Source organism: Cottoperca gobio, chromosome 13 (genome assembly GCF_900634415.1).
Source record: "Cottoperca gobio chromosome 13, fCotGob3.1, whole genome shotgun sequence".
Taxonomy (NCBI): Eukaryota; Metazoa; Chordata; class Actinopteri; order Perciformes; family Bovichtidae; genus Cottoperca; species Cottoperca gobio.
This window is the reverse complement of record NC_041367.1, coordinates 23491695-23617963: the sequence shown is the minus strand read 5'-3', so window position 1 is coordinate 23617963 and position 126269 is coordinate 23491695. Positions and strand designations below refer to the sequence as shown.

General features: G+C 40.3%; 2 protein-coding genes and 1 long non-coding RNA gene across 3 annotated transcripts in view; 2 read left to right on the top strand and 1 right to left on the bottom strand.

Moving 5' to 3' along the window:
* Positions 1–25517: 25517 nt before the first annotated feature.
* On the bottom strand, positions 25518–82193 carry LOC115018115 (uncharacterized). The gene is made up of 3 exons (XR_003833325.1): positions 81932–82193; positions 44805–44856; positions 25518–25566 (listed from the first exon to the last, which is right to left on the bottom strand). It is a non-coding gene; the product is annotated as an uncharacterized LOC115018115 (long non-coding RNA).
* Positions 82194–95829: 13636 nt separating this feature from the next.
* LOC115018053 (transcobalamin-1-like) lies at positions 95830–98076 on the top strand. Its single transcript, XM_029446858.1, has 5 exons — positions 95830–95941; positions 96365–96403; positions 96559–96700; positions 97128–97261; positions 97681–98076. Exons 1-5 carry the CDS (start codon positions 95830–95832, stop codon positions 97740–97742), a joined length of 489 nt encoding a protein of 162 aa, XP_029302718.1. The 3' UTR covers positions 97743–98076.
* Positions 98077–124053: 25977 nt separating this feature from the next.
* The window catches only part of LOC115017680 (ATP-binding cassette sub-family G member 4-like), a 42546-nt gene continuing 40330 nt past the window's right edge, over positions 124054–126269 (top strand). The window contains exon 1 of the mRNA XM_029446348.1: positions 124054–124330. The gene's annotated coding sequence lies outside the window, so the exon portion shown is untranslated. The remainder of the gene's footprint in view (positions 124331–126269) is intronic.

Genomic DNA, 126269 nt, shown 5'->3' with positions numbered 1-126269 from the left:
TGAAAACATATATGAATAAAGGATTTCAGCGCTGAATCAAATACATTTGTTTAATAAGCCAACCCAATGTCATGCTGTATTATTTGAAGAATGTTCTGTGTGTTGCTTTAATTGTTCATTTTCAGAAGATTTCTTATTCCTCCCTGATTGTCACAATATTTCACATGTCAAACCTTTTGACAGCAGTTGTTTCCACGCAGTCTGCGTCCGCTGATTGGAAATATTATGACAAGATTTGTTCTCGGTGACGACCGATTTTACTGCCTGCAAACTGACTGGGATGCTGCTGTTAGAGCTCGTCTTCCAATCTCAAACTCTTTTTCCTTTTGTGTCTGGTATCCTTTTACAACCGCACACAAACAACAACATTGAAGCAGCCGGACTTGTTCCACACAACCAGCAGCATTAATGAGGTTATCACTCAGCGAAAAATACAATGTCACCTAAGAACGGAAATGAACACAGTGTGGTTAAAAGCTCTCACATGTCAGTCCTATCAGCTCCGCAACAATGCAGTGCTTCTGATTTCTATCTGCCTGCTACACACAGACCAACACTTCACTCACTTCAAACCAACCAAAGCACAAAATACTGCTGTGCTGACAACCGACACACAAAATACACACAAACATATAGACAGATGTAGATTTTGGCCTTTTAGTAATAATCACATATCAACCACTTCTAATCACGACACGCTACACCATAATTATACAATGATAATGATATAATAAACAGAGCTAACATAATAATTAGTCGATTTAATAATTGAATCATTGTTTAAGTCAAGCAAAAATACCACAGCTTTTTTACTTCCAGCTTTTTAAATGTGAATTACAACTTTTCTGTGTTAAATTGTATATCTGTTGGTCAAAAAAAGAAGCTACATTCCTCACATTTGATGGACCAAACAATCAACCAATAAATGAGAAAATAATCAGCAGATGAATCAAAAATAAAAATAATTGTGAGTTGCAGCTGTAATAATGTATTAGAATTAAAAGACACATTTTAACTTGTACAAGGCTAACAATCTGAGGCAAACACTGAAAGCATCTCTTTATAGATGATATTTTGACATTTAAAAGGTCACATATAACACTTAATATTTATATATAAACCTATGTATATATTAGCATCAGTCTGCAAATACCTCAGATGCACAAACACACACATTTCATGGACGAACACACTGGCGTCAACGAGCCAACAATAGAAACCCTCCTGCTCCATCAGCAAACAGCCTGGATTGTTATTGACCATGTGGAGCATACAGTATGTTTCTCCTTATTCATATATTTCTTTTGGTGTGACTCGTGCAGTAATAACATTGGATTGTAAGGATCCAGCTATGCAGGGCGCCATGCGTACCTCAGGGAAAGCTAGGAGGTTGTACAGTTATCTCCCGGGGTGTAATTCTCAACTATACAACCTACTACCTCAACCTGGGAGCAAGCAGACCTGGACCCCAGGGCTGAGTGGCTCAGGGTGTTTGGGAATAAAAGCAGACGGAGTGTTTTGAAACATTTGAACAAGAAAAATAAGACAGTCGTGGTAAAAAAACAAACAATATACTGTTACTGTTAATATAATGTTACGTTTAATTTGATGCTCTTTGTTCCGTCGTACTTGTATCTCCTCTCAAAGTGATAATACCATATTAAGCTGTCCTCGCAGTGCAATTTGCATCTTAGATACCGTCTCTATACACAAAGCAGATAAACATTTCTTACTCCTAAGCTTCTCCCAACTCTTTATGCCACTGATTCCAAAACACAAACCTAAATGATCAGATGTCCTCCCTTAAAGTAAAAGCTTACAGTTGCTCATTTCAAACTGGTAACATGCGGGAGGTAATGTGTGAGGAAAAACAAGCAACACCACTATGCGTTTTCTAATTGGGCTAATGCAGCTAATTGACTGCTGACTGAAATAACTCTGTCTCCTGAAGAGTTTTCTACAAACTAACATTTGAAATACACACAAGGATTTCCTTGTGTGTATTTCAAATGTTAGTTTGTTTTCAGTTTTTTGTTTTGTTTGTAGCTTATAATTATATTGTCCTTTTGAATCCTTGCTAGCCTTTTCCTAACTCCCTCAAAGTCCAATTGCTTTTGGAGAAAACAAACTGGAATGTGTGAAAAAGTGTTGGGGAACCCTAGAAGACCTAAACCCAATGTTTCTCAACTTTGGGGTCGGTCGGGAGATTTCTGAGACAGATACTTTGACCTTTGTTTGCTGCTCTCTTGGCGATGACTATTTAATTGATCAGTATATATTCTGATAAGGCAGTGCCGGTGGTATCTGTGACAGGGGAATCGGTTAGTAAAGTTGGTGAGAGCAGACCGTGCTCTATTCTGCTGATGCTGCTTGGATGGTTGGAGCTGCACAGACGCAGACCTGTAGATACAAGCTTGTGGTGTCAGTTAACACAAGTTCGGATCTACGGGTTCGGGGCCATGAGCAGATGACTTCATTCATTCATTAGTGTGACGAGACAGAAGAAATCAGCCTCTTTAATAAGCTTTTGATACTTGCAGGAATCACGTCCAATGGCAGTGAATAAGGGAAAAGTTAGATTATATGGATTTAAAGCTTAACACACAAACACCGCTTATTACTGAAAATTAGATGCAATCAATTAGCCGAATACTCAACAAAAATGAAAATGTACTATTCTACCTAGGATTTAGAGAAGTTCACAATTGATTAAAAGAAGACAAGAATATAAAGCAAATTACCAAAGGTCAATTGTTGCCATTTAAGTGTAATAATTAAAACAGAATTAAAAGAAATTAAAACTGAAAAAGAGGTTATTTATTTTCCACAATAAAAAAAAATGTCATTCACAATTTAACATGATGTTTTTAGGGAGTCTTACTTTATTCAACACTATACTATCAATTATCACACGTGAGGCTCTCTAAACTCCAGTAACTCAACTCCTGATCCCACAATGCACTGCATAATTTCTAACTGAACACATATTGAACTTCACATTGTGCTTTCTTATCATCTTACAGGTTATTATTATGCTAACACTTGTTTATCGCTCTGTTTCTCACAACGAGAGAGTCGTTTCAGTAAACGATAGGTGGAAAAAGTGTTTTTTTAGGAGGCTAAGCAAAAATATTGCTATGAAATGTTCAATAATAAATAGCAGGAAAATTGCTCCTAAAACACCGTTGAGGAGTTTAGCTTCATTAATGGCTGTGGATATTTCACAGGACTTTGTGATGACTTTGACTGTACATTAAACTCTACATGAATAATGTGAATTGTCATAAAATATTAAGCATCCAACATGATTTTTGATGCTTTTAAGGTCAGTTGATTTTCATGTTGCTTTTTCAATTCAATTAAAGATAAAAGTCATATTAAAGTTTGTGTTTTGGTTAAATCAATTGACAGGCTGAAAAACTATGGCATGGATCTGTAATAGTATAATAGCATTCCTTATCAGATTCTCAATAACGTATAAAACCATGTATTAAAATATGTGACAATTATGCATCTAATAACAAAAAAACAAAGCACCAAAACCTTGTTCCCTTGGAACCTTTAAAATAATAATGAAGTCATTTTACAATTTTTATAATATTAAAACAATTCTCTAAAAACTCACTTTACATTACAAGCTTCTCACAGAAACTAAAAGGCAGCAATCCATGCTGTAATTTAAAAACCTCGTTTCAGCACATTCCTGTCTAATGTGAATAGAATTGTCGCTCTGCAGCACAAGCAACAAAGTAAAACTTGTAAAACTCTGAGATGAAAAAGAAAAAAAGCGGTCCAATTTCAACTCTTATACTGTCTGAAGTTCTCTTTCTCCTTCTCTTCCCTCTGCCTGAATTTAAATGAGATGTCTGACTTTGAAGCTGTTGCCAAGTTGCTTAAAGTATGTCAGTGGGTCTTTGCCAGCGAGCTGAAAGACACCTTGAGATTGGCCGAACAAAGAGGTCAGCAGGGTCCACAGCACCCTTCCAGCCACCTCTGCACCAGCATGTGTGTGTGTTCGTGTGTGTGAGGAAGACTCAGACAAAACTAAGACCAGCTAAAGGCCACCATCTGCATTGTTCGGCTCTGAACAGCGCCCAGCGGCCAAACCCGCCCAAATCTACCCAGCAACAGAGTTGGTGTGTGTGTGTAGAAGCCTGGGGGAGGAGGGAATGGGTTCAACAGAGGTGAAGAAGTGAGAGGTGAGGAAGTGGTATGTTGTTAGCGCTTCATAATATCACGCAGTGTAAACAGATAGCCTCGGCTAGCAAACAGGTAGCGTTCAGTTTCGGGCCCTTTCACCACAGCTAATATACAGTAAACATCACAGAAAAGCTCAGCAACGGGACCAAAACAGCAAACGCACAGTCAAATATTTCAGAGCCACAAAGAAATGAAAAGAAGTTGAAAAAGCTCAGAGCACATTGGTAGCATGATGACTTACCGATTTCCCTTTATGTTTAGTTTCCAAATGTTTCTTTTCTCTACTCTGCAGGGCCTACGGTGCTTGGCAGAAGGTATAGACAGTCATGTCCACTGTGGCCCATCAAAAAAACTCTGCTCAAACATGCAACTACAGTAACAAAACCACCCCGAAAGGGAGCTCGGGGAGAGGGTGGGAAAGAGTGAGACAAAAGAAAAAAGCAAAGGGAAGAGGGAGAGAAACTGCTGGTGGGGGGAAGAGAAGGAGGGAAAAAAGTAAACGATAACAGAAAAACACTCTAGTTTTTTTTGTGTTTTTACAATTTCGGTTCACCGCATGCTAGTATTAATAATTATAAATAATCGAGACGTAATCTTTCTGCCTGTAAAACATTTGCACTCTACAAGCTGCTTCCCTGCACTACGAGCAAATGACAAGCAACATCTGTTTGTAAGACAGCCAAAATCCCAGCCTTAAAAAAAGAAAAAGAAAAAAATTGGCTTGATTTTTCTCTTTTTTCTGTCTTGAAACTGCAAACTCTCCTTGTCTGTTTGACTCCCTCACTCGCTCAGCTGAATAAGGCAAACAAAAAAGAGAAAGGTTTGTGTGGAAATTCAGCGAAGGGAAAATGCAGCCATGAAGCCATCCTTCTGTCACCCCTGAACCTCTCCCCTTCCCTTCCTCTACTCTCCCTTTTCTCCCCTCCTCCTCCCTGCACACTCCTCTTCGTCTTCCTCTCCCCCCTCTCAAAACGCAGGAGACAGTCCAGGTATAGCTACTACTCACTCAGTCCTTCTCTTTCCAAAACGCCCCACTACTCCGACACACACACACACACACACACACACACACACACACGCACGCACACAAACACACACACACACACACACACACACACATACACACACACACACACACACACACACACACACACACACACACACACACACACTTGTATCCTTGTCTCCCAGAGCGTCCCACACAGCCAGAAGCAGACTGACTGACTTACACGTACACACTCATCGATGCACTAACAAAAGTGCATATACAGAAATACTCACACACACACACATTTCTTGGAAAGCCTCCATGCACCAAAAACAAATACCAATCTTTAGTTAGCCTCAGCTGCGAATAGAAAAGAAGGAGTCATTTCGGGACTTGGCTCTGGTTTACTGAGGCACGGATACAGACCATTTCTCCATATGCCTGCCTTTCACAGCTCGGGAGCAGCTCCAGATTTGACTGTATCATAATACTGCGAAAAACGTCCTCTGTCACTGATATCTTTTGATAACATCCAGCTCCAGTAATAGGACCGTGAGAGTGGCCAACATTCGGCAAAACCAGAAATGCTGGACTTGTTTGTCGTGTTTTTGGTCTCGGAATTAATAGGTAGGATCGTGCAGTTCTCTGAATGCTAGTGACAGCACATGAGCTCTGTTCCATTACAGGACATAAGTGGGTGCCAAGTGAATCAATAGAGCACTCAGAGACAGAGAGACAGCTTCAATATAGGCTGCAGGAACAAAGACACACATACTCCAATGAGGGGGCTGCAATTTCACCCTGTTTTCCCAAAATGACATTCAGGTGGAAGGAAGAGATATCTCATAGAATTAAAATATAAAGTATAATACAAGCAGTCTCCTTACAGCAGTGAATGAGCTCTATCACTAAAATTAGCTGTGTTCCATCTCTTTGGTATTCTCTGGTACTGGCTGGTTCGGAACAGGGTCATGCTGCATGCTGACATCACATTAGAGGAATTCTGAGTATTCAAGCGTAAAGAATAGATCACCAAAAATAAAATGCATCTACTCATCTGGGTAATTTTGGAACCCATTGCAGTTATGGGCAGAGACCAAAGACCGAACGGCATTCTTACCCACATTTGAACTAAACCAAAACTTTACCAAGCCACAGCCATATATAACTGTATCATATTCAACTTTATATTTAAACGTCACTTTCTCAAGCTTTAACTGAACATGAGGTTTTTAACCTCATGTCAAAACCCAAACTTCCAGTTAGATAGGTCAATCACAGTAATTTACATTTTTTCTCTGAAATATAAATCCTGGATCTTTGAAAAAAAGGTGTGTATGCAAATCACAATATCATATCAGCGCCATTGGCAAATAGGCACAAACAATATCAAGAAAATGGTGCCTGCATACGGAATAGAATCCCTTAAAAGCATTTATTTATTACAGCTTTTGACATTACATCTTCATTAGGTAATATGCAGCATGTAACAAATCAGGAAGTGACCTAGAAAGTCCATACATAGTCCAATTGTAGACCATGGACACTTTGAATGAAGAAGTCGAATCATCAAAGTTAAACTCAGACTTTAGTTTAATAGTTTAAATCTCCCATTATCTGCAATTCTCCAAAAGCTTCTCTTTTTACTTTCATATGCAGCTATTTCATATCAGTAATTATGTGTTGGGGAAAAGGGATGAGGCCTTAAAAAATTATATTGTTGATGGGTCCTCCAACATCGTGTCTTAAATTAAGTACAGTTATGATCAGGCAACTGAAACACCTCAGGTAAGGATTGGTAAAAGCTTGCGGCCATTGTAACTTTACAAAAACATAAAACTCAACAGAACATGAGACGTGACACAACCTAAAGACAACACTATTGAAGGCATCACCCTTAATTTCCATTACACCTTCTGACTTTCCCACTTCTTAAGTCAACAATATGGTCACCATTATGTTTGCCAACAAACATAGTAAGTACAAATGCTTTAAATGCATGAAAATGTAATTTTTAGGTGAGAGTTAGGTCAGAATGTTAGTATGCCTAAGTAAACACAGCGATTGTGCTTACATACACTAACTCTGTCGGCTGTTACACTCAATCAATCAATTAAGAAACTCAATGTTTCCAAAGCTTTTCCGTACTTACAAAGCTACTTACATGTACTGAAGAAGGGCGTAGAATATGATCAAAAGCTGCAGACGTAAACTAGCAAGAAGGGGTTAGAAACATCTCACTGTATGTAACTGTATGTCACTGACACCTGAGCAAGTTTTTGTGATCAAAAGCTCCGGAAATAATCTAGTAAATGAAGCTTGAGCCAGTGAATAATTTCCCCCAGGTCAAAAATGAATCTCATGTACAAAAAGACTGAGCACAAAATAACAACATGTTCCATAATGTAAAAGAAACAGCTGTCTTTTAAGGGTATGGGTATATTTTGAATTTGTAATGTTCAAACTCAGAAGTAGAAGCTTTAAGCCCAAAAAGGAACCATGACACCTGTAGTTAGACAAGAGCTTAGTGAATGTTGGAAAATCCAAAAGATAATGAGGTAATTATTGGACTTCTGGATACACACTGCAATCATTTTGTCACTCGGGGTAAGTTTAAAAAGCTATTCGAGGTAATTCAATTATATTTTTCTTTTACTTTTTGGAGATTAAAGAAGCTGTGCTAGCTAACCTGCTTTGTGCTGTATGTGAACATACAATCGTCTGTGGTGTGTCCATTGAAGGTGAGTAGTCTTTATACCTGGATAAACGTTTCCCTGACAAACTGTAATTTGGGGCCACCAACAAAGTCTGCATAGATATACTAGTACCCAACCAGAGAAACACTGATTGACTTGTCATGGGTTCAGAATGACGCAAAGCCCTTTTCAGTTTTTTTTCTTCTGTTCTTATGATCTCTAGTCCATCCTTCATAGATACACCGACTCCAGTATGACCTCTAGCACAGAGATGACTAGCATGAAGTTTCCTTCAGGGAATAAAAAACACAAATAAATGCCTTAAACTCAAAGTAGATCCACAATAATCTTGCTGTAATGAAATTTTACTGTGTCAAGCCTGTAGCCTGAGTTGGGGTTCAAAAGATGTGTTTGCTGCAGTCCTTGTAATCCTTTCAAATTGCTTCTCATACAGAAATGAAAGTTGTATGGTGCCATTTCATAGATCATGCATTATGGGTTCTGCCTCCAATGCACATAGTGAACGCTGACCTGAGTTTTGCCATCTTGGCTGGTTGGTGTGACTGTAGCAGCTGTCTGAAGACTGAAGTAAGTACATGTTACTTTAAATGAATTGAAACATTATAGAAAGATTAGTCAAGCCAGAGTGTTGCAGTCCTACTTCAGGATTAGTCCTTGTCCATTTTCTTTTATTTAAACAGCTCCTTATAAACCAAACTCCATGAAAATGAGCACTGTTTTACATTTCTGTTGAAGTTTACTGCTGCTTTCTTTCATGCAATGTGAGCGGCTTGTCTTTGGTGTCTTCAGACATAGGCACCCTTTTCCAAAATTCAGTGTCTGCACCCTTTCCATTTTCTCTCCTCTCTTCTCCCTCTATCTGATATTCTGCTCACGCACAACTGCGGCAGCCCTCCTCCAATCGCTGGCATTAATCCACACCTCAGACCCCCCAGACACACTGTCTGCTCACCCACAATGCACCTCAGCTTCAAAACTTTCCCAGACACATTTGGCCTTCTCTCTATCGCTTACCTCTCCCTCCCTCTTGAGCCCCTTTTCTTTCACTCGGTCTCCCCATGGCTCTTCATCGTCCAGTTTCATTTGCTCTGCCTCTTTCTTTCTCAAACTCTCTAAATTTCCCCTTTCTTTCTCTCTATTCAGCCACAGTCTGTCTGACAAAAGTATCTCCTAATCTTCCCCAGAGTCCATTTGACATAAAATGGCAGCAATGCAAGAAACCAATTCAAGTCGTCCCTTTAACATTCGAGAGTAGAGCTACACATCGCCTCAGTTGTATTTTTTGAGTTTTACATTTGTAATTCTCAAACATTTTCATGTCACGGACCCTAAAATAGACCAACAGATCCCATTTAGCAGGATTTATGGAAACCTGGGACACAAACCCTAAGTCTCTTATTATGATAATTATGAAAAAGGTTTTAGCAAAGTACATCTGCGTCTGTATCTTGTCTGGTTGTTAAATTTTCTCATTCCCCCAAATTGCTATTTTCCTCATTTTTATTATGTATAATTGGCCAAATGTAGACATTATGACATTAATTCAATACATCAAACTCAATGTTTTTTGTCCGTTTTTCGTCTGCCTCTCAAGTAGTAAGGGAATAAAAATTAATAAAAAAACACACTATGCACGAAGCAAAGAGACCCATTTCTCTACCACAGAAACAGAATGTGGTGCAACAAATAAAGATCTGCAGGTTATTCTGTGACATTTATATTTTGGAAGTAGATGAGGCAGGTTAAGGTAATGTGGCTTCCTCAAAAGAAAATCAATTACAAAACCCTATTATGTTATTCACCACAAGTACCATAAGTATTGGAATGCATTGAATGGTCCAGGTTAAATATATCTGCCAAGGACTCCTGGAGGTGAAGAGTTGTGACAACAATGTTAGACAACCACATATTCAGAATACGAGTAGAAAGGATTAAAAATCCAAAACCAGAGCTGCAAACACATCTATTAACAGGATTCTACTACTACTAGGAATGCGTTACTGAAACATTTACTAAAGGAGGATCAAAGAGGTAAGTCTTTAAAGCAGAGGAGCACCTGCTGAGGACCCCCACAGCATGAATTTATTAATTGTTTTGCTAATCTTCACTGGAATGCCAGGCTCCTTAACATTCTTGTACTGCACAGTCACTAATTTATTGCATGGTCACTAATTTATTCGTTGGCAATCAACTCCTAGGAAATAAAAGACGGCTCTGCAAAGGCCACTAATCAGCATCTGATGGCTTGGACTGCTAGTCCCCCCTCTGACAGTGTTTTCCTCATAAGGGTTTTAACGTTTATCAGCGATCTCGTTTGGCTCCAGTCTTGGGAATCTTTCTGTTGTGCTGGAAAAAGACAAAGCTAAGAGGATTGAATTTGGAGCTGCAGGCCGACATGATGGGACTCATAGATAGAAATTGGAACTCAGTCCTCCTGGTAGATAAAGATTAGACCAAGAGCAAACTGATAACATATGAGTTGTATTTCATTGAGATGTGATTATGAGAGAGCTTCCACCTCCCTCCCACCAACAAGGCTATACATTCAGTTCCCTAGAATTTGACATTGGCCAAAGACTTGAATTCCATTGCCATTTCCATGCTATATGTTATCTTCAGAAAATGCTCTTTGCCAGCTCAGTATCCCTAGGCATAATGTTGGTGTTGAACGATTACGGACATCACAATCTACGCGTTATGGCAACAATGAGTGCCAATGCAGACAGCACCGTGTTGCGTGCCCTATATGTAGGGAGGCAGAATGAGTGTGGTGGATGTGGTATCTAGTGAGACCGACTTACATGCAAGAGACCAGAGTTTGCGCAATATTACCTACCTTAACCAAAGATGTTAGTTGCCTTACTCCAATCATACCTTAACCATAGTTCATTTAGCTAGAACCATGATCTGTCTCTAACCTTAACTATGTAGTAGTTTCCATACACAGACATAGACATAGAAGGTTTTTACACATGTTGGTATCAGGCATAAAAAAATAAAAACATTGTTACTAAAAATAATCCATGATTTGGTAGAATATTCCAATATTGAAGTTCATGCCTGGTGATAGGCTTGGGAAAACAACAAAATATCTTTCAGTTATTACTTTACTTAAAATTGTTTAGGTTGGCAAAAGCTCAGAAACAACCTTCCGATCATCATGGTTCTGGAGTTCGGTGTCAAACTTCAATATATTCTTAGTAATGACTAAGGATGCAGTAATGATAAACTGTCAAGTTTTATACCGTCTTTACTTACAGTATTCCTTCATCAGACATATTCTTGTACAGGTCATTTGTTATTTTTGTTTTTTGTTATATCCATTGTGAACATTGTTAGAATTCTTGCTTCGTAATATATCTGGTAGGATTAGGGTCAGGGATTGATTTTGGTTTTAGCCAACATATTATAGTTGAAGTATGGCTAGGGTTAGGCAACTATGGTGTGGCTAGAGTATGGTAAGAAGGCAACAGACACTTACTTATGCAAAGATTGTGGTTAAAGTCAATAAATATGGTCTGTGAAAGAACAACTTGCAGACCCTTGGTCTTCGCAGCTCTACATATAGTTCACACTACGTGCACTATGGACATCATTTCAAGGCCCTTTATTAACTGCAGCCAATGTTCTTGCATGGCTACCTTTGTTTAGACAACATTTAACATTGGAGAACGGTGGTTTCTTTTAAAATATGTCTCTGTTCCCCAAAATAAGGTATTGGTACCAAAAGTCCAGATATTTTACTGAAACACAGAATGCAAAACATATTCATTCATACTCAGAGTCAGAGATAAAGTAATACAAACAATCTGCATCAGATCAATCATGTTGGAGGTGGATGATGATTTTATGACATCTGTGTTTATCACAAAGTCCATATTGGCCTCAAATATGTGGAAACGGATCCATCGGTCTAACCCTGCCGCCGAGCCTTTTGTTTGCCTTTCTTGCTGTTCTTTTGTTTCCTTCATCGTAACAAACGCTACCTCATTCTCTCCTCTCCTTCTCCCTCCCTCCCTCTTTCCTCACAATCCCTCTTGCCTTCCTCGCCTTTCTTCCTCCTCTATCCATCTCTCCGCAAACCATCCCCTCCCTCACCCCGCCCGTGTTTGTGTCCTCATCTGACCCTCCTTGGCCTGAATCGCTGTCGGTGCCCATTTGGATCAGGCACAGCTGGTGCTACAGCTGAAAGAAGAGTGCCATTACCGCCGCTGTCTACTGTCTGTCCTGTCTGTCTTGTCCTCCTGTCTGTCTGAGAGACTCATAAGGATATTAAGCCTATTTCTCATATTTTTAAGGTCTTAATTCCCTAGTTTCACTTACTCCTGCATGTTCTATATTTTCTGTGTTGTATCCCTTTTTATTTCCCTGCTGGATTGACCCCATCCGTGAGGAAGGATAATTTAAGTTTTATCATATTTGTTTAGGTATTCAGGAAATCAGATATGAATAATAAACATAAACCTGTCAGCCATTTCAGAAAAGGACGACCAAGCGTGGCTGAGAGGAAGCGGGCATTTGTGCTCCTCTCAGTCCAATCAGATGTCACGGGTTGATAAAGACCAGGAAGTGGAGAGTGTGTTTGCAGCTGATTGGACGGTGCTGCAGCAATGGCTCACTTTGTGCCAGTTGCTGATAAGCTTAGTGAAAGCAAAGGAGACAAATCAAAGCCTGCTGTGCAGAGCAGGGAGCCGGAAAGAAGCTCCGGTAACACTTTTTGAAGCAGAGTTTGTAAGTGCATGATAAGAACAATAAGTATATTCTAATTGTTACAGTATAATATAAGTATATTTAATGGGGCATGTGTGATGACAGATGATTATATTGTAAAACATTAATCTGTAACCGTAATGGGATTATAACGATTGCAGATTGTTTTAATTCTCACAGGAAGTATTACATTTATATGAAAATAAAAGCTCCTGCTGAACTGAACTCTCACCAGTCTTCATTTGGTGCTCGGCCATGCCTGTCAGGTAGCATCAACATCTCCAGCCTGTAGGAACTCGTTTTATGGCATGTCGTAAATATGAAAACGATGCTTGTAAATTACATGCCTTAGATTATTATGACGATCAAAGGAGCTGTGAGGTTTAAGGAGGTTTGGAGGAGATTTTTGCAACCCTCCATGGAGAGTTATGATACACTGAGCTCACTGTTGGTTTAGTCCTTGATACGGAGATCAAATCTTTCACAGCATAAACTGGATTGTTCCATTTCAAATATGCCCTTTTTCACGATATCCTTCTAAGGAAAAATTAACATATGCTGACAGCAGCAGTGAACTATGACTTGTTACAGTGTGGATGGGTTAGTTTTCCATTTTCTACTAACATAAATTCAGTCTCAAAAGAAAAATGATAAACAGCCAAGCTTGAGGCCGGATTAAAATAAACGGGTAATATGTCTGGGGTTGTGGTGCAGCCAGCGGATATTTGGGCTTTGACATCCGCTCATTGTTTACAAATTGATTAACAACTTGAGAGGCGAGAATGGAGTTGTGACACGACTTCTACGACTGGATTGTTTCAGAGGTAGCCAGTTAACAAGCTAATAAAAAGCCAACGAAAAAGCTAAATCGATAGCGATGTGTTGCGAGATTGCATTTCGGTGTTGTTGTATTCCGTCTCGTTTGCCTACATTCAGCCAAAGCCTGTTTAAACGTGATTGTTCAATACTATTTAGTTGCCTAAACATTTTACCTTCCTACGCAGAATGTGTTTATACATAATATATGCTGATGATATTGCAGTTTTTTTAACTTTGTTATTTCTATTGTAAGAAATGTAGCCAAAGAACATGAAACTTTTATCATGGCTATCAATCATTCTCAATTCTGATCGGCTGACAGGTATAAATTAACATTTAATAACCCGACAGTATAACACGTATGGCGTAGGTGTTTGTTTACTGTTTTCAATAAAGATGCCAAAACGTAAAGACAGCAATGGTAAGACTCAGCTGAAGAGATTGAAGCTGGCGTTATTTGTGTAACCAACAAAATAAAAAAGATAAATTGCTGCCAAAGCAACAACATTTTCAAATATGTTTGATATTTGTGTGAATCTGGACAGCGAAATCTAGACAGGATCTAGTAATCTAATAATCTGTAATCTTCCATCACAGTCATGGGACACTTGTCGGGTATTATCTCTGATAAGGATATAATGGACACATTAAATTGTAATATCAGAATTTTATACATTCATATATTTTTTCTTTACATATGTCTTTCCAGTAGCCTTATTGCCCCATTAATGAGTTTTATGTTGAATGCTAATTGTGGCATGTGGCATTGTGGTTAATGAGTAATTAATGTGTATGTACATTCTGAAACAATAAATGATAACAAAAGATAGGACTGAAAAGATCACAAAATGCTGAAAAGCTGTGAGACTTTTACATTGATTTACAGAACAAATGAAGACTATAACATGTCCAAACAGATTCAAGGGTTTCCTTTAAAATGTGAATCTAGTCATAATGGAAGAAAGTCTTTCCATTGAAACACAAGACAATGGCTTTTTTTGGATGTTGGTTAGCAGCTTGATGCAATTTGAAACACCCCATGTGTTAAATGTTGAAGAAAACCGAGATATATTATTAAAATCAAATTATTTTATTAAACAAAAGCCAAAAATATCCTTACAGAGATTACAATACTCTGTGAAGCACTGACTGACATACACCATCAACTTTTGGTTGATTTTTTTAACTGTGATTGGCCAGTAAAAAATCCACAGCCCTGTGGACAAATCTGCCTGTGAGCAGAGTCATGCAGACCAGAACAGCTGCACGTAACCAATCATATTCCAGGCTGGATTCTCCCCACTATCCAATCAGACAGAAGGACTTTAATTTAACTCTGTGAGCAATTGCAGCTTGAAGTAGTCAGAGAGGAAGTGAAATGTAGTGTAACACATAAAATACTCTAGTATGAAATGGACACTGCAGTGTTTAATTCCGGGTCACAGTCTGGCCCAGTGCCCTGAGACAGCCTGATCTCACTGGACTTTATACCAACATGGGCTGCATTTTCCAAATAATGATTGAAGTCTCTGTCTGACCATCAAATGAATGCTTTAAGATTGTAAAATGGTTTGTATCCATCACATAAAATATATTTAGCATCTTGTAATTTGTATTGGGCAGTAGCCAACTTAATGAGTGCTGTTAATGAATGAACAGTAACATCTTGCACAAGTGTCGATATAACGTGAGTGTAAGTAGCTGAAAAAAAGAAATAAACCCAAGCCATAAAGAACACGTAGTAGGTAAAACAGGTTTGAAACTTTCTGAAGCATCTAAGATAATAACATTACATTTGTATGCGTGGGAGGAAATCATGACCTCGAAATATGTATGCATTTATTCTCCAGCTGCAACGTCCTTGCACTCTCGTCACCATGTGTTGTCATTTATTTCCACCCAGCAGTAGATCTTTTTTACACAGCACTGCTTTCAATAATCATTCCACAGAAATACGCATGTCACACGATTTGTCTTAAACTATTGTCTTTGACCTTTTTTAATTTTGCGTGTTTGCGTGTTTACTTTTGCTGGTTATAGGTATTTCAGGTTGTGCATGTGTAGTGTTCTTACAGCAAGTTCAATTGCACAAGTATGTAATTGTCATTACCCGCAGTGTGTGAAGGCCGAGGCAATCAACATGTTGTTACTAATTTAGTCTCAGTGTGTCAACACACACTGTTTAATTAGACTTCATACAAGCATCTTGATTGCTCATTAAGTAAAAGGCTTTGGTATGCTACAGTAGGTGAACAGCTCCAGATCAGTGGAGTGTAAAGCGATTCCAAGTTGCATGGTTCGACTCGATTTGACTTGACTCGACTCACTTTTGGTACCAGGTCCATTTCTCTTTTATGATTTCCACTGTAATTATTCTCAGCCGATCCCCACAGGGACGCCGTGTGAAACTGCTGTGACACCGTCTTTAACGAGACTGCATCTGACGACTGACATGTTTTCAATTCTTGGTCAAGTAAATAAAAAATGTACGGCAGCTTGGCTTTTTCAAAATGTCGGGTTTGTACAAGATGTGCCATGTCAGGCAAGTGACGATTCTCTCTGACCAATCAGTGGTCTGCAGTGTTTTAACGTCACCTTCTTAGTTTGCTTGGAATCTCCACCGAGGTGGTACCAAAAACAGTAGTAGCTGCTATCCACAAGGTTCGCTCATGGAAAAACAAAAGAGAGCGAGTCAAGTCGAGTAGAGCCGTCCCGTACCGTGCAGTGGGAATGTGGCTTATTTTAACATTAAAGGAAACGGATCATTTCAGTTGTCTGCTAATGTAAGTAGAGTCAAGAGTCCAACTAGATTTTCATGGACTATCAATCTAGCATGTGGTATTCAGGTATTACAACGGACTTTCTTTCTAACAATTCATAATTTACCATTGTTGTTATTTACTAAGAGTTTAACACACACAAACTTGGGTATGAAAGTGGCCTGGCAATATCTGCCAGCAACCAAACAACCGTCATTAGACTGTGATTGTTTAAATGTTGCTAAATCCTGATTGGAGCACAGAAGTATGTGACATCATCTTCTTCCAACTGAGCCCTGCCCAACTCTTCTTATTTTAGCAAAGTTCTTACACAGACGGATATGAACAGGGTTGAGTTTAAAAGGTTTGTTTTTTTGATTAGATTATTTCTATTAGATTAGATCTTTTTTAGAAGAAGACTCATGTATCATTGGCAGCTGTATTGAAGAGCTTTCCAACAAAAGCCAGACCACAATATAAAAGCCATCAGTCAAACACGTTATAAGATAATAAAATAATGAATTCTTTTGAAAGTCTTATCAGATCCTTTTGTATCTTAGACGAGGGAACTTAAATAACGACCAAATGTTGTCATTTGGCTCCAAATTTTAACAAATTGACAACATGAATCACTGTCCTTTCTCTGTATCTGACCTACTCCCTTTGTAAATCCCTTTTTCGTCCTTCCCACTTTCTGTCATCCTCTGTCTTCTCCTCTTCCTCCTCCTCTCCTATCTTTATGTCGTTTTTGTTTTTCAGTCTCCAATGAAGGACAGCCACTATGAGCTGAAAGCCTGGCTGCATGCCATTCGTTACTTGCCAGTCGATTTTCTGCCACTACCCACCTCCCCACCCAGCACCCAGCAACCAGCATCCAGCACCCACCACCCACCACCCACCACCCCAATACCCATCGTGCATTTGTCAGACACTGGGTGCTGCTGCAGAGTTGTGAGATGAATACAAGAGAGAAAATAGGTGCTTTTGTTCAACCTTGTTTTAAGATGAGACTCATTTACTGCTTTAGAGCTTACTAAAGACACTGCTCTAATTCATAATGTGTCTAAAAGCCTGCACATTGACTGTTGAGACACATATTATTATATCACTGTAAATGCATCTCACAGCAGAGACAATATATAAAATTCATCAACAGTCAGTGGCATTGGCACTCTTTAGAAAGTACATGTGACAATTTCGCTACAAGTTTGCTGACAAATATTTGAGAGAGCCAGCAGCAAGGGAGTCTGGCATTGACCCAGAGAGAGAAACACAAAGAGAAATGTCTGATTGTCAGAAAGATTTTCAGAAAGGAGAAAACTGGATTATTTCAATGCCAGACGGAGACTTTCAGAAAATAAGGCTATACTTCAATCAAGATTAATGCCAAGGATCTCTTTACACTGTGGAAGATGCTGACCCCTGTTATGTGGGTATGCATCCTGTTTGTTTCCATGGCCTCAGGACTGCAATTTACAAAATAAGTAGATGATAGGCTCCCTACTGCAAGATATTCCAAAGCTAATACAACCACGTTGAGGATTTCTATCATCGTCATGGGGGCTGAGAGCAATGCTGGCTGCCTGCTTTCTTTTCTTCGTCCATTCTGCAGATATAAAACTCCATCGCCAGACAAGACATCGTTATTGGATGATTCTACAAAACTTCAGACTATTGTTCAATGACATTGTCTTTTTTGTTTGGTCTCCAACTTTTTTTGCAGCACGGACCAGTTTCATGGAAGAAAATATCTTCACGGACCGGTCTTCAATGTGGGGAGAGGGGGGGGGAATAATATGATACGGCCGGCATAAAAACAAATATAAAGTGCATACAATAACTCACCATCACGCTGAATTAGTGTGAGCCCTGAGCTTGTGTCTTGAGGGGTATAAATTCTTCACCAATAGTAAAAGGTTTCTCTTAGCGACACGGTTAGTCACTCTCAGTGCACTCGCATGTGTTGATGTGGTGACCATCAGTAATTGTTTATGTCCTTCTTGTTCATGTTTTTTTCTTTCAAAAAACTCCAAGGGCTTGTCTTTTACTGCCGGGTGCCGGCGAAGCCGTTATGAAGGCTTTGTTGCCTCATGTGCGAACCTGTATTATGCAGAGCGCATGAGAATCACCTGTAGCGGTAAACATTTATTAGGACTCCTGATATTGTCTTTTAAATGCCTCCTCCTTGGGTCTTTTCCCTTTTCCCTTTTTATTCAATCTTTCTGTGTGGCCCGGTACCAAATGACCCGGTACCGGATGAAGGCTGTTCACCCCACCTTCAGACGTGGTCTAAAGCAGTGGTCCCCAAACACTGGTCCGTGGTCTAATCGGGATAACGATGCAGACCTTGGTTTAGATTAAACCAAGGTCTGCATCGTTATCCCGATTAGACACAAATATAAATTTCTAAACTTTAGATATACACACAAAAAGTATCTGAAGTAGTTATGTGGAGAATGAAAATAAGGCTTCAAAATAAAAGTTCAAATCTTGCCTATTTTGTCAACTCCGTACACCCGGCTAATCTCTCAGACTGAGTCGGCCAAAGGTTTTGGAAAGTTACAAAAACTGTTGGACGCAGCCCAATTCTGATATGAGAAAGGTGTTGAAAGTGTAACTATCTTAGCACTCTGTTTGAAGAATTTAATTATTCCTGATAGTTAGCCAGACCGGATTTACCGGATTAGCTTCATAAGTAGCTAACGAGGATGCTGATTTTGCAAAAGTAATTTTCCTCTCAGTGGTATTTCTTTCTGAAATGTCATTTCAAATAAAACCGTTGCTCTAAGAGGTTAAAAATATAAAAAATACTGTAAAACAATGCGTGTGCGTCGGCATGAATTTGATAAAGAAGCCAAGCACAACATGTACTGTATTGTAGAGGAGGGCAAAGTTATACCCGATCCTACCCATACTAAAACCATCAACTGTACTAACTTAAAACTGAATGATGTCTGCTGCTGCTGCTCATTTGCTTCAACAAACGTGCCTTCATGATGCAGAGACAGTCTACACCCCTACACTATACAGCCCACTTAATGATTTTTGGCAAATATTTCTGGCACGCAACATATACCTCTGCAGGTCAAGATATTATCACTTAAGTTGTTAAATCACAATTTCAATGTTAATGGTGCATTATTAATTGTTAACGCCCTCATAATGGTTGAAGTGTCTGGGAATGGCTTCCTGGGTCTGCTTTAATCAAACTGTGAGGCAACTTAATACAGAGGACGATTCAACTCAAATCCTGCCAGGAAGCACTCCCTGTAGATCTGAATGGCAGAAGGCCACAGGATGTGCCAGGAGGATACCATTACAGCCAAAGGGTAGACCTAGGTTAAATAAAACAAAGGGGACGGACAGAAAAAATAAATAACACATGGATGGCTACTTATTTAGTAATGAACCTTAGGTGCTGTGGGCCTGTTCAGAAACACATGCAAAGATGGTACATACCTGCATAGCTCAGTAGAAGAAGGAAGACACAAAAAAAAGCTGAGCTGCATGTCTCTGTATAGAAGTTTGCATGTTGAGGATGTTTTAATGTTGAAATAATTTGTAACATTGATTAGGCAGGTTATGGTGAATAAAATGCATTTTGTTATTATTGGAGAAATACATCTGCCAAAACCTCTTAAACCTTCTACATTTGCAATAATGATTTTCTAAACGCTTAGGCCTACACAGCAATAGTCACTGAGGGATTTGATAATGGCAACATCAACCAGATGTTTAAATATATTAAATATCCTGCTATTTCTTTTGCCATCTTTGCAGACTCTAATAAACATATATGACAATAAAGCTAGCATATCACAAAAAATACTGGCCAGAATATGTTCAAAGCATATAGTGTGTGCCTTTGAATGTTACTATGTGCATAGGTTGTGTGAGGACACAGTGCAATTTATGCTGCTGGATCCTGAGTGGAGACAGCCAGCCGGAGGACGCCTGGCCCAGAGAAGAATCATGTCAGGAATTTTAGAAGATGGCTCAGCAGCGGCTCCAGATGTAGGCTGAGCGGGAGGCTGCATAACTTATAGAAAAAGGAGTATAGAGAGCTAAAAGGAAGGGTGGAATAGTTATGCCTTCTGGTAGACAGAAATGGAGAGAAAGGGAGACAGAGATTGAAACCGGAGGGCAAACTGTAAATGAGTTACAGCGGGGAGGCAGAGGAGGAGAGAAGAGGAGGACAGAGGGAATACTAAAAGAGGCCTTTGAGACTGGAGGAGGGGAAGAGGAAGGCAAAGAGAAGAGAAAGGGAGGAGCAATACAGGTAGGGAGCAATGCAAATATGGAGAGGCTCCCTGGGAAATAGTTTTAGAAGGCTTACCGCCATAGACGTAGGTTTCTGGGGGGATGCAGGGGGGACGTCCAACAAAATATTTAGAAAACATGAAAGTAAGCGAGGCTTTTTATTTTGAAGAACCGCCAGAACGCGACAATATGTAACCTTAAAAACAATGGTTGCAGTCTGCCATAAAACAGAAAGATGTTGAAGCTCCACTTTGACAGATGCAGCAGGAGGAGTCCTGGGGGAGGACTTGAGTAAACACAGCAAAAGCTGCTCTAATACAAGTCGCAAATTAGTGAGAGAAGAAGATGAAGCAAAAGGCAGAATTCTAGTCTGTCAACAAAAACAGTATTAGGGCCACTATTAAAAATTATAATCACACATATAAAAAAATTAACATAGGATTTTGAGAATAAAGTCATAATAGAGCACGTTGCTTCAAGTCATATGTGCATGTTTTGACAGTCCGTGTCCATAGGCTACAGGCTACAGTTATTTTGACTTAAATGTGGCGTCCTTGTGGCCGGCAGCTCACAGCTGCCTCTGCGTCCCCCTTGCTTATAGATCGGAAGGGTTTGTCTCATCCAGAGAGAGATACTACCATATCAGAAGAGCAATAACATAATGCACAGCACAATATAGGACAGGTTTTCTTGAAAAATTAGGACTTTATTTCCAATACATTACGCCTTTATTCACAAAATATTACAATTTTATTTTTGAAAATAACACATATGTTTTGTGGGATATGTTTTGAATGTGCACAAACACATCGTAATATGAGCTATTAAACTCTAGGGGTTTATACATTAATTAAAATTGATTAATTTATCCTTGAGGTATGAATAGGTGCCACATGCACATTGAAAGAGGTTACTTCCCCAAACAAAAGCCACAAAAGAGGAGGGAAGACTGCAATAAATCAAGCCTGCATGTGTGTTGACTCAGCCGGGATAACCTTGAATAAGAAAAGTTGATCTACAGGAGAATAAATATTTGATAGCAATACAGAATGCCTGAGCGCCTTACTGCATTATATTCCGATACATTTTGTGCTTTACTTTTCATAAATAAAGACTTTTCCACCATCAATTGAAGCAGAAAAGGCACACATTAGTGCATACAAACTCAATGTTAATTAGTAAATAAAGTGCTCTAATTTTAATATATTTACTATATTTATATATGCAATACATATTTATACATAATGTTTAGTATTGGATGGACAATTGTCATTTAATTAAACAAAACGTCTTGTATAGGTGTGACCTGCAATTTTCTCCACAGGAAAACCAACACTAAAATGAGAGGTTTGTGCAGCTAGCCTCTGTACACAAGCTGCTTTGACTTAAGTAATGCATCTACATCTGCTGGCTGACCAGAGCTGAAGTGGGCTCACAGTCTGATGTCCAGTGGATGTGTAAGTCAGGGGAATGTGCTCAAAAAATGCATCAATTCAATCGAATAGACAGAATGATACAATGCATCATTCTGATCGTATAGACATACAGTAATCAATTCTACAATACATATGCAATCAATAAAGCTGCATCAGACCTATCATTGGAAAAGTGGATAACGCTGACTGGATGAAACACACCTTTTCATAAAAGTTCGATATCAGCCCTTAATAATAGAAACCCAATTTATCAGTGGAGAGCATTCATCAGCTGTACTTGTTATTCAACTGTGAATCATTTATCATGCAAGGCACTTGAGTTCTCTGGTGCATTTGGCCATATGGGCATATTGTGATGCACTTTATTTCATATGATAACGGGTGAGGGAAGAAGACAGGAAGGAGGAGGGGGAACAGTGCTGTCTATGACTTCCTCCAGCTCTTTAAGCCCTCAACAAGAGCAATAATTTCTTCTGCTGCAGCACTCTAGCACAGACAATACCACTGAGAGGTGTTTGGCAAGGAAAGATGGAGGAAGAATACCCACATGTGTTACTGAACACATTGACTTCTATAGTATGCGTTGCATGGAAGTAGTAGCAGCTCAAAGCACTTGAGAACCATTGGCTTCCAAAAAAATGATGGTAAAGGTTAACATTGGTGCCAAGTATATGTTAAAAACTCACATAGGCTTGTTGCAAGAAACTATTCAAAGTAATCATATTCATATATCATCTCAAAGAGAGGACGTTTGCATTCTTCTCTCTTAAATATGGTTTTGGTGAAAAGAGACGGATGAGAACCAGTAAAAAGATCAAGTATCAAAATGCAAAATAAAGGTTTTCAATGCATCACATCTGCCTAAATAGCAAATTTGAGCAGAACGAAATCTCATCATTGTCATGTTGTCCGGCAGTGGCTCAGTCAGTAGGACTGTGAGCTGTAGGGTTGCTGGTTCAAGTCACCTACCCGACCTAAAAAAATGGAGTGTGACTGCTACATGGAGAGGTCCCAGATCACCTCCTCCCCTGCCATGGCACCGGACATCCCCCTTCGCCCCTCACTCCCATTGCTCCCTGGGCACTGTCCTATGAGCTGCCCACTGCTCCTAGTACTAGACTCCTGGTACTAGGATGGGTTAAAAGCAGAGAACAAATTTCACTGTGTGTGCTGTGTGCTCTGCATGTGTGACCATTAAAAAGAGGGTTTCAATCACTCTGATTCTATCTATGTCTCGACGAGTTTGCTAAAGTGTTCATGTTGTAGTCACCGTGTCTTACGTCTAGTCTTGTCTGTCATTTCACTTCCTGTTTTATTTTGTACCTACCTCTTGTCCCCCTATCCTGATCCCTTTACTTCCTGTGGTTTCCCACCATCGTCAGCGTCTGCTGTGCCCACTCACCTCATGTATAAATACTTCTGTCTCCCCTTGTCTTGTGCCAGTTTGTCTTATGTCCCAGTGTATTGAACCAGCGTGTCAGCAGTATTTAAAAAAAAAAAATGTATATCCTCCTCGTGAGGGTTTTGAGTTTATGCCACCTGTTTGCAAGTAAAGTATTTTATTTAACATCTGTTTCTGGCGTTGTGCATTTGTGTCTTCCTTACGTGTGTCCGAGGTCGTTACACTCACCCAAGAAAACAAAAAACAAAACATTTGTCATTGCCTTCCAAATAAAGACAGTTTTCTGATCCGACACTCAACAAGACAACATTGTTTGTAATAGCGTTCTAAAATTGTTACTAATGCCTGCTACAAAATTATTTAAATTATAAATTTCTCATTTTCTACGATTATGGTTAAAATATGGTTATATTTGGGGACAAAAAAATGTTTGGTACAGGATAGGACGTAATCATGGTAATGGTGAAAAGAAACCAATATTGACTGGAGAAATTGAAAGTGAACTGTGCACTTGCCTGACCTATCCATCCACCCCATAATTAGGTCATAATTCTCATTGCTACTACAGGTCCTTGTCTGCTAAACATACATGTTTGAACACACATGAGACATTGTCTTGTGAGGATGGCTTTGAAATTCTCTTGGTACACGGTAAGTGACAAAAAAACATTTCAGAGTGAAATCCTAAAACGTATCAGGATCGAGCCAAACTGACACATCTTCTAAGTCAATCTGATAAATGATAAATGGTAAATGATGGGTTATTAGCAATTAGATTTTGTGGAAACATAATTACCCCTTGATTACCATTATTTAACTAATTTGCAAAACAGTAATCACTTTCAATAATTCAATGCCAATGCAGGAAGTCCAGAAATGGTCTTATAGTGCAGTAGGCTATAGAGTTGTAGCTATGGACACTTTGCCACTGTGGTCCAAGATTAAAGTCCTGGTTCATCATATCCCAGATTTAAAGTGAGATTGTGTAATTTTGGATTAGGTCACATATGGGATAGTACTAAACATTACAACCCACTGTAACAGTAGCTCTTGAGTCAATTGAATGAATTCATACATCTCCATTCTCGAGCAATAGTCACCTAAAGTTTGCTAACATAAATTAAGCTAGTGGTCATACCAGACCTAGTAAGGCTGTAGAAGCAAAACCACTGAGTGAATTGAAATGAGTAGGGGTGAGTTTATAGGCTCCTCATTTTCAATTTCAATTTGTAAAAGGAAGAATGTGGTATTTTGTCTTTTATAAATTACATAGGCTTGTAGCTTAAAAGCTAGGAATTCATTTTGATAAGTGAATGGGACGTGTTCAGGGAGAAACTCTCAAAACGGTGGACTTGCAAGCCTGAACCACATTCCCCCTTTCAAAACCTCCCGAGTATTTTAGCTTTTTATTTCTTCTACTTCTTTCCCTTCTCTGTTCTCTAATTCTTGCCTCCATCCAGCCTCTGCGTCAATGATTTAATGTTTTAAATTGGACTAATGATAGATCCTTATTGCTCCCCAAGAGGGTGTGGGCTCTTAATGCCCCCCCCCCCCCCCACTGTAAACTTCTTCTACCAGGGAATGCCATTGGCATGAGGTGAGACATCTTACTGTACAGCACCTTTGGGCAACACACGCATACAAACACAACCACACACACACACACACACACCAGGTCAAGTGACAATACTGTGCTTTGTTTGTATTCTGAAAATGTTCTATCTCTTTAAAGCAGATTAAAAGAGAGACTTTCTATATATGGCTGAATGAGCTCCAGCTTCAAGCAGCTAAGCTTCAGTCAAAATGTGTGCTTTGTGAAGGAATTGAACATTTCTAAGAAAGTTCTTTGTCAGTCGTCAGCAGGTGTTACTGACCGTCAGTTGTCAGCAGGTTCTCGATTCAGACATATCCTGTTATAGGAGGGCTTAAAATCTGTCTTTATTTTTGTCCAACTACCTCACATTACACAAGTCTATAAGCTACATTAAGACTGATTTAACTTTACAGAAACAGTTGAGTCTTACATCTCTTTGTGAATCCAATCTCTCATTGGAAAGATGTGTGGGAGGTTTAATTGAAAGAAAGCCATTGATTTTCATGTGTTTGAGCCAGTATTGACAATCAATGCATACTTTACTTTCAAGGTTGAACGCCTACATGTCGGTGGATCAGGTGCGAGCAGACAAGGTGGCCATTCAATATGAAGGTAAAGGGCTTACCTTTTGTGTATTCCCTCAAAGGCCCTCCTCAGCAGCACTGTCTTCCATGATTACTGCTGTGAACAGAAACAACTGTAGTTAAAGCACCCTAAGAAGAGACCACACATGAAACTCACAACTTGGGACAAGTTATCTTCTATATCCAAAACCCATCTTAATATCCAGAAACTCAAGTGATATGAAAAGGACTACACACAATGCCAGTATCTTTGTAAACTAAGATAGCTCAGCTTACTAGTTACCTAAAAAGGACTACAAACACAAACCGCACACCTGCTTTAAGTTTATTGTAATACCACGATGAAAGATGCTAGAGCTAAAACCTTGCTCAAAATGTCAAACTAGCATATCAAATGTTGCCTTGACAGTGAACTTGGTTTGCTAGCATTACTTTCTAGATACAAAACCTAAATTTGAGTTATGGCTACACCTGCTCCATCTCCCTCTACCCAACCCCCTGCCTCTAATCTACCTCTTTAGTCTTTACACATGTGTGTATGTGTCTTGTAGACATATGATGTCTGTACACAACTGATATATTTTATGGACATTTCTTATAATATCCAGTCATAATTATAACAGAACAGAACAACTGATAAACTGAACCTCGAGCAGGGCAATAACTGCAGGAAGTTTGTGTAAAACGAGCGATTCGGATACATTTTGAACAGATCATTTTCTGTAAATATGGCGTCAGAGATCAATTTACCTCTTATTTTTCAGGAACTTTAAATACAATTCTGTCTGTATTCAGTGTTTTTTTGTTTGTTTGTTTTTTCATTTTTACAAATGATACATACTTAATAGGCTTCTTCCCCCTAAAGCTGTTGTTCCAGAAGCTCTTAAGTTGTTTTAACTACATACTTTTCTAACCTCCCTGTCTGTCTATTACTAATACTCCTGATTGTCTGTTCTGGACTCTGACTGCTACAAGTGTCTTTTTATCATTTCTGCCACATGGAGAATACTTTTGGATTCTGGAACTGTGATGAATGTCAACATTGATTGAAATTGCAAACCCTCCAACCATCAATTTTCCATCACTTACACCGGTCAGCGCCACATGGCAGCAGGGAACTCTAGAAATCTTTGACTGTACCTTAACTATTATTTGTCTTTATCAAAACATCTTAGGTCTTTACATAAGCAACAAGTATTCTGAATACCAAATGTCGTAATTTGTAATCTGTTATGCTAACTGTACTTTAGCTTACCTATAGCCTCAGTGTCGACTGGAAATAATACACACACACACACACACACACACACACACACACACACACACACACTGATTAAAAAGCTTATGCTATACATATGGCTAATATGGAACTAGAACTAGCTGGAAATAGTATTTAAGGTAACTGGTAAATAGACTTTAGATGGATTCCCTTTCTAGTCTTTCGACCTCTCAAAGCACTTTTACTCTACATTTAGCCGTTTCATTCACTGATGGCAGGGTATGAATGTGGATGGCAGGGCTGCCATACAAGGTGCCAAATTGCTCATCAGGATCTAATCTAATGCTCATTCACACACACTCACACACTGATGGCAGAGCCATCGGGAGCAATTTGAGGTTCAGTATCTCGAGCAAGGACACTTCGACATTCGGACTGGAGGAGCCAGGGATCCGCAGACAGCCGACCAGTGAGCAATTTGACGTGACCAAGATTACTGACTGCGACTTTGTGCTTCAGAACCGACCCCTCCAAACCACTCAACAGCAATAATAACAGCAGGTCCATAAAGCAGTGACCATTATATCAAAGCAGATAGAATGAGGACAATAGACATACGATTCCTGTATATTCAGAATCAAAAGAGAAATAGCAATATTTTTAGCTGTAATGAAAAAAGCAAAAGTCTATTATCTGGCTAAGTATAGCAGGAAACAAACAGTAATTTAAAACCTCTGTGAATTCTTTCATCGTTTTTACATTACAAGAGCGCTGAATGAAGAAAAAGCTGAGTGGAGGTCAGCAGCGGCCTGCTTTCTCTGGTCTCCTGTCCCTTTAAAGACAATGACCTGACTAGCAGGGCAGCTTGGCTCGAGATGAGAAAGTAGTTATTTCGAGCACTCATGTATTTGTGAACGTGTTTTAAGAGACCTAAGGCAGCAGGATGGATGCCTGGGTGCCATGCTGATAAAGCAAAAAGTGGACTGTGCACTTTTACTCAGGGCCCCTGAGTGAGTGGAGGGGCAGCATGGGGGGGCTCGGACAGGGGATCAGGGTTGTAAGCCAGGCAGATACACTCGGGTGGATAACATGTCTTTAATGCTACTGATGGAGTGCCCAACTGGCGCCCCTACTCGCTGGCACCGTGCCCAGCGTTCTTCCACTGGCTGAGCGGCTGTATAGCTTAGATGACTGTTGTGAGACAGAGAGGGAAGGTCAGGGGTGACAGACAGACAGACTGACCGCAATCAGAGCCTCCAACACACAGGACACACAGAGGCCGAAGGCAAAGACAGAATCCATGACGGACAAACTAGGTGAAATATATAGGGTACATACCTGCATTTTAAATAGAGAAATGAGAAAAATTATATATATATATATATATATATATATATAGCATCAAACTAAAGCCACATGAGGCTAGATGTCTGACCTCTCATGTCACTTTGTCACATGACAAATGCATCAGAGAGCAGCCAGATAAAAAAAACCTGTGCAATTAACTAATGCCAAACTATAAGATTACCAGATACTGAAGTTTAACCATTTTCAGCACTTTCTTATCTGGAATAGTAGATCCATCTATTTAGTTTAACATTCTATCACCGCAGCAAACACAAATTAACTTTCCTGATTTCCATTTGAGATCCTGAGAAAAGCCTGGTGATTCTGAAGAAAGCTACAATATCACTTTTATGAGCTCATTCAGCCTTGAGCTGAAGTCTGAAATAACAAAACAGAGAAAAAATGGAGAGATGTCAAAGGTTGGAATGCTATGTATCAATTGATTCACATTAGGTGAAAACTGAACCAGTAAGGTTTACTGCAGTAATGTCAAACATTTCAGCTGTCAGCCAGCGGTGATACGAGTTCTTCATGGTCCAATACGTTTCTTAATTAGAAAAGACTTGTCTCTGCCTGTACTAAGTGGTCAAAACCAACATCATAGTACTAGTCAATGCATTCATAGTTTAGAGGACTTTGGAAAAGAAGGCTGAAGTGAAACTAGAACTGTGACACGTAATAAAACCTCACATTGATATTTGAGAAAACGCAAAAAAAACATAAATCCAGCCTTGGGACATAACCTTAGTAAACAGCATGTCATGAGGCTCACTCCATGTCTAGATAAGGAAGTTTTAAAAAAAACTGTCTGAAACAGATCCAAGCGGCTGCAGCTCAGCTGTGGCTGTGAACAGGGCAGACAGGGAAGAAGGGAGTAGATGTCTTTTTGGACAGCAAAGATTACAGCAGGAAAAAATAAATAAATGCAAGAGTTGTACATTAGTAAACACCATGGATATAGGAGAAACCAAAAGGTATGATAATGTATTACGTGCCACTAAATCTCTATGGGAGCTGTAGAAAGCTCATTGTTAAACTTTAGCAAATGCTGTTGCAGTTAATCATTTATCTTATAACAGTGGTTCCCAACCTGAGTGTCGCCAGATTTGAGGGGTCAGATTGGGATTTAAGGGGTTAAAAACTGTCACTTTCTCTTTAATTCATTCTTTTTTCTTATGAGATAGTGGATACTGTCACCCCTTCAGGCCTTTTAGGTCCTTTCTTTTAATCATATTTAGATACAGAGCATTAGATTTATTTTTATGTATGATCCCAGAGAGATTATTGTAACCAAAGCAAGCATCTTGTTCTTTGGTTTCCTCGATGGGCAGAAGAGCCACACTCACTATATATAAAAACATATGTTTTTGGAATGGATTTGATCTGATGACACCTTTTGCCACAAATACCAAGACGCAGCTTTATTTTAAATGATTCACTTATGACCACCCTATCAGCAGGGAACTTTATTTAAAATGGAATGAATACATACTGTATACGGTAAGCTGTAACAGGATGGACTGTTTATATTTGGAGGGCTCTTGAGGAAATCAAACTGTGTTTAGATTATCCGACATTTGGACTGCTGTGGGTTATTTAATAAATAAACAGCAGAAGCTCTGGGACTTAGATTATGTTATGTGTTTGGCTCAACATCATTTGAGTGGTTCTGGTCAATGTTTACCACATATTATTAGAAACCCTCATTTTGAGAGTCTGCTTAGAAACATAAGCTTGATCCGTACTATTTGTGGTAAAGTGCAGATTCTGAACTGAAACACAGCACGGCCCAGAGTCTACCACAACAACACTGTACTACCTAAATAATAATGATATATTGGGCTGACGATTACTTTTTGTTGAAAAATGTAATCTGGTTCATGCACTACCGTTTCACTTTAGGATTATATGTCATCATGTGTAAAACATATCCAAGAGTATTAATGCCGCAAGAAGAAATGTGAGAAAATATTAATTATTTAGCATGATGTTGTTAGCCCAACGGAAATATTGAATTTGAATTGAACTAATTGATTTATGAAAAATGTACGAACGATTTGTTAAAACGTTTCTAATTATTTTTGACTGCTGTTGACAAACACAATATAAAAAAAGTTATTAAAAAAGATTATCCTGGCAAAACCTTTTTTTGAACACAGGATAGAAAACTGTTTAGATCAGATTAAAAAAATAATCACCAGATTGTTATTTCATTTGTCTCTTAGGGCCCTAGTCTTTTGTGATGAAATCTAACCACAGCTGTGTAATGTTCGAAAACAGCTTTATTTTTGCAATGTGGATGTTTTGAATGGCATTAATAAATATAGCCATAGCCTAACAGCTGACAGCAATGCTCACTATTTATTAGAAGACTCACATGGGCTTAATGTAAAAAGTGGGCCAGGACCTATTGTTGTTATTGTTACTGACATGGGGTCATGATGTGTAGCAGGCCAGTGGGCCTGTAGGCTGGTCGGTTGGGACAGATGAGAAGTTGTGGGAGCTGTGGGAGTGGCCCGACCCAGATGGCTGTCCTATACAGCCCAGGGACTCAATACCTTTCTTTCCCCCCTCACAGACCAGATGGAGACCATTACAGTGGCCTGAAAGAGAGAGAGAGAGAGAGAGAGAGAGAGAGAGAGGAGAGAGAGAGAGAGGAGAGAGAGGAGGAGAGAGAGAGAGGAGAGAGAGAGAGAGAGAGATGGGGGTGTCTCGCCTTTCCAAAATCTCTAATTACTACAATTGTTGAAATCTTTTCAGGCTGCTTTTTTCTTGCTTTTCTGATACAAAAGCTCCCTCCCAACATGCACTGAGAGAGAGAGAGAGAGAGAGAGAGAGAGAGAGAGAGAGAGAGAGAGAGAGAGAGAGAGAGAGAGAGAGAGAGAGAGAGATAGAGAGACGCAAGGAGAGAGGAGAAAAAAGCACATTAAAGATATGCAAATCCAACTGTCTGGGGTGAGGAGCATTAACCAGAGTTGGTAGGATAGCTGTCTCTATTTTTAGTGCTTGCATGCGTGTGTGTGTGCACGCATGAGTGTGTGACTGTCTCTCTCTGCCGAGGTGTGTGATGACTTCCTTAAGCCCGGGCTTTCATGTTCTAGTGAGACAGTCTGGGCGTCGAGATATGTCGGCAGAAATATTCTGCCTAATTGAGACACTTCACAAATGAAGCTGTCAAACCGGGCTTCAAACAGAATACACAACGGCAGTTGAAAGAGAATTTCTAGGACAGCAGTCTGAAGGAGTTTCTTTTTTTCTTCTTTCTAAACAAGTACAGTGCCTGTAAATGATTACAGGTTGATTTCAGGACAATCATCTGAGTTGCCAAGGATGTTTAAAACAAACTTCCACCTAGAGTCGAGGAGTCAAAAATAGCGGCCATGCCAATCACGTCTTCAGGTCAAAGGGCGGGAGGAATTTAAATACTTAGTACACCAAAGGCCAATGTCAAAGCCATGTAGGCTTTCAGGTGATGTAATGCATCGTCTGGCAGACATGTTGACCTTTCTTATGCCACATTTCCACTGCGTGGCACGGCACAGCTCTACTCAGCTCGACTTGCTCTTTTTTGGTTTCCATTAGCAAGAATATTGGACAGTACCTGGTACCTGATACTTCTTTGGTACCACTTTAGTCGAGGCTATCTTGCCTGATAAGAGACAGAATTGTCGAACTCGGTGGAGTGGGCGGATTCAAAGGTCTGGACCAAGGCACGGTACTATCTGCAGTGGAAAACAAACACTGGCAGGTCTGTAACATTTTAAGGCCCCTTTACAGTGTGTGATTTAGAGCTGTCTGAAAGGAAAGTTAACAACCGTGAGAACATTGTGGTAAAATCTTTGGTCGTCAAACCAAATTCAAAGAATGTGACTGCAGCAGCAGCCCCACGTCTGCAAAACAACCAATCAGAATGGCAGGAAATAGATCAAAATATGCAAACATATACAACCTGTAAGTAACATTTTTATTAATGTAGCTGTGGACTCAGCTCTCAAGCCGTAATGTTTAGCTCACAAAGTTATTAGGCTTAAGGGAAATGGTATTTATTAAAGGCCATTAAACAACAGAAATTCGATATTAGATAATTAAATACGTAAATAAGTACCATCTAGAGATCTCGAGCGAGACACATGAGATACTGTTGCTCTTTTACAAGGCTGGATCTTTAATTAATAGCATTGTTACAATTGTCCATTTTGGTTGAGGTTTTCTTACTTCTAGACAGAACCCAGAAATCTGGTTTTAACTCTCAATTGAGCGTGTGCCCACAACCCAAGCTAGTATCTTTCTCCAACAAAACGAAAAGGTCTGTTAACCTGTTCTTTGGTTGTGTTGCAGGAACTTTTAAGACTTTTATCTTATACAAAATGTATTTTTGGGGGCATTTTATTGCCTTTAGTTAGTCGACAGTGGAGAGCGCGCAAACGATTTGCAGAAGGGGAGCGGGAGAAAGATGGGGAAGGACATGCAAGATAAAGTTCCCAACCAGACATGAACCGGGGACATTGCAATTCATGGTCGGCACCTTAACCCTTGGGCTCTGAGGGTGACCCGGAGTTCACTCAATTCTTAATTTACATCACACTCAAATAAGTAATTCCTACTTATTGGTTAATACATACACCATATCACTGCATTCGATTACCTGTCATTCCGTCGCTCTACTAACATGTTGCCTGTCTCCATTTTCTCTATCAACCATCAAATTATGGCAACAATGCCAAGAAGATCTGCCTCCATAGTGAATAGATTCAGTACAGTAAATGAGGATTTAGATTTAGAACGGGGATACAGTGTTTTATTTTAATCTTTGATGTTTGGAAAGAATCCCACTAGGCAGTGGAGTAGCCATTTATAATATTAAAGGGGCACACTGATTTTACACATGAAGACAGATTCCATGTGTCTGTCTTCTCTGCCTCAGGAAGTGCTTTCTGCAAGGTGTGGGGAAATGTTTGGAAGAGTTTCATTGCATAAAGTGTCCTTGCCATCGGCATTACATCAATTTGTTGTACTGTATTTTTGAAATGCATTGAAATCACTGTGCAGTTCTCCACTGCGGCAATGCATTAGCACTGTATTTTTAAAATACATTGCTAATGGGTTGCAGCAGTGGAACACTGCACACTGATTTCAAAGAAAGCCTTTCTTCCTGATAGCCAATAGCTGCAGCAGAGCTCAGGGCTACTGTGATGGAGGTGCAAAGCTGTGTGGAAAGTGAATCAGTAAAACAATACGTGAGTCTCTTCTCTGAAACCTTCATCATGGACTCTAATACTTTACTGTGTTTGTCAGTGCAGGCTTTGTTTGGACAAGAAGAGGCGAGCCCTGAGAACAGCAGGCTACTGAGGGCCTGCCGCAGAGCGTGATACCTTTGGCTACGGATAACATATGGCACTGGGAACTAGATACAACACAAACAAACACAGGACACAGGGATGGGCAGTTGCAGATGATGGGATTACATAGGCTGTATACTGTGTGTGCGTGTGTGTGCGTGTCCGTGTCCGTGTGTCCATGTGTCCGTGTGTCCGTGTATGTGCATATTCTTACTGCTGCATTATTGTAGGTGTATGTGTTTGTACTCTGAGCTCGTTGGCTTATAGTTTTTAGCACAAAATGTAATCGCTATTTTGACAATGTTGAAAAAGACGGAATTTAATATCAAGTGCTGTAAAAACTGGAAACTTTGAGTAGAAGTTCCTACAACAAAGAAATTCCATGCAGTGTCACTTCTAAAGAGAATATACAGTACATGGATAGGGATATGTAATTTAAAGAAATTGTAAGAGATGCATCAGCCTGTGGCTTGTGACACTTGACTGCATCAAATTCCTAGTGCACAATGACGAGACAGAGGCGAAGAAACCATGATGCAAGGTGAAGGTGCTTCTCTAATGTTAATTGTAATATTTAGAATATTAGAACTCCTCAGAGTACATGATCCTTATCTACCATGGCCATTTAGCAGAGTAGACTAACTGAAAAAGGTCAAAATGATCCTTAATTTCCGTTCCTTTTTCTTCCATTTAAATTGTTTTATACTTTTGTGCAGCCTCATTACCTTTTTCTTTAAAGATGTGTATATTTTTTTAAAAGTTGTTTGCATATTTATAGTGATTTATTAATATATGTATTACTATCAATTCCAAATGTAGTTTTTAAACTCATAGTCTTTGAATTTTCTTGTCATTTGTATTTGTCTTTGTTCCTATCGACTGTGTGTGTATCTGTCGTATTGAATTGAGTGTGTGTCCGCCTTTTAATTTCAACAACATGCACACAGTGAGGCAACCCACACTTGACTAATTGACACTGGTGGTAACAATATAAAGGGCAAACAAAAACATAAATGATGCTGAGCTTTTAAAGATTAAAGAAGAAGATTAAAAAAAGGATTCAACATGTTTGTTAGACTTCAAGGATGCACACACAATGGATTTTGGTTGGACACCCTGTTTACAGAAAACAAATAGGAGGAGCTGCTGGTTCTGGAAGTATTTCTACCCACAGTAAATGTGTAGTTTTCTTTAAATTATATTCTCAATGTTCTCCTGGATAATTTTAAATACTATACTGCATATTTTTGCTATAGCCATCTGTTTTAATATTTCAACTTTGTTAATGAGAAATCATGTATAGCCAAATCTTAAATACTGCAATGCCTGGCCTATGTAAAGGTATCTAGCTAGAAGTGTGTATCAGAGCTGCAGCTGTGATTTGTTGTTGCAGTTTGGAACAAAATACCATACCATAGTTACAAAATGCATCCCAAACTGACCTTTAATCTGAAAATCCAGTGATTTAAACTGCTGAATGTTTATCTGTGCGTCGGTGTTTCTTACCAAAACAAACCCTGGGAACTTTTTTTTATGAAATAACCAAATATTTTCTGATGCAGTTTCTTATCCTTTGTACAAATGATTCAACCAGAAGAGTTTCATGTCAATCCAAGTGCTGGAAGTGCTCTAGCTGTTGGTCACCTGACATTGTCTTTGCAGAAAATGAATTAGACTTCTGGAACTCTGGACACCTGTAATAACTTCCCCAAATGTGCAACTCTACAGGATGTGCAGTCATTTATAACTATGAGTCCTGATATACATTTTAATCAGTACAATTTGTCTACGGCCAAATTATAAAAATCGGAGAAATGTCAACAGCACGGCTGCTTCACTAGATCCAATCAATCCAAAACCTAAACTGGTGTCAGGAGACGTCCAAGTGAAGTATGTATACTGATGTAGGGTTGATTTTCATGAAAGTTGGTGGAAGAGTGACGCATGGGCCAAGAAAGAACATATTCAATTATGTGAGACGGGGCATTCGTTCGGAGAAATTTGTTTCCAGAAATTCATGTGAACACCCCCTCAAGTCGAAACAACGACCTGGAACCAGATATCAACAAGTTGTTTAAACGCTCGGAGCAATAATATATAGAAGTCGTAAGAATGACTGAAGATGGAGGAGCATGTGAACGCACCATCAAGAGACTATAATTTACACTAAACGTTTGATCTCTTACCTCGTAACAATACTTTCTTCATGCATCTTTGATCGGAATCTAATGGAAAAGGTTGCCTTCACAACAACACTGGAGTAGCTGTTTTAAGGAGCTGTGAGGAGAAGGATTAGCATTAGCTGCAGCAGATGTCTGGTGGATCATAGCCAGAGGAAAGAAAGGCGAGTGGGGTCTGACAAGAACCAGGAGGCCTAAAGTCAGCCTGGCCCGGAGCGAAAGCTGCACTCCACAGGGACACAAACACACTGAAATCAACCTCAAGTCCCTTCTGATAAACAAAGAGTGAGAAAAAAACGCACATGTGGGCAGCACACATGAGCATACATGAAAATACATGCAGTACACAATGTGTTTGAGGAGGAGACGTTAAAGCCACAGGCCTGTTGTACAAAAGGACCCTTTGTTCTGTTACTGCAACACACACACACACACACACACACACACACACACACACACACACATACAGTGTAAACACACAATAATCTACACACACACACACACACACACACACACATGGCAAAAAACATAAGTACTCCATGCATACCAGAAAGAGGCTGCAGCTTCAAGGCTGTCAGGGACGTTTGTTAGTCTGAAAGCTGCATCTATCTCATACATCTGTGTTGTCTCAGTGGAGTGCAGCTACACTGCATATAATCCTGTAGATGCATCTAGTGTTTCATGTTAGTGTGTGTGTGTGTGTGTGTGTGTGTGTGTGTGTGTGTGTGTGTGTGTGTGTGTGTGTGTGTGTGTGTGTGTGTGTGTGTGTGTGTGTGTGTACACAAGATAGAGAGACTGTGAGTACATGCTGTATGTGTGTTGGGTCACTTACAGTTATGTCAGGAAGTAAGGATTAACTGTTAGGATAGACATGTCTCTCTGTGGCAGTATATCAGTCGTGTATATATATGTACAGTATATATAATTGAACAATCATACCTCCATTGGTTGGATTTGCAGGGAAATCTTCCACATTGTTTTCATGCATAAAACAGGACTTGCATGATGTCAGAGCACTTGAAAAACTTGATTTCAACAAGTGTTTTTCTATTAGGTTACATAAAATACTAAGACGACAGACTAAGAAGCAATCAAAGTTAATATTTGATAAAAACAACTAAAAACATTTGAAGGACCTGAGGAACACTATCGTTAGGTCAGTTGGTTGATCCATAAAACATTTCTGATTATTGATTCATTATATTTATGGTCACTTATTTATGCTAATGATTTGCATCCAGGACCACTATTATGTAAACACTTGATTAATGACAAGATATCTCAACATGTTTTGGATAGTTTTTCATGATATTTTCGTCCCCTCCAGAGGTTACTAGAGCTCACACATTGATTTAAGTCCTACACGGGCAGACGGAGCAGACTATTGACTATGACTATTAATGATGAAAAACATAGCTCTTCCAATGGTAGATAAAGACACTATGCTGCCATAAAAGGGTGAGAGCATTCATTTATATAAAGAGCCTGAAAACAGCTGTTTATTTTCAAATGGAAAAACCTTCATAAATTCCAAACCCGTTACACAAACCATTATACTTGTTCTGAGGTATTTACAGTCAGTGAGTTCGTTAAACCCCTCCCCCGAACGGTGACTGTCCAATCATATTTTAGCAACCAAGGCTTGGGATTTGTCCACATGCTGAAATAGTGTGCATGGTCTGTGTGATACTTGGCATTTAAAGAGTGTCGAGGGTGGTGTCTGTTTTTAGCTTGTTCAAAACCAAAAACACAAGAACAAAAGTGTAAGGACTGGATTAAACAGGGTTTGTCTTCTCTAGCCTGACGTCAACTGCAATCGTTAGCATGTCTGGCTAGCTACCACCAGTAGAATACTGAGCTTTACTACAAGTGGCCGATGAGAATATCATTAATTATGTACATATAGATCAAAAAAGTGTAAAAGTGTAATATTTCCCATATGAGGCAGCGCGTCATGTCAGACTGGAGTCACAAATTTGATGACTCGACTGGACAAAATCAAAAAAGACTTGCAACTCAACTTGGACTTTAACAGCAATAACTGGTGGCTTTATTTGGACTTCAGCCTTTTGAAATGAAACAAATGTATACCTTTCCCCAAGCCCAAAGATGAAGATTTAAGTGTGCCGCAAATCATTTAACTTCCCTTTATTTCCTGAATCAACTAAAGTTAATGCTATTCATTCCCACAGTTAAATATGTCCATTATCATCATAAACTGCATATTCACTATTCATTTATTATTCATTTCAATGGAATTGTTTATGATTATATGTGGCAAATAAAATGTATTGATTGATTGATTTGCAGCGTGAGAACAGGAGAAGTGTTGAATTACAGCAAATCAACCAGTGCAGTTGCAAAGCTGTAGATGTTGAGCATTAGTCAGTACAAGGACAGAAGCACTGACTGAAAGTGATCTATGATGAACACACAGCGGTGAAAATGATTCCAGATCTGTGTTGCAGTATGTATTACAACTTCACCACATCTGTATTCTTTTATGAAAAACTGAAAAGTGAAAACAGGAATCATCCTTTAATTACCAACCAGGGAAGCAAAGGTCTTTTTACAGAACTCATTCAAAGTACTTATATTGTATATTGCAGCAGAGGTCATCTAAATGTCAATAGATAAGGTTCCTGATTCTCTCATAAAGGAGGTACTAAATCTGAAGAATATGGTCCCATCTGGCTTTTAATGGAGAACATTAGTGTCTAAAGCGGCTTCACAAATTTCTCCTCCCTAACAAGAACAACACATTTTGGCATAAAAGTTATCAAAATGTTAAGATGATATATACTGTCACAGACTACGGATAATATATTATGTCTACGTGCAGCTTCAATCCACGAGACCACTATTCAAACTGTATATACACGAGCAATTTCAGCACTTTAGAAAGAGACACCAATCCCTGTTGGCCTATCAAAATAGCACAAGTGCGGCTGTGAGCTGTTACTAATAATATAGATGGGATAATACATCTGGGAATGCAAGTTACTGACAATCAAAAAAAGACAATTTACAACAAGAGTGTGAGGTAACGCCTCTCTGACTCTGTCTGGTCATATTCTTCTGCTGCCTGCCCCACCCCGCTCACACACACACAATATCTCTTTTTAAAAACACAACCAAAGAGAGCAGTCCAATATGTATGCATGTTTTTTGGCTATGCCCACATTTACAAAATAGTCTAACATGTAACACACACACACACACACACACACACACACACACACACACACACACACACACACAGATATCTGGGCAGCCGTTCTCAGCCCGTAATTACCTTATTTGACACTCAGTAGATGGAATTTGCTTGCATGCATTCACACCCGCCCACACAAACACACACACAAAAAACCCATATGCATCAAACCAAAGGTGCACACACACATTCACACTCTAACACACAAACACGCATCAACTCTGCATGCACCGTCAGCAGCCTGTTCCAGTATTTTAAATGTAAGGAAGACGGTGAAGGTCAGACCGACAAAGAGACAGAGGCCATTAAAACTAAACAGCCCCATCTAATTATTATCGGATGATTATAATTTCCTTGCTTATTAATACTTAATACTCACTCTGCTTGAATTGAAATCGCATGCATAACGTGTTTCTATGCCGTAAAACCACTTGTCATTTTCTTTCTGTGTTTATGGATTCATTAGTGAGCTTTAAAGTTTTTTTTTTTACTTTGACAAGCCAGGCTAGCTGTTTCCTCTTGCTTCAAGTCTTATGCTAAGCTAAGAAAATCTCCCCTAGCTCTATATACAATGCAGGCTTGAGAGTGGCATCAATCCTTTCCTCCAACACTAGGTTCACAGTGCGCTCTGTCAACTGTGGTGCATGCAGTAGCCTCGCTGTTCACAGCAGAAGTGCATTTCTCCACACTGGTCAACAAGCGATTCTGCTCCTCTTCACTTTTCTATAGAGCTGTGTCTATTTCTCTGTTTATGCACAGCTGACAAATATGTGGAATAAGTACGTAATTTAAAAACCACAATCACAAACAGCAGTGATACTAGGCTATTTTCTGTTCAGCTCCAAACAGCAGACAAACAAAGCTAGTGATGAGCTGGTAAACATAGAGGAGCACTAAAGAGCCAGATATTTCTCTCAGGAGTTGGAAGAGAGTAAAAGCAGAGATAAAACAGAGAGTATACCATCACCGGGTGGCAAGAAACACTCAATCAGTCAATTAGTCAATTGTGCAAATATTGTAGTTCAATGACTTCAAACGGTGTCTAATAGTTTGGGCAGCTAAACAATCTAGGATTTGGTAAATCCCTTTCATACTTTTACTGTAGTGAAGCAAAACAATCAATGTTTCAACTCAAACTTCAAACTACGTCTCCTCTGCTCGTGCTCATCAGCACAGAATCCACTTTGCTCCACAGTTCTGCATTAAAAGTTTGCTTCTCAACTTCTCGAGTTATTAGATTTGACTAGCTCATTTTTCATCTTGACAGCTTCATTAAAGCACCCTGAAAGGGCTCAAAATATTTGTGTGTGTGTGTGAGTCGTTTGTGTATGATCACAAATCCAGTCCCCTCTCCCATTTCCCTCAAGTCTGCTCATCCCTGTCGCTATTTCAAAAGCACTTTTTTTTCTTTCAATCTCTCTCTTTAGATATCTCCCTCCTCCACAGCCATTGTCCCTCTCTCCTCTGTCATCCATCTCACCATGCTTCATTACCCTTTACTTTTCCTCTCATTTTCTCTATATTTCTACCTACCTCCATCTTTTTTCACCAGAGAAAAAAAACAACACTTGCACTGCTGGCTGCCTGTTTGTCTCCAGCCTCTCCAAACCTTTCCCTACTTTGGTATTGGCTGACTGGAGCATCAGCTGTATTGGTATTGGCTGGTTCCAGCAGGTGAGACAAAGCTGTGCCACTTAATCAATGCCCTGCAGTGGGGGAAGCATGAGCCAGACAGAGTGCAGTAGCAGCAGCAGCCGTCAGCATTGGCAGCTCTCCATGAAGCTGAGCATGGGGATGGCATGACCTTCAGACAGCCGGGACCAGCAGGAGGAAGACACACACACACACATTAACACACGCACACACACATATATACACACAAATACAAGGCGTGCATATTTTCCTTGCAAATCACATTCTTTCCCAAAATGCCCGCAGGCCACGCCCAGAACTCCACCTTTCCTCTGCAGAGGCGAATGCTCAACTTCTCACAATGGGAGAGTGACTTTGAACGTGGCAAGTAAGCATGGCAGGACTTTCTGAAGGTCAAGAAGAGGCTCAGATAAAACATGCACACACAACGACAAACTTCAACTGCAGAGGCTGAAAACTGCTATACACTCCATTAAAAGAGGAAAACAACAAAAAGAATGATGAATATATTCAGGGAAAACTGTTATTCTTCAATTAAACATGTAAAGAACATTTTTAAATAAAAAGGTTGAGTTGAGATATTACTATGATAGTATATGTCATCTAGTAAAACATTTTGGAAATAGTTTGTGACACGACAAAAGATAGCAGAAAATAGCCATTAGAGCTGATTCATGTATTTGTAATTCTTATTGAGAAGCTCAGTCAAATCTGAACACACAAACATTATTAGAATCAGTGTCACTTGCACTTTCGGAGGATATCTTTATCTGTGAATTTACAGAAAAAAAGACCGTCCTTATAGCTCCAGAAATTCCGTCGAAACATCCAGTTATATGTTTTCTTCGGCAAAGTAATTCAGAGGCAGTTGTCTGTACACCCATGTGTACAACGCAAACAAGAACTGCCAATAACAAATTTGGCAACTTAATGTTTCCAATTTGTGCCAAAGTGTAAAAAAACAGGGATCGGGTTGTAGCCCACAGATGGCTAACTAAATACATGGCACTGTTAAACTTCCTGTTTACATACCCTAAAGGGCCCAAATTATGGAAACTACAGTTCGTAACCTGAGCGCCTGATTATCCCCCAAATCAAAGTAAGAAAATGTAAATCCATCCATTAACACTTACTGTGTTCATGCTGTTAGGTCGTAGACAGGGTTGTTGGGATGGTGCAGATAGGCCACAGTGACGTACTTGACAACGACAAGATTAAATGAAAAATACTGAGTAAAAAAAGCGAAGGGGCTGCTCTGATGCAGGCATGTTGCTTCAGGTACGAGACCATGAAATACGATCCAGGATGGCTGGTTTGACTAACAAATCCACGGCTGCGGTCGAATAGTCAAAACAATAGCATCATATGTCTTTCACTTACCACTTTTAAGTCCTTATGAATTCTCCTTCACATATTTCCTTGACCCTATATTGTTTTCCATCGAGGTCAATGAAAGATGTGAACGAGAATTCATAAAGACTTAAAGACACCGCAGTGCTAAGAGAATTTCACTGCACTTACAAGGCTAGGTAATTATGCAACGGCGGATGTTATTGACGTGCATGGCTTTGTCGCTGCCGCAAGGATTTGTGGGAGGGCATTTTGTCCTTTCCTTTGGTGAAGGATGGTAAGACTATTCGACCGCAGCCCATGTGTTTGGAAAGTTATTGTCTGACCTAACGATCACATGCTAAGAAGCAGAATTACTCGCTCAATATCAAAGTAATCTACCAGGAAATTGCACTTGCATTTAACAGGTCAACGCAGTGCGTTGCTGGAGGACGTCACATTGTGTTGCAGTTAAAGTTGAGCCACAAGCCCATTTGTTTCTACAGAGACAGTTTGGTGCTGAGCAGCTGCCTGCTGCAGACAAACAAAGTGCTATGAAAGAGGTAGGAGTGAATCAAAACAGTAAAGTTGCAGCGGGAAAGCTAAACAAAGAGCTGAAGCTCAAAGTAAAACTCAGTAAAGCCAAAGGAAGCTGGAGATTGATTTGATAATTCTCTGTAGGTTCATCACAACAAGCGACCTCTTTCACATCGTAATTCGAGACTTTGTTATTGGAAAATATCAATTATAGGTTGAAATATTTTGATTGAGATAAGAAGCTATGGATGTGGATTTATTTTGATCCTATACCCACGCAGGATTTTAATGTGGCTTCCAACATCTCAACATCTATTCATCATCTAAATGTCTCGGCCATTTCGCAGCAGGATCTGGCACCCGATCCTTTCATGATATTTCATTCAGGAGAGATAGAAATACACCCTATACTGGAACTCCTTTTTTCTCCTTCTCCCTCTCTGCCTCCCCGTCCTGCTCGTCCTGTCTCAAACACTTCTCGCACATCTTGTCCTCCTCCCTCACCTCTGACCTCCCCTTCTCTACCGCCCTCCTCTCCTCTTCATTTTAGTGAGCCCCGTGCAGAGCCGGCAGGCCCCCCACGTCGCGGGCCTATTAACAGGCCTTGGTTGGCTGTAAGGCTGCCTGTCCTTATGTCTGTGCAGCTGCTGCAGTGCTGAATAGGGAGGATGAATGTTGGATCCTCAACATCCGCATCATTGTTTCACTGCTGTCAGGTGTGCTCGACAGGAGGAACACTCTACCGTTGGAGTTTAGTTTTTTGTACACATCTATTTCGAAATGTTGGCAATAGGCAAAAACTGATAAATCAGGATGGTATGGTATTTTTTCTAAATGTGATATCAGCTTCAACCTTGATTTGTTGGATATCATATTGTATATTGTATTATTTTTAGTTTTCAATGTTTTTTTTCAAGAATTTATTTCCAGCATGAAAAGAACATTTTAAAGAATACTTAAAATGTTCTCAGACTGGAAACAGTCATACAAAGAATGAGAAAGCAAGAAATGTAACAATCAGAAATCATAGAAGACATTATTCTTAAAGATAAGCACTAGCTGTTAATGAGATGTGTGTGATGGATTCTATGCAATCATATTAGCCTGAATAATCCCATAAATATTTTGTCATGAATCTAGTGATTATAGCCAATGATATAACAGGTGAAAGTGTGACAGTTATACAGACTGCACTACAGGAATTCTGTGCAAAGAAAGAAAGAAATGATGCTGGATGTTGGCTCTCCTCCCTCTACAAAGCAAAATCCTTTTACAACCACATCAAACACACCGTGTGTGTTTTTGCTCATTTGTATCTGTGTGTGTGTTATGTGTCCATCTTATATGGCACAGCAGACAGCTGCTGCAGGGTCCATCAGTCAGCTGCTGTATTTATAGGGTGCTGAACGAAGAATGCGAACAGCTGCATCACACGGGGACGAAGACAGACAGTGAGACGGAAAGGACTCAAGAACTTGACATGTTCGACATTCGTCTCTTCATTTTCTTTAAGTGCTCAAAATTATTGTAGAACAGGTGCAATCTTTGTGTCTGCACAAGATTACAATGAACGTCGTGACACATCAAAAGCAGAAAAAGCAGGGGAGACTTATAGGACATGTTCACTGCAGCGGGACGATAACACTGTACCTCACATACCTGCTGCGAGTACTACCAGCCATGTTTTTGCACATTATGGGAATATCAGCAGTAAGTTAAATGTTTGCTGCTGTACATCAGAACTTATTCAGCAGAGACGTTTTCATATCCCATTTAGCGCATCAGCTCTTTTTCAACAAAGGTTAAAACGTTTTTTTGCGCAATTGAGGATGTTTTAACACATTTTGCCGTCTCCACACAGCTCTTCTGATGCAACTCACAATCATCCTCATCTTGGATTTATCTGCCAATTGCATTTCCACGATTCAATTATTTGTTTGGTCAATTAAAATTCAGAAATTAAAAAAATGCTCATCATAATTTCTTAAAGCACATATGCGATATAAACAAATTGCCAATTTTGTTCAACCAAAACCATAAATATATCCAATTTACTATTGAGACAAAGTCAAGCGGCACATTCTCATAACCGAGAAGCTGGAACTCGGAATAATTTAAAACAACATATTTTTATCATCAATCATAGATAAGATTGTAGATTGAATCACGATTGCTAACTGGTGCTTCTTTACATTTCAATTTGCCTCTGCTTCTGGAGAGAGAGGACATGGAGTACGTTTTTTGATTTACAGTAAATAAAGTTTAAAAAACAACCTGTTACTAATACAGACTTTTCTAGTGGTGTCTCCCTCACATGAAATGCAATCCTGTTACTATGTGCTTAAAGCCCATAATGTATCCCATAATATCTCTCCTCTCACATGTTGTGTTACTACCTAACATCCATAATGGACTCAATAAGACAGACCACGACCAGTATTTCCTCCTGAAACCTCAAACTCAAATTTGCTTCTTATCTGTTCAAATGTATAAAGTAAATGACACATGAGTACTTACAGATAACTGCCAGGTGTCACCTGGAGGGTCCAGTCTGCTGTCCTGGCAGCTCCTGAGGAGAAGAAGAGATATGAAAGGTTAATATCTACATAATAAGAGACACTAAGACAACTGGCAGGAACATTCTGATGATTTGTACTTAAATCGTTTGGTGCAGTGCCCGTTAAAGATGTGCTGGTGCCGATGTTTTAAAGTGAGTTTATGCACCGATTTATGGTAGAAACGCTACAGTCCACGCAAAAGCTCCCGTGACAATTTTGTGGCCTCAATAAAGTCAAAGCCCCATTAAATGTGTGTGGCCCAGGTTTGGATGGAAGTCGGAGCTCAAAATGGCCGACATCATAGACCAGAGCTATTGAACTACATTGTTCAGGGGGACACATTTTCAGAAAGCTCAGGGCCCGGGGGCCGGACACTTCCCAGAGTTATTATTCTCGGGGGGGTAAACTGACCCACTCGACCTCTCTGGCCTCATGGCCAACTTCTTTGTATTTATTATCATTTTGTTTAAACCATTTTGGAATTACTTGAGCTTTCTCACAGGTATAGCCAATAACATTAGTGATGGCTCTTTTCCTTTAGGGTGTAGCAGTCAGCCAGCCAGCATGCACCATACCACAGCTTTTGCACAGCGGACATGAATGCATATCTAAAGGTGGAGTCTGTGATTCGTATCCAATACACTTTTTGTAAAATTCAGTGAAAATCTCCTCACGGTCCGCCAGCTGGTGCTCAAACACTGCACTGGCTCTGTAAATGGGAAACAAACAAAGTGGATCGGACCGACCTGCTGTATGAGTGGTGCTTAAAATCCCCAAACTATCTACAAGCATGACAAAGGAAGATGAATTAGCACAATATATCAAGGTGCCCTTCAGCGAACCCTAGTGTGTGTGTGCAGCTTTGAGTGTGAGGCATAATGCTGGAAAAGATTTCAGTGCATAAATACATTTTGCCTCCTGTTAACCGCATTATTCTTTCTTTTTCTTTTTCTTTTTATTCTCTCGTCCCAACCCCTCCAATCTACCTCCCCTACTAATGTAAAGCGGCTTTGAGGTCTCGAAAAGCGCTATATAAATTAAATGTATTATTATAATAATAATACATTATAAGCTGACGCTGAGTGGATATTTCATTTTAAACAGAGTTACTTTATGTGCAGTGGTTGATCATTCATAGCACCATGGTAATGGCAGTGATGCTAATTGCTTTCTAATCACAGACTGCTCCTCTGTGGAGACACAGTCTTTCAAATGAGTGTGGAGCCTTGTTTACAATTTACAATGTGTACAAGAGTCTTAATGAGGCTGATTACAACCATGTTGCTGCTACCGATGATGACTGCAGCACAAAGACAAAGGAAGCCAAAGAGAAAACGACTGCTCGGGATTTCAGTCGGATGCCATCACGATGTATCCCAGTAAAATATGATACATCCCATGGCACACGCTCAGTCTACTCTGCTTAGTCGCATACGGTCAAAAGTTGGCATTGAAGCGCTTTAAGGTTGGCAGGAACAAAGAGGCAGAAAGAGAGAGAGAGAGAGAGAGAGGGGGGGGGGGGGGGGGGGGTTCATCCTGAGTTTGAGCTCAGCTGTGATGTAACTGTGGACGATGGCTGTGCCGCAGTCAATTTAGGAGGCGATATCCTCAAACGGCCTCAGCTCCCTCGCCCCCTCCCCCCTCCTTTTCTGTCTCTTCCTCCCTCCTTTCTCCGCCTCCCTCCCTACCCTCCATCTCCATTTTTCCTCTCCTCATGCGGGTGCCATTTATCTCCTCCACACCCTATCTTTCTTGCTTTTTTTGCTACAAAAATGTCCAACTACCCTGTTATACCCTCATGCAGACTCTAATATTATCTCCCCTTCTCTTGCGTTTCTCTTGCTGTCAGCTTGTGCATGTATCACTGCCTCTGCCCTTCTCCTGCCCAGCATCCCTCCTCTCCTCTCAGGCTGCGGCACTAACCTACACACACACTTAAAGAATTTCTCCGGCTAAATTCCCTTCAATAGGACTCTGGCGGCTTGAAACACGTTAGCAGGGTGCAAACTGTCCACCCCCACAGTAAAGCTGCTTGTTGGATAACCTTACTGCTTTTAATAACACTATATCCCCTAGACGTATTTAGCTCTACTATATGTTTATGGCCCCTCCACACATCTCAACCTCTCCCTGCACCACGCTCATCATCGCTTGCCTTTCAAGTTCCCTCCCTCCTCATTTTCTTTCTCGTTGCTTTCTACGTCTGCTGTCTTCCTTGTGCTGGTCAGGTTTTTTGTGTTGACACCATTGCTAGTGCAGAAAACTTTACATCGTACAAGCACAAATGTATACATTTAAACTGATCACTCAAAATGTCAAATCATTTTAAACCCTATGAGGGCATTTTGGATGTTGTGTAACAAGTAATGTGTGTCCACACATTCACGTGTGTGCATGTGTGCTGTATACATGTGTGCCCATCCCTCTCTCCTCTCGTCTCTCCCTGACTGAAAGAGGGTGGGGTAATCTGCACCGGTTACCATGACACCAGACAGCCCTTGCTTGGCGAAGGAACGTAGCTTCCTCTCTGCTCTATTTCCCCGCAGCCCTCCACTCAGGAGTGTGTGTGCATCTGTGTGTGTGTGTGTGTCTATGAATGTGGTAGAGTCAGATATGATGCACATTTTTCCTTGTCCGCTGCAAGGGTCCAAGGACAGAGGGTGTCGTATGGTGTGCAGATTGTGAAGCCCCCTGAGGCAAACTTGTAATTTGTGATATTGGGCTATTAAAATATAATTTGATTTGACATGATGCACAAAGTGGAAAGATAGAACATGGAGAGAGCATATTTACTGTCTCTATATGTTGACCTGAGGGAGAAATAAAGCAAACAACTTCTTTCCAAAGGCAAATAAAGGTTTCTGATGCAAATAGTTTAGATGTCTTATACAGTGTTAAGATTGGAAATGACTACAATTAGATTAGTCCAAAACGTGTTCCCTGTTTAAAGGAAGACATACTAGTGACTTAAGGTGTAGAGCTTCATTAATTCCTCAGGACAACCTGAGACCCAGTCAAGGACTCGAGGACTTCCTGCAGCAGACGTTCACCACAGTTGCCTCCCACAAATCTTCTTTTACGAACGATTGTTTCCCCTCTTGGCCATTTTTCATTTTTATTCTACCTCACTGTTGAGACAACTTGTTCTGAAACCCAAACTATTGAGGGCAGCTGGGAGGTTTTTCAAACACCACGCAGCACCCTGAATCACCTCATATGGAGTCGGTCAAAGTTAAGGACGACAGGCTTCTGTAAATTATTCTTCTTTCAGTTTCTCTCTTATTTTTTGCACTCTACATGCATTGTCTTTAGGGAATAAATGACTGCAGCCGAAACAATCATGTCCATGACCGGAAAAAACTTCTTGTTATGCTTCACTAGTTCTGTATATCTGTCCTTATTTCGCAGTTTCATTTAATACAAGAGATTTAATTCCTCCAGCAAATAGCTTTTCCCAGACCTGATGCAATTACTTTTCTTAGTCTCAAAAGGCAATCACAGTGTTTTGAGCCACTCTCCTCGCAGCTCTTGGAATCCTAATAAAAGTGTCCATGCCAGCTCCTATCCATCTATCTATCTCCAGACTCCAGCCTAGATGAATAATTTAGCAGGCTATATTTCCAGCCATCTGCTACCCTCTCTCTCTCTCGCTCTCTCGCTCGCTCTCCCTCCATCATTCTTCTTTTCCCTTCTCAGTCGTCTCTCGGTTCAGATTCTGCTGTCTTTTCTTTTGTGTGGTCAATGATGGGGGTTCCATATGCAAACTCCCAATTACAAAATGTGCAAACATTTATTTTTCGCCTTTACATCGAGGTGTGTAATGTGGGAATATGAGAGAAGCCTGCAGTTTTATCACACAAATGACTCCATATGTACTGCTGCTAAACTGATCATGGACGACAGCAGAAGGCAGCAGTGACTCTAACTCTAATGATCCCTAAAGCCATTGTGCGGTTAATAGAATACATATAAATCCTCGATCTTATCATTAACCGCGATCAACATCCGCAACACTGCCTGTCAGAGCCCAGCAGAGGTCAGCCAAGTTCCTCTTTCCTGTCAGCCTAATGAGCAAGCAACCACATGTTCCTCCACCAGCATCGGTTCCATTATCTGTGTGCAACAATTATGCCACCAGAGTAATTGAAGATGCTCTCATGCTGGCTCCTACAGTATGAAAAATAATATATAATTACATAGCAACTATTATAGTTGATTACGAGGCGTCTGAAATTGATGTAAGCAAATAAAATTTGGCGTGATGAACGTAAGGATGGTCTCAAATCAGTGAAGAGAAGGCAGGAAGGAAGAGCCGCCAGCGCAGCAGACAGAGAGAGAGAGAGAGAAGCTCCAGTTAAGGTTAATGTTACAGGAGAGCATTGAGTCTGGTGATGATGCAGAGGATGATGAAGAAGAGGATGAGAAGTCCAACAGCACTGACTCAATAAAAAGCATTTTTTGAAGCACAGAAGAAGAAAAAGAGAACCATGAATGTACAGACACTATAAACTGAACTGAAGTGTGTGTATAGTGAAGTAGTCTTCACTATGTTTTACACGAGAGCCACATTGATAGGACAAAGTCAATAGGAGAGCCACTTTTACCACAAAGTATGAAAAGCTACATCCAGTCATAAAAAGCACGTCTGTTTATTAATCTCTCATCCCACCCAGAACATACAATATGCAATGCAGCCAACCAATGCATTCAATAAAAGCAGGATTATCTTGATTCTGGGATGATGTTGCCAAAAAGCAGTGTTTCACAATGTTTGAGTCTGAGAAGGTTTTTTTGCCTGAGCCAAAATCCATGCGATCTCAAAAGATGCCTCAGTTAATCGTTCAGCTGTATTAGTTGTCCTGTGTACGAGCCTTTGTTGTCCAGAAACAGAAGAAAGCTGATCTATTTTATTTATTTTGTACTAATTTCTCTTCCAGGTGCGTAAGTTTCGTTGAATTTTGGATGCGTTGTTTGGAAATGCCGCTCCAAATGACTTCTCTTGAAACCAGAGCGGGTTTGTTTGCACATTAAGCACGAAGGGTTCGACTCGTGGAGGACAAATACTAAACTCCTCTGTCCACAAATTTCCAATGCTCATTTTGTATGGCTCGTACCTTTCTTTTTTAACGGGAGCAGCTGTTGTCTGTCCACAAACCACATCTCCAGCATCTTCCGCTCGACTCCGCTGTGGTTTGATGCTCCAAAGACAAATCTTAATTTTGCTCGTTTGTCACGCTTTGTTTCTGTCCACCTGGTGTGCAACTATTATAAGAGATTGATCCATTGTACGTCTGTAGAAACACACGCTAACTAGCATGAAATGGTGAAACGAGTCGACTGGAGCCAAGCTAATGCAGGTATGAAGTGCCAGGTTGGTCGTAGTATCCTCCAATTTAAATGTTCAAATTTGTCAATATCAATTATTTTTTAGCAAATAAGCATGCTTATGTTAACATTTTTTTAATGAGCTTAAGTTTATTTATTTATATACTAGCCCACCATGTATTTACCCGTCCAAGAGCACATTCCCCATTGTATCGCTGATAGACCGCCAAAACTGGCAACTCCGCAGTGAGTCAGTGTCGGCCGAGCAAGTTTAAATATCTTGTTTCTAGTCTATATTTGCATCTTTTATCAATTATTATTGTCAATTATTTGTATTATTTGTAGGCTAATAGAGCAGACACTGTGTTTTAATGGGTTGTATGTAATAGCCCTGCTTGTTTTTAGTGTTTTTATGAAATATCTGTATTGACTGCATAATCATATCTATCATCCCTTTATTTAGCCCACTGCCACGCGAGCCACCAATTAAAGCTTGGCGAGCCGCAGGAGGCTCGCGAGCCGCGCAATGAATAACACTGGTATAGTGTGAAATCTGTGTGAATGAGTTTTGTTTAAAAGTGTGTTTTTAACCGCTCACGTTTTGTAATCATTTTTCATTTCTAGAAGTTAAATGCAACTTCTTTACATGTGTTTCCTTATATACAGTTAATGGATCAGTCATGTGACCTATAGTTCACCATGGTTATCATATATATATACATTATCTAAAATATCTTATTTACTCTTAGTGGATACACAAAATGTATATGAGAAACAAGCTGTAAATGACCACGAAGTACAAAATATGTAATATTACAACCATCTTTTTAGAATAAAATACAGTCTTCCATCTCAACACATTATGAAGTTGAAGTATGAAAGTCAAGTCTCCATTTTTCAATGAAAAGCACTGAATTCTTCAATCTCTTCATATTTGTCATAGTGTTCCTTCCTTGTCTGCTGACAGAGGATGTCGGTATGCTGGAAAGATTGTAAAGCCCCCTGAACCAAATTTGTAATGTGTGATATTAGGCTGAATGAATAAAATGTGACTGATTGATTATTAATTATGCACACTAAAAGTCACTGTGTTAAAACCGACCCAATTTGGGTCCATATAGCACCAAAACAATATCTTTACCCAGAGTCCACTGCTACAACCCAAGACACAGGGTTGGTGGTATTGCTTACATTACTGTGGGGTTACATGTCACTGGAGTGTAAGTGTTACATGCACATCATGTTGTAGCTAACGATACATTTGTGACAGTTTTGATGTAAAACTTGAAAGATTCAGAAAAGAGATGGATAATTGTAACTTAGAGATCTCTTTCTTACATCTTATGGTACTTTTATGTTCTGCTTTCCTTTGAGTTTGTTGAGGTGAATAAATGGCGGTCCACTGGACAGCAATTCTGCAATGTTTACTGAAGTACTGTACTTAACTACAATTTGAGTATTTAAATTAAATTTTTCATGTCAGAGGTAAATATTTTACGTTTTGCTCTATTACTGAATTCATCTGAGCGCAACAGTCCAATGATGCATTGTTAAAGGTTACACTACCAAACAGTACCTGATACAAACTAAGTATTGTAAGTATTATATAGCAGTTAACAGTTAGTACTACATCTACCTGCTACAATAAAACACTCCTTAAATGATACGAGGTCATTCTGCTACACAGTGAATACTTTAAATACACATTTGCTCTTGTTACAAATTGCTTTGGACAAAAGTTTGCTAAATGTAACGTAATGTCATGTTGTTGATTTTAATTCTATACTTTTACATTTTGAATGCAGGACTAGCTTACAACAGTATTTCTACACTGTGGTGTTGCTACTTTCTTTAAGTAAGAGATCTGAACACTTTTTCTAGCATTGCTTGCACTGAGGCTCACACTGGTCTGCAGCTCGTTCTGCGTTCTCAACGTTGGAAAGAGTGAAATTAATATTCAGATAGAAAACCGACTAATGTAAATGAATGTATTTGAGTGTAAGCACATTTGGTTTGCTTGCTAAAAATGGACAGACATGACCTGAAAGTGTCCCAGTGTCCCCCCCCCCCCCCCACACACACACACACACACATAGATAGACTTACAAATGCTCTCTCCTCTGATCTATCTATATTCATACTATCTGTGCTTATCTGCTGGCTGGCTGCTGACAGGTCAGGTTAGCTGGCAGCCTGTCGGACAGACTGACTGGCTATAAAACTAGCTGGCTGATTTGCCGACTTGGGCCCCGCAGCACTAGCAGCATTTATTACAAATATACAAACAGTCTCTGATTCCCCAGACGTTCTCATTCAGCACGACCCGCGATGACCGGCTGCATGTATTTATAATCTGCTATATCCTGCAGCAATTAAACCCGATGAACCTCGGCATGTTGAAAACAGCACAGTCAGGGAAAACTGCAAGCAGCACATGTCTGCTCTGGCCATCTTGTCCCCTCAGTAATCAAACCAACGAGCGTCTGGATGCACTTGTAACCCATTGCTTTCTGTTCCCTCAGACACCTTGCGGCGCAGAGACACTAAAGCCTCTGGCTCTCTGTATCCTGTTTCTAGGAACCGCAGTCCACTGTGGGCTGAGGTGAGGGAAGGGAGGGGGGGGTGCTTGTGCTCGGCTTTGCACACAATGGCGCCGGAGCAAGGTGTGTGTACTTGAGTGCATTTATCATGTTTGCATGTAGAATATTGCCAGTACACCTACTACATGTTGTCAGTGGTTGTCAGTGCTGCTGCAGGTTTTTCTGTCCACGTCATGTCAGTTTGCATTGTGACGTGCCAATCAGGTCAGTGAAGTGAACCACACATAAAGAAGAAGATATAAAAGAGACACAGTCCACCAATATGCTGTGAAATCACTGTGAGGTAAACAACACAAGAGGAAATGGGGATAGAAGAAAAGAGGGGGGGGCAGGAGAGAACAAGGAGAAGTAAAGGAGAAGTTGGGGGTTGGTGGTGATGGTGAGGGAGAAGGAGAGGAAAGAAAAGAGGGGTAAGAAAAGAAAAAAAAAGGAGGAAGAAGAGGAGAGGCGAGACAAGGGGAAGGAGCGAAGCAAGGCGGGGAAAACAGAGAGAGTGAAGGGGCTCTGGAGGGGGAGGCGGGAGGCGAGGTGGGGGCTGCTGCTGATGCTGGAGCACAGCGCGGCCAGGCTGAACCGAGTGAACTGCAGTGGAGGTCAGGGAGTCCAACATTCCTCTGGAACACTGTGTTTACACTGCGTAGCAGAGGGGAGGGGGCTGAGGGTGGGGGGCGCGAGGGGGACGACGCACAGGGAAGGAAATCATCTCCCGGGTGTGTGAGTGAGAGTGTGTGCGTCGCCTTTCTTTTAAGTATAGTGCGTTTCTAAAGCACAGGAGCAACTTGATTGTTAATTGCATATATGACAATTATTACATTTGTGTTTCACATTGAAGCAATTTTAAACTAAACAACATGCAGTTCTTTACTGTAAAAAGGTTGCCGTTTTAAAGTCAATACTTTTTATTTTATTGTTTAAAAAGAAGCTAACAAACTTTTTGGTCATTTTAATTTTTTTTATTATAATTTAAATGAGTAAGTTTTAAGATTCTACTTAATTCATATTGTATTTACATGAAACAAAGAGGGAGACAGTCAACAGTTTCTACTTTTGAAAATCAAGAGTGTGTTGCATTGAAATTGCAATAAATTATTTAACATGAAACATTTCAACACAATGATTTAATACATTTTACTTCTTACATCAACACCAAGTTATATATATATATATATATATATATATATATATATATATATATATATATATATCAATATTCTACTTTTTCTTCTTATTATTTGCTGAACAACATTAGTAAGTAATCTGCAACAGCAGTCAAATTGTCTAATAAACAGAAAAATCTAAAGAACGTGTGCATTTTTTAAATATTGAAATATCCTCAATTTTGACATCAACCATACAAACAAAAATTTTGTCTCATCAAACAAACAGCAAAACGGCAAAAAGACTGTGAGCCCGGCAATCATCTCCCACTATGCTGTTGTACCGACTTTCATTGACCCCATTAAGATGTTTCCTTTCCCCATCTGCTGGTACAACAGAGACACTGCAGTACAGCCAGCAGCTGCATGCAGAGTACTGAGGCACTGCTAGACATTTAGAAATCACTGAAAATCACTTAAAAATCTAAAGTATTTTTAGCATTCAACCCTTAATGTTTAATGAAAATGGGAAATTTGGTATCTATAATATTCTAAAATTTCCCATTAAGGTTCGCAATGAGAAAATGCACTGTGCAATTTTGTCAGAGGTTATAATTTGTAACAAGAAAGAAAATAAATTAAGCGAAAGAGAGCAAAGTTTGAAAAGCGAACCATCAAACTCCCTGTTGTGTCAGTTTAAAGCAGAAACCGGACACATCTTTTCCATTTGTATGCCACAATGTGCCAGCCATTTATTTTTCAGACCACTCTGATACAAATATTACCATTTGAATCAGATTTAGTCGCTGACTATTCACACTCAGTAAATATTTAGTGTTTACTGTGCCGTTGCGGAAATTATCACCGCTGGCATCAGTCAGGATGACATTTCAGCAAATCAAAGCAGGGCAGGAGACAATTGGCTGTCTGGGCTCCGGACTGAATAATCAATTTTTCCCCAGACTGCTGCAGAGCAACACTCGTCGTAAAAGAGCAAAACATGAAGAGGAAACAACACCAGTATAAAGTTTAGGGATGTGACAATCTTTGAGTTTGAAACATTTAGTTCCTTTTCAATGTGTTGTATCCTAATCCTGACACAGCAGGCATTTAATTTCTGAGTAACATCAATGTAAGGTAACAGCTTCAATAGTCAACTAATCATTCAAACATAGCAGATCAAGCAGAGTTTGACATGAGTTGTCAACTCTGGTTTGTACTCTCCAGTGAAATCATGGAGGCTGAGTCATGGCGTGAACCTGTGTCTCTGCGAGCTGACTGTCATCTGACAACAGACTGACTGACATTTGACCAACATTTCACAGAACTCTGGAAAGACTTTTGCTCAAAGGCAACCCTTTGTAACCCTGTCAAAGTAAAGGGTATTCTAATATATTTAAAATATCACAGGGCTCTCATCTTATCTTATCTGAGCAACATATTCTTTATACTTCCAAACACTTCTGTAGCTAGCAGGAGGACACCACGGTCATGTCCTCGACATTATTGGAAATTGGAAGTTACACAATTACACACGAATGCCGTTTGTTTTCTTTTAGATTACATTACATTACATTACAGTTAATTTAGCTGACGCTTTTGTCCAAAGCGACGTACAAAAAGTGCAAACAATCATTAGTTATTATTTAGACTGATTTTGATAATTGTTTGGAATAATTGTGACTGTTTTTAGACATAAATCAAATATATGTATATATATAATAAAAAGACCGTAAAATAAATTCTACTTTTGTGATTTGTTTTGAATACTCTGAAAAGTTAACAGGAATAGGGTAGTGGTTAGATTTTTCACATAAAAGTAACCAATACAAAAATATATTACATGTAAAAATCCGACATTCAAAATTTTACTTGCAAAGGGTCACAAGATAAATCTGAGGGGTCATGAGATGAATAATGGGACAGGACAGAAGAAACAGTTCTGCAACCCAAATTTATACCCAAACGTTTCAATAATTTATAATAATATTTCTAAACAATTGGATAATGTTAGCATGGAATAATCTGAAGCTTGGAAATCTCTCTTTGGAAGTCCAACTGGACACTGTTTAGTTTTTTGTGATGGGTCAAAAGCCAGAAACGTTGGAAAGCACTGGTTTAATATTTAACAATGTTTTGTGATTTTTAAATGAGATTATCCCAAGTTTTAAAAACATGATCTGATAAGAAACTATAGCTACAAAATAATTGTAGTGATGAAATGGAGTGGAGTATTTAGTAACATACGCTAGAAATACTTAAGTAAAGTACCTCAAGTACAATACCTGAGTTAATGTACTCTTAGTAGTTACCTTCACAATGTTAATGGTTCAGTCAAAACAAAGAAGCCCACTTTAGAAAGACTTGATTCTCCACTTGATGTCAGTCTTTATGTAACAGCAGATTGTAGGAAGGGACCGGGGCAACAACACTAAACTGCCCCAAAGTTTGCACCCTCAGTGGAGGCATCAGCACCTCCCCTGGGGTATTAACAACCAGCGCCACGAGAGGAGGAGCAGACAGCGTGGAACGCCAGCGAGCTTCAAGCAGCAACGTCGCTAAACGGGCAAACAGCTTCATACACGACATCTGTCGTAGTTCCCTTTTCCTACATTCCCATCCCTCATTCCGGAAAAAGACAGAGACCCGGGCAAAAAGGTGGACAGAGAAGGAAATGAGAGGCAGAAGAGATGGGGGGAGGTTGCCGTCGGATCAGGAGCAAGTCCAGAAACAACAATGGATAGCCACAGCTTTGACAATGACTTTCCAACCCTGACACCCTGACACCCGGCCACCCCCCACCCCCCCTCCAGAGAACCAAGACCTTTGCTCTTTCTCCATGACAGGCAGCATTCTTTTGTCTGGGTCCGACAGACAAAGGCAGGAGCACAGAGGGGACAGAGAGAATGACAGAGCGGACTGAGGGGACAGTGGAAGGGGGTGATAAAGGGAGGGATAGATGAATGGAAGGGGTAAGATCGGCAAACCGTGCTCACCTTTTGTCCGCCACTTTCTCCCTCTCCTTGTCTGTCTGTATGTGTGCATGTCATTCATTTTCCAAAATTATTCATGGTAATCCAGCAACAAAGTGTTTTTTTTGTTGTTTTTTTAAGTGAGGGTCGCGAACGCCCATAGCGTGATGATTATTCATTTTGTATTTTCATTATCCGGTAGACTTTTTGCCACAACTGCCAAGTTTTTCTTTCCCCCCTCCTCCTCAATGCAGTCTGCTCTCCAGTGCAATCCACTCCAGTCCTGGGTGGTAATGGCATTAAGAACAGCAGGAGAGGAGAGGAGAGGAGAGATAGATAGATAGATACTTTATTTATCCCGAGGGAAATTCAGGCATCCAGTAGCTTAAAACATTTACACAATTAAACAATTACCCATCTACCCCCCCCCCCCCTGCCCCACCATTACAAATGTACATTTCAAATAAAATAAAAAGTAAAATTAAGTGATAAATGCTAGAAATACAATAAAACTGTTATAAATACAAAGTGAAAGTGAAAGTACAGGCTGTTGTGATTTGAAATTGAATTGAATCTGAATCTGAATCTGAATCCCCCTGCCATCACCAAGAGGAGTTGTACAGTCTTATGGCTAGGGGGACAAAAGAGGGGAGGAGAGGAGAGGAGAGGAGAAGAGGGGAGGAGAGGAGATGAGAGGAAAGGAGAGGAGAGGAGAGGAAAGGAGAGGAGAGGAGATGAGAGGAAAGGAGAGGAGAGGAGAGGAGAGGAGAGGAGATGAGAGGAGAGGAGAGGAGAGGAGAGGAAAGGAGAGGAGAAGAGAAGAGATGAGAGGAGAGGAGAGGAGAGGAGAGGAGTCAGGTGATGATGTTGCACCCAGTCGCACCCAATATCCTGTTTCTTGTGGTATCACATAAGCTAACAAACGTTTGTACACGGTATCAGAAAGAAAGTGATGGAAGGTCGGAGACAGAGCAGTAGATTAAAGCTTGGACTAGAGTCGACTTGCAACTCGACTTGGACTTGAGAATACTGTAACGTACCTGTCACCTGTGTCTTGTAAACACACAGCCAGGACACGGTGCTTTATAGTCCTCAATGCAATCTAACTATTAAAACTGAAGTTGAACCTTGTTGGTTAAGTCGAAGACAGTACAATATGTCTTCATGTGCACTCAATTTATTATGCTTTGCCTTTTAGGACTTTGACTTACTTACAGTTTTTGTCCATCATGACACACGCCTGTATGCCCGTCCATCTGTAGGATACTGATTTGTAATGTTCATTTCAAGTCAGAGTCAGATGTTACTTTATAACCTTCTAGAAATCTGCATTCTTCTGATACTGAACATTAAAGCCGTGAGTTTGGGTCATTGGTTCAGTTGTGCACATTCAGCCCAGCTATTATCACGGATATAACGTTACGTTACAACTTAACAACTTTACATTAGGTTCAGTCAAAAGCTGTTGCGTTATATTACATGAGTTGCTAGTTAAACTTGACTTCAAGCAAACACAGGACTTTCCCCCAGGTGACCGGGGTTCATGTCCTGTGTGAAACCAAGAGTCAACGTCGACTTATTTTCATTTATGTTCGTAACCTGAATAACAAACAAACCTATTTCAAGCCAAACCATAATCTTTTTTGTAAACCTGACCTAGCAATTGAGCTGTTCGACACATACAGATGCTTTGATTCATTATTTGTAACTTTATTTGACCACTATTTGGTGTGATTTTGGCCAATGATGGACCAGGAACTTTGCTTTTTGACTTGCAAGTCTCTAAAGGCTTGACTTGGACTTGGTTGAGCTTTGGTGGGAGGTGTGGATGACTATATCTCCTAAAACTGTAATACAACTTTGTCTTGTAAAAACAAAATCCACATATATTTTCACCTGTTCATTAACTTTCTCAAATCAATCAGCACCGTCTTAGGGCATGGGAAACTAGACAGACGCATGGGGTCCACAGGGTAATGTTACACCCTGTACATACACACACTCTCACACTCACACACACACACACACACACACACACACACACACACACACACACACACACACACACACACTGCAGTGTCACCTTCTCTAGTACACCGCCAACGGAAGATGCCCCCCCCCCCCCTTCCTTTGAATGTGTTCCAGCTCTGGGCTCTCTTGCAGGGCTATAACTCATTAGTTGCTATAGTGGCCACAGTATACTGCACCTTCTGCTGGGGCACAAAATATAGAGCAGCACAGTTAGTGTTTTTAACGGCTCAGCAGAGAGAGGAAGTGGAGAGGAAGTGTGTGTGAAACAGGCACACAGGCAAGAGATGACTTTTTCCACTGAAGGCGGTAAAATAAATAGAGATGACAGCCGAGGAGAAAATGGAGTAACAAGACACAATGAACCCAATGAACTTCAAGTGGAAAATGGTTGTTTCCAGTATACGATCTGGCATCTGGGATAGCAGAAAATTACATTATGGAATTAATGTTAAAAGTTGTATTTAAGGCTTAATAAACAGGATATTATAGAATAAATGTTCAACTCTGTGATTTCAAACCTGAAACTACTCTAAGAAGCAGAATAAGGAGACAGAGAGCTAGGGGAGCAAAGTAATGCAGCGAGAGTAAGTTGTCTAAAGGAAGAAGAATTGAGAGAAAGAGAGACAGAAAATGAATTGTGTGGTGCCCAGAGGAACTGAAGAGCTCGATACTTCTAAAGCCTTCCCTTGTACGCTATGTTTTATTTATGATCTCCTCTGCTGCTCTCTGCCAGACTGACTGGCTGGCTGCTTGCTTGGCTGAATCATGAACTTACTGACTGAACAGATGAAACACTGACTGACTGGTTGGATGACCTGATGGCGAGCTGGCTGACTGACTGATGTGTGATGCATGAGAGCAAGTTGGTGTAAGAACACCTGTCTGCCTCACACTGACTCACACTGAGAGAAAAGGTGTTTGTTTGATTCAGAGGCTCTCTGTCAATCATATAGACACAAAGATTAACAAACAACTCTTTTTTTGTAATTTTTTTTGTAAATATATTTTTACAAAGCATCTAAAAAAAAAAGCTTTTGGTAGTGCAGTAGAGAATATGTCAGTAGGCTTTTACCATAGTACAACCTTTGCGTATACTTTTTTTTGTTGCACCATTCTTTAAAAAGAATATGGTTTATAACAACTTATTACTATATATGTTACAGCTCAGCCCATCAGTTCCATTACTTCTGGTAATTGCTGAGCTCTGGGAATAAGGGAACTTTAAGACGGGCAAGGTAAGACAACTGGACTCAGTAAAACAAATTTGGAAGCCAAAACAAAGGTAAATACTTTTAGGTTTTTTAAAATGAGTACTTACTAATTGTCAGACCGCTTGTGTTTCTTTCTCCATTTAACCTATTTTTAGCAATGTAAGTGTTCTAAGATTTGATTAGCATGATGTTATAATAACTAAGAGAACTGTAATTTTTCCTTTCCCACTAGAGCTACGAGTTATGGTATAATGCTAAATACTCAACTACTGTATTAGTATAATAAGTGAAGAAGAGAAATCAAGTTAAAGAACAGACTCTGTGCCGTCTACAAAATGTACCTAAAGTGTCCTAACGTTAGCATAGGCTACTGGTCATACCAGAACAAGTAAGGCTGGAGCAACAAAATCCTGAGTGTACTAATTGAGCAAAGGTGTATTTTGAAAGGAAATATATTAAAACATATACAATTGTTTGAATCAGAAGAATTAATATATACACAATTATATGTTAGGCTACATAAAAGTGTTGTTAAAAGTAGCCTACATTTTTCAGTTAGAACAATACACTTTTAGCAGTCTCTTGTCTCTTAACTACCCTAATCTGTTAGACTCTTCCTTAAGACGTTATTAAATCTGTAAATCACTGTTGACAAATGGTGTTTCATTAAGGCTGGAGTGCGGGACTGTTGGTTCTTTTTCTAACTTCGATCGGTGTTTCACTATGGAATCGCCTCGGTGTGACCAACTAAGGAAGCTCCAACGACTGCACGTGTCACGATCTGCTTGTACTTTGGTGTCCTGTGTTCACTCCCCCTTGTTATATGTCTAGTTGTACTTCCTGTCTGTGTGTTTACCCTCTCCTTCTGATTGTTAATGTGTTCCTCCTGTGTCCATTTACTCTGCCCTTGTGTCTTTGCCTTTCTTCCCCAGCTGTGTTTTGTTCCCTCGTTTGGTGCCTGTATTTATCCCTGTCTGCCCCCAGTGTGTTTGGTCAGAGTGTCATTTATGTTCTGCTCGTGTTCTGCTCGTGTTCTGCTCGTGTTCTGCTCTACCCCTGATTGGTTTGTGTTTTTGTTACTTTGTATTTTTGTATTTTAGATTCGGCTTTGTTTTAATAAAGCTCGCTTTTTGTTAAACCCTCTCCTGCATTCTGCTTTTGGGTCCTCACCTTTTCCACTGCGTGACAGCACATCTATCTGTGACAGACAGATTGAACTGTGCTCGGGGCCACGCCCCCTCATATTACCACAGTCGACCGACCCCTCACAAATAATTTTCCTGAAGAAACTATAAGCTGCTACAGTTCATAGACGACCTGTTAAGGAATATGTCGGTGAACGCAGTTTCTGGCTTTAGTCTGGATTTGCTATGTAAGTACTTTTTTTTTTGTTGCTGTTATACAGGATAATTCTGAGCAGTGTTCGTGTCAAGACGACCTGTTCCTCTGGCTACTCTGTCAGCAGCCAACCATGGGGCAAACACCACCCATCCCACCCCGGAGAAGGGAAGAAGAAGCGTGGTACCTGGTACTCCCTGCTTCTCCCTCGTTCATGCTTCAGAGACCCTGATGTTTTACAGTTTTACAGGGATCTTCTCTCAGTTTCTCTCCCCTCACGTCCAAAGGGAGGATAATCAGGGGCAGCAGGTAACACAGTGTCACCAAGCACAGTTCAGAAATTAAAGAAGAAAAGTTTTCATTTTTTCAGCCAGGCCCAGAGCCGAGGACGAAATGCTACACAAAAAACAAATTAAAAACCAAATAATGTCATGGCCCACGATCCCCGCTGGGAGAGCTCACGCTCCTCTGAGGGGACGCCTCTCCCTCCAGGTGAAGGAGGTGACGTCACTGCAGGGCGTGAACAGTCCACTCGCTGCCCAGGCAGACCAGTGGCGCACATGAGCAGTTCCACCGGTGAGTTTTATCCACTATTTCTCAGGGTTACAGACTGTAGTTCGCTATGAAACCACTCAGATTCAACACTGTGTTAGTTTCTGTGGCCAAATCCTAGAGGACGAATAGCATCCCTGCTAAACAAACAGGCAATCAGAACCGCCCAGAGCGAGTTGGCTCAGTGAGGTTTTGACTCCCGTTACTTCTTCATTAAGAAGAAAGGTAGCTCATCCCTTCGTCCCATTTTAGATCTCTGTGTGTTAAACAGACAGGATTTCAGGATGTTAACGCACAAAGTGCTCTAAAGTGGTGGTGTCAGCCTACAGATGTCCCACGGTGGACGTTTTGGCTTTTCACCCACCTCCATTTTCCTCAGTAGAGGAGTAGAGGCTTAACATAATATGCCCTGTGTGGGCGCTGCATGTGTGTGTGAGTAGATTAGCAGGTTTCAGGAAAGGGGATCAGCTGTTTGTGTCCTGGGCCACTCCCCACAAGGGTTGACTATTGTCTCTCCAGAGGCTGTCCCTCTATGGAGGCCATTTCTCTGGCTTATAGCTGTAAGGGTTTGCGGGCTCATTCCACGAGGAGCATGGCCCCTTCATGGGCCCTGTTTAAGGGAGTTTCGGTGTAGGACAGTTGTGCTGCTGCGAGCCACGCTTTTACTCTCTTCGTCATCCTTAGCACAAGCACTGCTAGAGGGTCCACGCCAGGGTCCCTGTGATAATCACTGCTCAACATTATTTATTTATTCAGGAAGGTTTATGACATTGGAGTGGTCTATAATTCCAAGAGTAACCTCTTAACGTAACCTCGGAGTGAGGTGTTTCACCATCACTTCTCTCTTATAGACACGGAAAGAAACGGGTCTGGATTGATTTGTGTTGGGTCGGTCCACTGTTGTCATATGCAGTGGCAGAGAACATGAAACAGTTTGACTTGTCTGTCACTGACAGACGTGGTGTCATTGGAGCTTCCTTAGTTGGTCATGCCGAGGTTATTATACGGATCGTACAGCCGCCAGTTAACGTCACAGTAAACACACAGATGGCTAACGTAAACTAAAAGCCGACGGCACAAGTGAAGATCATAAGATAGCAGTGTTATTTAGAGCGGCTCTCAGAGTTTTAGAAGTAGCTGGCTTTTTTTAAATAACTAATGACAGTAAATTATGCCCCCTATTTCTTTACAGAGGATACACTTTTGACGTTATGTTAAAGACGTCTATGTATCATATTGCAGCGATATCTTCTATTGAAATTAGCATGCTAACCAGTTAGCCCCGGCCCGTCCTGTCTAGTGAAACCACTTTTACCGCAAGAGGCAATTGATTTGGTTAGTTATAGAGTCACATTGCAATTATGCAAGCACACGAAAGAACTATACAAAACATGATATATCTTACACTTGAAATTGATTGGTTTCTAGACGGGCTCTCCCACGTTAAGGTCCACACGATTTCAGAGCTTTACTTGGTTCTTGAGGAGATGTCGTGATCAGAAAAACTGAAACCTACACTGTACATTTACTGCCACTTGACAACTTTATGGTTCATTTCTGCTCTGCTTGGTGCTGCTCCTCTCCCAACAGCTGTCTGCTCTGAGCGCAGTGCATCCACCTCTCTCTAGCTTTACCACACACTCGCTGCAAACTGAGCTGTTCCCCCAAAAAGCTAAGCTACTCTTACAACATGATGGTAGCCTGCCAGAATTTACTGTAATAAGCACCAAAGTCTGAACCGTCCTGTGTCACACCTTTAATTTTAGTTTAGAACTGAAAGTCGAAACTCCGGACTAAATGAGGTAAGTGTGAAAAGGCCTTATATAGCAGTGTTATTTTGATTGGCTCTCAGATTTTCAGTAATTTGGTCAAATTGTGCGTATTCTTGCCCTGCTGTTATTTAGTAGCTGGCTTCTTTTTTTTATTTAACTGTAAACTTAGATTGTATGGACCCAGTAGTAGAGGTGAAATGCTGCCCCCTATTTCTTCAAGCGGGTTGCCAGGTATAACACATTGCACCTTTAAACTTGCAGCTGGGCACTTATGAGCAAAAAGTAAAGCTTTTTAATTTGAAAGTATAATAATATATAATTAGATGCTGAAGATGGGCATGTGAGAGTTATTTTCTGTTTTTGTTGTACTCTTGAAGTGGAACTTCAATTTTTTTGTTCAAAATAGCATACAGTATATTACTGTCTCGTTTTACCTTTGTTTACACATATTCTTATACTTGTCTTGTCTTTGTGTGGTGTTTTTCTTGTTTGACATTGTCGATCTTCTCTGTTGTTTGGCTCATCGGTTCGGTTATATCATTTGCATTTATACATCACTTCTAGTAACTGAAATAACAGATGTCAATGCATGTTAAACAGCAGTGAGGACATCAGACAGATGCAAATACAGTATGCTACAAACCCCAAAATGTGTACCAACACTATTTTTGGCACGTATCTTTCAAACGCCCATTCTACTATTTCAATTCATCCCAGGTCTATGTTGTTCATCAAAAACAGGCACACTGTTATCTTGTAGCAAGGTGACTAAAGCACTGCAATAATTAGCATGATAAACCACTGAGGTACTGATTTCATGCAGGGTCAATACGAACAATCAATACTATAGGATAAAACACAGAGGCCATCTGCAGGTGTTGAAGCATGTCTTTACCCAGCAGTGTGTGCGTACACCTAAGACATACTTTTCCAAGCTACCAAGCACAAATAAAGTAAAAGATGTGACAATAATACACACATTCACTGTATTGTCAGGTAAATGTATGAGCAGGCTCAGCTTTCCATTAGATTTTTGCACAGAGGTTTGGTCTGATGTCATAGTGACACAATGAACATAATCTTTATGAAATCTGTGTCTGCAACAGAAATCTGCATGACAGAGCGGGTGCTGATGTCACAATGTATTGAATGAATCCACGTCCCCGCCCTCACACACACATTGACCCACCACCTGTATGCAGACTCTCCTGCTGTCTGCCACAGCCTCCTAAACTCTTCTCCCTCCATTCTGCCATTATGTACAAAGTCCGGGTGCAGCCCCAGCCTTCAGGATCTAAGCAGGCAAGCCCCTCACATCACAGCATGGCTGCCCCACATTCCTCTCACTTATCTGTGGTAGCTGAGCACAGATGGCCCCCTGAGAGAGGCGCAGATATTGGGTTGGCAGGGAGGCCGCCAAAATAATTACCTGTCACACAGGGCGATAGTTTGTGGTGAGAAGCAGTAATTTTTACACTATGAAAAAAAAGTAGTCACTACCCCACCCCCTTCTAGCTCTACTTTAATTTACTGCACTCTTATTCGCCCATCTTCCCTCATTGCACTTCCTCTTGCTCTGCTGGTCTCTCACATTTCCCCACAATTCACTACCAGCTGTCAATCATCTGTCCGGTTAGCCTGGCTAACACATGAAACACTCCAGCAGCTACAGGCAAGATGTATGATGAACAAAATAGGACACAGAATAGCCAGATAACTAAGATTAAGATCCATCTTTGGACCAGAGTTAGACTGCATATTGTATTATTGGAATCTAGTATAGTCAGTATTATCAACCTATGATATGACACCGTTTAAGATATTGTATATACACACCTAACTGGTTGTCAATGAATCTGAATTACATCACATTTTACATGTGCATGCATGAACAAGTTCACTTTTAGAAGTAGCAGTGTCATTTCATCCATGATAACTATGATAAAAAAGAGACGACAAAAACAAGACTCAAACTAAAAAACAATGACCTTCGAAAACAATAAATATGATGAAATACTTTGCAATTTTTGGCGTGTTGCGCTAATAAGTAACATATTGCATTTCAGTAACATAATGTATCTGCCAGTAATGTAAGCAATACTACAGGAAATTAGACAAAGCAGATGTTTTATTTTTGCTTAAAACCCCAAATAAATTAAAGATATTGGTGACTGGCACAAAATGTAAGCTTTATACTGCAAAATATATAAATAAATATATCTCTCTCCATCAGCCCGTGTCACAGCCTGTCACATCTATCAGTACAGTTTCACTCAGCACACACATTTTTACTAAACATCAGACACAGCTCAGTCACCTTACTTCAGATAAATATATTATGTATATACATATATATAAATATATATGTATATCGCTATAGAACTGAGCAGGTATAGGGCCTTCCATGGAAGAGTTGCTTTTGGGATGCCCTCAAACTGAACTGAATTCAAATCAAATACCACATACTGAAAGTATATTGTTGTTGTTGCTATCCATTTGTAAACTGCATTCAGTGGAGAGTTTTAATGTCTCATGCTTTATCCTGACAACATGGCATAGAAATGTATCAATCAGGGTCTAGGTTAGGGTGTGTTCAATAGGGTTGGGCATTGAGGCTACAGTAGCTAACTTGCTAATTGTTCTCTTACTTAATCCAAACAGACCAGAAATACACACATATCTCTATGAGTTTGAGCAAGAAAGCTTTGCTTTGTGTTCAGAACTGTGAACTGTAAGGCTTTGAATAGGCTAAATCAGTAGGCTATCAGTTTAGTGTTTTTAGTGAAAAAGCCTTAACAAGCCCATTGTTCACTAGCCAACCTGCTCAGCACCAAATAGCAGGCAGACAAAGCTGGCAGCTAGCTGGTGAACAGAGTGGAGCATTTAGCAGCTAAGGACGCAAATATTTTCTTTGGTGTAGACTAGAGCAAACACACAGTTGCTCCTTGCTGGTGCAAACATGAAGTGAAAAGTGAAGCCAATGCAGAAGTGCCGTAAACTTGCATTCTTTCTAATGGCCAGCAGGGGGAACACAACTGGTTGCAAAAAGAAGTCTGATCGTATAGAAGTCTACGAGAAAATGACCCTACTTCTCACTTGATTTATTACCTCAGTTTTTCATGTGAGTTCAAGGTTTCAATCGCTAGTTTCAAGTCTTCTACAATGAAAGATGATGTTCGTATTAGTATGGTCCCATTTAGAGTAAAATGGACAATAAAGCAGGGCATGCTTTAGGGCGTGGCTACCCTATGATTGACAGGTCCCTACCACAGTGTTGCCTGGTTTAGGTGTTGTCGTTGTGTTTCCGTCTTAAAACTTTAACTGTTTAACACAGTGTTTTCAGTTCATGAAAGTTAATTGTAATTTTTTGGTTGCCTAAAAATATCTTGGTTTTGTTGCACTTAGCTTCACCCTCTCGTGTCACTTCTGGTTACAAACAAATCAGGATGGTGACGGCCAAAATGCCAACCTCAAGGCTTTAAAACTGTAGTTTACAAACCTTTGGGTGACATCACAGTGATTACCACTTCTTACATACTTTCTATGTTTTACAGCTTGTTGCACTGTGGCCAAATAATCAATGAATTCAGGTTTAAATAATAATTATTAGGATACATTTTTTTTCTTCTCATAAACTTACACATAGATTTAACCACATGCAGGTGCAGGTTAGCAGTTCAGACCTCTGCAGTCCCCATGGGATCTAGCCTTGGGCCTCCCTAGTCTGCATAGCCCTCCACCCACACCAATGTTGGTAGTTTAATCATATTTAACAATACTGCTTGTTTACTTTTCTTTCTGCCCGGAGCCAAAAGTGACCGCCCTGTAATTGCTTCCATACTCCCCCTGCACTGTACAAGTGTAAATATGAACGTTAGAATGTCAGGTTGCTCGAGCTCTTCCTATAGAAAACACAGGCTCCTACTGTAAATAGGAGTTTTGTTTGAACCCAATGCACTCGCCAACTCACACACACACACCTAATTCATAACGTGTGTACGTGTGTCTCTGAGGAATGCTTTGAGAAGGTTGATTGATTCTACCCAGACCATCACTCCCTTTACTAAGAAATAAACAAATATGATTGAATTATGATGAAAGGCGCCTGTGAATTTTGCAACACACTTTGGTCTTGTGTCTTTTTTTATCTGTCTGAGGGTATGTTGTTGCTCTCTCTGAGGACTTCAACAACATTAGTATGGCTGGAAATAGCCGTCTTCTATTTCCCAGAATTACTGCCGTGGGTGGATGTGAAAGTTTGAAAAATAGCACCTCTCTCTCATTTCTTTGTCTTTCATGAAACAGGACACTGAAGGGAAAATGTGGCACAGTTGAGTCGAGTGCTTGTGATATCCGTACACCTCAGTCAGGGTTTGAAACTTTCACTGCTAATAACAAATTAGTGACATTTTGTTATCATTGGACACATACGAAAACCTACTTCCTTTACCATTACATGCCAGGAACACAAGGTTTTTTATTAAGCGAATGTTTGTGTAGTTAACATTAACATTTTAAATGTGACAAATCCAGCTCTGACTCATGCTTGTAGGACGTCCTAATGACACAAATATGTTTTTGAGGCAGGATGGCAAAGGGTTGAATACACCTTGTTGAAGGGTAAATGCTCTCTACTGTTACACACACAGGACACCCAGATGTTCTAAATAATTAAAAAGAGTAAGTAGTGTAAACTTAAATAAAATAAAAAGAGTTACTGTGACATTTTTTTGTTTCTGAGTTAATTCAACTGATTAATTTGATTAACTTGGACTATTTTGCGGATTAAGAAAACACCATTTAAAAGTATAAATGTAATTGTACCTATTTCTATTGTTTATTAGTGCGTGCATGCGTCAGGCATCAGTAATGTCAGTAACGGTCGTGCCTGTGGTGAGGGTGTGGGAATGTGGGATTGGCCACATTTGCCTGCAGTAAGGTGGATCTGCCTCTTCATTTTCAGCAGTAATCAATATAATTGGTTTCACAATAAGTGTTTAATATTCATATTTCTTCCCAATTATTTTTGCTTTCAAGACATTGCTTGATATTTTGAGATGTTATCGTTTATGTTAGCCAGTTAATTGCTAGCTAACATTAGCCAGCAGTTGTGTCAGGAGATTCAAAGAAATTGTTAATTTGTTTGTACAAAGTTACTTTGTAAGTTAATGTTAACCTCAAGTATTCAGAGTTAGAGATGCCTCAACATAGCTAGAATCATTTTTTGCTGATTCATTTCTTGAATAGATTATTTTTAACAGTTAGCAAGGTAACACAGCCATGTGGGTTTTGCCCACAATCAGGCACAAGATGTGGACAGGAACAGGACAGGGGAAGTGAAGATAACATTATCGGTACTGGTTACATACAGGATCGGTGTTTTTGTGTTTTTAAATTAGCTAGACGATAGATGATCATAATCAGCGGCAGACCATAATGAGGACCTGCACACCTCATGGACCTCTGCCTGCTGAGTCTGAGGTAATATGGACTAGCTCTTGTTTTAATATTTTTCCTTTGTTGATAACATATGGCCCATTCTGTGTAGTTTAAAGTGATAGTTGTGGTTCATACTCATACGGTGGCTATTTGCTGCTCTTAAGGGAGTTTAGTTGCTCCTCTAAGTTCCAGCTCCTTTCCTGTGGTGAGAATGAGCACTTTAGCGGACTGTTCTTTAAGGAGTGAAGGGGATCTGCCCCAGCAAACGGCACAATTTTAAGCTGTAAATTATATTGAGGATTATATTGTATATTATATTGAGGATGGAACTGCTTTGTTTCTGTAAAACTACGCAGCAGCTCCCCTCAGCGCTGTACCGTATGTTCGTTTACACATCTGGTAGGTTAAGCTGTGGCAGTAATACAGAAAGTAGTAGGAGAAATTTGGAAGCAAGAGGGCTGTAAAAGTGTGGTGAATGAATCCAAAATGAACATGGGGTGTTGTGCTTTCTTCAAAACATTTCTTCAGCTCATAGTAGTGGTGTTTGCTGTTCCAGATCCCCTTAATTTATTTTGGAGAAGAACAGTCGAGATGACAGAGAAGAAGCTGACGGGTCAACGTTGGAGGATCTATTACACTGGGGTGGAGAACTGTATCGGGAAGAACCAAAACTATCACTTTAACCTGGTTTGCTTAATCTTGAACGGACTAATTGATAATGCTGTTTTGTCCTTCTGCTCTGTGTTTAAATGTAGGTCACGGATTACAAACCAGAACCTGCCCAACACATTCTACACAGTTTGACCACCATCTTCTTTGACTGATGACCTTCTTGGACAGAAGGAGTAATCAACTGTGAAGACACAGATTCTCTGGCTGACGATGTTAAAATCCTGGATGAACAGGTGAAGAGATGATTTTGTACAGATTCTAAACTTTGGTTATGAATTCTAAAATAAGTCCACTTTGTTTTTGCTATTTGTCTGATTGCATTAAAGATGGGAACAGGTCTTCGTGGATATATGTTCTGATTGGACTGTTTAAAGGTCTGTTCAGTAAACCTCACTCTGTTTGTACACTTATATTTTTATCGTTATAGGAATCCCATGACATCCACAGCAGGCGTACCACTCTTCTCCAGGCCCTTCCTGTGTATCTGCGCAAAGAAGTCTCTTTTTCAGAAGCTGCACAGTGACTTTTCTTTACTCTTGTTTTTCAATTCATCGAAATACAAACATGTTTTGCACTTAACCTTGTTCAGCCTATTAATCCTTATAGTTTGTGTGATTTGGAGAAGTTTAGTCTGTTTTTCTTCACCTCTCTACAAATGAACTGGATCTGTGTTGTTTTGTTCAAAGCGATTCAGAAGTTTAGTAAAAACGTTTCCATATATCTTTAGCATAATATCAGTCTATCTTCTGCCACTTAGGTTCACTGCTAGCTCGGCCGGTTCCTTTGTAGAACAGAAATGTCAAAAACATAGTTCTCACTAAACATTTGTATTTGTCCTGTTCATGACCAGCCCCCTAAGGAATCCAGTGGCTGACATCTATTTTCATAACTCAATGAAAATTAATATACCATATATCAAAATGTAACAGTTTGAATGAAAAAGTAGATCTGGTGATCCGGAAAACCTGGAAAGTAATTGTCATTTAAAAAGTAATATTTTGAAAATGCATTAAAACAAATGTTTAACTACGGCTTCCTTATGTGATCCTCAAAAAATACATTTTAAATAGAAAAAAAAGAACATTTTAAAGTTTATAAGTCAATGTGTTTGATTTATGAGTAATTAAAAGAACGACAATAGAGACTGATAAATATTGAGTTTGTGTACTACGTCTCCTTTAATTTAGCTGTCAATAGGTTCATGATGTATGTAATCAAAATATTTAAGCTCTGAAAACATGTCACTTCATCAATGTAAAAATATGAAGGCAATTCATTTTTCATTTATTTTTAGTTCTGTTTACCTTTTTGGGTTCACAGAGCACGCAGACTGGAGACTATTCATCGAAATGTACAGCTAGGTTAACAAAGTAATTCACAAAATGACCACTGAATTATCTACCAGCAACCTTCAGTATCTGATTACTGCCGCACAAGTACTTGATGTTTCACTTGCAGGCAGGACAGAACAATACACCTTGCTGTTAACACCAGGTAGGCAGTTCATCCACATACTTTAGTAGAAAATAGTAAATAAGTAATAGTAAATAGAACTATGACATTCCGATTCCTGCTCAGCTGTTCAGAATTGCAGCCTAAAGTGCTTCACAACAAAAGCATAACAATTAGTACAAGATTAGACAGAATAAGAACATTTACAGTACAACAATCACAGTGTAGATGTAAATGAGTCTGAAGTACCATTATAAAAACAGCAGAATTAAAATAGTATAAAATAGCAGATCAAATAGCAGATCAAATAGTATAAAATAGTACATAGAATAGCAGATAAAATAGTATTAAATAGTAGATAAAATAGCAGAATTAAAATAATATAATATAGCAGAATTAAAATTGTATAATAATAGCTGAATTAAAATAGCAGATAAACGCGTTATGGTTTCCCCAATTGTTAGAGTTGTGTTAAACTTTTAGATTTCTCTGGTCGATACTTTACTTCCCTTTGTCCCTGTTGTACAAAGTAAGTTAAAACACAATCGTCACTGTGAGTCCCAGATTTCGTTTATGGTAAAATCCAGATAAAACCGTTATTAAACACGCTGGTTTAACCTTTTCAGTCTAAGGCAATATCTGACTACTCGTCTTCTCTGCTGTGACTAGTACGTTTCTGTCAAATATCTCTTAGGTCAAAGGACTTCAATATTTAACTCTATTGTTCTCTAATGATGTCCCCCAGTGTAGCATGTATAGGGAGAACAGTAATGGACCGAGGCAGCTCCCTTGTGGAACTCCAAAGTGGGCATCATGCTTCTCTGACACATGATCTCCAAGCCTGACAAAATACTTTCTCCCTTTGATATATGTTCTGAACCAGTTTAATACACAGTCAGAAAGACCAACCAGTTTTTCTAGTCGATTAATTAGGATGTCATGGTCGATCGTCTCAAATGCTGCGCTCAGGTCTAGCAGGATAAGAATTGAGACGGTTCAGAGCAGTGTCGGTACTGTGGCATGCTCTGAAGCCTGATTGAAATTCCTTCAAATGACTGCTTTAGTTTCCTTTTCATAGTCTAAAATCCATTTCAGAGGCTTTTTTCACCACTTCACTGAAGATCATTGTGGCATGAACATTAAGTGATTGGACAATTATTGTGTTTTGGGTACTATCAGGTATAAATTGAAGACACTGATATTGGTAGTTTTGAATCCAACATTTTTTGTGGTTTTCCTAAACACGCCAATTAAACCTAAATGACAAGCTAGAAATGGCATAATTCCCTTCAGCCCTGGCTCAGCCTCCGGTTTATCAAGCCAACATCCTCTAACACTTTGCACCAAGGCCAGCCCAGCCGAGCACCGTCCAGCCCAAGGCCAGACTCACTGGGGAATTTAATCTGAATTCAATTTCACCTCTGGCCTCTGTCGCAGCAGCTTGAGCCGAGGCTACACAAAAGGCCAAGTTTCACATTGAACGTGAGAACCCCCTCATCTCCTGACCCCTATTACCATATGAATGGAGCAGAAAATGGAACTTGGCGCAAAGAAAGAGACACAGGAGTGAGTGAGTTCAGGCAAAATGGCTCATTTTTAGAGCGCTTGGTTTACTTTTTCCCGCTCGCTGAGGGCAGGAGATTAATTGTTTCTTCATACATGTACAGATGACACCCAAAGAAGATACTGTAGCTGTTCAATGTCCTGAAGCTTTTAAACCAAACCTTCGACCTTACAGGGAAGTCTCACTAATTCTGGATTCTAAGTATTCTGAGCATCCTTTGCCAAAAGCTAATAACATGAACAGTTCTGGACCCAGATAAGATTACACTATTACACTTCTGTCTTCAACCATCATGTGCTCACACTTGCATGATACGCAAATAAGCATAAATATGAAGCACAATTGGCCACAAGGTTTTGTCTCGTACTTCAGCAACAACCAGGATTTATAAGCATTGGAATCAGAATGTGATGACAGTTGTTTATCCTGTACATACGACATCTATTGCACGTCTGTCCGTCCTGGGAGAGGGATCCCTCCTCAGTTGCTCTCCCTGAGGTTTCTTCCATTTTCCCCCTTTAATTATAGGGTTTCTTTTAGGAAGTGTTTCATTGTGCGATGCGATGGTCTAAGGACAGAAGGTGTCGTATCCTGTACAGTCTGTAAAGCACACTGACACAAATGTATAATTTGTGATATTGGGCTATATAAATAAATTTGATTTGATTTAATTTGATTAAGTTGTTTGTACAGTCAAACTTAACTTAACTTTTACTGTTGCTTATAAAGTCTTCGATATTGTATGTTAGAGAAACATACTTAGAATTTGACCTCTTAAGTTTAAAAATAAATAGCTGTTGTGCCAAGTTATTCTGCTGTTATTTTGCACATGGAATGGTCAAATAAACAATAGTGAATACTGGCAGAAAATATCAATAATTTAACAGCTTAAGAAAACATATTCAGTGCCTTCCAACTCATATTTGTCCATTTGTTTTTGAATAGTTGGCTTTTTTATGGTAGCCAGCTTCAAAGACAGCAGTTAGTTACTGTTGGTATCAGTGTCTTCCTCTAACCCTGCAGCACAGATGGGGGCGAGAGGAGGAGAGGTGTAAAGGCAGTGCTGGGGGAGTGCAGGTGTAAAGATCAATCAAATGTGGGTGGTGTTGGTGGGGTTTAGGGTAATAGAGCAGTAAGCAGAGACAGCCAGCGTGTGAGGAGCTGTAGCAAGAAGTGAGCACGCTCTCTAATGGAATAGACTGTATATGTAGAAATAAACTGAAGTGACTTAATAAAAATAATGACAGTAGTATAATAAACCAAGCTCTAAGCCACATGTGAAACCCTTTACAGAAACTACTTGTGCTGCTTTTCTTTGTCCTTTAGTGTGAGGCCACAGGTGGTGTGGCAGCTAGAGAGAGACACTTGATCTAATACTGAGATAAAAGATAAGGGACAGACACTGATGGGAGCAGCACCAGCCACACGTGAACACACCATATGTTCATACAGATGCAGGGATGGAGTTAGAGTAAAATAAATCACTTTATCGCCTTCTTTGAAGGCTTACAATGTTTTAACATATGTCCAATCATTTAAAGTGAGTAGAATAAGACTAATGAGGCAACATATTTTCACTTCAGCTCGCACATATCCCTCACAAAATATTTCAATATCATAAAAATTACCCTTTCTTTAGTTTTTTGGGGAAAAGTAATTGTTTTCATACAAAAAACTAAGGATTTACTGTGAAATATAACCCCTACATTCAATTATATGTATTGTGTATTGCCTACATGAATACATTCATACTTTCATAGTAAGTAGCACTTACTTACTTAATGTATGAACTAATATTTGTATAAAAGTGTGAATGAAATTGAGTGGTTTGCTTCATGCTGTTGATCACCTGGAGGTCACATGGTATCCTTGGAAACAGAGGGAGTTTTAGAATCAAAGATTTAAAAAATATATATAATATATCAAAAATATGAAATACTGAATATATGAATACAGTGAAGGTAACATTTTCTGCTGTTTCATTTTGCACGATGCAAAGTCATTTAGGCAGCACAGTGAGTGATCAGAGGCAGAGCGAGCAGCCAGACAGAGCCTCCTCCTCCTCCTGCATCACAGCCTGTGGTCATTATTGCCCTCCACAGTGCTTTTATCATCTCTATAAATCTCTGCTGGCTCAGACACGGTGTAATGAGGAGACCTGCGAGGCTGTCAACCTGCGACTCTCACCCCCGCCGAGAGAGAACGGAGGGGTATGAAAAAAGGTGGAACGAGGCTGGAGAGACAGACAGAGATGAAGAGAGTTACAAAGAGAGAGGGCAGGAGTCTGTTATACGCACACCCACCACCGCCAACACCCACACACACACGTTCACACTCACCACACAGCTTAAGTGTGAGCACATTATATTCTGCTTAGAGGCTTGAGTGTGGAGAAGAAAGAGTCGGTGGTCAGTTTGAGAATAATCATCTTTCAAATAAAAGAAGACGGGCTGAATACTTTATAATTAAAGTAACTTGAGGGTGCAAATTATACACTCGCAGAGACAATTTATGAATGTGAGGGTTTGTATCACTACACATTGTTGCAGTATACTCAGCCCATTTGTAATTTGAAGGCACAAGTAACTAATCTGAGAGATACATTTTAGCCACATATTCTCACCGCTCACAGTTACTGGGCTCCATACATTTGACATGAATATATTGATGTTTAAAATGTAGCAAATTTGTCATGTTTCAGTTTTACAGTCCGTGAAAGTATTTGTATGCAACATTAAATATGCATGGCATATGGCAGTCTGGAATAAAACATTTTGAGGTATTTAGATCGGAAACTAAACTACGCTGTTTCATCAGGATCGTGTGGGTGTGGTTTGATCAGATCGAAGTGATAGTGGCCTAGCAATATCAGCAAACAATCACACAACTGCCATCACAATTTAAATCAAATATTGCTTTTTTTACCACAGACAAAAACAAAAGAGACATCTCTCATGTGAAAGAACAAAGGTTTTTGTGTTATGAAGGCTCTTATTAGTCATAGTAAGAAGCTAATCAAGATAATAGGTATTCAGCGCTTTTAATGCGGTTAATAGAGACGACTGCGGTCACAAGTGGCAGTTACAGGTGAGCGGTGAAGGCTGCAATGTAGTGTAACAGGAGCATAAAGTCAATGTCGGTTACACAATATCTTAGTTAGTTAGCTAACATTATAAACTACATACCAGAAGTAAGGATGTAGCAGCAAAACGTCCCAATGTTTGAGTAAGAGTGTTTTAAACTCAACTTTTCGTAAGAAAAAGATTGTGTTATTCTTTTCTTTCAAAAGTTTCAAAAGTTTCAAAAGTCTCGCTTTAAGGCGTCAGCCTTAGACTTAAATGAACTAAGCAGCCGCTCATGGACCCTCTCCCAACACAAAACAACGGAAGAAAGAAAAGAACGTTTTAATTTTATTTATTTATTTATACAATTTCTTAGCTGCATATTCATTACCCTTTAGTTTTTTCTTTGGTTGGACAAAAATATTTGTCAAACACTAATTTGTATAATATTATTTGTACTTATTACTACGCTATTATTATTGGTAATACTATATATAAAAAAAATATATATATATACATTATATATATTACAATGCTGTGATGCAGGGCAGGGTGGGGGGTTGTAGTTGTGCCCTTGGGCCAGTCCTGCATGAAGCAATTTTTTATGGCCTCTTTATGTATTTTTTCCTTTGTATGTTTTGATTCCTATTTTTTGCTGCAAAGGCCCATTTCACCTAATTTCTACTGCTGTACAAGAAATGCAGTGAGAGCTGATTATAATCTATGTCCCGCGAAAAAACCTCCATTACAAGTCAAAATCCCTTAAAGGATGTACTCAAATGTCCTTGTATACTGCGAACATGTCTTTTTTTTCTAGGAACTGCGCGTCCACAGCAGCCGGCTGGTACAATTGCTGGGGGGGAAATGTAACAAACAGCTCCAGAGAGATAGACCAGTGCTGACCTCAGTGACAGTGTTGTGTTTGTGTGTGTATGAGTGAGAGACAGAGAGAGAGAAAGATAGAGAGATAGAAGGTGTGTGTAAGCCAGCTGAACTCGTCTACCTCTCCGCTCTGATGTCAGACAGAAGAAGCCTGCGTCGCTGCTGACGCCCGTGCAGCCGGTAAACCAAACACACTCTCTGACAGCTGATACATAGTATGGATTTTGAACCGCGCTGAACCTCACAACAACAGCCTCGTCATACAGCGTCAGCTTGGCGCTTCCTCCGGTCCGGTCTGATGCCCTCCCACACTGTCAGGAGCCGTCTCCAAACCACCCACACTGACTTATGTAAGGGGATAATCCTGTGCCGTCATTAAAATGATGCACGGCCCTGGGGGTGTAGAGGTACATAACTTTTTGATGCCGATGGTGAAATCAGTGCATTAATGTTTGATAATCATAGCAGCTTGCAGCAGATTATACCTCCATACGTTGCTAAAACATCTGCTTCTAACTCAACCTGGAGTGTCTCTAAAATGCAGAAGAATATTGGAAGAGCTCGTCTGACACTTTAATGACCCCTGGTTCTCCAGACTCCCTGGCTCTTTCTCAGACATCTCAATCACATTCCCCTCTGGTTGAAAAAAATAAAAATCATTTCACATGAACGCTCGCTGTGTGGCTCCTCCAACAGAAACAAAAAGGCAGCCTCTCCATCATCCGGCAAACCATAAGCTTCCCTTTATCTTCCCTCCCTCATTAAACTCTGAATAACTCAGCAGAGAGGCAGAAAGAGGAGAGAGAAAAGTGATTTAATTCTGCCGGAGGAATAAAAGCCCCTTGAGGTTGCCATTTTGAATGTGTGCCATGTTGAACAGGCTGGATCCAGAGATCACCGAGACAACGGAGCAGGGAAGAATAGTCTATAGACAGCGCTCCAGGCCAGCTGACCCACTGTAGATAATGTACCATGGATGCCGTGTCATTGTACCGAGAGGCTGGAGTCATGATGATGACCCTTCACGACCTCGGAGAGGAAGGAGCTCTGAAAGGAAGGTCAGAGGCAAATCATGGCACCAGACTTGATATATCAATTCAAAAGCTGCACTGGCAACCTGGTCGTACTGAATGCAGCCCAATTATTTTAATAAAACAGCAATCCTGGGAAGGGGAAGACCAGAGAAAGGGGACACAAGAAAAGAAAAATGGTTTTGACATTCAGGCAGGCGGCTGAGGGAGGTAAAAAGTTCACGGCCTTTTCAGAAAACATGGCTGCAAACTGTGTGATGGATCATGGAGCCTCAGATGGGCCATCAGGGGTGGGACCCATGAAGGAACACAGTTTCCCAGGAAGAAGGGAGTCATCATGACAGTTAAATTAATGAACTCCTGATGGTTCTGATATAAGCTTTATTGAGTTGTGCCATATGAAGCAACAATACCCCTGCTAAGAAATGACAAGACGGATCCTTTGCACAACACAAGGATTCATTCGTTACATTCTCTTGTACTTATTCTTAAATATATATGTCACAATAAAAGAGACATGTCCGATATGATTCTCACAAATGAATGCAGTGGAGTTGAAAAGGTAATTGGACAGAACATATAATTTACGTGCAATCGTATTTACGAGGCAAACCTGATTTGTGGCAATTTAGTATTACACTTCCATAAAGTGAAGGTCCAGATTCTCTGACTGTCCCTAGCATGAGTCAAGCTTTAAAAATACTGGATCCCAAATGTCCCATGATGCAATTCAACAGAAAATGTAATTAATCTCATGCCCCATGTTTGTAGGCCAGATTTCCTGTCAACACCTTGACTTGAGAAAGCTCCTCCAGAGCCACAGAAGACCATACAGCTGTTTTCACAGACTCAGTATTTGTAACCATGACGAGTAAAAAACAATTCTTACTTGCAGAAGTCTAGTTTTGATATGTTCACTTTAGTTAGTCAGAAATTACATGAAAAACAATTGTTTAAAAAATGACATGTCTGAATTTATTCTTTTAAACAAAACTGAATCAGCTTTGTTCAGCAGTTTGACCAACTCTGTTCAGCAGTTTGACCAACTCTACTGTTTCCAAGGCCAAGAACAAACTTTTAGCTTGAACCGCGTGTTAATATCTCCATTAAACAGTTTTGATCAAGTTTGTATGTAAACAGATGAGAATTTGTAAATTACCACTAGTTGTGTGTTTATCGTTTTGTGCAAGTATACGTGCTCAGCCCACATGGACTTATGAGACACCAAGAATAACATTTCAGTGGTGAAACATTTGCAAGACTTCTTACAAATTACATTAATCAAAGAACTTCTGTCCCTATGTAGGAAAAATAACACTTCCACAATCTGCTCAAGTCCTTTTATTATCATCTGTCCTGAAAACCTTATCAGAAATGAAATGTGTTTCACTAAAGAGGCCAACCCATTATGTAAATGGTCAAGCAATTAACCATGAACCATGAAAATGGCTTTAATCTCAACTAAATCACATAACAAACAAAGCCTCTCTCTCTCCTTAAGAGTAGTAGTCTTTAATAGTGATGGCGAGATGAAGCTTCATGAAGCATTGAAGCTTTCCATCCAATTGGTTTGCACATGTGCCGAAGCTTCATGATGCTTCATTTGCTCTACTGCGCCATCAAGTGGACAATAAATGTAAAACCGGCGAAGTGCGAGGCTGCAGTGGATGTAAAGTATCTTTGCCCTGAAGATTCTTTGACGCACATCTAAGACTGAATATAATGTTCTATTTAAAAATAAAGATTGATGTTATTACATATTATTGAGAAGAGAGTGCCTGGAAACAAACGTGGGCTTTTTACGCCTTAAATGATAGGGCAGTTTAAGATTGGACAGAGAGAAGGGGAATGACATGCAGCAAATAGCAGCAGGTCTGTTTCGAACCCCGGGCCGCTGCAGCAAGCATTTGAATGTGGGTCGCCTGCTCTACGAGCTACACCACCAGGGATGTGTAATGTACACGTTGGATGTACATTATCTTTTCAAAAGATTTAGATTTGGTATCTTTACTTGCTCACAAGGAAGATGATGCTGGCGTGCATAACAATTGTTTCGCTAGTTGGCTGGCTCCATAATGATCCAATACAAACGCAATACCAACAACTCAACAGCAACAATGCATACTACGACAACAACCCACACATTCACGGTTATATAAAGTGTTGATTATGAGGGGGCTCAATTGTGGTTCGCTCCCCCTTATATTTCGAATCGCACGCCAAACCCGCGAACCTGTTCCTGAATCAGTCACGTGGTACGGCAGGTTCGCTAGGACGTCATCACATACGTCATGAACACAAGCCTCGATACGCGCTTCACAAAGATCTTCCGTGATTACTCGACACACGCTTCGAAGCCTCGACACGAAAGGACACATCACTAGTCTTTAAATGAAAGTGGTAACACTGGATGTAAAAATGTATCCATTCTTAAAATGTTAAATCTTAAAATCTCAGTATGTCTGGTATGCCACAGATGACGACAGCCACTACTACTGTAAACATATAAAGTAGTGCTTATCACGGAGAAGGGATGTAACACTGACAACATTCATCACTTGTGCTCAACTGTGAGGAATGACGTAAAACTTACTTACTAGTCAGCCGGCATTGAGTTTGAAAATAGTTTCTAGTCAAAGCATATATTGTAAATTACATTAGTAATAAAGTAAGATGAATCAACTAATCATAATTTAGTTCCGGCATCCTAAATGTGAGGATCTGATGCTTTTCTTTGTCTAATGTGATGAAGATATGAGTCTTGAATGGGCTCTGGGAAATTATAATAGGGCATTTTAAAAATAAAACAATTAATGTATTAATTAAGAAAATATTTAGAGGATTTAACAATATTGAAAATATACATTAGATACAGCCCTAGTTCAGTGTTTTGCGCAGATTGCTTTAGTGAAACAGTCGGGAAAAAAATGAAATAGTAAAGCCATGACACAAAAAATGTGATTACTGCCAGAATGTAATAATAATAGTAATAATACTAATAATATCTTGTAAATATAAAAGCCACTCTCCTCTACCCTATAGTATCTGTAGTGTACCCACTTCCATAGCCTAAGAATAATAAACCTGTCAACAACAGTCTCCCAGGAGTCCGCCGCTGACACTTCGTTGTCAGTAGCAAGGCATGCTGGGAGAGCTAATGGGACAGGCCCTCAAGGGTGCCTCGGACAGCCCCAGACAGGTGAGCTGTCTGACAGCTCTTATATGAAATAAATAGTCATCAATAATAACCTCTCCACCTTTGTTGACTTAAAATCACAAACTGATCTCTGCTGTAAAAACCACTCTGCCTGAATGAGATGTTATTACTGAACAATTGAAAATCCACTCTGATTAAATCCAGTAATAGTGGATTTGGGGGATTTAAGGTAAAGGCCAAGGCGCAATCAATTGAACGGGAATACATTTAATAATAAAACACTGTTCATTACATGAGAAAAAGTAAAAAAGCATTTGTGAAACCAAATAAGGGGACATCCAAAGATGTTGAAATTAAAAATGGAACTTTGAGGTAAACGCCGAGCAGCTGTTCACTGACAACATTTTTTTTGTGCTGCCTATTTGTGAGCATGTTCAGACACTTCGAACACGTTCTGTCACAAATGCATTCAAAAGACCCTTCTCAAAACTTAATCATGTCTTTGAGCCTCCGCCGCAATTCCCCCCACGTGATTGAGAGTGAGCACCCAGCCTACGGTGCGTCTCCGTGATTTCTCCCTTATCGTAACCACGTGGCTGAATTCAGCGAGTTTGAACACGTTTCTCTCAACACATGTATGCACGTGAACATCTGAGCTCATTTACTAAACTAGATCTAGTGCTGGAGGGAGCAGCTGGAGTTTTCAGTACTTTCACTGCGCTGTGGGTGACACCGGTCGGATGGTGCTGAGAGGAGACGCTGCACAGTCTGTCTATTTTACACAATTCCTCACCACTACACCCTCTATTTTCTAAATTCAGAGTACAGGCAGATGTAAAAAGCACAATGTCCACTAAGTAGACAGCAATTTGGAAGCAGAAAAGAACAGGTAAAAGGAAAAGAGTCAGCAGTCTTTCCTAAACACTGACCTGAACAGCATAGCAAACACAGCGCCGGTCAGCCTCTCATCGTGCTTCTCTTCTCAGATTTCACACTCCAGCTCCTTCCTGACAGCCTTTTGAAGTTGGTGTCGCCGCAATTTCTGAGGTGAAAGTCGTTGGCAGAGGAGGGAATAAGGGAGAGGAAGAGGGAGATGGGGATGAAGTCTTACTCTCTCTTTTTCCTCTTCTTCTCATTCTCTTTACTTCCTCCTTGTTCTGTTTTGCACTAGATGAAATCTGCACATCCTCTTGCTCTTCCATAGCAAAATAAATCTCTCCACACACTCACTACTGGGAGAGGAGGGGAAAATAACATTGCGAGAGTAGGAGCGAGAGAGAGAGTCAGGGGGAGAGCAGCAACAAAAGTCTCCCTCCTGTTTAAATTTAGAGGCTGGATTCCAGGCTGCAAGGCGAACTCTACTGGGCATGCCCATAACCGAGAGGCACACTTTGTAATGCTCACTTCCTCTCTTGTTCTTGCCTTCCCCCTCCTCCCTCACCTCTCTTTCTCTGCCTCCCCTCCCCCCCTTCTCCCTATAGTTCTCAGTTCAGCAGGGATCAGGAATGCTGCTCGGACCAAAGTCCACGGAGCATGCCCCACTTTGCTCGAAAAAAAACAATCTCACACTTTAAACACTACAGACTGAACATCTGAGTGCAGGAACATTTGAATATATGAGGAAAAATTCTCTGCAGAGAAACATCATTTCAATCATATACTTACTCAAACTGACACAATTAACAAAATTGTTGGCTTGCTGCATATTTCCAATCTATGTAATTCAATCAGACATTAGATGTCTGTCTAGACTTCAGTGATGTAATACCAAATCATAAACTAATGGACATGCCGCTCAAAATGTTAAGGCAATCACACAATTTTGATAATGACATGTGTTCATGTGCCTGCCTCTCTTCTGCTGGAGTGAGATAAAAAATATTATCTGAACCTATTTAAAGTCTGTCTGTGCTGGCCTCTGTTGTGTCCTATTACTGGTCCCACCGATACACACGGTGACATTGTTAAAAGCAGATACTTCTGACAGATGTTAGGTATGTGGAATTTGCTGTTTTAAAGCAGCATTGTTTTCTCTAGTCTTTGTACAGTGATGAGTGACATATTTCTTTAGCATGTCAGCCTTTTGCCTGTGCTATCCCAGGCTCCCCACGCTGACCCAGATTTTCCCCAGCAAACTATCAGGACACTATATATCAAAAGCAGGCTATGGAATGAGGACAGTGAGACAGGCATCTGTACTGTGCTACTCTTCGAACTAAACGCATCAGAAACACCATCTAAGGTGAGAAGAGGCAATTCAAATTCAAAAAAATGATTTGGCAGGCTTCATATTATTCTAAAGCATTTCTCAGGGCTTGATGGAAAAAAATGTGAATACAATCACAAAAATAATTTTGTAGTCAGAGCGGCTGTTCAGGCCTGGAGCTTCATAGTTCCTCTCTGTTGAGACAACAATGTAATCCCGTAGATGTCCGGAACAGACAGTAATCCATCTGGACCATCTGAAGAGTGGAGATAGGGGCCAGGTGGAGGAGGAGGAGGTCCAGACGGCTGCAAGCTTCACCCGGAGAGGTCAGAGGTCATGGGAAACAGTGGGTCAATATGAAGATGAGAGGTCAATGCCACGGCTGGATAAGCCAGAGCCGCATGTGTCCGGGTCGAGGGCGGTTGATAGAGTGATGGGGAGCGGGGGCGAAAGTGTAAAGAGATCAAAATTAAAAGCTACAAAGCCAAACAAAGGCAGAGAGGGGCCAGCCAAGCTTGAAGGAGTCACAGTCGCGCTTCATGCACAGAAATAATGTCAGTGTTGATTTAACTGTGGGAGTGTAAACATGGGAGGAATGCCAGGTCCACAAAATGTACAGCGCAGGAACTGAGGGTTCAACATGCTCGAAGCGAAGAAGTTTGTACGACATGGCGCCCAATCACATCTCATGACAAAAGTGTTTGTACCTATTCCGAAACCACACCCGAGGAAGAAAGCCTGTCGCTCTCACCTCATATTAGCCTAACCTCCTCCTCCTCTGATCTCTCTCGAGAACTTTGTGTCTTGTGTGTGTCTTTGTAGTCTTGCAGCGATGAATCCTGCTAATGGTAATAAGGCAGCAAAATTTCGGACAGTCTGTCTTCAAAGGCATTCATGGCATTACCCAAGTGTGCACATGAAGTGATGGAGGCAGTTGTATTAGGAATGAAAAAGAGAATTTAATAGAGATTCCAGCATCAGAAAGCAGCTTGAAAAAGCTAGCAAAGGCAAAGACACACATCTCAACAACATGGTGCGTAGCCCTGTGCTCCCTATCAGTCGGGTTCAAAATGGAAACATTAGCTTTATATCTAATATTTGTACAAGTAGACAAAAAAAAACAGCCGCACCAACGCCTCCCAACGACAACCATGCTCGAGGCCTTCATGGGTACACTCGGTACTGAGTAACCAAGACTTGACCCAGGACCACAGTCAGGCTAGGTCCAAACTATACTATCTAATTTAGTCGGGAAGGGTCCAATTGTATTGACAAGAGTCTTGGGTCAGGCTGTCAATATTAATTGTTCACATTGTACATAGTCATTAAGGAGAACGATGGCATTTCAGCTTTTTTTAACCATAAACGCTTGTTAATTTTTGGCACATACTGCTGCTGCTAGTGTTGGTGTCTATTTTTAAACTGGTACAACTGACCTTGGGTACATTTTGTTTTTGAAAAGTCATTGACACATGTTGTGTTCGGGTGTATATGCACAGGTCCTTTCAAATTTGACCCGGTCAGACTCGAAAAAAACAGCAATGAGCTGACTCTTGACTCTTAAGTTAAAAAGATAATAAATGTAAAATTTCCGCATTAAAATGTTTAAAAACAACGAGACCTATGTTATATATTTTGTTGAGTTGTGTACTTACATTATACAAGATGTTTCCAACAATTTTCAAACCCAGAGAAATCTGTAATTTTAATCAAGGTAATGGTCCGTCTCATTGGTCGCCTGCAATGGTGTCAAATCCCCTTTGATCACGAGTCAGTGTGTGGTTGCTACAACAAGCTGTCATACATTTACTTTTTATCCAGTCACATTATTACAATACACTATTTAGATCTCGGTCATATTTAACTATAAGTGTTTAACCGGATGAAGGTCATCAGATGTCTGGATCCTAAATGATCAGATATACAAGCTAATAAAACATTAGCCTTTAGCTCGTAGCCCCTTCACCTTGTGTCCCCTGACACTGATTTTTAACGTGGAACTGATTTATGTAGTGTTTTTACTAATCACATTTCCGTTTGTTTTGGAGAGGAGACCCCTGATATAAACCTCCTGAACGCTGAACAATGGAGGAATCCTAACTGGGAAAAACGTAATGCAATAACATATTGTACGTTTAACTCTTGGTAACAAGAACAGCCCCTGAAAAGTCAACAAAATGTGTTTTGTGCCAAATGCTTGCTGATAAGACTGTAACATGGTGCCTTTCCAGGAACAAAACAGACAAATTAGCGTTGGCCGTGTCAGAACCATCTGAGCCTGCGGCTGCAGACCACACTGGCCTGCTCCTCTTAGCTCAATACTGACTCATTAGCCCTCTCACCCTGGGTCTCCAAGGACCTGTGACCTCAGCTATTGTCTAGCTTGGGCCTATCCTGACGAGAGCCCGAATGCCGAACAAAGAACTGTCATTAACTCCGACTTGGCTCCCCCCTCTGCACAACCTGCAGCCCCCGCAGCCTGTCTGGGATGAAATGAAGAGGGTCAGACAAACCCGATGCACCGTTCAACAACCTTAACCCCCAGCAGCCCGCCATCTGAAAAGGGCAGGGAGGGACGAGCTGTATACAGGCCATAGAGGGACAGTGTCCATCAACCTGCTCCTGCGCAAACACAGATGTGTGAAATATATTGGTGAACTGCAGCAACACAACCCTAAGTGCATAGTGAGGTGGGGGGGTAGAAGGCAATAATGGTGGCAAGCAGTTGTTTGTTTTCTCATTCTCTCAGTCAATAAAGCAATAACAAGTAGCTATAGAACACACATACATGTTGAACTTGCTAAGCAGTGTGGTGGCTGTATTCAAGCATCATGCTGCCTTGTATTGATCCTATCTTACGTGTGCAAAATAAGAAATTAATTCCAAATACATATGTACATATGTTGAGAATTACCTCACTATGCTCTCATTTCTAATAGTTGTATGAAAAAACAATTAACATATTTGAACATTGTCATAAGACTACCTGCCCAGCATTAATGACCACATTTTGGTAACAATTGAAAGTAAATTTTGAAAGAAATGCATGTTTCCTTTAAAAAGCAACTACATACAGTATGTATGTCTTTAAGCACTTTCGGCGAAGTAGGATATAGATTAAAGCCTCCATCACCGCACCCATATACAGTAAAATGTAGTTGAAAAATCAATTGTTCCTTAAATTAAATGAATTGACTTGGGACTATGATCAGAGCTAAATATTTGTCAGCTTTTACACAACATCTCCTCAGCGGGCTGGACACAAAACAGGTAAAGGAAGAAAAGTAAATTGTCCACGTTGGACTAATTGTAAGTTGAAATACTCCCTGTGGAACGCTGTCACCCATTGATAAAATAATGAATTGATTTTGCAAAAGTATTGATCTCTTCTTGCCAGGCGTTGATGGACGTGGTTATAGGCTATCATATTGACAAAACGAAGCATCATTAGCCACACATGTCTGATCACATTCTTCTGTTTTATACCTCCACAGCACACTATAGTGGCACATAACTCTTTACATGTTCTTACAGCTGTAACAGGATGTGCAGAGGCCATGAACAGGACTGACTATAGTGAATGAAAGCAGTGATTTTGGTCAAAGTATTGGACATGAAGCATGTTTGGACTTTCAAACAAAATTTTGCAAACTGCAGACTTTGAGATCTATTGAGCAAGGAAGGTGAAACATGGTGCTCAAGATTTCCCTCTTGTGCTTTGCATTGGCTGTTAAACAGCCTGTACATGTAGAGTAAACCCACACATGGAGCTCTAGTACCACCCTTTGGACTAAACTCATACTGCAGTCAGTCTACTGAGAGAATTACTTTAAAAATCCTTGGTGAAAGGCATTTTAGCTCCCAACTCCAAGCTGCATGGTAATTCCAAGCAGAGTTTTAACAGTGGAAAAGTGGAGGAAATAACAACACTTAATTATCTTAATTTTCGAGTGTGCAGTTAATGTAGACTATTCTCCCACAATGCAAAGCACAAATGACATGTTGGGAGCTTGTGGTTGGGGAAACAGCTCGAAAGAAATCTTGAGGATCTTTTTTGTTAAGTTTATGTGAACCTTACTTACTGTACATCAGTGGTTGTATTGCATGATTTCCTTTTAACAGATCACAGTAAAGTACATTGCTTATTTTGTCATTAACTGCAAAACCAGTATTCTGTGACAAATATTATGTAGTAAATACTGTAAACAATAAGTATGTAGGAGAGAATTGGGACATAGCCTTTGACTTGTTATAGCAGGAAAAGCACAGCCATGTTTGTTTGTATCACACCTTTCAACAATGTGCTTTACATACAGTAAGACATAAAGGCATTAAGACAAGATGTAAAGGAAACACAAGGCAAGATAAAAAAATGTTTAAACTATATAAAGAGACACACATAAATAGGATTTTGAAAAGAAATAGGTTTTAAGCCCTGATTTTAAAGAACATCAAGTTTTCTTGGAATTTGTTCCAGATATATGTTGCATGAAAACTGAATGTCGCTTCTCTGTGTTTAGTTTTACAAGTATAACTAATACCATTAATAATGGCTGAATTTCATTTAGAGTCCATGTAAGCCATTCCAGTGAGCCCACATTCAATAAAACAAAAACAAAAGAAACCGAATCCATAGTATTTTGCTTAGAGGGTGACACTGATTATTAAAACATTACTGAAAGACCCACGAAAGCCAATTTTAAAATGCTATAACTGTTGCAAATAGGTGTTTGCTTCTGTAACTTGCTCCTGAACTAAAGACTGGTTAACTTTGCAGTTATATGAACGGCCATGGGATCACTTACAACAATTACTCAAATGATTTAATAGTTGCAGATACATTTTCTCTGCATCAACTAATTGATAAATCGACTACTTGTTGCAGCTGTAGTAGCTTTGAGTGGCCACTATCAAGGAGATGATTGTTGTAATATTCATATAAACTGGCCTCGGAGAACCCATGATTTTATCTAAATGACTGTTTACTCTAGCTGCTTATCACGACCTGCAAATTGTCCCACCTATCTTCTAATCACAAATACACTGTTACTCTTATCAGCTTAAGTAAATCTATTCGTCAGGGTGGTGCTGGCCTACCTGCTCAATTTGGGCCATGTCCATGTAGCCTGGCAGGAGTTCCTCTTGTTAAACCAGCACGGCACTGCGCAGCGCAGCAGCTGTGAGCAGCATCCCCACACCAGCTCCACTTTTATAGTCTGGGTTCTGCAGCACAGCGAACATTGCGGGAATAGATTTCCGAGACAAAACCTGCCCCTCAATTGATCCGACCTTGAAAGAAATAAATACATTGTCATCGATGACGCTCTTTGTTAATGCTTTTGTCGGCCGGGCAGAAGAGTGATTCACATCCAAACAGCCAACATCAATAGGCGCGCTATTAAGAGACACTCCTGTCATTACGCGGAGAAGGTTATCAATCCGACGTTTCTGACTCAACACTGCAGTCAATAACACGAACAAGTCCTACAACTGGACTTATTTAATGTCAGGCTTTAACATTAAAGTTAAACAGCTGATTGGTATGGACATATTCAGAAAATGATGGTGCAGTCAAATAACGTTCGCTCATTAGACTATTTACCTGTGCCCAGACTATTGCACCGTGCACAAGGTATTGGGTTTCCAGAGCTTTATTGTAGGGAGCCTGCACCTTCTTTATTGGGAAAAAAGGCCACGATGATTATTCAAACGTCTTGAAGACTATTGAGCTGCCAGAACAAGGCGCAGAGTCGACTATTTGAAAGTTATAGCTGCTTTCACGCTGTAAAAAGGAAGAAGGGGGGGTGGCTCCAGGGACCCCGTCACCGATAATTAGCGATCAATCACGAATTAGTTGAAAAGCTCGAAAAGAACACCGAGAGCACTATAAGATTCCAAAGATTCACTGCTCTCAAATAATTGCTTTGGATTTTTACAGGGAACCAAGGTCCCCGTTAGTTTATCGTGGTGTCTTATCAGTCCCATCAGGAGGGTCCCACCATGACAAAAATCCCTTTGAAATGTTTACTTGCTTCGTATTTCTTTCATAGACCGCTGCACATTAATACACATTAGATACTTTAAATTAGCCAAAGTCAACTGTAGAACTATCTTCTGGGCTAACTGATTAATTATTATTATGCATATCATATCATATTTGACAGTTAAACTAATCAGAAATGATCCTGTATAGAATATAACTGAATAGAGCATACCTGTGTCAACCCTCCTGTTTTTCCTGGGATTATCCTGTATTTTTCCTTCTATCCCGCAGTCCTCCCGTTTAAATATTTTCCCGTAATTATCCCGTATTTTTAACCTTTCAAAAATAAAAATAGGCCTGATTTAAAAAAGTGTACAGTGGTACAGTTGCCTCCGGTAAAGCAGGTAGCAGTATTATGTTTAACATTAGCTGAAAAACGTTATCCGCCAGTAAACACACAGAAGAAGAAAACAGGAACAATAACACAGAAGAAGACGACAACATATGGATGAGAGTCACAGTGAACGGGAGATAGATGGAGACGCAGTTGTACCTGCCAAACAAGTCAAAACTTTATGCAAGTACCTAGCCAAATGGGAGGAGACCTATACTTATTTAATAAAAAGCAGACTCAGGCAAACTCCTGCTCTTTGTAAAGTGTGCCATTCAGATGTTAGCATTGCACACGTCAGCAAGAAACATCGTCGAAGCACAAGCACGCCCAAGAGGCACAAAAACATACACTGTCAATGACTTCATTTGTGACAAGAACTGTTTGGAGGCAGACCAAGTGACCAAAGCTGAGGGAAAGATGTCGATGCTTTGCGCCAAAAATGATTTCATGTTTCCTGACTCTGCCATCGCAAGGAAGTCCTCGTCAGGGAAAACAAAAGCCACACAACTCATCCATCATCAAATGAATTGATAGATAAATAAAATACATAAATCTTATAAACATGTATGTACAAGTAATACATACTTTAAATAAACATGTATTTCCTGAATGTATTCTTCGTGTGCAAACACGTGACAAAACTGTGTGACATATGCGTGCGACACCATGTTGGATGATATACAAATCAACAATGGCGTCTAAAGCGAACTACAACAATACAACTCCGACTTCTTCAAAGTATTTTAACTCTCTGGAGTCCTCTGCAAAGGCAAGATTCAGAGAAAAAGTCCAAATTTGCAGCCCTGACCCGTACACGCTAAAACTGTCGGATTATATTGAGGGTTTAGATTCATTACCGCCGATTGAATATCCAGATATTGTGAACTATCTTGTACTACACACGTCGTGGGCAACCAACACACAAATGAAGGCATACAAGAGCTTAGATGCTTATAATGTCTTTGTTTCTGGCTGGGTTGGTAGTCTTCTTACCAAACCACTGAAAGATGACAGGGTGCTCGTCCATGCCCGTGTAAATCACTCTCAAAGAGCTCGAGATACACCGCTCAAGCCGTGGTTTGTGAGTGAGAAGAGCGGCGATGTTATCCTCACACACTGTGATTGTATGGCTGGATTAAGCGAAGCATGTTCTCACATTGGTGCTTTGCTTTTCGCAACTGAAGTAGTCTCAAGAATAAGCCAAACAAGAACATGCACAGAAGAAAAGAGCAAATGGCATCACATGTAAAGAAAGTGCCATATTTACCAGTCAGCGATATGGAGAAGTAAGGTCTTACAGTGTTCGGGTATATCATAAGCACAAATGTTTAACGTAAACATTGAAAACATAGCTTTAGCAGTGAGCTCTTACCAGATATAAAGTGGACGCCACACACACACGGGTGAATTGTGCTTTTTCTTCTGTTAAATCCTCACGAGTTATTTTGCTAAACCAGCGTACGGCGTTCAGTAGACAGCAATTCATCCCTCTTTTGTGGATTGTTGTTTTTGATGATTTTAGGAAATTTAAAGAACCGTTTCTCTGGGTCACGAGTAGCGTTATTACAACAATTATACACTGCGCACACGATTGCCATTTTCTTTCAATCTTAGACGTTTAAATACAAAGAAAATGATGAAACGTTGCAGCAACTCACACGCGTCTTGGTTGTGTATACCATCCAACATGGTTGACTTACGGGTTGGGAAATAAGCGTGACGTCACATGCACACAATCTATTGTCCGTGATCTCATTCTTTTGGTCATGACCCAGCCTTCGTGACCATAGGTGAGGGTAGGAACTAAGATTGACCGGTAGAGCTTTGCCTTCTGGCTCAGCTCTCTTTTCGTCACAATGGTGCGGTAAAGCGAATGCAATACTTCCCCCACTGCTCTGATTCTCCCTCCAATCTCTCGCTACACAAAAGGATGTTTGCATTTGTAAAGAAAATAATAAAATAATATTATATATATAATAATATTTGCACACTCTCTGGGTCCCTTTGTGTGGTTGGTTGTTCTATGTGTGATAGATTGATGATTATTCTAATGAACCATTTAAAACTATTTAATAAAGAACTGTAAATGGATAGTGATCAGTGTGAAAGCAAGACTTTTCTTCCTGGAAGAGTCTAAGCTGAATATACTTTTAGGAGAAGCAAAGGTAACAATCAAATGGTAACACAGTATTGTCCCACTGGGACATAAAAGTGGCATTTAAACAGATGCAGTATTAACAACACTGATTAGCCTTGTTCGGACATATTTGTGTTAATTTCAAAATCCAAAATGTCAAAATAGAGTGAAAAAGGTGACTCTGCAAAACAAACTTGATGCTGTAAATGAGATTTTTATTTTTGTTTCCTCATTCAAAAAGATTCACACAAAGGTTGTTCAAGTGTATAATAGTATTATGCAAGCTCATATCTTAAGTAATAAGAGAAAATCTTCATGAGGAAGTATCTGGTTACCAAGCAGGACATTTAAAGTGAAAGTGGATTCCCATGAGGAATGTCAACTCATACCTTGTCAGTCCTATCAACAAACAGTCTGTCTCCTCACTGTTTACATTAAGGGCCATGTATTAGGCTGTAATTTATATCTAAATGTGTGAAATACATAATCATACAGTTGAATCTGGCTTTGCTGTTGATTTCCAGTGGTGACTGATCCTTTAGTACATGTTATATTTAAGGATGATTTCGTCATTTGTGATGATCGTGGGCAACCAACGCACAAATGAAGGCATACAAGAGCTTAGATGCTTATAATGTCTTTGTTTCTGGCTGGGTTGGTAGTCTTCTTACCAAACCACTGAAAGATGACAGGGTGCTCGTCCATGCCCGTGTAAATCACTCTCAAAGAGCTCGAGATACAACGCTCAAGCCGTGGTTTGTGAGTGAGAAGAGCGGCGATGTTATCCTCGCCGCTCCTCTCACACACTTAAACATAGCTTTAGCGTGAGCTCTTACCAGATATAAAGTGGATGCCACACACACACGGGTGAATTGTGCTTTTTCTTCTGTTAAATCCTCACGAGTTATTTTGCTAAACCAGCGTACGGCGTTCAGTAGACAGTACTTCATCCCTCTTTTGTGGATCGTTGTTTTTGATGATTTTAGGAAATTTAAAGAACCGTTTCTCTGGGTCACGAGTAGCGTTATTACAACAATTATACACTGCGCACACGATTGCCATTTTCTTTCAATCTTAGACGTTTAAATACAAAGAAAATTATGAAGCGTTGCAGCAACTCACACGCGTCTTGGTTGTGTATACCATCCAACATGGTTGACTTACGGGTTGGGAAATAAGCGTGACGTCACATGCACACAATCTATTGTCTGTGATCTCATTCTTTTGGTCATGACCCAGCCTTCGTGACCATAGGTGAGGGTAGGAACTAAGATTGACCGGTAGAGCTTTGCCTTCTGGCTCAGCTCTCTTTTCGTCACAATGGTGCGGTAAAGCGAATGCAATACTTCCCCCACTGCTCTGATTCTCCCTCCAATCTCTCGCTACACAAAAGGTAGACAGTACTTCATCCCTCTTTTGTGGATCGTTGTTTTAGATGATTTTAGGAAATCTAAAGAACCGTTTCTCTGGGTCACGAGTAGCGTTATGACCACAATTATACACTGCGCACAAGATTGGAATTTTCTTTCAATCTTAGACGTTTGAATACAAAGAAAATTACGAAGCGTTGCAACAACTCACACGTGAACGGGCGCCGTCTTGGTTGTGTATATCATCCAACATGGTTGACTTACGGGTTGGGAAATCGTGATGTCACATGTACACGATCTATACCCGTTCCTTATGTGTTTACATTTACATTATATGGGTAGGGGCTGGGTGGCTGAGAGCTGTTAAGGTATGGACGGAGTCCGCCAGAAAATTTCCCTTATTTTGAAATTCCAATGTTGACAGGTATGGAATAGTGGAAACTGTCTCTAGTTCACAAAATTAGAAAAGCAGCACAAGAACATGTAACATACATATAAAACCCATATGGTTACAGGAACGTATTAAAACGTTTAAACATGTATGTATTACCTAAGTAAAAAAAGATGTAAAATAATCTCATCAATGTCAAGTAAAAATTATGAGATGGTAAGTAAAAAGTTAGATAGCCTATACTATCTTGTAATTGTAGGTATATTCAAAATTATATATATATATATATATATAGTCTGGTGATCATCCTCTGTGTTTTTTTTTACTACCAGCAAACACTTTTACATTACACATTTCAAAATAGAAATGTAGCAAATAATTAATAGGATATGTTGGCAACTTTGTTTTTCTGTCATGAAAATGTACTTTTGTTGTATATTGACTAAAGATTTGTGAGGATATCTTTGAAACAGGGAGTGTTATTATTGCTTGTTTGTGGAAGTGCCCAAAACTGCAGATTATCGAATGGCTATCGAATATCGAAGTACTCATGACCACCGTATGGAGGCTATATTTTAATCTCATAAAAAAAGTCTGATAAAATATACTAGAAATTATGAAATCTGATTAATAATTAAATGATTAACTATAAACACAATGACCATATCAATAGCAAGTAATGTTATGGTGTTGTGAAGGTGAGGACCCAAATGCAACAGGCAGACGATGATTATAACAAAAAGAGAGCTTTATTTACAAAAAGCTTATGAAAATACAAAGTAATAAATCATACTGAAAATCACAGACGTATAGACGAGGTAGAGACGAGGTAGCCACAATGGAAACACGAGGGAGAACACGAGCAGGACACAGCTCTGCGTACACGTGCACATACGCGTGTAGAACAAAGGGGACATATAAAGCGGGAGCTTCAAGTCTTATCTCTGTGTGTGTTGCTGTGTTAAAAAGGAAACTGTTTCACTGTTGTGAAACTTGTTTACTTTGGACAGGCGCTCACGTCCTCTGCCATTAAAGAAGCAGGTCCAGTGATCAGAGAGCCACCCAATGCTGCGGGATGCAGTGGCATGCTTTCCGCTGGGCCGATGCCGTTGGGAAGCGTGCCACCGGGAGGGTCCGTCGAGGGAAGAGATGAACAAGAGAAAGAACACAGGGCCTACGTGCGAAAAGGTGATGTCAGGTTGCAGAAAGTGAGGGAGCGTCTAGACACAAAGGATCATGGGAAATTGAGTCCAATAGCTCAATTTCCATACTGTGTGGGTCCCAATATAATTGACTAGTCTGGAGGTGATAGTGAGTCAGTATAGCTCCAGTCTGTCCTGAGTACAGAGGGAGAAGAAGTACAGCTGTCTGACTCGGGCAGACTCAGAGCTCGTCAATATTACATCCATGATCCCTGAACGTTTTGATAGTTTGTTTTGATTAAATCCAAAGTGGCAGAAACATTACACGGACTGTACGTCTCCCAATGCCACATTAAACACACATAACTAAGCCTCATGTGAAGATTATAAGACTGTGGCAGTGGGGTGTGGTAGGTAGTAAAACATACAAAGTAAATATGTCAACATTAGAAGAGAGATGTATAGTTGTAGAATACAATACACAAGATAAAGAATACACTATAATACTGTGAGTGTGTCCTTCACTCACTCATTAAAAATGACGGGCCAAGAGGAGGTTGGGTGAAAAACAAACAGGCTTTTTCTTTAGTTCTTTAGCCTTCCGGCTAACACGGGTAACATCTGCCTCACACAATGCTCACAGCTAAAATGGGGGTGGCTGCTCCAGTTGGTCATGTCTTCTTGTCTTGGACCCAGCATACTGCAAGTGACTAGAAACAGGTTTTCCCACCACGCCTATACTAAGTGACTGATATTGTCCAGCTGACTGATCTCCGGCTGAGTCACTCCCACCTCTCCCCCATAACCACACACCACTGCAACAAATACTCTAAAGCGTAGAATACAATAAATATGACAAACTACTACAACTAAAACATAATCAAATTAACATACTCTAGTTGTTTTTTAATAACTGATGGTTTTGGTGATTGATGAATTTAGGTTGTATGGACCCAGTAGAAGGGGTGAAAAACTGCCCCCGTATTTATTTAGAGCAGGTGGTGGAATTACACATTGAACCTTTAACAAACAGGAAGAGGGAAGTTGCTTTAAGTGAGGATGATGTGTTAATGTTGCTTAATGTTTCTATTGTTCATGATTGTAACATATTGTCTTGTGTCTATGACAAGATTTTGAAATGACAAATGACTCTGCTGGGTGTCGGCCTCAGGTGTTGTGATTGGTTGTTTCAGCATGACCTGATATGTGGAGGAAACTATATATTTTACTGACAGGAGTCTTTCCAACACAACAACTAGGGAGGAGAAACTTGAGAAAGAAAAGGATTCACTATCAGATCTCCTGCACCCTTACAGGTATGTTACAGCTTTGAGTGATACGATCATGTAACAAACATTATTTCAAGAGAGAGTTTTTAATATTTGACATGAGGTGGTACTGTAGGCCTGTAGTCATCTCTGACCATTCGATTTGCAGCCTGCAGAGTTTAAATCCACACATTTCACTTCAGTTTTTTGCTTTTATTTATTTAAAAGTCACAAAGACAGGAGACTGTTTCCACCTGAGGGATTAGAGATGAATGGAGCCGAGTTGAAAATGATTTATAAAAAATTTACAATCGTGTAAAAACTTGTGTGATGCTGAAGTGACATTTTACTGTTTTTGTGAAAAACGTATTTTTTTAATTTTAATGACTATATTTTTAATTTCTTTGTCTCTGTAGTTCACTTTTCAGGTTCAGAGTGTCAGAATGATGACTCCTGCTCTCCTCTCTGCAGCTCTGCTGCTGCTGCTGCTTCCTGGGGTCCCAGCTTCAAGTAGGCTGCAGAATAGCTTCAAAATCTATTTAAAATGTTTTTATTATTACTGAATACAACAATTTATTCAACCATGGCCATTAAGAATAATTAAATGTTTAGTATTGTAGTTACATGATATTGTTTATTCTTCACTTTATTTATTTATCTTTCAGATTGTACAACTTCCATTAGTGTCCTGGTGACAAACTCTGTAACAAGCTGTACAGCCAATCAGACCTACAGCACTTGTGTGGTTTTCAGAGGGATATTGCTGGGTGGACTGAGGAGACTGCAGGAATCTAATGAAGGATTTGAGTAAGATCATCACATCAGCTGTTAGCATGAGTCGTCCACTTTAAGTAATAACATGCATACAATCAAATGCTTCAGAATTCACTATCAAATAGTGTTATTTTATGAAATTGATGGGAAAATGTATCAGTGGATTTACAGTAGTCATTAATGGAGACTTCAATGGTAAAATATGTTTACAAATCCATCAGGTGTGCAGCTCTTCTTACTTACTACAAAAACATTTTTAACTCATCTATGTTCTTTCTACCTCTCCGCTCCCACCCGGACTCTTTCAATGAGTCTGCTATAAAGTCTGAGTGAAACCGCAAGGAACTTTAACATAAAAGTCATGTCTAAATGACAAAGCCATCTCCTTAACAGATAGATAAAGCCCGTAATCTTGTGTATTCCATGTCCTTCATGAAGTCTCCTCCTGTTGTCCTTGCAGGTTCACCTACACAGAGGATCCAAACTATGGCCCATTCCTCCAGAGTGTGAACGGCTTGGCTGGAAGTACAAACGAACGTACCTATTGGGAGCTGCTGGTCAAGAACGAAAATAACACCATCAGACCTAATGTTGGTGAGTCAACATTTTTACAGTCAGCATCCACTCTATGTTGTTCTTACTGTTGAGCAATTGTGGACTACTCATGTCCACGGTCGGGTAAATGACGGAAGAAGGATAGCGCAGCAAACAGGCTTTAATTCAACACAAATGTTCGCAACAGACAGGGGCTTCGCCTGCTCTTCGGCTTAGCTGCTCTGTGGCTCAGCTGCTCTGTGGGTCCAATTCTCGGCTGGGATCCAGCCTACTGCAAGAGAACGGAACCAGGCCATAACCATGCATTTATTATGTGACTGATTACCTGATTCCATTCAGCTGTCTGGCCTGCAGCTGGGACACTCCCGTCTCTCCACAGCAGCCAGCGCCCTAACCACACTTCACTGCCACATCAATGTATATCTTGTTTTATCTTGATCTTCTCTTCTGTTTTGCAGGTATTGGATGTTACATTCCAAGTACAAATGACGAAATCATCCTTAAATATAACATGTACTAAAGGATCAGTCACCACTGGAAATCAACAGCAAAGCCAGATTCAACTGTATGATTATGTATTTCACACATTTAGATATAAATTACAGCCTAATACATGGCCCTTAATGTAAACAGTGAGGAGACAGACTGTTTGTTGATAGGACTGACAAGGTATGAGTTGACATTCCTCATGGGAATCCACTTTCACTTTAAATGTCCTGCTTGGTAACCAGATACTTCCTCATGAAGATTTCCTCTTATTACTTAAGATATGAGCTTGCATAATACTATTATACACTTGAACAACCTTTGTGTGAATCTTTTTGAATGAGGAAACAAAAATAAAAATCTCATTTACAGCATCAAGTTTGTTTTGCAGAGTCACCTTTTTCACTCTATTTTGACATTTTGGATTTTGAAATTAACACAAATATGTCCGAACAAGGCTAATCAGTGTTGTTAATACTGCATCTGTTTAAATGCCACTTTTATGTCCCAGTGGGACAATACTGTGTTACCATTTGATTGTTACCTTTGCTTCTCCTAAAAGTATATTCAGCTTAGACTCTTCCAGGAAGAAAAGTCTTGCTTTCACACTGATCACTATCCATTTACAGTTCTTTATTAAATAGTTTTAAATGGTTCATTAGAATAATCATCAATCTATCACACATAGAACAACCAACCACACAAAGGGACCCAGAGAGTGTGCAAATATTATTATATATATAATATTATTTTATTATTTTCTTTACAAATGCAAACATCCTTTTGTGTAGCGAGAGATTGGAGGGAGAATCAGAGCAGTGGGGGAAGTATTGCATTCGCTTTACCGCACCATTGTGACGAAAAGAGAGCTGAGCCAGAAGGCAAAGCTCTACCGGTCAATCTTAGTTCCTACCCTCACCTATGGTCACGAAGGCTGGGTCATGACCAAAAGAATGAGATCACGGACAATAGATTGTGTGCATGTGACGTCACGCTTATTTCCCAACCCGTAAGTCAACCATGTTGGATGGTATACACAACCAAGACGCGTGTGAGTTGCTGCAACGTTTCATCATTTTCTTTGTATTTAAACGTCTAAGATTGAAAGAAAATGGCAATCGTGTGCGCAGTGTATAATTGTTGTAATAACGCTACTCGTGACCCAGAGAAACGGTTCTTTAAATTTCCTAAAATCATCAAAAACAACAATCCACAAAAGAGGGATGAATTGCTGTCTACTGAACGCCGTACGCTGGTTTAGCAAAATAACTCGTGAGGATTTAACAGAAGAAAAAGCACAATTCACCCGTGTGTGTGTGGCATCCACTTTATATCTGGTAAGAGCTCACGCTAAAGCTATGTTTTCAATGTTTACGTTAAACATTTGTGCTTATGATATACCCGAACACTGTAAGACCTTACTTCTCCATATCGCTGACTGGTAAATATGGCACTTTCTTTACATGTGATGCCATTTGCTCTTTTCTTCTGTGCATGTTCTTGTTTGGCTTATTCTTGAGACTACTTCACTTGCGAAAAGCAAAGCACCAATGTGAGAACATGCTTCACTTAATCCAGCCATACAATCACAGTGTGCGAGGATAACATCGCCGCTCTTCTCACTCACAAACCATGGCTTGAGCGGTGTATCTCGAGCTCTTTGAGAGTGATTTACACGGGCATGGACGAGCACCCTGTCATCTTTCAGTGGTTTGGTAAGAAGACTACCAACCCAGCCAGAAACAAAGACATTATAAGCATCTAAGCTCTTGTATGCCTTCATTTGTGTGTTGGTTGCCCACGACGTGTGTAGTACAAGATAGTTCACAATATCCGGATATTCAATCGGCGGTAATGAATCTAAACCCTCAATATAATCAGACGGCTTTAGCGTGTACGGGTCAGGGCTGCAAATTTGGACTTTTTCTCTGAATCTTGCCTTTGCAGAGGACTCCAGAGAGTTAAAATACTTTGAAGAAGTCGGAGTTGTATTGTTGTAGTTCGCTTTAGACGCCATTGTTGATTTGTATATCATCCAACATGGTGTCGCACGCATATGTCACACAGTTTTGTCACGTGTTTGCACACAAAGAATATGGGTTTTCTCAGGCTGAGATAGGGTGAGAAGCTCAGCCATCCGTGAGAGACTCGGAGTAGAGCCGCTGCTCCTTTACGTTGAAAGGAGCCGGTTGAGGTAGTCTGGGCATCTAGTAAGGATGCCACCTGGGCGCCTCTCTAGGGAGGTGTTCCAGGCACGTCCAGCTGGGAGGAGACCCCGGGGAAGACCCAGGACTCGGTGGAGAGATTATATCTCCTCACTGGCATGGGAACGCCTCGGGATCCCCCAGGCGGAGCTGGCGGATGTGGCGCGACAAACTATTTAGCTACTTGTGGGATGTAGTTGTTTTGCTGTGTTAAGAGTTTTGAAAAATTAACTTAAGTTACCAATTGTAAAAAACTGCAACTGTAGAAGACAATGAGGAAGATTTCAAATTTGCCAGGACCTTGTGTCAAAGTTGTAAATGCTTCATCATGCTTACCTTGAGGAATTAGAATCAGGATGAATGCTCCTCAGTAAGATAAAAGTACTGCATACTGAAATGAAAAGTATTTATCTTCCCTGAAATGTGTATAAAAAAGATATATAATATAACAATGTCTGTACGCTCACCACTACAGTAAGCCTATCCATCCATCCATCCATCCATCGTCAACCGCTTATCCGGGATCAGCTCCAGTAAGGAACCCCAATCTTCCCTTCTCCGGGCCACATCCTCCAGCTCCGACTGGGGGATCCTGAGGCGTTCCCATGCCAGTGAGGAGATATAATCTCTCCACCGAGTCCTGGGTCTTCCCCGGGGTCTCCTCCCAGCTGGACGTGCCTAGAACACCTCCCTAGGGAGGCGCCCAGGTGGCATCCTTACTAGATGCCCAGACTACCTCAACCGGCTCCTTTCAACGTAAAGGAGCAGCGGCTCTACTCCGAGGCTCTCACGGATGGCTGAGCTTCTCACCCTATCTCTAGGGAGACGCCAGCCACCCGTCTGAGAAAACCCATTTCGGCCGCTTGTACCCGTGATCTCGTTCTTTCGGTCATGACCCAGCCTTCGTGACCATAGGTGAGGGTAGGAACGAAGATCGACCGGTATATTGAGAGCTTTGCCTTCTGGCTCAGCTCTCTTTTCGTCACAACGGTGCGGTAAAGTGACTGTAATACCGCCCCCGCTGCTCCGATTCTCCGGCCAATCTCTCGCTCCATTGTCCCCTCACTCGCGAACAAGACCCCGAGGTACTTGAACTCCTTTACTTGGGGTAATGGCTCATTCCCTACTCGGAGTAGGCAATACACCGGTTTGCCTGCTGAGAGCCATGGCCTCAGATTTGGAGGTGCTGATCCTCATCCCAACCGCTTCACACTCGGCTGCGAACCGATCCAGTGACGGTAAGCCTAGTTGTAACTAAACCACAAGCCACCCTTACTGCTAAGAAATCAGGTGTAAGCAATACTTAATGTGGGGCTGCAAGCTAACTATCATTGCTCAGTTTATTGACTAAAGTCCTTCATCCAGTTACATTATATAGTTAAAATGACTGAGATCTAAAAAGTGTATCCTAAAAATGTGACTTTAAACTGGAGAAAAAATGCTTCTGGCAGACAACCACAGCACTGAGAGCATGCTCAAAGGGGATACAAAACCATTACAAGGGACCAAATGTAACGGACTGTTAACCTTAACAAATTACAGATTTTCTCTGAGTTTCAAAAATAGTTGGAAATTCGGAAAAATTCCATATTATATGGAAGATTAGATCATAATCACAGGTCTGCGCTCTGTAGTTTATATACTGTTTTCCTGTTCCTTGGCATAGCATTGAAAAAACACAAAAGACTCAAAATGCCATAAACACACACAAACCAAAATCCAATTAAAAAGCAGCATCAGTCTAAACCAGGGGTCACCAACCTTTTGGTTATTGAGAGCAACTTCAAGTGTACTGAATAATACAAAGATCAATATCACAAATGATACATTTGTCTCAGTGTGCTTTACAGACTGTACAGGTTACGACACCCTCTGTCCTTAGACCCTCGCATCGCACAAGGAAAAACTTCCTAAAAGAAACCCCATAATTAAAGGGGGAAAAATGGAAGGAAGGAAAAATTGACTGTGTGCTCTGCATGTGTGACCATTAAAAAGAGGGTTTCATCCCTCCGATTCTATTCTATATATATATATATATATATATATATATATATATATATATAATGATAACATTATCATTAATAATAATCATAATAAATATTCCTGTATGTGAAGAGACTGTCTGATCACATGTTAATGATTCATCACAATAATTATTAACAATGATTTATGGTAGGAAACACAGATATATGTAAACATGCAACATTATTTATTTATGTTCTCAATCTATTTCAACATTTGAAAGTCACAGTTATCACATCTCTGATATTTTTGTAAATATCTTTATTGACAGTTTTGTATGAATGAGCACATTTGAAGCATTTTGTTCAAAATCACACCAGTTATATTTTAGTACAAAGTATCACTTCTGTAAAAACATTTAGGAAATCATTAACTGTCACATCTTCACATCATATCCTGTTTGTACAAACCACTAACTTTGTAACATCAGAGAGAGTGGAGATCACATCGGAACCTTTCTTCTTGTCTTTAGAACAGTGTTTTCAATAACATCATTACACCTTTCAAGACCTCTCCGTCCGAAAAGGCTTTCTTGTACTTTATTAAAACATGTGCAGCTCTAAATGAAGCTTCGTTGCTTTGTGTGACTTGTTCACCGGCCTCGTGAAAAGAGATGCTGCTGTCCAAAGCTGCCTTTAACTCACGGCTTGTTCTGCCCGCAGTGCTGCAGGTGGGTAGTTAGTTAGTTAGTTAGCATGGTAGTTAGCATGGTAGCTTCTGTGATACGTACCGAAGTGTCTCCACAATGTGCCGCTTTGCCGTCGCTCCGCAAATGAGACATACACACTTTTCTTTCACTGTTGTAAAAAATACTTCTTCCTCCCAATCATTGTGAAAATAGTTATTTTTCTTTAACTGTTCTGCCATGTTTAGCATAAAAACGCACCTCGCGCCCCATCGTAGCTGCTCCCGCTAGCTTGTCTCAACGAAAAAGGAAATGGAGCTTTAGTTTACAGGGTCAGAGTTCATACATACATACAACATTTTTGTTTTTTTTAATTCTATATTCAATATTTTAATTTTAAAATAAATAATAATTCAAGTGTTATTGATTAAAAAAAAAAAAAACAGCAAAACAATTAAATACAAATTTTAGACGGAGCTCCATGGTGACTAGTGCTTTTTTTAGAACATGCCCTGCTGGCGACCAAGTGCCTGCGGGGGCACCGCGTTGGTTACCCCTGGTCTAAACAAAGGGATCAGTATCTGCCATTAGCCTATGAATTCAAATACTTTTCTGTTAACCACTGGCTGTATTTAGTAGAGTAGTAGTAGTCGTAGTAGTAGTCACTAGTTGTTTTTGGTTTGCATTTGCGGATATTGATTGCCGTTTACATTAGCCAATAGCACTGAATGTGTGTCACAACCCCGACCAAATTTCTGATTGACAGTAGCTACGAGCTCAACATGAAGGACAGTCTGCTCTCTTTTGTCTGAACCCCGAAAACGGTCCCCTCAGTCAGCTGATGATGAAGCTAACCAACCATGCTCCCATCAGTACGGATTCAAAACACCACAGAATAAGTTTTTATGAATCAATCAAAAATATCGTAAGAACAATGTAACAATGAAACAAAAACTAAACCAAACCCTAACCAAACTAGACTAAATTGTTATTTGAAAAGACAGGTTTAGGCCCATAAGCAGGCTGATATATCATAACTTTAAAGTGTTTCTCAAACTGTTTAAAAATTACTAGTATAGACTAGAGTGTAGCATAGATGAATTGTAGGTATTGTAGGTTCGTTTTATGATCTTACTTCATAAATTATCTGCGCGGTCAATTTGAGCAGTCAACTGACGAGATGGATCGATGGCTCAAGACAGGGTCAGTTAAAAGAAAATGAAATCAACAATCTGAAGCGACAGTGAAGGTGCATCGTCCTGATGCAGGTGATTCAGCCGCTACAAGTGGTTGAGCCGCAGTGACAAGTGGTTTTGTGCGTAACTGAGTCCCAGGAGAGCGGTTCGCCGTCCAACCACCACCCGCCTGAAAGCTGTGAAACTCGGCTTGAACGTGGAAAGTCCAGCGCTAAAGTGAAAAGAAAATATCACAGCGACTACATAAAATCTGGATTTTTTTTGGACTCAAGATGAAGAGGATCCCAATCCACACTGTTGTGCTACGAGTCGTTGGCGAACGAGGCTATGAAACCCGCCAAACTCAAGCGACATTTTGAGAGTAAACACAAAGATTACATTGGGAAACCTTTAGGATTTTTTGAGAGAAAACATAATGAATTTAAGAAACACATGACGAAGGTGCCGTCAGTTTTTTGCACCGGCGAAACATGTGGTGCATTATCTCTCAGTAGCAAATGATCTTGCTGTGGGTAAATTGCGGCTCTGTTCGCTCAGACATGAACTCAGTAATAAATGTAGTCTACGTTTCATATGATGTGTAAAATCTATCACTATTTACCGTTTAAATCGCATATGAACGAAATGCTTGTAGAATTCGTATTTTTATTTGTATTGTTGATTTAATGTGTGAGTTTGAGAAACACTGTTATATATATGCTGCTTTGGCAACAACATGTTTTGTTAATGCCTATAAAGCTAATTGAAGTCAATTGAATTGCATTGAAACGACAAGACGAAGGAACACAACACCAGCCTCTGGAACCGACAGATGGCAGATACTGGTGGAGTAATTGTTTTTGGTGAATGGGACTTCTTGCATCCACTGTTGGAGCAAGGTAGCGATGCAGTGGATGAAATATATGTGGGTTAAGCCATTCTGATTTAAGTGCTCTCTGTTAAATTCACAGTAAAGTTGACACATTTCTTCATCCCTTCTAGCTGGTTCAACTATAGTCAACTACAGTGTGTGTGAGACAGAGAGAGACAGTATTGTACATTGAGACCATAATGTCTCTATCCAGGAGCAAACAGAAGAAGCTAATACATACAAGTATTATCGGCTATACATTATGAACAACATTACATGCAAACGATTAATACCAAGCGTGAACTGTGTTCACTGTACAATGCATTACATTTATTTAGGCCCATCCCATTTGCCTTTGATCTGGGGGTTGTGTTGAAAAGATCCAAAAACTGTCGGTGTTACGGCCACGACCAATACTGTCTGTTTTATTTATCTGTGATTATTCTGTGGATGCATGCACCTTTGTTTCCCTATTATGTATGCAGATTATGAATGTGTGACCCCCGGCCTTTGATTGGCTGCAGCGATACCTCTCCTCCCACCTGATGAAGATGGGCTGTGTCTCAATTCAGGGGCTGCAGCCTTCGCAGGACGTAGCCTTCGCGGTCTTCAGAGGCCAGGATCTCTGTAGACCGCGAAGACTGAACCGAGCGGTCTACGAAATGAGACGGTCCGGTCTACGGGGGACTTCCTGGTACGTCACCTAGCGTCACCGTCGCCTAGCGTCACCGTCCCCTAGCAACTCTCTGAAGCTATCAAGCACAGTTGACGGCTTACTTTAATTATTTGTTCCCAGAAAACGGAACTAGAGATAATACTTTGATTTTTTTTATTTTCAATCATTATTGAAGATATGCTTTATCACCGGCGATAATGTATTTTAGATGATGCATCAGGAGGCACCAGGGGCTTTATTGTGGCAGCCCATCCAAGTCCAGCAGCAAACGTTATCTGTATATACTGTAAATGTTATATTGTTTTATAATACTTTTGTTTATAATAATCATTCAATCATTTTCTTTGTTCGATCATTCATTTCCATTCATTGATAGGTAGTTTCTAAATTAAATAATCCCTTTTCTAAATTAATAAATCATATGTACAAAATAAATCCTTCTCAAACCTTGAAATCAATCATTACTTTTCATTTATAGTTCATGTAAATTAAATACACAATATATTCATCATTAAATATATTATTTATTTCAATTAATTTACATTTCATTTGTCAACAAGTGTCTCCAGCAGAGAGACGAGTCTGTCCATCCTCTCCCTGCTCTCCATCCTCTCCTCTCCTCTGCCTCTGTCTCCTTCTCCCTAAAACAAAACAAAATGTTAGAGCAAGTTTAGCTATACACCACTAAACAAAAGCAGATTAAGTTGCAAAATAAGTACACATATTACACATATTATAAATAATAAAATACGTATAATCAATCTGTACGATTGCACTGGGCTTTTTAAGTGATATTCAAAAAATGTTGTCAGAAAACCAAGCAGGTAATATGAAGTATAAATTATCTATACAATCGCCACAATCTATGTAAAATATCAATCAACAATTACAACTCTTAGGTTTGAAAGTTAAGGGCTAACTTAGGTCGGATGCCTGCAGCCAAGCAGCCGCTCCTAACAGCTGCTGAGCAGCTAGCTTAACTAGCATCGGCACTAACGTCCCGTAACTTAACCGTCATTTTAGCAACATTTTATAACATTTGTATCGTTAGCTATTCGAGCAAGTTGAAAGCCAATACTTATATTTAAAAGTATATCCATTTGCCGCTACTGCTGGGTCGAGAGGCGCCATTTTTCGTCAGAATGTTTTTCTCTGGGCGCGCAATGAATCTTGGGATACCTGAGGCCGTGAAGGACACATCAGATGTATCCTGCATATCTGGCAAAAGAAGACCGCATTTGTCGGCTGCATCTCAAGGAGTCGCCGAAATGGGACACCCCTGTCGCGGCCGCTGTGACGTAATCGGTCTACAAATGCTGCCCGCGAAGGCTGTGTAGCCCATGAATTGAGACAGTTGAGATTGGAGCGTACCTGTTCCGGTCCTCCAATTCGAGGCACGCTGGAGAGACCAGAAGATACAACTGCCCGGCCAGCTCCACAGTCGGGGCTGGTGTTGTCAGCCTACGCATGTCTTCTGTGGGGTTCTGAGACTGTCGCGCTCTTACATAGAGTATATTCAATGTTGTATATTGAACATGGCATATTGTGTTTCGTGTTTCGTGCAAGCTGTTCGCATTCCTTAGGTTGTGATAGTTTGATCGCCACCTTGTAGTACAAGCTGTTTACAGATATGTGTTAAGTACGTTAGGTGCTTCGGTGCTGTTTATGCTTTGTTCATATTTTATATTAATCCAGTTTTCACCCCGAGTTGTGTTTTACAATTGTTTAGGTTGGGGTTTATTTTTGTTTGTTTGGCTTTGACGCCTCGTTGCTCTTATGTTAAGAGCCCTCCCTGTGTTCAATTTTGTCTCTTTAAAAGCAATTGAAATTGCCAATTGTTCCTATTATATTAATAAATATATCTTATTTACCATAAACATCTGGTTGTATGTTACTCCCTTTTCCCTTGCCGAGCCGGGTCGTAACAGTCGGTGAGTGGAAAATAAGAGGAGTTCTTTGCAGAATTGTGTATCCAGGACAGCAAACAGTCATGACTGACTAGTGCAGTATAGGGGTGGGCGAAAATTTGGTATCGGCCAGATACCAAGTAAATACAGGGCCAGTATTTCCGATACCAATACCGATACTTTTTACTTAGAAAAGCAGCTTATCTACTTTCGTGTAGAGCAGGGGTATTCAACTAAAATTCAAAGGGATCCAGTTAGAGAAACATTTCCCTGGGTGAGGTCCGTGCGACGGGGGTGCGTAGCGGGATCTATTTGAGAGGGAGGCGCGGGGGCAGAGTGATAATGATGAGCGTGAAGTGAGCGTGAAGTGAACGAGAGGAGCGGTGTTAATACTTACTTAGTTTGCAGTGCACATGCAAAACCACAATGATTTAACAGGAGTTGTGTACTGAACGTAAAGAAGAGAAACTGAAACTTAAGTATCGATCTTATCACGCAAGTATTGATCGATACCAATACCAACGTTGGTATCGATACATCGATATTATAGATCGATCCGCCCACTACTTGTGCAGTAGTCTTGTTGCAAGCTGATTGGCAGAAGCAGAGTATAGTAGACGGGCTCAGATGTAAGGTTGTTCAAAATCTTGTAGTTAAAATGGTAAATGAGCAAAAAAGGGCAAAACATTGTCTATTCCTTTTTGTCCTGAAATTTCAGTATGCTCTTCTTTGACATTTTGATATTTAACACAAGAAAAACATATTTAATATAATTTTTTAATTGAGGCATACTAAATGAAAATGTTTGATCCCATTAAATCAGTCTCTTATGAATAACCACTGTAACAGATTATGTTCCTATACCAACTCTCATGCTAACAGATCCAACATGGAACTAAACAGAAGGGAAATATCTCCACCATCAAAATAAATCAGAGGATAAAACATTGTTTTACCTGAAAATAAGTGGATGTGGACATTGTAGTATCTCCAAACCAGTTGATGGAAACGCTCCTAATTCGCAAATTTCTTATTGCAACATTTCAAAAGTTTGCTTAGATTTTGAATGGAATTCTATTTGTGATGCTCCCTGCAATAAAAAGTGACATTTCAAAAGTAGTTTGGCCTTCTGTCCGAACACTTAGACTGCAGAAACACACACACATACACATTCATCACTAAACATTTAACAAAGATGCATGTTGTGTGATCACTTATGAAATACATTGTCAAACAGTCGATTCCAACAGTTGCTCTGATCTCATGTTGACAGTGGCTGCTGAATCTTCACCACTCTGTAAATTTCAGGATGATTTGCTCATCTGCTCTGGGAATGTAACATCCAATACCTCCAAAAAAAGAAAATTTAATTATATAAAGTTTATTAGAATCTGGTTTACAGTAAAGTTACGTTTTAAGAAAGGATGATTGACAGATTTTTGCGTAGTTGACTTACCAACGTCAGGTGTTATGATATTGCCATCTGCAGTCCTGACCAGCAGCTGCCAGTATGTATGGTCTTTATCATTTCCAGCCACTCCATTCACACTCTCCAGGTACGGGCCATAGTTTGGATCCTCTGAGTAGGTGAACCTGCAGGACCAAACAGAAGAACAATTGACATCCACCAAGTAAGTTATATTGAATGTGAACAGCTGCTGTCACTATGAGCAACCACAGAAGCATTGGGCATATTGTCATCAGTGCCCTACTCTTCAAATGTAACTACTTTAGGCAAATGTGCTTTTATCAGGCTAAATGATCAAGTTAATTCTCATCCAAAATCTAATCAAATGTATTTATATAGCCCAATATCACAAATGATACATTTGTCTCAGTGTGCTTTACAGACTGTACAGGATACGACACCCTCTGTCCTTAGACCCTCGCATCGCACAAGGAAAAACTTCCTAAAAGAAACCCCATAATTAAAGGGGGAAAAAATGGAAGAAACCTCAGAGAGAGCAACTGAGGAGGGATCCCTCTCCCAGGAAGGACATACGTGCAATAGATGTCGTGTGTACAGGATAAACAACATAGTACAAATACAACATTTGACAGAAATTATGTTGTGTTTAAAAAAGAGAAAGTATGGATGAATTCAGAAAAAAATTCAAAAAGGCTTCCCGGTGTCCAGCAGGACCAGGGCAGCAGGCGCAACCACGATTCATGATCCTGACGTAAACTTTATCAGTGGCAACCTGCCACATGAGAGACACAGAAACTCCGGGGATGATGCCCCGGATGCTGTGTTAGTAACATACATTTACATAAACGCATACAGATAGAGAGGGAGAAGAAGAGAGAGGGAGGGGAGGAGAGAGGAAGAGAAGGAGGAGAGCAGGGAGGTGTCCCCCGGCAGTCTAAGCCTACAGGACTGTCTCAGAAAATTAGAATATTGTGATAAAGTTCTTTATTTTCTGTAATGCAATTAAAAAAACAAAAATGTCATGCATTCTGGATTCATTACAAATCAACTGAAATATTGCAAGCCTTTTATTATTTTAATATTGCTGATTATGGCTTACAGCTTAAGAAAACTCAAATATCCTATCTCTAAATATTAGAATATCATGAAAAAGTATACTAGTAGGGTGTTCAACGAATCACTTGAATCGTCTAATAACTCGAAACACCTGCAAGGGTTTCCTGAGCCTTGAAAAACACTCAGCTTGGTTCAGTAAACTAAATCACAAGTATGGGGAAGACTGCTGATCTGACTGCTGTCCAGAGGACCATCATTGACACCCTCCATCAGGAGGGTAAGACACAAAAAGAAATTTCTCAAAGAGCAAGCTGTGCACAGAGTGCAGTTTCAAAGCACATCCACAAAAAGTCTGTTGGAAGGGGGAAATGTGGCAGGAAACGCTGCACAACCAAGAGAGATGACCGCAGCCTTAACAGCATTGTGAAGAAGAGTCGCTTCCAGAATTTGGGGGAGCTTCAAAGACAGTGGACTGAAGCTGGAGTCCAGGTATCAAAAGCCACTGTTCACAGACGTGTCTGGGAAATGGGCTACAATAGCCGTATTCCCATGGTCAAGCCACTTCTGAACTCAAGACAACGGAAGAAGCGTCTGACTTGGGCTATGGAAAAGAAGCACTGGACAGTTGCAGAATGGTCCAAAGTCCTCTTTTCAGACGAAAGCAAGTTTTGTATTTCATTTGGAAGTCAAGGCGCCAGAGTCTGGAGAAAGGCTGGAGAGGAGCAAAATCCAAGTTGCTTGAAATCCAGTGTGAAGTTCCCACAGTCAGCGATGGTTTGGGGAGCCATGTCAGCTGCTGGTGTTGGTCCACTGTGTTTCATCAAGCCCAGAGTAAATGCAGCTGTGTACCAAGAGATTTTAGAGCACTACATGCTTCCGTCTGCTGAAAAGCTCTATGGAGATGAGGAATTCATTTTCCAGCATGATCTGGCACCTGCCCACAGTGCCAAAACCACCAGTAACTGGTGTACTGACCATGGCATTACTGTCCTCGATTGGCCTGCCAATTCCCCTGACCTGAACCCCATAGAGAATATGTGGGGTATTGTGAAGAAGAAGCTGAAAGACACCAGACCCAACAATGCTAATGAGCTAAAGGCCGCTATTGAAGCATCCTGGGCATCCATAACACCTCAGCAATGCCACAGGCTGATTGCCTCCATGCCACGCCGCATTGATGCAGTAATCCGTGCAAAAGGATTCCCAACCAAGTACTGAGTGCATTAATGGACATTTTCAAATGTTTGATTTTGTTTTGCTGTTATAAATCTTTTTTTTTTACTTGGTCTGAGGAACTATTCAAATTTTTTGAGATAGGATTTTTGAGTTTTCTTAAGCTGTAAGCCATAATCAGCAATATTAAAATAATAAAAGGCTTGCAATATTTCAGTTGATTTGTAATGAATCCAGAATGCATGACATTTTTGTTTTTTTAAATTGCATTACAGAAAATAAAGAACTTTATCACAATATTCTAATTTTCTGAGACAGTCCTGTATAGCAGTATAACTAGGGGCTGATCCAAGGCAAACCTGAGCCAGCCCTAACTATAAGCTTTATCAAAAAGGAAAGTCTTTAGCCTGCTAATGCCAGCGCAATGCAGACAGAAGATTCAAGAAACTTGGATTAAGTTATCTTGACTTATCGATGACTGGATAAGTACTGATCATATGATAGAGATAGATAGATAGATACTTTATTTATCCCGAGGGAAATTCAGGCATCCAGTAGCTTAAAACATTTACACAACCAACCATCTACACCCCCCCCTCCCGCCATTACAAATGTACATTTCAAATAAGTGAAATTAAGTGATAAAGTCATAAATTCTAGAAATACAATAAAACTGTTACTGTTGTAAATAAAAATGTTATAAATACAAAGTGAAAGTGAAAGTACAGGCTGTTGTGATTTGAAATTGAATCTGAATCTGAATCCCCCGGCCAGGGGGACAAAAGAGTTCTTGAGCCTGTCTGTGGAGCAGGACAGGGACAGCAGTCTGATATGATACGATAACGATATGTGGTAGGTGTGTTGTAAAGCCTCCCATGCTCCCATGAATCACTTGACATAGTGGTCAAGTGGACATACATTTTCTGTGTGTTCTTGTATTATTGCTGCTGGTGCTTTTTTGTTCTAATTGTGTACGACAATTTTTAGACATTTCAATTGTTCTTATGTAATAAATTATTATGAGTTATACCATTGTGTTCGAGATTAAGCAGATTACATTTATTGGCTATGTTTATAAGATCGGTGTTTGGTACACAATCTTATTTAAATAATTGACTTTTTATTAATAAACTTCTCCCAGTTTAAAATAATTAATGTTTTTCACATGAATACAGTGTGTAATTTAATTCTAATTAGAATAATTTGTTTGTCGATTCAGACACAGTGCTGAACATTACTTGTGTAATCAATTTACCGGTGGTAATTTGCTTACCATGGACTACGAGCTGCTTTTTACCCCCTCCGATGGGGATCTGTTTGACCATCGATCCATGGTCAAACAGCGTCATCGGCACACAGCACCCCCCACTGGAAGGCCCTTGACTCGGAGCTGCCACGTGTTCAAAACCTAGTCTTTCTTGGCTTCCAACTTGTGGGCTTCTTCAAATCCAGCCAGCCTTTGTGTCGTTACTGTTCGCTTTCCTGTGCTTTCGCCCCACCCACACATGCTCCTTTTGCATTTTTAAGGATTAGTTCTGCCACACCTCAACCTTCCATCACATCCAAACCACCCACCCCCCTCCCAGTCAACATTACCAACGCCTTTTAAGTTCTGCTCATACATCCAGACTTTTGGAGGTTTATTAGCGTTTCCTGGAAAGGTTCTGTGGCAGTGGGGCATGGTGACAGCGTTGGCTGCTGGGGATGAGATAGGAGTGGCTCAGCTGGAGATCAAACAGCTGGACATAATCAGGTAATCAGTCACACAATAAAAGCTTGGTGTATCGTGTGAGCTGTGACACATCTCACTCTATAAAATTTCAACTTCATCCATGTCTGGTGGTGGAGTTGAGGGACTGGGGTCCTTGGTGTGCAGACTTGTTGTGGCTGGCACTGCAGCAAGGTCACTCGCTCCAGATGTTTGGACGTTATCAAGGTGGTTATCTGGTGGTGTGAGGGATGGTGTCTCCTTGCATTTAGCCAAAGTCGGGTGGCTAATGGCGTGATCCATATTGGAAGCGAACAGTTTTTCTCCAGATCTGTTGAGAGAAAGTCCATTTCTTCCAAAAAGGCATCTACGCTGCCAGAACAGATTTAAGTTGTCAATAAAGTTCAATTTGTGCAGGGGACAGGCAATTGATAAGACACCCGCTGAGCCCCAAAGTTCTGCTAAAACGATTCACTCCTGACCTGGCTGGTGGGATGTAATGGGTAGGAAAAAGCTGAAGAACTCGGAGCTTGAATGTCGAATCAAAACAGCAATCTCCTGATGTAACCTATATATTTATTTAACGCAATAAGTCAAACAAAGAAAATATTCTCAGCTGAGGACACATTTCGCGTCGCCGTTTCCATAGACCGCATGGCTCAAAAAGCCCCATCGTTGCGGTCTCACGGCTCCGCTCCAGGTGTGTCCCGAGAGTCGGAAAACATGCGGCTACATAGAAGGAGTAGGCGTTGACCTTCTCCTCATTGGTCCCAGTTTGGCGCCTACACGCTCCTCCGTCAGCAGTCAGGAAGTAATGGTTTGTTGACCTGTTCTCTTAAAGGGGAAGTGCCCCTATTATGTTTGTACCGTATTTTCCGCACTATAGAGCGCACTGGATTATAAGGCGCACTGTCAATGAATGGTCTATTTTCGATCTGTTTTCATATATAAAGCGCACCGGACTATAAGGCGCATTAAGCGAAACAAAACAGTCAGATAAGTCAGTCAGTCAAACTTTATTAAACGTGTTCACAATAACTCAACATTGTTCAAACGTTAATGAGCGTATTCACAATAACTCCCAACCTTGTTCAGTTGTAACACGTAAAAAAAACAGTCTGATACCGCCAAATCAAACGTCATCTTCTTGCTTCCTCCACTTCCGTACCATTGATTCATTAATGTTGAATTCTCTCTATTCCCATGTTCTAATACGTGACTGATAGCCTTGAGTTTGAAGTCCGCGTCGTAAGCGTGTCTCTTGACAGGTGCCATTTTGGGGTCCTTATACACACACACTGTAATATTATGGTGAAGCACAGTATGTATTACTCCGCGACGCTCCTGACTACGGTAGCCGTAATGCTGCAAGCGGTGCGTGTTATGCAAGTACAGCGCGTATCCCTATGCGTAGCTAGACAGTTAGCTAACATGCAAAAGTCCTCCAATAAAGATGCAAGGTTTGCTTTCTTGACTTTACTGTTCTTATTTTACTTCGTAAAAAGACAAATAGTTTCCAAGGCTCAAGCATCACAGACACAAACACAGTTTTTTAGCGTCTCTGCTCCACGTGTTGATCTCTCAGCTCCGTAAACAAAGATCCTCGCAAAGCAGAAGCGCTCACTCTGACACGCCCCCAGCAAACCAACAAACCAAGGAGCGCTCACTCTGAGTCAAAAAACATGTCCCAACTCTATAAACATAGAAATAGGCAGCACAGTGCGGCTTTGTAGTTTACAAAAGTCGTACTAAAACATTTTGACAGAGCGCCGTGTACCACACAAAATCCCTTCGAGATCAGTAAACACAACCAGAATTAATCCATATATAAAGCGCTCCGGATTATAAAGCGCACTGTCGCTTTTTGAGAAAATTAAAGGCTTTTAAGTGCGCCTTATAGTGCGGAAAATACGGTAATACTCTCAGTGCAGAAACAAATACATATGATAGTCTTTCCAATGTGGATTAATTTACCTGACAGATGGGACCACTGATGTATGTTTCAATGTCTTTAGAGCCTACAACTTTTAGCAGTTCAGTAAAGTCACGTTTTAGTGTTTCCGTTTCTCTCCTTGAGATATCATTATTCCCAGCATGAATAATAACCTTTCTTCACATATTTGTGGACAGACAGCATTTCTGGAAGTGTTTCTGTTATGTCACAGATAATTTAATCAGGGAAACAGTATGTTTTGGTATGTTTCTTATCGTTAATATTAATGCATGATACAGTAGAGTCGTCGATAATTAGCGTTGCTGGCTCAGTGATCTGTGGTCCTCTGTTCGGCGCACATCCTCGATCCGCTGTTTGCTCAGTGATCCGCTGATCGTCCTCCGTCGGCTTCTGCGGTCCTCTGCGTCTCGTTCTGCCCGAACAGCGCGGGACTGACAGGCGAGCTGGGTCCTCCAGCGGCGATCCAGACTCGGTTTGTAGCGGTAGCAATCTGTTTTCCATCTGTAGAGACATCAGTAGCGGTGGTGCATTCCTTGCCGTGTTCACTTCTAGTTTGTTAGGGGTGGCTTTAAGCCCTGCTCCACGCTTATTCCAGAAGTGATTTACATGACTGTTCTCCGGGGCAAGCTGTAGCTTCATCTTTGAGAACAATTGCATTATTGTATCCTTCTCTTCCAGATGAAATATATTTCCCTGAAGTACTGCAATCTTCTGTAGATGTCCACGGCAGTTCGTGCAGGGGGGGGCATATCCGTGAAAATTAAATTAATATTAGCAGAAAGATGCAAGCAGAGGTAAGCAGGGGCAAGAGCTAGCAGAGAAGCGTCCGCACAGTAAGAAAGCAGGAAGTGATTGTTTTCTTTATGCTTTGCCTGGCAGACAGTTAATACACTCTCCAAATACACCTGAGGCACACACCTGAGTGGCATTAGATAATCAAGAGCGATGCATGGGATTGGACAAAGTTGATAAGTGCTCTGATTGGATTAGAGAGTGGGCGGGGGCAGATGAGAGCGGGACCTGGTGTGGTGCGGGTGTGTAGAACAGCGGACAGATGCAGACGTTCAGGACGGCACACAACATTCAAAGATGAAAAGCAAACTGTTGGACAAAGCGCACAGACTAAAGATAGCCGAAAGGATCGGCACGCCAGGACTGATTGTTTTAAATGTTTTTAAATCTTGGAGCTGCTCGTCAGCTGCTGTCTCTGCTCGGATGCTGTGCATCTTCTTTGGTGATGCCTGCTTGCTGCTCGTAACACTCCACAACTGTCTCCCCATGAACAGGGCCTTTCCTCATCTTCCAGGTTGAACCTCATCAACCGCTGGCAGTGGATTGGTCCATTGTCATGGTTTTTTGTCTGTGATCAGTTTGAATGCAGTAGGCCATAGAGGTATTTTCAAACTGCTCCTATGCCCACACAATCGCTAGGCATTCCTTTTATTTATTTGAGCCTACCTCGTTTCAGCGTCATTCAGTCGTCTAGAACAGTCTGCCACCAGTCTCCAGTCCTCGATCTAGAGCTGCAACAAAACCACCTATCACATAACTGCTAGAGTCCACTGAGATGACCGTTGTCTTGTGAACATTGAAGTACATCAAGGTTAGAGACGTTATGAGGAGTTCTTTGATTTTCCTGAAAACTACCTGCTGTGCAACATGACTGGAGTCATGTCACTGCCCTAGACAATGATGTCATCCATAGACTGCAACTCCCTGCAGCCCTTCCAGCGTCTCAATCATCTTTCTTTAAAATATTTCAAGTGCACTAGTAATCCCAAAAGGAAGACATTTAAAACAGTATCTTCCAAATGGTGTAATGAAGGTGGTCAGTCTCTGGTTGTCTTTGTCAAGTGAGATTTTCCAGACCCTGAGCCTGCGTCCAGTAATTGAAGGACTGTTGAACCACCTAGCTTGGCTATCACCTCCTTTGATTCATAAGTGTCGAATTTCAATAAAACGATTTCTTACCGCAATTCCTCTAAAATAGCCAAGAACGTTGTCTTTTTTCTTTTCCGAGTGCATTCTGGGCCGTCCTCTGGAACAGTTTTGTAGCCGTCCTGTAACGAGTGAACCGGACCTCTTGGTTGAATCCACTTTAAAAATGTTCCTCATTCCAATTCTGACACCAGGGCACAATAAACTGTGTTTTCATTTATTAAGAAAAACTAGCAGGTGTGATCTTTTTTTTTTAACTCCACTTTATTGTCGGAAAAGTAAAGAGAAATTCTTTATTTCTCAGTAGGGTCCTTTCCATAATGTTGTCATACACTTATAATAACAATCTGAGCCTGTCAATGGCAAAAACAAGCCCTTATAGTGGACTTACTTTGACAGTGCGGAATTGCACAATATGATTGCATTTCAGCCCGTTTCTCAGTTGACGGCTGCAGCATACTCCCTCAATGCCGGACAAATTTCTAAAATTGTTGTCCCATTAGTCACTTAAACACAAAAACATGGGAAAATGGGGTCCTGGTTGCAAAATACTAAATAAGTTACCCTTTGAGAGCTTTAAACATGTGACAGAATAGGAATAATTATTCATCATACTGTAAAAATGCGTGAATTACTACGGCAAAGTACCAAGCAGCAAGTTCATCTACATTTTTCTCGAGTTAAGTCATAGACTGACACTCTCAGGTAACAACTGATGTTATGATCTTACTTAAAGTTTGCATTGGAGTCCATGAGTCCCTTTAGTGCACCCAGCAAGATCCCTCTGTAAGCCACATGTGTGCTGAAGGTCAAAGAAGTGCTGCCCAGTAAGCTGTTCTCCACCACCACGTCAATGGGAACCTGTTTACTTGCTAAAAAAACAGCAGAGGAAAATAGCATTTTGTTTTATATCCAGTAAATAAATGTAAATAAAGTTTTATGAAATATTCTGGAGCTTACTTTGAGTCAGAGCCACAGGAAGCAGCAGCAGCAGCAGCAGCAGGGCTCCAGAGAGCCGAGCAGGCATCATCATCATGGCTGAGACTGACTGTAGGCTCACTGTACAGCAACAGTCACTGTGTTTTATTCCAGTCCTCACTGTTATACGTACTGGAACAGAGTTATCTTTGTTTATCTTAGTTTGAAAAAGCTGATAATATTTTCCGTAGAGCCAATTTAAATGTCACCTTGAAGTTATGTTATGAAATAATGTTTGCCCTGCTAAATCTGATTAACTGTACAATGAAAAATAACCTTCAAATGTATTGCATTGTGTGTCAAGATGCTCTTCTTACGACATTGTAGTAGGGCCATCGTAGGTAAACAAATATATAAATACCAAGCCAGGGGAGAATATTCCAAATTAGATTAAAGTCCCAATTTACAAGAAAAAAACCTCAGAAAACTGCAGGAAGTGTTTTGTTGAGAACTAACCTTGCAGCCTGTTGTTCCTTGACCTTGTTTTTTCTTGCAAATGTATCATTTATAATCTAAGACAATTTCTCGGATAATTTTTTTTCTCGTAAATGTACAACTTTACTAAATTCAGAGTTTTCCCCAGCTGCAGTTCCCCAGTTTTTCTGCTCAAACTTTAGGCGACGGCAAACAATATATTTGATCCTTTAGTCTGGAACACAACATTTAACATAACTATAGTGCTTTAGGTTATCATCATAATATCTGCTAATGTTATTTCCCTGGCTGTAAAATTGTATAACTGCATGGATTCTTGGAATGTTGGGTGCAGGCCTCCGACATTCAGCAGGTCATTGTGACAGGTAGCTAACATACAAGCTAATCTATTATAGATGATCTGTTGTGTTTGTTTAATGTCGCTGTTGCTTGATGTCAACTTTTTGTAAGTAGTTAAGGTGTATTACCCAGATGATTAAGGTAAGGTTGTTGTTGGAATAAGATCCAAATATTATTGGAACCAGCAGATTCAGTTTATTTTGCACAATAGCTATATTTTTAATATAATAAACCAGTACACATCAGGATACTGGCATAGTGTCACGATCTGGTTTTCGTGTTTCCTGTTTTATTTTGAAATGTTCACTTCCCCTTTTTTTTTGTCTTGTTCTGCCCTTGTGTTTTTACCTTTCTTCCCCAGCTGTGTCTCGTTCCCTTGTTTAGTGTCTGTGTGTATATATCCTGGTCTGTCTCATTGTTCCCTGTTGGATTTGTCATTGATGTTACCTGGTGTCTTCCCGGTTTGTGTTTTTAGTTTACTTTTTACCTGTTGTATTTGTATAGCTTGTCCCCTCCGTTGTTTTGTTGTTACCTTTTGTACTTTCGGCTAGTGATGGGCAAATGAAGCTTTTGTGAAGCACTGAACCACTACAGCCAATTGTTTCAGAAATGGATTCATTACTTAAAGCTTCAGGTACAGTGACCTCTCCTGGTGAAGTGCAAGGCTGCAGTGGATTTAAAGTATCTTTGCCTTGAAAATTCTTTGATGCACACATCTAAGACTGAATATCATGTTCTATTTAAAAATAAAGATTGATGATTGTGTGTTTGTGTTATTGAGAAGAGAGTGCTGGGGGAAAAATGTGGGCTTATTAGGTTTTAAATGATAGTACAGTTTAAGATTGGATTGAGATAAGGGAAATTAAACGCAACAGATGGTTGCTGGTTGGATTTGAAACCCGGGCTGCTGCGGCAAGCCTTTAATTGAGGGAACGCCTGCTCTATGAGCTGCGCAACTGAGGCTGCGCATTTTTATGTGGGATGTACATTATTCTTTCAACAGATTTAGATCTGGTTTCTTTACTTGCACACAAGGAACAGATGATGCTGGTGTGCATAAAACTTGTTTCGCTAGTTGGCTGGCTCCATAATAATCAAATACAAATGCAATACCAACAACTCAACAGCAATAACGCATACTACGACAATAACCCACAAATTGTTCATTGTTTAGAGCGGTTATAAAGTGTTGAGGCGCTCAAGTTCAAAACTGTCTCAACCTGTCAGAATCGAGACGAGGCAGTGGCAGCGAATCACCTGATTGGACCGCGAACCAGTCCGGTGATTCATTCAAGAAATGAAGCAGTTACTGCTTCGGACGTCATATGTCACCTGATTTGAAGCAAGCTTCGAAGCAGTGGTTATATGTAATTGTAGTCCAGAGTTTTAAGCACGTATCAAAGCGTCAGTATCACACTGCCATCACTACTTTCGACTTTGGTTTAATTAAAGTTCGCCTTTTGTTAATACACTTGTCTGCTGAAATGCTTTTGGGTCCTCTCCTACACCACATCGTGACAGTAGTCGGTTTGTACTGTCACGATGTGGTGTAGGAGAGGACCATATTTGCATCATGGATGTGCAGCCGACAAATCTGCAGCAATTGCGGGATGCATGCAGGAGGTAAAACAAGATAAGACACAAGGGGAAGTGAACATTTCAAAATAAAACAGGAAACACGAAAACCAGATCGTGACACATAGACACTAAACGATTAACAAATTGCAATTAAGAAACTTGGGCTAAAAGACAATGGTTTTAGGGACTTTATTGATATAGTTATATCATATCTTATATGTGTAATATGTTTTACTTATTATACACACTACTGTGAATTTTTATTAAGTACCTGTAAAACCGACATCAGCAGGGTGTAAGGACCAACATTTGCATACCTGAACCTTTGCCTGCCTTTTCATACTTAAGGTCATTAAAATAGATTACATAGAGTCAACTTTGAAGGCTTTTTTGAGGTTTTAAAATAAACAGACAAAAGCTGTTTTATATCAGGCCAAATCTTTCAATCTGGTTCTTTCTCATGAAATATAAACAGGCTCTTTTATTATCAACTATCATTTGTTACACAACTACTTTACTGGTATATTTAGTGGTCTCTAAGATAGACCAAGTAAACATTTCATCATAAGCCAAAAAGCACTTATATCAGTTTCAAATGGGTTATTAGTGTTTGACTTAATAGGGTCTTGTACAGGACTGTCTCAGAAAATTAGAATATTGTGATAAAGTTCTTTATTTTCTGTAATGCAATTAAAAAAACAAAAACGTCATGCATTCTGGATTCATTACAAATCAACTGAAATATTGCAAGCCTTTTATTATTTTAATATTGCTGATTATGGCTTACAGCTTAAGAAAACTCAAAAATCCTATCTCAAAAAATTAGAATAGTTCCTCAGACCAAGTAAAAAAAAAAGATTTATAACAGCAAAACAAAATCAAACATTTGAAAATGTCCATTAATGCACTCAGTACTTGGTTGGGAATCCTTTTGCACGGATTACTGCATCAATGCGGCGTGGCATGGAGGCAATCAGCCTGTGGCATTGCTGAGGTGTTATGGATGCCCAGGATAATTCAATAGCGGCCTTTAGCTCATTAGCATTGTTGGGTCTGGTGTCTTTCAGCTTCTTCTTCACAATACCCCACATATTCTCTATGGGGTTCAGGTCAGGGGAATTGGCAGGCCAATCGAGGACAGTAATGCCATGGTCAGTACACCAGTTACTGGTGGTTTTGGCACTGTGGGCAGGTGCCAGATCATGCTGGAAAATGAATTCCTCATCTCCATAGAGCTTTTCAGCAGACGGAAGCATGTAGTGCTCTAAAATCTCTTGGTACACAGCTGCATTTACTCTGGGCTTGATGAAACACAGTGGACCAACACCAGCAGCTGACATGGCTCCCCAAACCATCGCTGACTGTGGGAACTTCACACTGGATTTCAAGCAACTTGGATTTTGCTCCTCTCCAGCCTTTCTCCAGACTCTGGCGCCTTGACTTCCAAATGAAATACAAAACTTGCTTTCGTCTGAAAAGAGGACTTTGGACCACTCTGCAACTGTCCAGTGCTTCTTTTCCATAGCCCAAGTCAGACGCTTCTTCCGTTGTCTTGAGTTCAGAAGTGGCTTGACCATGGGAATACGGCTATTGTAGCCCATTTCCCGGACACGTCTGTGAACAGTGGCTTTTGATACCTGGACTCCAGCTTCAGTCCACTGTCTTTGAAGCTACCCCAAATTCTGGAAGCGACTCTTCTTCACAATGCTGTTAAGGCTGCGGTCATCGCTCTTGGTTGTGCAGCGTTTCCTGCCACATTTCCCCCTTCCAACAGACTTTTTGTGGATGTGCTTTGAAACTGCACTCTGTGAACAGCTTGCTCTTTGAGACATTTCTTTTTGTGTCTTACCCTCCTGATGGAGGGTGTCAATGATGGTCCTCTGGACAGCAGTCAGATCAGCAGTCTTCCCCATACTTGTGATTTAGTTTACTGAACCAAGCTGAGTGTTTTTCAAGGCTCAGGAAACCCTTGCAGGTGTTTCGAGTTAATTAGACGATTCAAGTGATTCGTTGAACACCCTACTAGTATACTTTTTCATGATATTCTAATATTTAGAGATAGGATATTTGAGTTTTCTTAAGCTGTATGCCATAATCAGCAATATTAAAATAATAAAAGGCTTGCAATATTTCAGTTGATTTGTAATGAATCCAGAATGTATGACATTTTTGTTTTTTTAATTGCATTACAGAAAATAAAGAACTTTATCACAATATTCTAATTTTCTGAGACAGTCCTGTATGTCACACTCTAGTATGACATACAAAGACATTGTAGACAATGTTGTTGAAATGGGTTTTAGATTGGGGAACCCCTGTTTATTTAATCATTTGGGGATAATTTGTTTGGATAATGCTTGACAAAAAGCGAATAAGTGTATGTTACCTGAAGAATATAGTCAGACTCTGAAAACTGACACCCAAAATATTAACTGAAATTGTTTAAAGATTCAATGTATAAGATATGCCAGAATTTAAACTTAAAACATTACAACAATGAACTAATCATTATCAACAGAGTGTGAAGAGTGTTGACGTTATGTCAAACATGTCTCTGTGTTGTGTTGCAGAGATATCTACTGAAATCAGCTAACTGACAGTTCCTGACCGTCCAGTCTCGGATGGATAGTGAGTCACTGTAGCTCCAGTCTGCTCTCAGTACAGAGGGACAAGAAGTACAGCTGCCTGACTTGGGCAGACTCAGGGCTTGTCAAGATTACATCCTTGATCCGTGCACCTTATGATAGTTTGCTACAGTTCAATCCAAATTGGCAGAAACAAGAAAAGGACTTACAGCCTCGCCTCGTCCTCACCGCTGCCAGGAGGGTGCTACTCTCGGAAGGAGAGTATGCAAGAGAGACAGGAGACAGATAGATCTCCCACTCCATCAGCCAGCTGTGACTCCGGACTGTACAGCACCTAGTGCCGCAGTAAACACAGCTATCTAAAGATCTGAAAATCTGAAGATTATGAGATAGCAGAGTTATTTAGACTCTCAGAGTTTCAGCAGTCTGTTCTAATGAACTGACAGACAGGCTGACACAGGAGTGAAGAAATACCCAGTAAATATATCAACACTAGAAGAGAGAGATGTATAGCTGTAGAACACAATACATATAATACTCTAGAACTTAGAATACAATAAATATGACAAACTACTACAACTCAAATATAAACAGGTTAATATACTCTAGTTGTTTTTTAATAACTGATAGCACACCATTGGCAACAGTCTCTCGGCCATTCAGGACTTTTTCCAGCAGCGGTGCCTGGGGAAGGCATACAGCATCATAAAGGACCACAGCCACCCAGCAGACTGTTCTCCTTGTTACCGTCAGGCAGACAATACAGGAGCCTGGCTGCACACACTTCCAGACTCAAGGACAGTTTCTACCACCAAGCCATCAGGCTTCTCAACCTCTAGACCATGGGTGTCAAACTCTGGCCCGCGGGCCAAATTTGACCCGCCGTGTAATTTCATTTGGCCCTTGAGGCAATATCAAATTAACATTAGAGCTGGCCCGCCGGTATTATACAGCGGCGATGCTGCTGTAACACCGCATTCACCGCTAATACTACAAATCCCATAATGCTCTGCTGTTGTTTTGGCGCGCCAGCCATGCTCTCTCCTCTGTGTCAGTAGCGATCCGTGTTCTTGCCCAACGCTTCTGCTGAAAGCCGGCCGGCTCACCCCGCCTCCCCGTGCCTCTCCCAGACGTGCTGCGGCCTCATTCTACAACTGTCAGTGTCACTGTGTTACCCCTACCAACAATGGCGAAAAGGAAGGCAGAAAACAGAACTTTTCTGGACAGGTGGGAGACAGAATATCTGTTTATATATGTAAAAGACAGACCTGTTTGTCTCGTTTGTGGAGCCAACGTGTCGGTAACTAAGGAGTACAACATTAGGCGACACTATGAAACGAAACACCAGGACAAGTACAAGGACCTGGACACGACTCAAAGGAGCCAGAAAGTAGAGGAGATGAAAAGAGGTTTGGTTTCACAACAGCATATGTTCAAAAAAGTCACAGCACAAAATGAGGCTGCTGTAAAGGCAAGTTATATCGTGGCAGAAGAAATCGCCAAATCAACCCGACCCTTTAATGAGGGAGAGTTTGTTAAAAAGTGCATGCTGAAAGTTTGTGACCAAGTGTGCCCAGAGAAAAAGCAGGCCTTTTCAAACGTAAGCCTGAGCAGGAACACAATAGCTGAGCGCACATGTGATCTTGTGACCAGCTGATGGAAAAGGGAAAAGATTTTGTTTCTTTTTCCCTTGCTGTGGACGAGAGCACTGACGCGTCTGATACTGCGCAGCTGTCAGTCTTCATCCGCGGTGTCGACTCAAATCTGTGTGTTACGGAGGAGCTTTTGGGATTTAAATCCATGCATGGCACAACCACAGGGAAGGACATCTTTGAGGAGGTTTGCAAATGTGTAACTGAAATAAACCTGCCGTGGGATAAACTCGTGGGATTAACCACTGATGGTGCGCCAGCGATGAGTGGTACAAAGAATGGACTGGTGGGCAGGATGCGGGAAGAGAACTGTGCAGGTGAGCTATCTGTTTATCACTGCATCATACATCAAGAGTCACTGTGTGCTAAAGCCCTAACGATGGAACATGTTATGACCACAGTAACACAAGTTGTTAACTTTATAAGAGCCAAAGGTCTGAATCACCGCCAGTTTAAGTCTTTTCTGGACGAGTTTGGTTCGGAACACACAGACGTGCCGTATCACACAGAGGTGAGATGGTTCAGCCGCGGAAAAGTACTGAACAGATTTTTCGAGCTGCGTGAAGAAATATGTCAGTTTCTGCAAAGCAAAGGGAAGGACACAGCAGAGCTCTGGGAGCAAAGGTTTCTGTGTGAGCTGGCCTTTCTGTGTGACCTCTCAAGCCATCTTGATGCGCTGAACCTGCAGCTACAGGGGCGGGGCCGCATCATCACAGATATGTACTCGTCAGTGAGAGCTTTTAAAACTAAACTCTGCCTGTGGGAGAATCAGCTGCTGCAAGGAAACCTGGGCCATTTCCCTCTGCTGCCAAACCATAAAAACGCAGATCTCTACCGCCGTGTGCACACAGTTTGCTGAAAAACTCAGTGTACTCGGCGCTGAGTTTATCCGGCGATTTGGCGACTTTGATGGTCAGAAATGTAGATTTGAACTGCTTAGTAATCCCTTCGCAGTTGATGTGGAAAAAGCACCAACTAACCTCCAAATGGAGCTGATTGAACTCCAGTGTGATGACACGCTGAAGTCAAAGTATGATGCTGTTGGCGCCGCACAGTTTCCACAATTCATCCCTGACACAATGCCTCAGCTCCGCACCCAAGCTGCTCAATTGCTCTCCATGTTCGGCAGCACTTATCTATGTGAGCAACTTTTCTCCTCAATGAAGATGACGAAAACGTGTCACAGGATACGTCTGACTGATGAACACCGTCGTTCGATAATGAAGGTTGCCTCAGCTCAAAGCCTGAACCCCGACATTAATGAACTAGTATCCAAGAAAAGATGCCAGGTATCTGGCTTGGGCACATCAGATTAGATCAGTGTGTCGCAAACTGAGCAGTAAAAAGGCCTGAATGGTTGATTTATTCATTGTTATTTTGTTTTCAAATGTATTAGCCTGTGGAAAAAGTTAATGTTGATATTTACCTCAGAAGGCTGCAAATAGAAAAGAGGCATCCCATTTTTTATTAAAATTTTATTTAATATACCATTGATGTTTTTTCGTTCGTTTTTTGAAAGTTGATTTTGCACTATTAAGTTATATAAGCGTTGCTTGTTCCATATTTAGTGTTAAAGCAAATCAGTGTAGCAAACTGAGCAATAATTAACGTTTTATTCATGCACTTTCTCTTGCTACTTCAAGGCTTGAATGTTTGATTCATTCATTATTGTTATTTTATTTTCAAATGTATTATTAGCCTGTGGAAAAAGTTTATTTTGATATTTACCTCAGAAGGTTGCAAATAGAAAAGAGGCATTCAATTTTTATTTATATTTTATTTGATATGCCATTGATATTTTTTAATTATTATTATTATTTGAAACTCGATTTTGCATGTCACTATAAAGTTATATAAGCCTTGCTTGTTCAATATTCAATGCAAAACTTGTTTGGGTCCCTATTAAAAGGTTAATTTGTTCAACCTTGGCCCACGACTTTGTTCAGTTTTAAATTTTGGCCCAGTCTGTATTTGAGTTTGACACCCCTGCTCTAGACCCACAGACATACCCTCTCACTCTCTGCACTACATAAATATAAATACATTTAATTTTAAGTATTGTACCGCACAACCCCCCTTTCTCATATATGCACATAAGCTATATCGGTTTTTATTATTGTTCTAACTTAATTGTATATAGTACTCTTTTTTTAATATTTTATATGTCTTATTTGACTGCTGAGTTGACATGCTGTCTCTCTCAAACACATGCCATTGTACCGTTGACCCCGTGTTAACCTACATTTGACAAATAAA

Excerpts from the sequence above, each read along its gene's own strand:
- LOC115018053 (XM_029446858.1), top strand. The coding sequence starts at position 95,830 with ATGTGGAGGAAACTATATATTTTACTGACAGGAGTCTTTCCAACACAA. Across the intron at positions 95,942-96,364 it reads GATCTCCTGCACCCTTACAG|CTCTGCTGCTGCTGCTGCTT; the intron begins GTATGTTACAGC and ends TCCTCTCTGCAG. Across the intron at positions 97,262-97,680 it reads CACCATCAGACCTAATGTTG|GTATTGGATGTTACATTCCA; the intron begins GTGAGTCAACAT and ends TCTGTTTTGCAG.